The 144,179-nt window shown below is 36.2% G+C and overlaps 4 protein-coding genes and 1 long non-coding RNA gene across 9 annotated transcripts in view; 1 reads left to right on the top strand and 4 right to left on the bottom strand.

Moving 5' to 3' along the window:
• ror2 (receptor tyrosine kinase-like orphan receptor 2) overlaps positions 1–35,171 on the bottom strand; it is a 139,704-nt gene extending 104,533 nt beyond the window's left edge. Inside the window, exon 1 of the mRNA XM_021472213.3 lies at positions 34,850–35,171. Within this exon, the coding sequence (XP_021327888.1) occupies positions 34,850–34,943 (94 nt within the window). The 5' untranslated portion in view covers positions 34,944–35,171. The remainder of the gene's footprint in view (positions 1–34,849) is intronic.
• On the top strand, positions 15,692–17,168 carry LOC103911709 (uncharacterized). Its single transcript, XR_662727.5, has 3 exons — positions 15,692–15,792; positions 15,925–16,027; positions 16,187–17,168. It is a non-coding gene; the product is annotated as an uncharacterized lncRNA (long non-coding RNA).
• Positions 35,172–38,165: 2,994 nt separating the features above from the next.
• On the bottom strand, positions 38,166–69,085 carry sptlc1 (serine palmitoyltransferase, long chain base subunit 1). 3 transcript variants are annotated; one of them, NM_001020471.1, is given in 15 exon segments: positions 38,166–38,913; positions 38,996–39,069; positions 44,340–44,457; positions 45,330–45,384; positions 50,508–50,604; positions 54,948–55,043; positions 55,130–55,237; positions 56,613–56,702; positions 57,930–58,059; positions 58,184–58,316; positions 60,434–60,506; positions 63,324–63,417; positions 63,548–63,642; positions 66,174–66,281; positions 69,013–69,085. In NM_001020471.1, coding segments are annotated over 15 exon segments (1,419 nt in total). In that variant the 5' UTR covers positions 69,067–69,085; the 3' UTR covers positions 38,166–38,819.
• A 10,629-nt stretch (positions 69,086–79,714) lies between these two features.
• Positions 79,715–142,241, bottom strand: cdc42se2 (CDC42 small effector 2). Of its 3 annotated transcripts, NM_001159835.2 has the most exon segments (6): positions 81,891–83,000; positions 86,336–86,455; positions 87,155–87,256; positions 99,678–99,932; positions 126,869–127,037; positions 142,050–142,235. In NM_001159835.2, coding segments are annotated over 3 exon segments (258 nt in total). In that variant the 5' UTR covers positions 99,732–99,932; positions 126,869–127,037; positions 142,050–142,235; the 3' UTR covers positions 81,891–83,000; positions 86,336–86,353.
• A 1,539-nt stretch (positions 142,242–143,780) lies between these two features.
• The window catches only part of LOC110438839 (uncharacterized), an 8,680-nt gene continuing 8,281 nt past the window's right edge, over positions 143,781–144,179 (bottom strand). The window contains exon 9 of the mRNA XM_068218563.2: positions 143,781–144,179. This exon is cut by the window's right edge and continues 1,265 nt beyond it. The gene's annotated coding sequence lies outside the window, so the exon portion shown is untranslated.

The raw sequence follows: 144,179 nt of genomic DNA, 5'->3' as shown, positions 1-144,179 counted from the left end.
CCGTGCGGTATCAAACATTGCATGAAAAATACACGCTTAGAGCAGTTCCTCGAATCAAATATCTCGTTTGTCGCGAGGGGCATGAATGAATTCCCTGAATGAAAGAGCCAAACTGCAGTTAAAGTCCACCATTTAATAATTTGGCAAATAATTCGACTACAGATGTTCATGTAGGTTAAACACCATCACTTTCTCCTGTCTGTGTATTTTGACTCTGAAACCCGCGCGTGCCCAAATAGACACTCCCACACCATCCCACTTTAGTTCCTCCGACACTCCCCCCTAGACAGAGCTGGACACGCCCACTTTTCTGACTTTTTCCAAAGTAGAGGTGTGAAAACACCCTGCTGAAACGAGGGGGTTTCATGGCCCTTTAAGTTTGAACTGAAATATTCCAAATTAAGTGATTGAGATTAATTGGCAAAAGCAAACTGTGCTCAAGACGAGTTTAAATCGCAAATAAAAGTGATCTGAAATCACTGGTTTAAAATGGATTTTGTAATGGGATTTAATTTGAGAGTGGTCTGAATGCAGATCTGGTGCAGTGCAATCTGAGCTGCATCCAATGCTTTTTAATGCGCTCACCTAACCCCACCCCTAACCCAACCCGTCACAGTGGCGTCACTCGCTCTATTGAGTGCATTGTGTCTGACATTGCATCGCTGATTGATGCAATCTCAGCTTGCATCATAAAGGCTGCATCCAGATAATTTTTTGATTTGGCAAATTTTGTGTATATAATTGAAATAATTACAATTAGTTACACCAGTGATTGATTTTGAGTGCATTTAATTTTGACACTAAATACACAACTCAGTACACATAACAGGCCTGATGATTTTGGACTTAAGAGCTGATGCAATACTTTACACCATAAAAGCAGATCCTGTTTGTTTTGTTTTGTGTTTTAGCATTGTCTACTGTAAAGAATTTGCAGTGCCAAGCAAATCAAGACTAAAGGTTTATTAAAGGTGTTCGTATCAAAGGAACTGAACTATAACCGTGAACACCCTTAAAAGTCAAAGAAACCAAAAGCCGTTGCATGCCCCAGGTGTGTGTGTGATTGGTCCATACTAATCTTTCATCAAAATGTAATAATGTGCTCAACCGCTGCAATAACTTTTCTTTTTCCGACATGAATCCCTGGCTCTGCTTTTTTATGAAACGCCCTCTTTTCTCAACCCAGTCAAGTCACATTGAAGTTTTACAAGATAAAGGAACATAAAACACAAAAATGTTCCCAACAGGCGTAAATGTTTCCAATTGTTTCTCACCGAGTAAGATCGATGATGTTGCTGCACTGCTGAGATCTGACTGGCTGCATACACGCATACATAAACGCACACACTGAAATTTCCACACTATGGTACCCTGAAAGCACATCCCTTACAGTTATAATTCTGAAAGCTCCTTATTTTGTGATTAAAAACAAATGGGGCGACGCAGTGGCGCAGTAGGTAGTGCTGTCGCCTCACAGCAAGAAGATCGCTGCTTCATGCCTCGGCTGGTTCAGTTTGCATTTCTGTGTGGAGTTTGCATGTTCTCCCCGCGTTCGTGTGGGTTTCCTCTGGGTGCTCTGGTTTCCCCCACAGTCCAAAGACATGCGGTACAGGTAAATTGGGTAGGCTAAACTGTCTGTAGTGTATGACTGTGAATGAATGTGTATAGATGTTTCCCAGAGATGTGTTGCAGCCGGAAGGGCATCAGCTGCGTAAAACATTTGCTGGATAAGTTGGTGCTTCATTCAGCTGTGGCAACCTCAGATTAATAAAGGGACTAAGCCGAAAAGAAAATGAATTAATGAATGAATAAAACCAAATATGCACTGAAATTTTACAGTTCTCTTGGGTATACTGTAAAGTGAAAAACATTTGTAATGTATTTTTTAACAGTAGATTTCTGGCAACCACAGCTGTCAGTTTTTTACTGTACATTTTAAAGTTCTTTTAAGTATACCATAAAGTGAAAAACATTTTACCCTATTTTTAACAGTAAACTTTTGGCAACCACAGCTGTCAGTTTTTTACTGTGAATTTTACAGTTCTCTTGAGTATACTGTAAACTCAAAAAACTTTTCTACTGTATTTTTAACAGTAGTTTTCTTGCAACCACAGCTGACAGTTTTTTTACTGTGAATTTCACAGTTCTCTTAAGTATACCGTAGACTGAAAAACATGCCTACCGTAATTTTAACAGTAGATTTCGGGGAACCTCAACTGTGAGTTGTTCTACTGTAAATTTTACAGTTATTGCAACCGTAAACTTAATAACATTAATAACATTTTTACTATATTTTACAGTAAATTTCTAGAAACCACAGCTGCCAGTTTTTACCGTAAATGTAATTCACACCAGACGCGGAACGCGCGTCAAGCGCGAGTGATTTACATGTTAAGTCAATGCAAACGCGCGAATAGACGTCCTGCGGCGCGATACGCGCGGGGCGAATTGAGCGTTTGACGCGCTAACGAGTGTTTCGCGCAAATCTCTCGAGTTCGAAAATCTGAACTTCAGCGGACATTCGCGCTGCGTTAACCAATCAGAAGCTTGCTCTTGTGGGGGCGTGATTGTGATGTAGAACCTGTTGATGGTCTCCCGGGGGAAATCCTCCAGGCGACACCGACAACAAGTTATCAAACTAGGCTGGGCTCAGTCAGAAGCACCATTGAAAGCCTCCGTGATCCAGGTTCAGTTTCTGGAGGAGTTTATGAGCTCACAGAGCTGGATGCACCTCTGAAAGCATGTAGTGGACTCAAACACGACCCTAAACGTATCGACGCTGTTTTTCAGCCTTCATAAAGCCCATAACATTTAGTTATTTTCTTCATAAAATCCATGTTAGCATTTTAACAACGAAGCTACAGTCACTGGGCAGACAGAAGTCCTGCCCATCACGCGAATCCGCGTCTGTTCTGAAGTGAATTTGACACGCGAATGAAGCGGGGTTTGACGCGCGTATGAAGCAAGTAAACTCAAATGTTCACGCACCTATTTATGGGCGAATAGCGCGATTTATCCGCGCGTTCCGCGTCTGGTGTGAACACAGCATTATGGGTTGTTGTTTTTTTACAGTGCATCCTTTAGTTATAATTCCAAAAGTTCCTTATTTTAAGGATATTAAAAACAAACATTAACTCAAAAAAATTACATTTACTGTTTGTTTAAACTACTTATTAATAATGAGATGAAACAACAATTGTAGAGGTTCTTGGGGCAAATGAATAGTTTCATGTTCAATTCACTTTGATTTGTTAAAACTACTAAGTTAACTTAAATTCTTCATGTTGTCCCAACACAAATCGATTGTGTGGAACCCAGCATTTTTACAGCGTATGTGGCACAAATATTAGGAAACTGTGCTATGTTTTTAAAGTCACAAGGACTTAGATAAGCTTTGAATATTAGTTCGCTTCTAAGAAAAACTTGATCTCTTCATATGAAACACTGTTTTGGTATGCAGTGTATTCGAAACAACACGACTATTGAGACTTTAAGCAAAAACAGCTATAATGAAAATGACACTGTTGACCTCTACAGCTGTTTTCAAGACAGTCGACATCAAAACGAAAGGAGACAAATCTTCACAGGGTTGGAACACAGCCTATGTGTTTTAATTATGTAAAAAGAAAGCTAAAAAGTCCAAGAAGAAACTATACATCCCGATCCAAAAGAGCCAGCCGATGGCAGACCGTTACATACTTGTGGAAGTATGCGGTATTAAACATGAGGCAATGTCCTGTGACTGTTTATGAGGCAAATTAAAAACAGATTCCCCAGCGTTTCCTAGTGTATCATTAAAGACCCCAGCAGCTCAACAGCTCAACATGAAACAGCAATTTGCTGAAAATACACTTCCAGCTCTATCAGAGCAGGTATTAATCAAAATCAACGGCACAATATTACATTCAGACAACTACAGAAGAAGAAAAGAGAGTGGAAAGACTGAAACAATCACATCACTGTGCTGCATGAAAACCACACACACACACACACACACACGCACGCACACACATCTCCAAACTTTTACACAAAACCGATTTATACCTGTTATACGAATTCACACAAACACGTTTAATGACTTGTTCAACGTGTTGGTGAGAATCCAAGCTACACGGAAAGAATAACAACTTTGATTCATATCATTACTAGCTAAATAGTTCAGAAACTACTGGTTGGATACAGAATTTAAGAGGTCTGAAAATTGGAAACCTTACAATAAATGTGACGGTTTCATACAACCCTTTACGGCTGTTAACTCTGTCATCATTTATTTATGTCTTTACAGACTAGGAGAACTTTCTAACAGAAGTAAGTACACAAGCTTTGGAAGGACATGAGGGTGAATGCATAGTGGAAATGTTTTTGTCTTGTTTTTCTAGAGAGTACATCAGCCTTTTAAAGATGCAGATGTAAAGCACTTTGAACTACCATTGTGTATGAAATGTGCTATTTAAATAAACTTGCCTTGCCTTTTACTACATTAAAAGAAAAAATATAAATACAAAACAAAAGAGGGTTATATATGAATATAAAAGTACCAGAGCAAATTATTTAAATTACTTCCTAATAATATTGTTCAAAAACACTATAGTATTTTAAATACTGTATTTGCATTAAACTAACATTTCTTTTTTCATTTAAATGCACTTTGGCACATTTACAAAACAGTGAATAAATTTGAATACCAATTCTTGAATTCTTGATCAATTCTATCTTGAATACCAGGAGCACAGCATCAGAATTAACTAAGATATGTACTTTGAGGTATGGGCCTGCTTCGTAAATAATTCCTCTACAGTCATCTTTCCATCAAGCAAGTCTCCTGTGTCAGTCCAATGATTAATTGGCAACGTCAGCGAGAGGCGGCAGTAACTCACCAAAAAGTTTGTTTTGGACCATCGTAAAACCTAACAAGAAGTTGTATGTATAAGCATTTACAGAATATCAGAATCTACACTATAACTGTAACAATACTGTTTCAGAATAATTTTTCTTTTGAACCAAAACACATCAGATTTCAGTTCTGATATATTGTTTTTAGATATTGTTTATTATACACAAATGAGGCGAGGCAGTGGCGCAGTAGGTAGTGCTGTCACCTCACAGCAAGAAGGTCGCTGGTTCGAACCTCGGCTAAGTTGGCATTTCTGTGTGGAGTTTGCATGTTCTCCCTGCCTTAGCGTGGGTTTCCTCCGGGTGCTCCGGTTTCCCCCACAGTCCAAAGACATGCGGTACAGGTGAATTGGGTAGGCTAAATTGTCCGTAGTGTATGAGTGTGTGTGTGAATGTGTGTGTGTGGATGTTTCCCAGAAATGGGTTGCAGCCGGAAGGGCATCTGCTGCGTAAAAACTTGCTGGATAAGTTGGCGGTTCATTCCGCTGTGGCGACCCCTGATGAATAAAGGGACTAAGCCGACAAGAAAATGAATGAATGAATATCCACAAATGAAATCAGAATTATTAAACCTCCTTCGAATTTTTGTTTTCTTTTTTTTTTAAATATTTCCCAAATGATGTTTAACAGAGCAAGGAAATTTTCACAGTATGTCTGATAATATTTTTTCTTCTGGAGAAAGTCTTATTTGTTTTGTTTCAGCTAAAATAAATGCAGTTTTTAATTTTTTAAAAGACATTTTATGGTCAAAATTATTAGGCCCTTTATGCTATATTTTTTCGTTAATCTAGAGAACAAACCATCGTTATACAATAACTTGCCTAATAGATTTTTCCAATACCGTGCAGCCCTAGCTTGTAGGTAGATTTTTTTTCTTTCATTTTATTAATGGGGCGTCCTGTTTTTTACTGAACATATATGCAGAACTGTACCAAAAACCACAACATTAAACCATGATACAAACTGTACCATGAGCATTACACCCTTTGAAGACAATAAATATCACACACCCCTACTTTGCTTGGCTTTATAACTATTTAAACTAAAAAAATACTTGTCAGCACAGATTATGAAGTGAACGCTGAATTTCTGAATAAATTCCTTCCTGGCAGTGTAAAGCCAGCAGAACATGCCTTTGGGTTATTAGTATTTTTTCTTTCCCTTATCTAATTTAAAAGGCTCTGAGGATCAGTATCTGTGGGCTCCGTCACCTGAAGGAATGCGGTGAGCTGCGGTGAACACCTGCCGCAGCAGACGTCAATGAGGCCGCTCACTGTTGACGGATGCGTGATGAACCCGCATAACTGTAGGCTAGATCTAGCGCTGGCTGACGGCCATAATGCACTTCATTTCTCCAGCAAATACCATGGAAGCTTTGCTACAGATGCTTGATTCATGAAGGTGTACGGATTACAGACTTCAGCTTTATCAGGAGAGGCTAGCTTGATGTGCGTTTCTCTTGCAGTGGGAGAGGTCCAGGGAAGGACGTTTCTCAAATTCTTGTTAGTACGTAAGATCTGCAGGAATTACGGATGTCTTATTTAAGTGCCATTCAGAAAAATGAATGTTTTTGCACCATCAAACTCACAATGTGTGCTAAAACATTGTTGGATTCTGGGCCTATTGCATATTCAAAGACAAAGTAAAGTCTGATATTATATGCATTTATAGAGCACAACAAATTTCTACAAGTCATTGTTCTGTCCTTATGACTGCCCTATATATTTGGCTAATTTGTATGGGTTAGGGTTAGATACGCACAATATATCGGCAGTCATATCGTTATTGGCCGATAAAGGCTACTTTTAATGATATCGTTATCAGTCTGATGTCAAAATTAGGCCGATATCTTTAAGCAGATAATTACGTAATCATACAGAACTGCCTGCCTCCCGCATGCGTGGGTCGAGCTTGTTCAGTGCGCAGAGCTTACCTCACATTGTTTATTCCTCCAAAGTCCGTCCTTTATGTGGTATTGCTGTGCGTTAATAACACAGTAAGTGGCCATATTCCGTATCATTGTAGATATGTTTAATAGACTGTCATTTTGTAATTTGGTTTAAATTGCCTCAGGAAAAATATCACATGTGTAAACATAATTGCAGCAATGCACACGTGCTAAACAATTTGTTGGGTTGTTTGTAATCTAATATGATTATTTGTTATTATCAACGCATAGCTTGCCATGTGTTGTTTATGTAACCCGGATAACCCAGGTTACTAGTTGTTACTACACAGCAATAGAAAAAATAGAAATACCCTTATAAATATGAGAAAAAACACTGGCAGAATACTCGATTAAATAATATACATTAAAATTATTTATTTATATAAATAATTTATAAAAGAGTATTATACAGCATTCAAGGGAGTAGTGCTTTAGAATGACATCATCGTGCCTTACACTTTAGCAGCAGATCAGCTTTCCAAACAATAACAAATCTCGCTTGTCTGTTAGTTTGTGTTTACTGTTGCTATGGTGATTTAGTGTTTGCAAGGGAGTGAGAGAAGTAAGTTGTTATTGTATTATCAGTAGAAAATTATTAGATTTATATCTTTTAATGTTCTAAATTCGTATTAACTGTGCAATTTTACCATTAATAAGATGCTGCAATGATTTATGTAATATATTTTTGATTAAGGATTGAGAGAAAAAGCGTCATTTGTATATGAGAGTGAAATCTGCACACGAGTGCCACCTGGAGTTTTCCTGGGTTTTCGCTTTGATTTTGAGTGATTTCCTTGGTGAGTTTGTGTTTATTTTTGTTTTCATTTTAACATGATTTCAAGTAGTGTCAAAAATGTGTGTATATATGTTAAGTAAATGTGCATATGAAGCGTGTACATATGAGATTTATTGTTAAAGACATTCTATTAATTTATATTTGCCTTGTGTTTTGCAAGGCTGGGTTTTTTGTGTGTGTCGAAGCATCTGTGATGAGTCCCTAATTCACGTTGGACTCGAGGAGAAACTTACGGCGAGCCACCCACGGAACCGACTCTCCTGTTAGACTGTGTGTTTGTGCCACCGGACTGGTAGGAGAGTTCTTTTGATTGTTTGGAGAAACGAGACTCGGACTCATCGCGACCTTCCGCTTTTCCTTCTTACTTTTCCTAAAATCCTCAACGGAAAACCTTTACTGGAACTGAGCTAAGAGAATCAACAGTTCTCTTTCACGAAATCCTTGGTATTGAACTGTGAACGGCAACCGGTGGAACGAATCATCTGAAAGCGAAACAAATCCTTTGGACAGCAAAACGAATCTTTTGAGTAGCGAACGATTCATTTGAACAGAGTTTTGATTCTTTGAACAGTGAGGTGATTCATTTTAACAGAGTAGCGATCTTTTGAACAGGGAGGTGATTCATTTGAACCGTGTATTGATTCTTTAAACAGAGAGGTGATTTATTTGAGCACATTAATGATTTATTGAGTTAAAAGTGTGAATATTGAATTATAGCCTGCATTTGAGTAGAGTTGGTATATTTATTATTGATTTATTTCTTTATTTTCTTTTATTTATTACATTTGAGAATACAGAGTATTTTTTATCACAAATTTATTGCCTTCTTTACTTTGTTTGATACAAAGGGTAACACAGTGTTGTAGCTTTCTAAGATTTTTATTTTCATTTTGTACAAGTGTTTGAAATTTCTCAACTGTCTTGATCACAACTTTGTTTTAACTGTATATTGACTTCACGTTCATCTGTGTAAAGAAAAAAAGAGAAAATTATTTACTTTTTATTATTATAATTTATAACCTATATAATTTATAACCTATATAACCTATATCGAACCTATATATACATAAATACTTATGCTTATTGGACAGAAATTCACAAACTCATAACATATTTCTAATTATATAAACTATATTGAAGGAAAAAACTGACTGTGTCTGATTATTCACTCACCTGCTGTGCTGCTTTTCTCTCTCCAGTAGCCGTTCTTTCTCTTCTGACCAATTGGCCCACATTGAAAAATACGCTATCGCGACAAATCAATCGTACTTGCTACAATCTTGGCGAGCCAGCCAGGAGCGAGAAAGCAGCAGCTTTTGAGGTGAATAATTATTGAAATACGCATATATAGTGAAAATATAACATTACAATGGATGTCATAGAACGAGAAGACGTTAAAATAGAAAATGCAGTGATTATTAGTGGTTTAACCCTAACTGAAACAGATGAAGTCGTAGAATCCTACCTTTTGAGATTTGGTTCTATACGGCAAAACTTTCTGATTGATGATCCGCAGTCTGTATTTCATCATAATGCAGTTGTTGAGTTTTCACACAACTCCGCCATTTGCAACATTGAGCCTCAATTGCCTTTGACTATCGTAAGCCCTACTGATATGAGCGTTATATTCCGCATACACAAATTGAGTACTGCTTACAGCACCGCCACATCTAGCGACACAGCAAAGCAACTGAAGTCACTAGAGGATAAAAATGTAGAATCCCAACAAGATATCATTAAGCAAAATTCAATGAAAATGAATGGGGTGACACATTTGGATGATGCATCACACAGAGAAGATTGTGGACTTGAAAATTTAAAATCCAGCACAAAAGTCTTGACAAGTGTAACTAACACCCCTCAGCGAACTGGAAGTTTCAAGCCATCTGCTCTAAAAATTGATAATAACAACCCAGCCAAGGTGAACATGAGTACTACATCGCCCCATAGTTTAACAGAAGCCAATTCTGTATCTGTGAGAATTCCTATATCCTCTATGCACCCCCCAGACATTCAGAGAGTAATTATGGAACATGTTGTGAAGATGAGTGAAACAGTGCCCCAACACAGTGCTTCTTTCCGCTTAAAAGCCTTTTCTGGAAGGATGCCTCGTCCAGGTAATGAGCCTGACTTCGACACATGGCGGACAAGCGTTGACTATTTGTTGAATGAGTTATCCCTTTCTGAGTGTCTGAGGTTACTAGAGTCTGTTTACGGTTCAGTGGAAGATGGAGATGAATTATTAGCAAAGTTCATAAACACTCTGCAGGATCCTGGTGAAAAATCATCTGCCTATCTTCATAGATTGTATGTGCTCCTGTGCACTACCATTAGGCGTGGAGGAATTGCGGAGAGTGAACGAGACCGTTATCTCCTGAAACAGTTCTGCCGTGGCTGTTGGGACAATGCCTTGATAGTTGAATTGCAGCTAGAGAGAATAAAAGCTGATCCACTCTCCTTTGCTGAGTTAGCAGTACTCTTAAGAACTGCTGAGGAGAAGAAAACTTCAAAAGAAGAGAGAATGAGAAAGCATCTTGGTTTGGGCAGACCCTCACCAACCCCACTCAAATTAAGAACAATAACTCACCAACAGTCTGCTCACTTTAATAACTCACTTGAAGTGGATGCAACTAATATTCCAGCATTTGACAATCCAAAACAGAAAGTCTCTAAACAGAAAAGTAAAACCCAGTGTCCTGAAACATCTAAAGCTGATGCTTTGAAAAAGGAGATTATGGCTCTCCAAAGCCAAATCACTGCCATTAAAACAGCAGCTGACCAGGAAGCAAGGGAGAGAACTGAGGCAAGTGAGCTTCAGCAACTAAAAGGACAGATAGCAGAGCTTAAAGTCCAACTTGCCACTTCTGGAGCACAGAGAAAGCAGTTTCAGAAATCCCCTCAACAGAGTAATAATCCTAGTGATTTTGGTGTCAGTCGAGAGAGAAATGAAAGGCAAAAAAACACTGAATTAAGAACCAATCGACCCAGACCATGGTATTGCTTTCGCTGTGGAGATGATGGTCATTTTGCCATTTACTGTGAAAATGCACCAAACCCATTAAGAGTTGAAGAAAAGAGACAAAAATTAAGAGAGAAACAAGCTGAGTGGGATCTTAGAAATGGAGGAGCCACAGTGCCTTTAAACTAAAATCAGTCTCTATCGCAGGGCGGATGGGGACTGAGAGAAAACAAAGCCCAAATAATCAACAGTCACTTAATAAGCATACAGATACCAGGAACTCCTTAAAGTTACCAGCCGGACTAGTGGGAATGAAGTGTACTGCTAGAGTCAAAATTGAAGAAAAGGAAGTGAACTGCTTGCTAGACACAGGGTCTCAAGTCACAACAGTCCCCATGTCTTTCTACAACCGCTACCTGTCACGACATCCTATGCAGCCATTGAATCATCTGTTGGAGGTTGAAGGGGCAAACGGCCAAGCTGTTCCTTACCTTGGATATGTTGAACTGACTCTAAAGTTTCCACAAGAGTTTTTAGGAACTGAGGCCGAAGTTCCAACATTGGCCCTAGTTGTCCCAGACCTAACACAAACACCCCAAATCCTTATTGGCACTAACACCCTAGATGTCTTATATGCTGGTCATGCTCAAACAGTCAAGCCCAGAGTTATGTCACGTTATCAAGGGTATCAAGCTGTGATAAGAGTTCTAGAAGCAAGACTGCAGCAGGCTGGTGTGAATGTCCTGGGCCAAGTGAAAGTAAAAGGAGACATGCCTGAAGTGATAGCAGCTGGAAGTACTGTAGTTCTTAATGGATGCGTCAAAGTTATTGGGCCACTCTCAGAGACTTGTGTTACAATTGAACCCTCAGTATCGTCATCTTTGCCTGGTGGATTACTTGTGGCAAGCAGTTTGCATTCTCTACCTGCAAAACGCAATGTCCAAATACCAATAGTGCTAAGAAATGAGACACAAATTGATTTAACTATTCCTCCAAAAGCAGTATTGGCCGAAGTACATGCTGTACAAAGTGTGATTGAGGGAAGAAAACCAGTAAATGCTTCTGTGAGCAAAGTTACAAATCCTGCACAAAATAGAATCATCCCTGACTTTGGTGACTCTCCGTTATCAAATGATTGGAAGGAAAAGATAACTGATCTTGTAAACTCCATGCAGGATGTATTTGCACTTCATGACTTGGATTATGGCCACACAAACAAAGTAAAACACCATATCCATCTCAGTGATAGCACCCCATTCAAGCAGCGTGCTCGGCCTATCCATCCCCAGGATGTCGATGCTGTAAGACGGCATCTTAAAGAACTCCTTGATGCAAACATCATCAGAGAATCTGAATCCTCTTTTGCTTCTCCAATTGTAGTAGTAAGAAAGAAAAACAATGATGTACGCCTCTGCATTGACTTCAGAAAGTTAAACTCGCAAACTGTAAAAGATGCATATGCCCTGCCTAATTTGGAGGAAGCCTTTTCTGTTCTATCTGGCTCCAAATGGTTTTCAGTTCTCGACTTAAAATCAGGCTTTTATCAAATTGAGATGGAAGAGGCTGATAAATCAAAGACTGCATTCGTCTGTCCTTTAGGATTCTATGAATTCAACAGAATGCCTCAAGGCGTCACTAATGCACCAAGTACATTTCAGAGGCTGATGGAGCGATGCATGGGTGATCTTAACAGAAAAGACGTCCTAGTTTTCATAGACGACCTTATTGTCTTTTCCAAGACATTAGAAGAGCACAAAGCCAAACTCTTGCAAGTCCTGACACGACTAAAAGAATACGGATTAAAGCTTTCTCCCAAGAAGTGCAAGTTTTTCCAAACATCAGTCCAGTACTTAGGCCACATAGTCTCTCAGAATGGTGTTGAAACAGATCCAACCAAAATTGAAGCTCTCAAAACCTGGCCAAGACCTAAAAACCTTAAAGAACTGAAATCTTTTCTTGGATTTGCAGGATACTACAGAAGGTTCGTTCAAGACTTCTCAAAAATCACAAGACCCCTTAATGACCTTACTATTGGATATCCCCCACTGCAGAAAAATCAGAAACGAAACCCCACAAAAAGTACACCTTACCTGGATCCTAAAGAACAGTTTGGAGAGCGATGGAACCAGGATTGTCAGTGGGCATTTAACACAATCATAGAGAAGTTGACCTCTGCTCCAGTCCTAGGATACGCAGATCCTAGACTCCCCTATGTGTTGACCACTGATGCCAGCACTGTTGGACTTGGAGCAGCTCTTTATCAAGAGCAGGAAGGTCGAATGAGGGTGATTGCCTTTGCAAGTAGGGGACTAACTAAAAGTGAAGCAAAGTACCCCGCTCACAAATTAGAGTTCCTTGCACTCAAGTGGGCAGTCACAGCCAAATTCAGTGACTATCTGTATGGAGGAGAGTTCACTGTGATTACAGACAGCAACCCACTCACCTACATATTAACATCTGCAAAACTCGATGCAACCAGTTACAGATGGCTGTCCAGCCTGTCAACATTCAATTTTAAGATTCAGTATCGTGCAGGCAAAAGAAATCTAGATGCAGATGGACTCTCAAGACGGCCCCATGATGAACAGATTGATGATTTCGCCTCTCAGAAAGAACGTGAAAGAATCAAACAATTCACTCTCCATCACTTAGCTGAGACAGAACAACAAGTTATCTTGCCCGATGCAGTAAAAGCCCTCTGTGAACGACACCAAGTATATCAGAGCTGTGGTGATTCTAACCTACCGTATTCTCAACTTACTGTGGTAGAATCACTGTCCCAAAGTGTTGATGCAGTACCCCAAGAATTCCAGCAGGAGGCAGGAGGCCTTCCAGTTCTTCCCCAAATGTCAGAGGAAGAGTTAAAAGAATGTCAAAGAACTGATCCAGTGCTTGAAAAAGTAATTAGGCACCTTAATTCTGGAAAGAAACCTCATGGGAAAGTAGAGCCTGCAGAAGTAGCTTTGTGGCTAAGAGAGTGGGACCGCTTTGAGTTCAAGAATGGAATCTTATTTAGAAAGAGACAGGACCCAAGAGGCGTATTGTATCAGTTGGCCTTGCCCAAAAAGCTCAGAGGAAATGTATTAAAAAATCTGCACAATGACATGGGGCATCTCGGAATTGAAAGGACTTTGGACCTGGCTAGAGCCCGTTTTTACTGGCCAAAAATGGCAATAACTGTGGAAGAGAAAGTAAAGACCTGTGAGCGATGTGTAAAACGAAAGACCCCTCCTGAGCGGGCTGCACCCCTTGTGAATATCACAACCAGCAGACCCCTTGAACTAGTCTGCATAGACTACTTGTCACTAGAGCCTGATCGAAGCAACACTAAAGACATCCTTGTAATTACTGATCATTTCACCAAGTATGCTGTTGCAGTGCCCACTAGAAACCAGAAAGCTGAAACTGTGGCCAAATGCTTATGGGACAACTTTTTCATCCATTACGGGTTTCCTGAAAGAATTCTGAGTGATCAGGGGCCCGACTTTGAGTCAAGAATAATCAAAGAACTGTGTGGCATAGCAGGAATACAAAAAGTAAGAACTACGCCTTACCATCCCAGAGGCAACCCTGTAGAACGTTTCAACAGAACATTGCTACAAATGTTAGGGACCCTGGAGGACAAACAAAAGACCTATTGGAAAGACTTTGTTAAACCATTAGTCCATGCTTACAATTGCACTCGTAATGACACAACAGGATTCTCACCTTACGAGCTGATGTTTGGGAGACAGCCTCGGCTGCCAGTAGACATAGCATTTGGTTTACCTGCTACTGGGTCATCCCCATCTCATTCCATTTATGTGAGAAATCTGAAAGATCGCTTAGAGGAAAGCTATAGAATAGCTACTGAGAATGCCTCAAAATTAGCAAGAAGGAACAAAAAACGATTTGATGAGCGAGTAGTCACCTCATTCCTTGAGGTTGGAGATCGTGTTCTAGTACGGAATGTCAAGCTAAGAGGAAAGCATAAATTGGCTGATAAGTGGGAGAAAGAAATCTATGTTGTGTTAAAGAAGGCGGGAGACTTACCTGTTTATACTGTTAGTCCAGAAGGCAGGGATGGCCCACTTCGCACACTGCATCGAGACTTGCTGCTGCCCTGTGGATTCTTACAAGAAAGCATGCCTGAGCCAGTAAAACCTAAACCACCCCGCAGACCTAGAACTCGAGCAAACACTAGTGCAAGAGAACCTGATACTAAGACTGAGAGTTCTGACTCTGAGGATGATTCAATGGATCACTACTCACGTAGACACTTACCAAAAGTAGAGAGCAGAATCCTCTTCAATCCAAGACATGTTAAGCCTTCAAGAGACAGGCCGATTGCAGAACTTTCTAGTAAAACAAGAGTCGTGAAAAGTAAAATCAATGACTGTCCTGCAATAGAGATACCACAAGAGAACTTACCTTACTTACCTGAAGATGAAAACTGTCCCATGAGTGAACCTGAAAGAGAGAACACACCTGTAATGGATTCTGTTAGACCAGATATGTTAAGAAACGTACCTGTAGTAAATGATCAAGAACTATTGGAACAGAGAGATGAACTGGAAATATTGAGTGAAATAGATGATGAAGCTGATCAGAGAAATATTCACAGTGGCCAGGCAGTGATCGACCAGGTTGAAAGAAATACATTGAGACGTTCGCAAAGACACCGTGAGCCACCACAAAGGCTACAGTACTCTCAATTAGGGAATCCTCTTTCTCTGGTTATACAATCCTTACTACAAGGTCTCAGTACAGCAGTCACTGCATCTTTAGAGGAGTCTGATTGCCCCAGAGAAGCCTCTCTTTTAATGCAGAAAATGTTCCCTTCTGCTGCCGTTACGCAGCCTAAAAGATGCAGAGGGACCTGCATAGATTCCAGGCGGGGAGAATGTAACCCGGATAACCCAGGTTACTAGTTGTTACTACACAGCAATAGAAAAAATAGAAATACCCTTATAAATATGAGAAAAAACACTGGCAGAATACTCGATTAAATAATATACATTAAAATTATTTATTTATATAAATAATTTATAAAAGAGTATTATACAGCATTCAAGGGAGTAGTGCTTTAGAATGACATCATCGTGCCTTACACTTTAGCAGCAGATCAGCTTTCCAAACAATAACAAATCTCGCTTGTCTGTTAGTTTGTGTTTACTGTTGCTATGGTGATTTAGTGTTTGCAAGGGAGTGAGAGAAGTAAGTTGTTATTGTATTATCAGTAGAAAATTATTAGATTTATATCTTTTAATGTTCTAAATTCGTATTAACTGTGCAATTTTACCATTAATAAGATGCTGCAATGATTTATGTAATATATTTTTGATTAAGGATTGAGAGAAAAAGCGTCATTTGTATATGAGAGTGAAATCTGCACACGAGTGCCACCTGGAGTTTTCCTGGGTTTTCGCTTTGATTTTGAGTGATTTCCTTGGTGAGTTTGTGTTTATTTTTGTTTTCATTTTAACATGATTTCAAGTAGTGTCAAAAATGTGTGTATATATGTTAAGTAAATGTGCATATGAAGCGTGTACATATGAGATTTATTGTTAAAGACATTCTATTAATTTATATTTGCCTTGTGTTTTGCAAGGCTGGGTTTTTTGTGTGTGTCGAAGCATCTGTGATGAGTCCCTAATTCACGTTGGACTCGAGGAGAAACTTACGGCGAGCCACCCACGGAACCGACTCTCCTGTTAGACTGTGTGTTTGTGCCACCGGACTGGTAGGAGAGTTCTTTTGATTGTTTGGAGAAACGAGACTCGGACTCATCGCGACCTTCCGCTTTTCCTTCTTACTTTTCCTAAAATCCTCAACGGAAAACCTTTACTGGAACTGAGCTAAGAGAATCAACAGTTCTCTTTCACGAAATCCTTGGTATTGAACTGTGAACGGCAACCGGTGGAACGAATCATCTGAAAGCGAAACAAATCCTTTGGACAGCAAAACGAATCTTTTGAGTAGCGAACGATTCATTTGAACAGAGTTTTGATTCTTTGAACAGTGAGGTGATTCATTTTAACAGAGTAGCGATCTTTTGAACAGGGAGGTGATTCATTTGAACCGTGTATTGATTCTTTAAACAGAGAGGTGATTTATTTGAGCACATTAATGATTTATTGAGTTAAAAGTGTGAATATTGAATTATAGCCTGCATTTGAGTAGAGTTGGTATATTTATTATTGATTTATTTCTTTATTTTCTTTTATTTATTACATTTGAGAATACAGAGTATTTTTTATCACAAATTTATTGCCTTCTTTACTTTGTTTGATACAAAGGGTAACACAGTGTTGTAGCTTTCTAAGATTTTTATTTTCATTTTGTACAAGTGTTTGAAATTTCTCAACTGTCTTGATCACAACTTTGTTTTAACTGTATATTGACTTCACGTTCATCTGTGTAAAGAAAAAAAGAGAAAATTATTTACTTTTTATTATTATAATTTATAACCTATATAATTTATAACCTATATAACCTATATCGAACCTATATATACATAAATACTTATGCTTATTGGACAGAAATTCACAAACTCATAACATATTTCTAATTATATAAACTATATTGAAGGAAAAAACTGACTGTGTCTGATTATTCACTCACCTGCTGTGCTGCTTTTCTCTCTCCAGTAGCCGTTCTTTCTCTTCTGACCAATTGGCCCACATTGAAAAATACGCTATCGCGACAAATCAATCGTACTTGCTACATTTATGTAAGATTATATTTAGTTTGATCGGCATATTGTTCTGTCCTTATGACTGTCCTATATACCTTTTTTCTAATTCGTAAGGGTTAGGGTTAGATACGCACAAAATATCGGCAGCCATATCATTATCGGCCGGTAAAGGCTACTTTTAATGATATCGTTATCAGTCTGATGTCAAAATTAGGCCGATACCTTTAAGCAAATAATTACATAATCATTCAGAAATGCCTGCCTCGCGCATCCGTGGGTTGAGCATGTTCAGTGCGCAGGGATTACCTCACATTGTTTATTCCTCTAAAGTCCGTCCTTTGTGTGGTATTGCTGTGCGTTAATAACACAGTAAGTGACAATATTCCGTATCATTGTAGATATGTTTAATAGACTGTCATTGTGTATTTTGGTTTAAATTGCCTCAGGAAAAATATCACATGTGTAAACATAATTGCAGCAATGCACACGTGCTAAACAATTTGTTGGGTTGTTTGTAATCTAATATGATTATTTGCTATTATCAACGCATAGCTTGCCATGTGTTGTTTATGTAAGATTATATTTAGTTTGATCGGCATATTGTTCTGTCCTTATGACTGTCCTATATACCTTTTTTCTAATTCGTATGGGTTAGGGTTAGATCCGCACAAAATATCGGCAGCCATATCGTTATCGGCCGATAAAGGCTACTTTTAATGATATCGTTATCAGTCTGATGTCAAAATTAGGCCGATACCTTTAAGCAGATAATTACATAATCATTCAGAAATGCCTGCCTCGCGCATCCGTGGGTCGAGCATGTTCAGTGCGCAGGGATTACCTCACATTGTTTATTCCTCTAAAGTCCGTCCTTTGTGTGGTATTGCTGTGCGTTAATAACACAGTAAGTGGCCATATTCCGTATCATTGTAGATATGTTTAATAGACTGTCATTGTGTATTTTGGTTTAAATTGCCTCAGGAAAAATATCACATGTGTAAACATAATTGCAGCAATGCACACGTGCTAAACAATTTGTTGGGTTGTTTGTAATCTAACATGATTATTTGCTATTATCAACGCATAGCTTGCCATGTGTTGTTTATGTAAGATTATATTTAGTTTGATCGGCATATTGTTCTGTCCTTATGACTGTCCTATATACCTTTTTTCTAATTCGTATGGGTTAGGGTTAGATCCGCACAAAATATCGGCAGCCATATCGTTATCGGCCGATAAAGGCTACTTTTAATGATATCGTTATCAGTCTGATGTCAAAATTAGGCCGATACCTTTAAGCAGATAATTACATAATCATTCAGAAATGCCTGCCTCGCGCATCCGTGGGTCGAGCATGTTCAGTGCGCAGGGATTACCTCACATTGTTTATTCCTCCAAAGTCAGTCCTTTGTGTGGTATTGCTGTGCGTTAATAACTCAGTAAGTGACCATATTCCGTATCATTGTAGATATGTTTGACAGAGTGTTATTGTGTATTTTGGTTTAAATCGCCTCAGGAAAAATATCACGTGTAAACATAATAGCAGCAATGCACACGTGCTAAACAATTTGTTGGGTTGTTTGTAATCTAATATGATTACTTGTTATTATCAACGCGTAGCTTGCGATGTGTTGTTTATGTAAGATTATATTTAGTTTGATCGGCATATTTATAATGATTATAACAAGCGCATGTGATGGTTACCGTATTCAAAAGAATCTAAAACGCTAAATGGAATTAATTATTGCCTCATTTTCTAAAGTAATCCTATCTGTATTTAGCTTTTTGCTTGTACGGTGGCTCTGAGCTGTCATTAAATATTTACTGTGAATTTACTGTAAATTACTGTAATGTTTAATTTAAGAACATTTGAGCTGATTTCAGTTCTTCATTCTTTCATCTTCTTGGTTTTATGGCTGTTCATCAAGACGACAACAAGGTTTGTTTGAGCTCGAGTCAACCATGGCTTGTTATTATGTGTATATTATTACGGTGTAATGTTTCGACTGTGTTTTTAAAAATGGTGCTTGCTTTGTTTTCATTCTCCTGCTTCTACGAGTGACGCATCTCTGTAAACCAATAGCGTTCAGCTGCGCGTCTCCGCCTTATGGTACCCTTTGGGCCTGTTGGTACCCTTTGCAAAGGGTGACCAAAAAGTTGTATGGTACGATTCGCTTTTAGGTACAATTTAACAGTAGAAACGATCATAAAAGCTCATTGAACTGTACCGTACCACTCAGTGGAAACGGGCTATAAAATATACATATAAAGTATTTCAATATAAACACTTACTAGACTAAAATCAACATCAAACAAAAAGCTTAGAATTACTTGAGTGTTTTCCTCCTAAATATGAAGCTTTGTGCTTTTTTTTTATTTAGTTTAAAGGTTTAGTAGGCTATTACATAGCAGATACATTTGACAAAATAATTTCTCATTGATCGTTTATACAGTATGTTCATCAATACTGTATTGCATTATTGCACAGGCGTCCTTCATAATAAAACTTCAGGCATTTGATCATTAAGTTAAGCATTTGAATATTTTACTAAGACATTAGAAACTTAAGCTACGTGATCTACTGTTAAATCCTCACCGATTTACAAGGTTTTTTTCTCTCTTTTGAGCTATACTTTCCTCTTTATCATACCGAGTAAGCCACAAGCCTCTAAAAAGCCACTTCACCCAATAACAGACTAAGTGTAAATTTTGGCAGGAACATCTATGGGTTATTTGGACATTTGAGTTTGAGGAGTTACACTGTACACCTGTAAAATACCAGCGTGTTTTATTTAGTCCAAACTTGAATGGAACAAACATATTTCATTAGGTGTGAATCCTGCTGGGCAAAGCATAGGTAAAAACCAGCTGTGCGTCTCCATAAATACCGCTTGATGTGTTTAGATGAGGAAATGGCCGATCCTCTAGCTGATGTGTTTTCAGAAACTGGAAGAAATGGCCTTTAATCTAGTGCCTTGTAAGATGTTAATCAACAGTACTTGTTTGTGCATGAGAATTTTGTGTGTGCACAGACGTTTGCATGTGTTTTTGTGTGTACTTGCACGCCTACAGGCCACGTTGGCAATCATTTCTTTCTTTAACAAACATAAGAAAAAGAGGGGAGGAAAGATATACGTTTATATTGAAGTTTGTTGGTATAACTTGGAAATATGGATAAAAATTACCTAAAAACAAATGACTGAACAATACTGTTAATATTTTTTTTTAAAAGCTTTAAAACGTATATGCAAAAAGACAAAATTAACTCTTCGTCTACTTTCTTTTCAATCAGAAAATATTAGTAGGTATGCTCAGTTTTGATATTAATATTTTGTAAGCTTTATTCAAGGTCATATACAAGGCCATGTATTGATGTTAATCCGGAAACTGTGTCTGTTATGATACGGTATATTAGGGCTGCACAATATAGTGTTTCAAGATCAATATGGCAAAGTGTGTATTCGCAATAATCACATCACAAGATGCTTAATAATAATTCTGAATTATAGTTGACCAGGGGTTACAGAATTGTATTTAATCACTGTATTTATTTGGAATTTATATGATTTATGCAAAAAAAAAAAAAACATTGTTACTCAGACTTTGTCTTGTTTTTAATAAAAAATATCTACATTTCATGTGGAAAAACAAGATTTCACTTACCCCACTGCAGATAATTTCCTTTAAACCAGCAAAAAAAAAAAAAACTTTTAGTTTTCACTTATATCTTCTGATGGTGAAAACTACCCAGCCTTTTTACTTGGTCTAAGAATGTTTTTGGTATTTGGACTGGAAACAAGACAAAAAGTAAGACAAGCATTTGCATTGATTATTTAATTTTTGTACCTGAACACTGTTAGACGGACTAGGAAACCATCAATGAGAGCTATTCAAACTGTCTTGTGAAATTGTATTCTTATCGCAATATTTAGTGCAGAAAAATAATCGCAATAACAAATTTTTCCAATTTCGTGCAGGCCTACAGTATATACAACTCTTAACATCAATTGTGTGACATAATTTCAAACAAAATCAGACCAAAACAAAAGTTCAATTATGGGAGTTCGAAACCTTACCGTTCAAACTTTACCAAAAAGTTTGCTTTAGCCAATAAACCTTTCAGTCCATAGATGTGACTCTGAGGCTCCGGTTTCTTTGTCTAAAAGATCTAAAGAACACTCCTAACTAATCATAATGGATCAATGACAATTTAAAGATATTTAAAGGGAAAAATCCCCCTAAAATGAATTCTTTCTTCTGTTAAAGGCACAAGACGATATTCTGAAAAGCCAGTAAAGCAGCCAAAGCAGTAGTCAGTGATTTCCATATACTTTGTTTGCTCCTCCTATGAATATCAAAGGCTGATTTTTTTTTCAATGTTCCTCACAATATGTTGTTTTGTGTTTAACAAAAGAAAGAAATTCATAAAAGTTAGATTTAGAACCACTTGAGTGTGAGGAAATGGTGAGGAAATGTTTGGGTGAACAATTTCTTTTTAAGAACCACAGTTTACAATAACATTTTTGTTTAAAAGCTACACTGTAAAACAATTAACCTTAAATTCACAGTAAATTCCTGGCTAATAATAGCATTACTTTTACATTAAAATACTGTATGTAAATTCACAGCAAATTACCGTGAGGTACTTCACAGCAATTTGCTGTGATTTTGTTACATTAAATTACTGTGAAATTACAGCCCTTCACAGTAGCAAAGTCCATTACTGTGATTTCACAGTATAATCTTGTAAAATTACCTATATTTTACTGGGAAGCAGGCTTTCCTCAGCTGGTCATTCTGACATTTACCCTGACTTCAAAATCATTTTGATTGTTAAACAGTGTTTGGTTTTATGAATCAGTTACTTTTGTTCCACTTTATTATATTTTTGGCTAAGCACATAGTTATGTTCATATTTCATATTTCCCTTATAAAACTAAATAAAGGTGCAGTGCAGCTAAAAATGAAAATGTACTATTATATTCATGTCGTTTCAAAACAGGATGATTTTTCTTTTAAGTTATTTTTGAAGATGTAACCAAATCTTTTTTGGGGCAGCAATAACATTCTGTTATTTCTAAATATAAAAAGTGCCATTACAGGCATAAAAGTTCATTTGTATTATTGTCAATGCTGAATGAAACGGGGGGTGGGGGGGGGGGGGTTATATGAAGATTGCTAGGCGATCATCAACCATTTTCTCAGAGGATAACAAGCTGACACTGATAAATGTTTATGGACAAAATTAAAAAGCACTACAGTGTTTGTCTGAGATAACTAGTCTAATGAAATGTGAATATTCCATACAAAATATGAAGCTGATGGGTTCTTGTCAGGTGAATGAGTGTGCGCGCAGCATTCTAAACATGTTTTCAACTGTGTTTGCCTGGAAGGCACGCGCGTGTTGCACCACTTGAGAGTGTTGCTCCCAATATATTTCTTCTGCGACCCGGTACCAACTGATACTGGGGACGACTGTTTTAAAGTCGAATTAGCTCAGAAAACTATTTATTATCTGTACATCTTAGTATGATCATAATATAAATACATATATATCTTTAATTTCTGATAAAACTGTGTTTTGCAAGTTAGTTAAATCATAAGAAATACAATTATACGCAACAATCAACAACATCTCATATTTTTTCCCAGTTTCATGCAGCCCTACTTTGAAGCATTTGTTAAAACTGCATCATTTCCCATTCATTTTTATGTTTCTCTTGACTTTCATTTGAGTCAATTGACAGTGAATGAATTGCATGTCAGTGAACGTCTATAAATCTGAAAGCGTAATCCAGGCCTTCATCTCTAGCCTGTAGTATCTAGTATCTGTAATTAAAAACACAATTCAGCGCTGCCCTACATAAGAATACATGAGTAAGCATTTTGCTTTTTGTCTGATATTCTATTTTTATCCGTCCTTAAAAGTGGAAAAAAAAAACACTGAAAGCAGCAGAGTGGCACCACAGACAAAAATGCAGGCCAATTTTCCGACAGAAGGCAACCACATTAACGTAGTTCTCCTCCAAGGAGAGATTAGTGCTGAAGTACTACTGCTCTGCGCAACGTTAAAGGTTTATTCCTGATCTAACTTTGGGTGGCCGCTGGAAAAAGAAATGTCACCTTGTTGGTTTATTAATGTGCCATTTGGATGAATCGGGGTCCTTAAGCTGTCAAAGGAAATCATCGGTGTGGGAGTGGACAAAATCCACTGACTGAAGACATCCAACAACAAGGAATCAATCCAGAGCATGTTTGGCACGCAGCATTAAAGCTGTTTATCACACTGTTGAACAACTGGAGCAGATGTAAAGTCCCCTGATGGCCACAAAAATGTAGGAATGGAAGAAAATACTGGAAAATTTTAATTACTTAAAGCTAGCTTTATAGCAAGCACTTAATGAGAACTATTACAAAGATGTCTGTTTGTAATCAGATTGATGACTAGATCAATTTAATCGTAAAGTGTTCAGAAGACGCAACACTAGAGCTGCACAATTAATCGTAAAAAGATCGCGATCTCAATTCGACCCCCTAGATGATCTTAATCCAGCATTTCTACGATTCTGTCAATCATATTTTCAAGTTCAGGAGAGAAGAAAAGGTGGCCGCACAAGTCTTCACATTGTTTTACATATGTTGTTCAGCATCGTGGACACCTCCAAATAGTGTTAAAAGAGTCACATGCTGTATTATAAGATATAATTCACCTCAAAAATGTCATGTCTGTCTTGATGTAATGTTTATTTGCGACCACAAGTCTGTACTTCGAGCCTCCCCTGAGTGCACGTGCACAGCCAAGAACTGTGAAGTTTTTTCATACTTGACGCGCTCGCCGAAACACGAGCATTTCTCATGTGAGATTGCCAACTGTGCAGACGAATATCAAATAGCGCAAATTTAAAAAGGTTGGTCAGTTAAATTATGCTACTGTAAGTAATGTTTATTCAGTAATAATTCTCCAGTACCGATAGCAGAATCGTTAACATCAGAGCTTATCGATACTTCTGTCTTTTATTATGTAGCACAGATACCGATAAAGTACAGTTTCGATACCTATAATACAAGGTAAAGAAGACTCTTTAATTGCCCCTGTAAACACAGCGCTCTCTTCTGTTCAAAACATGTATTGCAATTCATTCAATATCTCTACCGATTTAAATAATCCCATATTTGATTCCATTTTTCAACCAACAAATCTTTACATCCCTAAAACCTAATATTGTCAATGTTGACATTTAAAGGGCCATGAAACCCCCTTGTTTCACAGGGTGTTTACACACCGTGTATTTTTCATGCAATGTTTGTTACCACACGGCGAATGAGAAAAAAAAAAAAAACTCCGCATTTCCCAGAAACTTAGATGCACTCGGCAGGTAGCGTCAGAAAGCCGTGTGTGTTATTCCTGTCACAAAATGCGGTGAAAATCCTACATGACTAAGTTTGATTGTGGTGCTAACATGTTTTCACTCGGTATAATAGTTAGTTCGATATGAACTAACTTTGCCATCTAAATAAACAAAGACCACTTGTCGCTCACTTACCAAATCTGTAGAGACAGGACAATCAACACCAACTAATGCTAGCCTTTAATAAGAGGAGACGAGCAGCAAATCCGGATCTATCAAATTCCAGATGAGAAAAGCTTTCGGGTAAACAATGTTCCATAGACGCATATTGTTGCAGAGTGCGGCATGCACTGAAATCCACACGTGGGTCCAGCTGCGCTCTCATAGAGAGAAAATGAAAACAAAACCCTCACTGCAGCAAATTATAAAAGCAACACTGCACGCTCGTTTTGGCAACACAACGTGGTGTCTCTGCTGTCTGAACACTGTGACAGTAATGAATATTAATGAAGTTGCACAATAGAGTGCGCTGATTGGTTTGAACCAAGCCTTACTCATGCATTAATGCAGCACACCCAGAGACGTAATAAGGTACTCCCAGGTACAGACATCCAGTCTACATGCTGGAATACATGCTAAGATCTCATGGCCATGACGCAGATTCAAAAATTCGGAAGTTTGAATTTGCTCGAAATAACGTGAAAAAAACCAATTTTCACTTTTTAGTGAGATATAGGTGTCCTAATAGTGTTTTTAGCAGTATGAGACACATATAAGACTGTAAACAGCTCAAAAAATGTGTTTTGGTGTTTTGTGACCCTTTAAATTTGTCTCTCCAGCAAACTTCAGCAGGACGTCCAGGTGTTTATGAATGAGCAGCAGAGAGGATGTTTAGTTTTACCTCAAGTTGCAAAGAAAAACTACCACTAAGATAGTCAGTAGAAATTTTTTTTAATTAAAATGCACAACACTTGTCGGTTGAACTCATGACGCACAATAATTCCAATGCAGTGCATTGTTTTAATTCAATGATTGTGAACTAATCACAGATGCTTTCCTTGCAAACATATTCGTTTATTACAATAATTACTCTTAGCTTTGCCATCATTCTTCATTATATGTAGCCACACTTTTCAGCACTTCCCACGGTCCATCACTTAGTGCTTAGATTATTATTCATGGTCTGGTAACTCAGCCAGAGTGGAAGATCCTGCCAGACTGTCAAGTGGAAAAATACAAATGTCCACACAGGAATCGATACGAGGAATCAAAATTGATATTGATAAGCATCCAATTGTTAATCCAAGTATCCAATTCCAGAATCAGAATGAATTTTTGATCGCCAAACTGTCTAGAATTAAAGTAGATGCTGCACTGATTGAACTGCTGGACTGATTCATTCAAAGTGACTGATTCATCTAGTAAGTGTTCGATCGTCCGTCAGTCCGTTTTTGAAAACTCCTTGCCGTCTATAGAAAGAGGTCAGAAAAAGGAAATTTGTCACTGACTGCCAAGCCGTAGACTTGACTGCAGTTAAGAGCTGCTGCGGTCTGCGGTTATGCTTGTGGAATGGAAATATGCTTTTGTAACATGGTTGAATCCTCGCATTACTAATCCAAAGCATCTAGAATCAAAACATGGCAACAGAAGTTGGCTGCAGCAGAGAATCACTGTCCTTCCTGGACAAGTTGACATGTTGGGGAGAACAAACTCAAGCAGGCGGAGGAGAATCTCAGTCGATGGTGGAGTGACGCTGGGTTGAGGGTGTGTGTTATTTGTCTTCAGTAACAGTATCGTAATTGTTGTTTGAACAATTTGCGAGCTGACGTTATTGAGTGTCACTCGCTTTGGTTGAAGCAAACAAATAACATTTTGAGAATCCAAAAGTATGAACTGTGTGATGCATGCACAAAGAATAAGTCTCTAATTCAAGTTATGAAAGCAAAAAATATGTCAGTGCAGGTTTGTGTCTTTAGATTTATGACAAATGATATACCTAAGGGCGTACTCGCACTATGTACAGTTGCCTTGAACTGGGCAGAAGCACGCTTGTCGCACTCTCTTGTCTCCCCAGACATCCCGCATTCACAGGGCCCGCACTTTTCTTTTACCTGTTTTCCGGTTTTCTTTTATTGTAAAGCACTTTGTGACTTAATCTCGATGAAAGGTGCTATATAAATAAACCTTTACATATTTACTTAGGATTATTCTTCAATAAAGTTACAAATGTTTATGCTATAGTGCCTGAATGCTCAACAATTTCTTGAAATCCCTTTAAAATCCATGCAAATGATCAAGTTTCACTCTGTTATGGTTATACTTTGCAACGACTCCACAAATCTCATGTATTTTCAATTGTCGATCAACTATAATTCCAATTTAGCGTTGCATATTATTGCGACTTTGCACACACATTGCAATATCGATGCTGAAACGATACAATGTCCAGCCCTAGTATGAGTATATAAAGTTTTAAATGTAAAACATAAACAGTCTTTTACATGTGGTCAATATATAAACTATAAATTGATTGAATTTACACAAAGCTTACTATATTGAGATTACGTACATTGTGATATGAGATTTTAGCCGTATCTAGGCATGGGACGATAACCGGTTTCAAGGTATATCGGGGTTTGGAAATGTCAAGGTTTTAAAACCACCAAAGTTTTCTGTTTTACTGTTCCTAATGTATGGGTTATTTTTTTTTAAAATGTTTTCACAACTTTATTTTTTTTATATAATTTTTTAGGGCAACAGTACATTCAGCAGAAAAGGAACCTCCATATTAAAGGCTACTGGTCCAAAATGTTTCTTAATATAAACATATTGTGTTCAATGGGGGAAAAGGTTGTTTTTTTTTACCCAGACATTTAAAGAGAACTTATTTTGGAGCAGTAATCACAATATACAGTAAAAACGTGATCTTTTTATCCAAGGTTATCATACCTTGCCCTTGCCTAGTCATATTGGAGACAAACTCTGTGTGTATTTTATAAGGTTTACAGATGCGCAGAACCCTAATGACCATCTTCAAAACATACAGTAGAATATCTACCTAAACCATATATATATATATATATATATATATATATATATATATATATATATATATATATATATATATAAACTATTAGTTTATTGAATTTACAGAAGTTACTATATCTGGATTATTTACATTGTGATAAGAGATTTTAGCCATATTGTCGATGGGCTATGTGTGTTTTATAAGGCTTTACAGTTGTGCAGCAGAATCCTAATGACCACAGTCAAAAACATACAGTAAATATCTCTCCGCCTATGAACTGAAGAAGTCTTTCCCATGGCTAAATTGGCTGTTTCCAAAAGTATTAAAGGATCAGCTGCCTAACCGCGTTGCTTTAATGACAGGCGCTTTGAAGATTTCGCTCTTGCCCTGGTTAACTCTGGATTAACAGACTGAACTCTGAGTAACACCACAACTACGTCCTGCTCATTTCCATCCAGCTCATTTCACAGCTCAATAGCAGCGCTGCCGATGGGGGTTGACAAGAGCGCCGTAAAACAGGACAACAGAGCACGTTTCTCTTTGTTTTAAGAATCAAGGAGAAGCAGCTATCTTTCCTCTGGGAAACCTGCTTTCTTTCAGCCTGGACTTTTTTATGGACTCTACAGATGTACCTTATCAAAGATAAACCACACCAGGGTGGATGGAAACAAGTTAAGGTTATATTTAACCCCACCAAAAAGCAACAAATGCTTTGTTGGACTTTATGATTATGAACAATTAAGTATGTCACCCCATAGTTTTTAAGTACACTATAAAAAGTGATTAGTTAATTAAAAAAAATAATTGAGCAAACCTTTTGCCTTTAAAGCAACACGTTGTTTTTACTAAAAAAATTTAAAAAACTCAGTAAACCCACAGACCTAAGACTTTTAAAACTATTTTAAATTAAACTTTAGACTTTAAGTTAGACGAGGCTAAACACTGAGTATTTCTAATGGCCAGGGGTGCGTTTCCAAAAACCATCGTTAGCCAATTAAGATTACAAGTTGCGTCATTACAAACATTGTTGATTTGCCGTTTCCCAAATACGTTGTTTCAACGAACATTCGTCAACTATATATATATATATATATATATATATATATATATATATATATATATATATATATATATGTATATATATATACACACACATATATATATTCTACTTATTAATAACAATTATTATTAAGTACTTAGACCAGCCCGTCTGGCACCAATAACCATGATCAAAGTCACTTAAATTATATTTCTTCCCCATTCTGATGTTTTGAATGACGTCTCCTACAAAATCTTCATTTAAATCACATGTATGAAAGCATTTTAGTTTCCCTGTAAAATATAACAATGACAGAAAAAGTTGTGGAGGGACCTAAATGCTTTCCTAGGTTATTAATTAAATGTGTTTTCTGTCACTGTTTGTTTAGCCTGCATTAATGCATTCAGTTTAAAGCTGCACAATTTATATATATATATATATATATATATATATATATATATATATATATATATATATATATATATATATATATATATATATATATATATATATATATATATATATATATATATACATACATATATACATACATACATATACATATACACACACACACACACACACACAGATTCATACAATATTAATACAATATTAAAATACAAATAATTTAAAATTAAAATAATCAAATTGTAGCATGGATAGCTTGAAAAGAGAAAACAAAATAAAGTGTAAAAATAAAAGAACTTCAATTAAAAAAATTAATAATAAATTTAATTGCATCAATGCAACTTACATATTTTTTAAAATACATTAAAAAAAGAACAGACAGATAATTACAAAGAAATTACTCAAATAAAACATGTAATTAATTTAAATATTTCTTTTTTATATATAAATGTTAATTTATCCTTCCTCCTACTGAAAAATCACATTTCCAGTAATAGTTTGTAGGCCCTGTTAAATCATTCTAGCACGTTCTCCAGTCTCAATATTTACCAAAGCAAGAGTGTCCCTTTAAATGAGATCATGGCATATCTGAGGGTGGCCCGAGGCATCAAATACTTCTAAACCCTTGATGGAAAGCCCAGCCTTACACCAACCCTTTTTGTTTTTTAATGATTAACACATTCATTCAGCATTAACTTCCAAAGACTCAAAAGTGTAAATATGCAAATGGCTCAAAGGCCCAGGCGTTAAGCTCAAAGCGGGAGGCATTACAGCCAAAGGGTCAGAAAATAAAGCCTCGACCGTTTAAAAACACAAGCCCACTCTTCAGTCCAGATCCTGCATTGTTTCATGCTGGTTCGCTTGTCTGTGGGTTCAGGGGCTCTTATTAGCAAGTGAATCAATTAGCATGTCAATGGGCTTGTTGAACATCCCCAACACCTATTTGATGGTTGAAAGTGTGTGAGCCAAAAGAGGTGAACCTCCTGCGGACAGAAACACACAACCCCCTTCTAGCCTGAAAAGTGAGCAATGAGAGGCAGGAGCATGGTGAAAACACAGTATAGTTTAACCAAAAACTAATTTACTCACCAGAAAGTTGTTCAAAACATTTTCTGTTGGACACAAAACAAGATATTTTGAAGAATGTTGGAAACTAACAGGCACTGGCATGCACAGAACACACAATGGAAGTAAATGGCTAATTATTTTCAACATTCTTCAAAATATTTTTTTTTAATAGTAAAAAACAAAAATCAAACAGGAGTGAAAGTAAATGGGTGAAAATTTATGAAGTTAATTTTTGGCTAAACTTTCCCTTTAAAATGAGTTAGAACGCACACTCTCTAATGCCGAGTTCAGACTGCATGATTTTCAAAGTAGTCATGTCACGGATGTTTTCACACTGCATGACTATCTGGGCTAGCGTTCCATCGTGCTGCGTTTACACTGAAGGATGGATCGGCGACATGAGGTTTCACATTGTATGACTTTAAAATAGGAATAATCGCTGACAACTTCGTCCAAACTACGTTTCACAACCAAATATACGAGAAGTGGCAAGAAAACAACGCGAGGTCACGTAGTGTATATTTTGTTATCAACTACATAATGAGAAAGAAGCCTTTAGTGTAGTAGAGTATGTACTTATTTTGCTCATGGGTTTAAAGGGAATTATCGATTTCTCCTCAACTTTTTTCTTTTTTCGACACGGTTGTCGTATTGCTCAGATAACACGTCAAACAGACACTGGTGCTTCTGCCAAATTTCCAATAGTTTTTTCTCCATTTCTTGGGTCCAAATAAACTGATAATGAATGCTTTTAAAGTCTCCCCCAGCCTCCCGCTGCCCTGCTAATGGATGCTGCTCTCTCATTGGCTGTAGGTGATCGCTGATGTTATTTTCAATCAGAACTCATATCACACGGCATGATTTGAATCGCCAACAGCTCCAGATATTCAGCATGCCAGATTTCTCATGGGTGTCAGTGACTCATCGGCGATCGTGTCTTTGATAGTTCACATTGTGTGATTGTTAATCGCATGCACGAGCACCGATTTGCCTGTGATTTCAGGCATTTGTCGGTGATTTCTCAAAAACTGTCGGCGAGTCAAAAATCGGGCCTAAAATCATGCAATCTGAACTGTATGTATAATAAGATATTCTCACATAAAGCAATGTACATTACACCTTAAAAACAAATCAAGGTTCCACACATCTCCTTTATGTTTTCTCAACTTGATTGTTTTTAGAAATTAAATAAAATGAATAAAATCAAATGGTTTGAACATACAAGTTAAGGCTATTTTACTGTAACATGAAACTGCAGTCAAGCCCTGCAACTTTAAAACACATTTACTGGTAAGTTACTGTAAAGGGGCAGTTGCAGTAACTTGCTAAAACCAGTGCTTCCAATAAATTACTGCAAAAATACAATCAAATGTCTAACATTGCACCATTCAGCAAATCATGACATGAAGGAATAGTTCACCCAAAAATTAAAACCATCTTACATTTAACTAATCGTAAAGCCATTGTTTGGGTTTATGCCTCTCTTCTTTCAAACAAACACAACTAGACTTGCATTATCCTAACTCTTCCTAGCTTTGTATTGGCAGGAAAAATTTTGATGTTTAAAAAAAAGCTCTAATTATCCTTCGGCTTCGCCACAGAGGAATGAACTGCCAATTACTCTAACATATGTTTTATGCGGCGGATGCCATTCAAGTCGCACATGAAACAACAACAAAATCAGTAGTTTGCTGTTATGGCACTTTGTAAAGAAATACTGTAGCTGCGTCCCAAATGGCACACCATGCACTCATGCACTATGTACTTATGCACTTACACACTCAACAGGATAGTATATGTATGCAGTGTCGTCCCCAAGTGGCACACTAATGTTTTTTTACGAAGCAGAAATTTAACCCGTTTCCCTGATGACGTTTGACGGTTGCCAAATCAGTGAAATAAACGACCGAATTATCAGATAATACCTGCCGTGAGTATATCCGCATTCACCATCGGGAGGCGCTATAATCACTCTCGTAGGAGACTTTTGCTTTCACCATCCAAAATAAGAAAGTTATTCAACATGTGCGCCCGATAGCTCCGCCCCTTCTGCTACATAAGCAAACCTGCGATCGTTGAGTGCGTGAAGTGTCCATCATTACACACTTCATTTTACCGGCTGAATTAGTCCATCATCCGGGTAATTAAAGTGCACTGATGATTTTTTGACTTTTCAGTGTGAACACACTACTTACACTATTTATACTACAAAATGGTGTAAAATAGTGCACAAGCATGCGATTTGGGACGCAGCATATGTGTCTGGACAGATACAGTCCTGTAGTTCACCACTGCTGTTTTGGCTGTCAAATTCTTGCACTCAAGTAAAGAGCAAACGCATGCTGATGATGAGGTCACCACTTCCTCAAAGTCCCGTTTTTTATGGTTTACGATGAGAGTTTTTAAAATCCCGCACTTGAAACCCCTTTTCAAAAGTCCCCCTGTATTCAAGCCCCCAAAATGCCACTGTCAAGTAAATGAACATCCACAACATAAAATAAAAAAAACTTCGTTGAAAATGTTAGGTAAAGACAAAAAAAGAGTAGTAAATTGTCATTTGTTAATATTTGCAAAAGCTGTGATTTTTCCAATTGACTCTCCTTTGTCTAGCCTTTTTTTAATGCAAAATAAAAACAATCAACAGCGTATTCAAGTTTAAAGTACACTGTAAAAAAAGCAGTGCTGCACACAATTCATTAAGTTAATGATTAAGTTAACTTAACAAATTGAAGTGGATTGAACGCATAACGGTTAGGTTATCGATAGAAAATCTCAAGAATTGTGTTGTTTAAGCTCATTTTAAATAAGCAGCAAACATTTGAGTGTAAAACAATGTAGTTGTGCTCAAACACATGTGTGCTGCACCAAAAAAAAAAAAAAAACTCTGACCAATAAGCAAGAATGAGTCATGTGACGTTCATCCGTGGACACCTAAACGATGAGCTCAACTCTTCCGCCATAGCAGACGGGCCCATAATCTCAAGTGCCTAAAGCTTTAACAGTGGGTGATAAAGTTTGTTGGAGAGCCACCATTTTAGCCCCAACCCCCCGTTTAATCCTCATAGCAAATGGCTAAAAAAGAGCACATTCAAAACAGGAAATTTCAACATCTGTCACCCTCCTATAGCACCCTGCAGGGAGGGAAACGAATTAGCAAGAAATCATTCTCAAAATATGCATCTGATTATCAACAAACAAACAAATCTGGTCAAATTAAATGCGAAAGATCACAGTGTAGATTTACATTTAGAGAACTGAGATTAAGTGTTTTATGTTTAATGTTAACACGGGGTGTATGCGTGTAACCTGAAGGGTTTATGACATCATTGACCCGAATGTATTTTTTGCAGTCTCAAACTTCATTCTCTGTAGATTTGCTAAGCTATCTCTGTAAGAGCCAATGTCTCACTTTGCATTGAGGTTTGAGCGTCTTACATTCAGAGATGTTGTTTATGTTCACACAGCTACGTTACACACATCAACTAAAGTTTAAAAAATTATATTTTAGTAAACCACCCTTTTAAGGAGAAAGTGCAAATTTATGAATATAAGTCCAATTTTACCTCAATGAGAACTGATCAAATGAACTGAATCCACTTCTGTTGCAGTGTGAATACTAGTGTATTCATTGAATAGTCATATTTAGATGAAACACTCTCCCGTTCTTAAAATAAATAAATAAATAAATATTTACCTGAATGATGTTTAAACACAAACCTCAATTAATGAAAAGCATTAATACTTTACACTCGTTTCAATGTGAACGTCAATGTGAACTCTCATTTATAGGCCACGTATAAACGCTCTCACAACTCCAAAAAGATGGACAGAAAAGAAAAATGAATTTTAACTTAAATGAAAATGATCTGTTGTGAAATAAATGAGAAATCATCTTGATTGGGAAAAAAGTAATAACTTTTAGATTGAACATCAGAGAGTGAAGGCTTAGTTATTATACTGTATAGGAGTATGATAATGAATCCTCTCACATTAGCAAAAACACATTTTAAAAAAGAAGACGGCTTTTACATATAAATCTCTTTAATCATGTTGGTTTTAAAAGATTTAATGAGCAAAACAGTTCGGTTTTAATGTGCACATCTGTGTTAAAATTGAGGTAAAGTTGGATTTATATCCTCACATTTGTTCAGTGACATGCACCCTACATTATTCACCGTGGTACTTTGAAAATTCGGTCTGAAATCTCATGCAAGTCAAGTAGGCAATGACTTGAAAATAACATTAGCAATATTTATTTGCCTGTGAACAAAGTTGTACTTTGATAGTCATTGGCTGCTAATATGATTTCACTATTTTTGTATTAAGGAGAAAATCCAAATGTGTGAATATAAAACCAACTTTACCTCAGTCGTGTGAAATATTTCGCTGTAACAATTAAACACTGTTTCAAAAACACTGAACTAGAAAGCTAAATTTCTAGATTCATATTTAGGTTATCCATCATAATAAATCCTCTCATGTTTTTAAACAATAATAAACAAAAGTACAAATATTTTAGCGTGAATTCAAATACATTCATTTATTTACAAATATATAGCTCTAAATTAAGGTGAAACTCAATTTTAGCGGTGCTTGAAGTTATTTCTGTGAGCATAAAACAACCAAACATTTAAAACGCGTTTAAATAAAGCTCAGATAATCACAAATTGGTGTAAAATCCTTACCTGCATATGCAAAAGTTGCAAAGAAGATGAATGTGGCCACCAGATGAGCTCCAGTTGTAATCCTCAATATATGATACATCCTTACAGGGAACATTCCTCTGATGCAGCTGGATTTGGGAATCAGTGTAACAACTTCCAAACTCTCCACAAGTGATAACTGAGTGAGTGTGTGCGTGCGGACGAAACGCGCTTCCCCCAAAGTCTCAAGTGTGCACTGAATGAAACTCTTTTTGGTGGTTCGTTTGCAAAACAAAAACGCGTTTCATCCCGCTCAGCCGTAAAGGTGTTCGTCGACCGCCGTTGATCCCGTTCAAGTGTTCCCAAACGTATCCTAATAGGAAAAGTGAGCAAGTAACTCCAACTCCTCGTGACGTAGGAAGGATACATCCCAAGGGAGGGAAACGAATTTGCGAATCCTACTACGACGAAGGCGGAGCTCATGAATGTGTAATAAAGTCATTTTACATTCAATTAGCTAAGCCCGGGTGTCCAAACTCGGTCCTGGAGGGCTGGTGTCCTGCAGATTTTAGCTCCAACTTGCCTCAACTCACTTGCAATGATGTTTCTAGAAAGCATAGTAAGAGCTTGATTATCTAGCCCAGGTGTGTTTGATTGGGGTTGGAAATAAACTTTGCAGGACACCGGCCCTCGGACACTCCTGAGCTAAGCTAAATGCAAACGTTGATTGGCTCATGAATATTAATGAGGTCACGTGTCACAACGCTACAGGAAAGTAAGCGTGAGTTTCTTACCATAGTAGGTTTAGTAACTCAAAGTTTTTGATATCCTTGAAAAAACACGACACCTACTGGGGAAGAGACTCTTGGAAAAGGTAGATTTATTCTGTCTGGCCATGTTAAATTGATCAAAATTGATGCTATGTTTTGTTCTGATTCGTGCGGTTCATCTTTAAATCACGGCGAAAAATTTGCACCCACAAAAATACTAAGCAGGAAAACTGTTTTCTGTTCACTGACAAGAAATTAATTCATTTTCTTTTCAGCATAATCTGGGGTCGCCACAGCAAAATGAACCGCCAACTTAAAACCGGGAAATATCCATACACTCTCATTCACACACATACACAACAGACAATTTAGCCTACCCAATTTACCTGTACTGATGTCTTTGAACTTTTTGAGGTGAACAGAAACACCCGCAGGAATCACGGGGAGAACATGCAAACTCCACACAGAAATGACAACTGACCCAGCCAAGGCTCGAACCAGCAATCTGCTTACTGTGAGGCGAGCGTGCTACCCACTGCACCTTACAGACTGGGAATTAGTTATATAAAAATGTGTATATTTGAATATGAATAAAGACTCGAAGAAGAAAATCCCCTCAGATGTATTCAGAGGCCAAAACTAAACAAAACTCTGCAGTTTGATATTTATAATAATTTTATTAGACTAACATCAAATGCAAATTAATAAATTGATGCAATGCTATAAACTGATGCTTAAGAAATAAGTTTGAGATATTTAATTTTTATTCACATTGACATGGTTTTAGTATGCTTGAATAATCAATAAAAAACCTAAGTTGCTTCATTTGCAAATATGTTAATTGTATTGATATAAAAGCTATTTTAGATCTACCATCTTAAAATCAGCGATTAAATTAGAAGTATCGTTAATTTTTTAGTTTTTAATTTACTAAAAAGGATTAAACAGTGGATTGTACACAACAGAGACAAATTTTAATAATTCTTTTTTTTATATAGATTTTGTATGATTTTTATGATTCATGTGATGTTTTTATCTCATGAATAAACAATTTTTTTTATTATTTTCCAGGGGTGACGCTTTGGCACAATAGTGCTGTCGCCTCACAGCAAGAAGGTCGCTGGTTCGATCCTCAGCTAGGTTTGTGTGTAGTTTGCATGTTCTCCCCGTGTTCGAGTGGGTTTCCTCTGGGTGCTGCTCAGGTTTCCCTCACAAGTCCCAAGACATGCAGTATAGGTGAACTGGGTAAGCTAAAACTGTCAGTAGTGTATGTGTGTGAATGAGAGTGTATGGATGTATACCAGTGATGGGTTGCAGCTGGAAGGCCATCCGCTACGTAAAAACATAAGCTGGATAAGTTGGTGGTTCATTCTGCTGTGGCGACCCCAAATTAATAAAAGTACTAAGCCTTTTCATTCATTCAAAGAAAATTAATGTGTTATTTTCCAGTAGAAGATAAATATTTAAAAATGTCATAACATTTTAAAACATTACGTTTTTTACTGGATTTTTGGTTAAATAAACGCAGACTTGGAGAATGTTAGAAAGGCTTTTTTCCTCAGTAAAGTAATTCATAAATATAATCTTACCAATCTAACAGAAGACACACCACTACTATGTCACTCACTTTAACAATAATTTATTTCCCCAAAATGTCTTGTCAGGTATATTTATGACAAAAATAATTTAATGACATTGAAAATATATTAGGTCTGATTTTTCTCTTTGTCTAGTTTTGTTTTGTCTGATGTTGTCTACTTTTGTTTTCGTTTTGTCTAGCTTTTTTAGTTTTGTCTAGTTTTGTTTTGACTGATCTTTTTCTACTTTTGTTTTGTTTGATGTTGTCTACTTTTGTTTAGTTTTGTCTATTTGTTTGTCTGGTTTTATCATATTTTGTTTTGTCTGATTTTGTCTAGTTTTGTCTGAGTTGTACACTTTTGTTTAATTTAGTTTTTTCTGATTTTGTCCAGTTTTGTTATGTCTGATTTTGTCTAGGGGCGAAGCAGTCGCGCAGTAGGTAGTGCTCTCGCATCACAGCAAGAAGGTCGCTGGTTCGAACCTTGGCTCAGTTGGTGTTTCTGTGTGGAGTTTGCATGTTCTCCCTGCATTCGCGTGGGTTTCCTCTGGGTGCTGGACTTTCTCCAGAAGAAAAAATATTATCAGACATACTGTGAAAATTTCCTTGCTCTGTTAAAAATCATTTGGGAAATATTTAAAAAAAAATAAAACAAAATCAAAAGGGGCCTAATAATTCTGACTTCAAATGTATAATTAAAAGTGAATTGAGCAAATTTGTTATTTGAGAAGTGTGTTTTAGACTGGTAGCCATCCATATTAATCGGTGCCCAAAAAGTAGCTGTCAGTTTCAAAAAGGTTGGTGACCCCTGAACTAGATTAAAGTTAAAATATGAATGTTATGTTGATTGAACTAAACATTACATTAGCTTTCTGTAACTAACTTATGTTTACTAAAATAAATTAAGGTAAATTAACTTACGTGGAACTAGTGAACAAAGTTAATTAACGCCAACATATCATTTTTGACTGTATGCAAATGCTAAAAATATACAACAATGCAAATGCTAGTATTTATTTATATAAAGACTGAAATGTGTTTTATTCTTTGAATTTACATACATTTTGACAATTACAGATTCAAAACCAGACCATATTTAAGATCTCCGCTGAATGAGTGCAAGAAAATGACAAATGCGGAGTACATTCACATAGCATTCATTACCAAAAAGTCCAAAATTACAACAATAATTATAACAATAATTAATTTATGGATCCTGACAGAAAGAAATTAGAAAAAAAAAATCACATTCAAGGCATAAATATTCTGAAATGTGGTAAAGAAGCATCTCTTTGGTCAAAGGTTACAAAAGAATGTAAATACTAGTGTACATAAAAAGATACTTGTGTATATAAAAGCTATAATTACCATTGATTAGTAAAGATTTCAAGGTTTTTCAAGGCTTTGAACAGAACATAAACGGGTTTGATGCTGCACATGAGAGTGTCGGGAGTCAATTGCATTTATTTCAATGTGAAATGAAGACTACTAAAATAATCCACATTTTCTGTACACCAAACATAAATATACAAACAATCCGAGTGTATTTCTCTGAGGTCAAAGGTCACAGAACCTGCCAGGCTCTCGCTTTCCTTCCTCCGGTCAGTGATGACACTTTTAAAGCTTTACGGTGTGCGTGTGTGATGGATGTTGAAGCGACTGGTCTTCATTTCAGAACATGTAAAGCTGCTTCTCGAATACACTGTGCTGCCTTCTCGATTTCCTCCTGCGTTTGTTCGACGGTCACAACTACTCGAATGCTGAAGGACAAAATATTCAACATTTCAATAACAGGTCAAGACGGTTTTCATCAATTTTAGCAAATGACTTCCAGCTGATCACCTTGGCGGTGGAAGAAAGCGCTCTTCTTTGTCCAGGTAGCGAGCCAACGTTAGTGCGACCTGTCTGTCCAAACTCTGTAGGAGAGATTCATTTGTTTTAGTATCAGTGTTGCCAGATATAGCTGACTTTTTCCAGCCCAAAAGTGATTTAAAACCCGCCCAAACGCACAAAAAAGCCCAAAATATTAGATTAATATTAGATTATTTATTTTTAATTTATTTAAAATAATCTATTTGTCGAAATTCACCTAGTTACTCAAACAGTCATACTTTTTTTTTAACCATGCAGCAACCAACACCAGCCGTTACAGAACCACAACATGATACACTGCCCCCTCACCCACACACTGCAATTACTGTTGTGTAGATTGCACTACCTATAGACCAGGGGTCGGCAACCCAAAATGTTGAAAGAGCCATACTGGACCAAAAAAAAACAAAAACAAATATGTCTGGAGCCGCAAAAAATTAAAAGCCTTATATAAGCCTTATGATGAAGGCAACACATGCTGTATGTATTTATATTAGCTATATTAGCATACTATAAAAATGATTTAGTTGGCTACAAATACATAATGAGCCTTCATGATTAAATGTTTTTTTTTCCCTGCAGTGCATCCTGTAGAGAATGACGCACCACGTGACTACTCTGTTGTACGATGCCGTCTCAAGTTTAACTTAATTACAATATTAATGCATTATGTTTAATGTTCGAGTTTAACTTCATTACAATATTAATGAATTATGTTTAATGTTAAAGTTTAACTTCATTACAATATCAATGAATTATGTTTAATGTTCAAGTTTAACTTCATTACAATATTAATGCATCATGTTTTGCTTTGATGAAATTAAAGAAATGCAGTAAAGAAATCAGATTTTTGATGTTTTTTATTTTGAGGATTCCAAAAAACAACATCAAAATGAACGTGCATAACGTGCCCCTTACTGGGAATGTGCTCAACAAGGAAGGGTCAATCTCCAGGGGTGTGTGACAAGGAAAGACAGTCACGTTTTTTCCTTTCGCCACTCGCAAAATCTGCTCCCAAATGCAGTTTGCATATCAACGATCGCACCTTGTAAATAATCACCGTTGAGTGAGGGATCGGGATGGGCTTCTTTGAATTCTCTCAGGGAGGGAAAATGAGAAAGCGTGCCCCGCTGTAGCCTACATCTTTAGCAAAGACAGCTTACGCTCCATGGCGCATCACACAGCCGCCGGATAGTTTACAACAGCCACCTGCCTGGAGGTGTCTGGAGCCGCAAAAAATTAAAAGCCTTATATAAGCCTTATGATGAAGGCAACACATGCTGTATGTATTTATATTAGCTATATTAGCATACTATAAAAATGATTTAGTTGGCTACAAATACATAATGAGCCTTCATGATTAAATGTTTTTTTTTCCCTGCAGTGCATCCTGTAGAGAATGACGCACCACGTGACTACTCTGTTGTACGATGCCGTCTCAAGTTTAACTTAATTACAATATTAATGCATTATGTTTAATGTTCGAGTTTAACTTCATTACAATATTAATGAATTATGTTTAATGTTAAAGTTTAACTTCATTACAATATTAATGAATTATGTTTAATGTTAAAGTTTAACTTCATTACAATATCAATGAATTATGTTTAATGTTCAAGTTTAACTTCATTACAATATTAATGCATCATGTTTTGCTTTGATGAAATTAAAGAAATGCAGTAAAGAAATCAGATTTTTGATGTTTTTTATTTTGAGGATTCCAAAAAACAACATCAAAATGAACGTGCATAACGTGCCCCTTACTGGGAATGTGCTCAACAAGGAAGGGTCAATCTCCAGGGGTGTGTGACAAGGAAAGACAGTCACGTTTTTTCCTTTCGCCACTCGCAAAATCTGCTCCCAAATGCAGTTTGCATATCAACGATCGCACCTTGTAAATAATCACCGTTGAGTGAGGGATCGGGATGGGCTTCTTTGAATTCTCTCAGGGAGGGAAAATGAGAAAGCGTGCCCCGCTGTAGCCTACATCTTTAGCAAAGACAGCTTACGCTCCATGGCGCATCACACAGCCGCCGGATAGTTTACAACAGCCACCTGCCTATTCCGTGTGTCGCAGGCTATGACGCAAATCTTCGTTGACAGAAATGTTGAAAATAAATATTCTACACACTTTTACAGCATTGGAACAACGTTAAGATTGTTTGTCCTCCTATAGAAACCATATTAAAACAAAAATATATTTACCTCCCCCATCTTTTTCCGTTTTCAAACATTTTTTGAAAAAGCTCCAGGGAGCCACTGGGGCAGCGCTAAAGAGCCGCATGCGGCTCTAGAGCCGCGGGTTGCCGACCCCTGCTATAGACGAATTACCGTGTTTGTAACATCCAGGATGCATGCGCAGCAAGGCTGCAGAAAAAAAAACAGGAGCGCTAGCATTTACAGCGAGCGAATGAAATCCGATGTGGACCAGAGTTTGTTGTTGTCTTAGAAATACGTATTATTGATTACATATTATATATATTATTTATATAATGCTTTCAGCGTATTATAAGAGCTTGTCACCCAGTGATAAGCACAATTATTCAGCAAAATTACTGTTACATTGAGCGGCGTTCATCTGACAGGTCTATTTGCGATAGCGCCCTCCCAATGGATATTGGATAAGAGGAAATGGCCAAGGCGAGGCAGTGGCGCAGTAGGCAGTGCTGTCGCCTCACAGCAAGAAGGTCGCTGGGTCAAACCTCGGCTCAGTTGGCGTTTCTGTGTGGAGTTTGCATGTTCTCCCTGCATTCGCGTGGGTTTTCTCTAGGTACTCCGGTTTCCCCCACCGTCCAAAGACATGCGGTACAGGTGAATTGGGTTGGCTAAATTGTTTGTAGTGTATAAGTGTGTGTGTGGATGTTTCCCAGAGATGGGTTGCGGCTGGAATGGCATCCGCTGCGTAAAAATTTGCTGGATAAGTTGGCGGTTCATTCCGCTGTGGCGACCCCGGATTAATAAAGGGACTAAGCCGACAAGAAAATGAATGAATGAATGAATGAATGAAATGGCCAAGTATCCAGCCAGAAATACACAACTATCTCACTGAAACTCCAAATGATTTTACAAAGGAGAAGTTAAAGACCTACAAGTCTTTGGATGCCAACAATTTGGTTCTGTGTGGTCATGTGCAAGACATAATGCTCCATGATTACCGGCTTCAAAACTTTGTAGTGCTAAAAACCGAGGTTCTTCCTAGCCAAAGACAAGGAAAGAAGACAGAGCTGTACAAGGCCTGGGTAATCCTCAACAAGCAAAACAACTGCTGTTGGAGCCGTTTGTGATATTAATATATATTTATATTTTATTTGTTGCATGATTGATTAAGATTAATAATATTATAAAGTATTATTCTGTGTCACGGATCAAGTGGTTTAATGATATGGATTAACTCCACCTACATGTCACGTCAGCTCATCTGCTTACATAAGGGCACACAGGTGATGGGTGATCAGCTGGCAGGAGTAGCGGGGAAACAGTTTTTTGACTTATATAACGGCTCCATAATAACCAGATGATGCCGGAGACCGTTATAACTGCATTCTAACAGTGACCTGCACCTGTACGGCAGGGTATGTGAACTTACATGTTTACATTTCATTCTCAGCATTCAGCGTCCGCAGTGTAATTAACCATATTGAACTGTTTCTGCTGAAATCATTGCTGCAATCAAAAACGAGTAATGTGTATGATTCAGCATAGCGTGAACTTGAGAACTGCAGAGTCCAGATTCAGCTCCCTTTTAGCCAAAGACATCTGCTGTTGGCATTAAAAGCAGTGTGGTGTACGGTAAAAGTTAATTTTATTTTATTTCATTATTTTTAAAAATTATATTTGATTAATTATTTGACATTTACAATGGCTTTATGACAATCATGTTTATGATAGATTTATGACAAAGGTAAAAACAGATTGTGATATATTTGCATATACTCACAGAAATAAATGTACACGAGCTGTCACTGGGGTGGTCTCTTTTCAAAAGGTACACATTTGTACCTAAAACCTCAAGGTTAACCTCATTATAGTACCTTAGAAGTACAAAAGTGTTCCTCTTAATTTTTTTAGGTACTAATATATACTTTTGGGGTACCAATATGGACCCTTTAAGTACAAATTTGTACCTTTTGAAAAGGTACCACCCCAGTGACAGCTCACGTACCTTAATTTTTGAGAGTGTATGTAAAGTTATAACGAACAAATGTCGTTTTTGCATTTTAAACAACATAACTAGTGAACAGCAGACACTTAATGACTGTTGAACAGCAGACACTTAGGGTGCTTTCACACCTACACTTTTGTTTCGTAACGTGTCTCGTTTGCCCAGTTAGCGCGGTTCGATTGGCATATGTGAACAGGGCAATCGCGCTCTGTTCCGCGCCAAAGTAATCGCTCCGAGATCGCTTGAATGAGGTGGTCTCGGCTCGATTGAAACGAACCCCAGAGCGGTTCGATTGCAGTGAGAAAGCGATCCGATCCGAACGCGGTTATATCACAGTGTTTTATGCATACGTAATAGGCTTACGGCTATATGAAGAGAGAATTATGAGTATGGCGGGAAGTTTCGAGAGTCTCCGGATGCCCGCAAACGAGTGATGATCTCCTGGTAATCTTGCCTCTCCCTCCCTCAAATAGGCATCATCGCGCACCCTTCTCACCCCTCCCCACCGCGTCTCTCCTCAGACACGTCACGCGCACGCACCCTGTCAATCACCACCAAACCACCACCTCTCCTGACAGCTGAGCGGGACGCTGCAAAATAAACCCTGACACTCTGACCAATGTAAGGAGAAATTACTCGCACGTGACTTGTTTTAGCTCTTTTGGTCCGATTAGAAACTTTGCAGTGTGAAAGCGAACCGCTCCAAGAGCAAAGAGCAACAATGTAACAATTGTAATCTCTGTTTCGGAACAACTGAATCGATTCACAGGTGTGAAAGCACCCTTAATGACTGTTGTTAGAAACAGGCATAAAATCTCATTCACATTGCATCATGTCATGATTACAAAGGTTTCATGACAGACTTATGAACACCCCTTTAAGTAAAGCATTAACATATTTGTTTTCTTCCTTACTATGGATGTAAATGGCTGCTGGTTTCCGACATTCTTTGGGATATCTCGTTTTGTGTTCAAAAGAAAGAAATTGATAAATGTTTAGAGTAAATTGGGTGAACTCTTCATTAAGTGATTGATTTTTTACATGCAGATGCTCCAGTGACGTTCACAAATCAGCTTAGGTCAAACAGATCAGGCTGTGCATCCGGCATTAGACCACTGACTAATTTGCCTGTGATTTCTTTGCTTAACTTACGTAATCGACAATGGCTCGGAGCAGCTTCAGGTCATTCACTCGGGATCCTGTGCTGTTTTCCAGCTGTAGATGAAGAGCCGGAGCAAAAGACTCACCCACTACTTTCAGCCCTGCGGTCCTGCAATACATGACAGTAACATACTGAGCTATAGAACAAGGATGATATTTGCTCCTGGGTATAGTAAACTCCAGGAGAAGCATTATTTGTATTCCTTTAATGACAAAATTTACAATTAGGTTACCTAAAGGGATAGTTCACCCAAAATATTATTTAAATGTCACTGAATTAAATATGGGCAGTGGGCAGCACGATCGCCTCACAGCAAGAAGGTTGCTGGTTCAAGCCTCGGCTGGCTCAGTTGGCGTTTCTGTGTGGAGTTTGCATGTTCTCCCAGTGATCGCATGGGTTTCCTCCAGGTGATCCGGTTTCTCCCACAATCCAATGAGATGTGGGACAGGTGAATTGGGTAGGCTAAATTGTCTGTAGTGTATGTGTGTGACTGAGAGTGTATGGATCTTTCCCAGTGATGGGTTGCAGCTGGAAGGGCATCTGCTGTGTAAAACAAATGCTGAATAAGTTGGCGGTTCATTCCGCTGTGGTGACCCCAGATTAATAAAGGGACTAAGTCGATAAGAAATTTAATGAATGACTTAAATATTAATATGCATGCACTATTTACTCTTCCTCAAGTGGTTCCAAACATTTATTAGTTTCTTTTGTTTGTTGAACATACAAGAAGACATTTTGAAGAATGCTGAAAACGTGTAACCAACAACTTGCATTGTAGGAAAAACAAACACTATGGAAATCAATGGTTACCGGTTTTCAGCATTCTTCAGAACTTCTTTTTTTGTGTTCAACTGAAGAAAGAAAGTCGAAAAGGTTTGATTTAAGTAACAGGAGAGTAATTGATGACAGGATTTTCATTTTTGGGTGAACTATACCTTAAACATCTCATTTCAAGGACAAAAATATTAAAGTAGACTTGCCCTTGTAGTGCTTTGTGAACATTTCTGCACTTCTCCCGCAGAACCCTGAAAATTCCTGCAAGAGAAAGAGAAAATTTAGCCTAAAAGACTCAAGAAATTGTATGTGCACACTTTAACTCTTGGGCATCCTCAGGGATATTTTTTGTTATTATTTTGGCTTTGTGAATAGATATATATATATATATATATACACACAGTTGAAGTCAGAATTATTTGCCCCCCTGTTTATTTTTTCCTCAATTTCTGTTTAACAGAGATTTTTTTCAGCCCATTTCTAAACATAATACTTTTAATAACTCATTTCTAATAACTAATTTATTATAAATAATATTTGACTAGATATTTTTCAAGACACTTCTATACAGCTTACAGTGACATTTAAAGCTTTAACTAGGTTAATTAGGTTAACTAGGCAGGTTAGGGTAATTAGGCAAGTTATTGTATAACCATGGTTTGTTCAGTAGACTATTAAAAAATATATAGCTTAAAGGGGCTAATAATTTAACCCTTAAATGTTGTTAAAAAAAATTTAAAACTGCTTTCAATCTAGCCAAAACAAAACAAATAAGACTTTTTTTCCAGAAGAAAAATTATTATCAGACATGCTGTGAAAATTTTCTTACTCTGTTAAACATCATTTAGGAAATATTTAAAAAAGAAAAAGTAATTCAAAGGGGGGCCAATAATTCTGACTTTAACTGTATATGAGGCATGTTGATATGAATATAATAACACACACACAATTCAAAATTTGAGTCTTTTGTTTGAATATCCGCGTATGTTTCCGTGCTTAAAAATATTACATTGAGATCAACAGACTCAGCAGTTATTATGTAGATATGAAGGAGATGCTCAATCCACACACATCAATGTGGAATCGACTGCTTTTCTCCTGCTGAGAGTCAATCTGAAGCGGATCTCACCTCTGTGTTGAAGACCTGTCCGCCAACACTCAATGATGTAAATCAACACAACTTCTGCTGATACCATGATAAAACATGCTTGAAAAAAATATTTGCGCTAAACATTTTTCCATAATTAAAGACTAAATCAGTACCTTATGTTTCCATTTCAAATGAATACACTGTAAAAGCTAACAGTGAAAATCACAAAATGATACAGTTGAAGTCAGAATTATTAGCCCCCTTCAAATTTCTGTTCTTTTTTATATATTTCCCAAAAGATGTTTAACAGAGCAAGGAAATTTTCACAGTATGTCTGATAATATTTTTTTCTTCTGGAGAAAGTCTTATTTGTTTTATTTCAGCTAAAATAAAAGCAGTTATTAATAATAAACATAAAAAATAAACATTTTAAGGTCAAAATTAACAGCCCCTTTAAGCTATATATATATTTTTCACTAGTCTTCAGAAAAAAAACATCATTATACAATAACTTTTTTAACCTAACTTAATTAACCTAACTAAACGAGTTAAGCCTTTAACTGTCACTTTAAGCTATATAGAAGTATCTTGAAAAATATCTAGTCAAATATTATTTACTGTCATCATGGCAAAAATAAAATAAAAAAGTAATTAGAGATAAGTTTTTAAAACTATTATGTTTAGAAATGTGCTGAAAAAATATTTCCGCTAAACAGAAATTGGGGAAAAATTAACAGGGGGGCTAATAATCCTAACTTCAACTGTATATATATATATATATATATATATATATATATATATATATATATATATATATATATATATATATATATATGTATATAAAATATATAAATATAGCTTTGCATCTAATCTTGAGAGTTGACAGTAACAGATTCCAAATGCAAATAGCACACTTGAAATGAACTCTGGACCTTTTATCTGCTCATTTTAATTGGGATAATGAGGGAAAACACAACTGCTCATGGAACAGCTTTGAAGCCAATTGTTAGAATTACTTTTGGACCCTTAACAAGTGGGAGGCACATATAAAAACTGTTGTAATTCCTACAGCGTTCACCTGATTTGGATGTAAATACTCTCAAATTAAAGCTAACAGTCAGCAGTTAAAGCACATCTTTATTTTATTTCATGTTTTATCATACTAAATACACATTAGAGTTCTGTTAGGATGCCTCTAATAAAACACACAACATATTAAAGTGTCTTTGGTGTTTCCAGGGGTTTAAAAAAAAGAAAAGAAAAATGGGAAATCAAGGCTGTATGATGTCATTACCATCACAACACAGGACTCAGTGTCGCTAGTAAAACAGCTTATTTCTCTGGATTTGAACATTCTTCTAAAACATTTGGGATATTGAAAGTTCATAAGTCAGCAAAACTTATAACACAAATGTATGGTTTATGAATATTTAAATGAAAATCAAATCTAACATTGAGTTATTCCTTTCTGACCTCAGCAGACCAATGGTAATCTGAAGACATTTAGCAAAAGCGGATGTGAACTTTTCCAGAAATTCCCTTTGGCAAATTGTTTTAAACCTCCAAAACCCCAAACAAACTTTATTTGACCTGATTTGAGCTCAAATGACTTCAAAAGTGGTTCATTCTCGCATTTCACTTGAAGAAAACCTTTTTTTGTTACTTCAAAAACAGTCAAGAATATTCGAAGTCTCTTGATGAAGCATGATTCCCCCCTTCAATACAAGTCTACAGGATTTTCAGCTCTTTTATCATTCGCCAAGCAAAAGTCTGATGATCATACTTTTGGGGTTTTATTCAAATGCTTTAAATGTGAATAATAGTAATGGTGATGTCAACCTGGCAGATTCGGCTAAAAAAAGATGTCTGTTTTCTATATGAAAGTATGTGTGAGTGTCGCTGCAGATGGTTTGCATCAGGTGATTAGCAGAAGGTCTCTTTAAAGTCTAGCCAATTCCTTCACCCCAAACACTCAGTTAAAGAAAGGCTAAATAAATTGTATTTCAGGCGTATATACAGTTGAAGTCAGAATTATTAGCCCCCTTTTGATTTTTTTTTTCTCTTTTAAATATTTTCCAAATGATGTTTAACAGAGCAAGGAAATTTTCACATCATGTCTGATAATATTTTTTTTTCATGAGAAAGTCTTATTTGTTTTATTTCGGCTAGAATAAAAGCAGTTTTTAATTTTTCATGAACCATTTTAGGGAATAGGGACAAAATTATTAGCCTCTTTAAGCTATTTTTTTTCTCGATAATCTACAGAACAAACCACTGTTATACAATAACTTGCCTAATTACCCTAATCTGCCTAGTTAACCCAATTAACCTAGTCAAGTCTTTAAATGTCTCTTTAAGTTGTATAGAAGTTTCTTGATAAATATCTAGTAAAATATTATTTACAGTCATCATGGTAAAGATAAAATCAATCAGTTATTAGAAATGAGTTATTAAAATTATTATGTTTAGAAATGTGTAGAAAAAAAATTTCTCCCCGTTAAACAGAAATTTGGGATAAAATAAACACACACACACAATACTTTATATAAAGTTGAAACCAGAAGTTTACATACACTGTATAAAAAGGCACATAACCATTTTTTAAAAAGGCAGTTGTTAATGTGACTAAACCTTTTCTGTTTTAGGTAAGTTAGGATTATCACATTAGTTTCTGTTTTGCTTAATAGCAGAATAACAAGAGAGAGAATTGTTCAGAAATTGTTCTAATCTTTCTTTAAATTCAAATTTACAGACAATAAGATTGTTATGCCTCTGAAAAAGCTCATATGATGGTGTCAAGGTTTTGGAAGTTTCTGATTGACTAATTGACAACATTTGAGTTAATTGGAGGCACAACTATAGAATAGTATTTAAGGAAAACCTCAAACACACTGCTTCCTTGTGTGACAACATGGGAAAATCAACAAGCCAGAATCAACAAAAAACGGCATATTACAACTTGCTAAATTACACTGGGAAAAAAAGAATTCTTTTTAGAAACATGTCCTGTGGTCTGATGGAACTAAGATTGAACTGTTTGGCCATAATGACCAGTGTTACATTTGGAGGACAAAGGGGAAGCTTACAAGCCTAGAAACACCATCCCAACTGTGAAGTATGAGGGCAGCAGCATCATGTTGTGGGGCTGTTTTGCTGCAGGAGGGACTGGTCCACTTCACAGCATAGATGGCATCATGACGAAAGAACATTAAGTAGAAATACTGAAGCAACATCTCAATACATCAGCCAGGAAATTAAAACTTGGCCACAAATGGGACTTCCAAACAGACCATGATCCTAAGCATACTGGCAAACTAGTTAAAGTGTGTTTTATAGACAACAGAGTGAATGTTTTGGAGTGGCCATCACAAAGCTCCGATCTCAATCCTATAGAAAATTTGTGGGCAGAGTTGAAAAAGCTTGTGCGAGCAAGACAGCCTACAAATCTGACTCTTACACCAATTCTGTCAGGAGGAATTGGCCAAAATTCCTGCAAACAATTGTGAGAAGCTTGTGGAAGGATACCAAAAACATTTAACCAACGTTACATTTTAAAAGCAAAGCTAAAAAACAAACAAAGAAATGTGTGTAAACTTTTAACTGTCTAGAAATTTATAAAATCTTGATGTAGTATGTAACTACAGTGTATGTACACACTAGTATATAGTATTTACTTGTGTAATACTGGTGTAACTACACACTTTTAAAAACACAGTATGTGGGGCTACTAATTCAGGTAAGGCTAATATTTCTGACTTTAACTATATATATATACATATATATACATATATATATATATATATATATATATATATATATATATATATATATATATATATATATATATAYATATATATATATATATATATATATATATATATATATATATATATATACACACATATATATATATATATATATATATATATATATATATATATATATATATATATGTGTGTGTGTGTGTGTGTGTGTGTGTGTGTGTGTGTGTGTGTAAGTCTATCAATCTGAACAAAATTAACTTAAATATCAAAATTAACTTAAATATTTTTTTGCCATTTTTAAAGACCATTTAAATCGTCCTAATAGCTGCATTATCATATTTACGATTAATTCAAAATGAACAGTCCAAATGAAAATTCTCAGTTTCTCTGAAGTTGCTATTTATATTATTAGTACGACAAACCTTGGCCTGTGTAACTTTTCAAAAACAAAATGGAAAAACTTGTGTAAATAACTAAATGATCTGAACTAGAAAGAAAGAAATGTATTTATTTGATATAAAGTTCTTTACCTGGATCTTCCTCCATGATGTTCAGGGCTTCGATAGCAGCAGCAGCCAGCATGGGGGGAAGAGATGCTGAGAAACAGTAACCCTGACCTGACAAACGCTGAGAATAAATAAATAAATAAATACATACATGTTGATCTTCAATTATTAATTCTCAATAGATAATATTCATATTTATTTTAGGGCAAAATAATGCAACAGAAAGTCTTGATTAGAAGCCAAGCATCTGGACGCATCTGGAGTTGGGATTTTCGCAACCATCACAAAAGGCTTCAAAGACAAAACACTTCATCATATTTGAACAATACTATAGGCCTCTGGGATTTGAACATTCATATGCTTTTAGTTATTTAACCTTTCTCTCCCTTAAAAAGACAATCATCCAAACTGCCCTATCTGTCTCCCCCTCACCAATTTTAGGCCATATATACAAATATATGTGTGTGTTTGTGTGTGTGTGTACAGTAGTCAACATTTGAAGTGACTCAAAATCATTTCTTAAAGTTTCTCTAAAACTATTGAACAACATCCATTCTTGTCATATACAGTTGAAGTAAGAATTAGTACCCCCCCCAATTAAAATTATTTGTGTTGATAGCGTCAAACATTTCGAGTTTTACTAACCTAAACATCTTATGTTCAGTTATCAAATCGTTATAGATCAGTTGATAGAACAAATTAAGTCCAAACAACTATTTAGCTACTCAAATAGTATTGCTTCTAGCATTAGAGTTAAGCTAACACACAAATAAAAAGTAATTCATTCATAACTCATTCTGTTTGAATTCTACTTAATATAATCAGTTTTTGAGTTACTGTAGCGCTTTTTCTTTAAGTCCAAGTAACTTTTTTAAAATTATAGGTTAAACTAACAGTTGAAGTCAGAATTATTAGCCCCCTGTTTGTTTATCCCCCCGCCTCAATTTCTGTTAAATGGAGAGCAGATTTTTTTTCAACACATTTATAAACATAATAGTTTTAATAACTCATTTTTAACAGGTGATTTATTTTATCTTTGTCATGATGACAGTAAAAAATATTTGACTAGATATTTTTCAAGACACTTCCATACAGCTTACAGTGACATTTGGTTAACTAAACTGAAAAAAGTGTTCCATGCAGAACTGTTGCAAACAATTTATTTGTGTTAAATTTAAACAAACAAATTAAGTTTATTAATGTTCAACTTAATTTGTTTGTTTAAATTCAACACAGATAAATTGTTTACAACCACCTTACGTAAAAAAAATTGAGTAAATCCAAGGAGTCATCTCTGAATAATTTTTTTCAGTGTAGGCAGGTTGGGGTAATTAGGCAAGTTATTGTATAACAATGGTTAGTATAGTTGAGAACAAAAATGCATGTGTAACAGTAAATCGAATCCGTGTGGCTCAAGGACAAAACAATAATTATTAAAACGAGCCAGGCTAACAGACCAGTCGTACAAGAGTTAGTTTTAATCAAACCAACTTTTTCAAATGTGAACACACCCTTATTTTTTTTACTACATTTGAAGAGTTAAAAACTTTATTTAATACTTCATATAAAAGGCTTTTTGGTGATGCAGCTTAAAGAGGCCTCTCATATGAAGAATGAAGTCGCATGCATTGCTCAGGTGTGAATTTCTTTCAGACTTTAACAGTGTAAAAATCTTGATGGTTCTGTGGGTCTCGTCTATCAAATATGATCTTTATTTTGAAATTACTATCGACTTCAGGTGATTGGTTGGGCCATTACACATCTTGATTTTCTTTCTCTAATAGACATTGAGAGTTTCCTTGGCTGTGTTTTGGACCATTATCTTGCTGAAATGTACACCTTGCTTTCATCCACATCATCTTGCTAATGTAGATGTTGGACTAAAGCAGCAGATATTCATTTACACTGAGGAAGGGCAGAGGATTGCTAAAGAACTACTGAGAGATTTCAGCTGCTGTCTGGGCTTTCACTGCCTTTCTATGCTTCCTTTCTTCATGTGTTCAACACTTTTTCCCTGTGTCATTTCATTTTATTACCCATAACTTAATTTGTAAAACTAATTAGATTTCATATATGAATTTCTTTGCTTGTTACCAACATCTGGGGAAATCTTCAAGTCATCGGCACCTTTAGAAATATCTTTTCTGAGAAAAATAGTGACGTATTTAATACTTAGTTTCCCATCTATACATGTGCTTAGTCTTATATCTGCTGTGTGCAACCACACAACATTATTATGGGATATTTCCTGACTTTCCATTTGATTTGCTGAAGATTCCTCAAGCAAAAGCTTCCTCAACACTAAAAGCAACTGTGCGAAAACGCTGAACAAGCGGTTCAGATTATTGAAGGTTCATATGCGTTTAAATAGAGCGTGTGGATTCACTTCCCTCACATCATTAAAGGGAAGAATGAACCTGATATGATCCATGTGATGTTATGAAACAGGCATGGAAAGCTAGGCAAGGAAAAAAAAAAAAAATGTCCGCACCATGGTACTTAGTGCACTGAAACCCATAAATAAAAGAGGACGGCACAATGCATCATAGACTAACTGAAGTGGAATAAAGGCAAAGCGGAGGATTAATGTCAATAATCCCACTTTTGGATACTTTAAAGAAGCGGCTATTCAACAAGCAAGATTACCGACGCAAGAACTTCTGCTTTTCCAGAGATCTGGATCGCATTTCAGACAGTTTCTCGGGTAAATGAGGAAAAGTCTGCACTTGCTTCCAGATTTGAAAAGGCATATGTATGTAATTAGTTTTATCTTTAGAATATAAAAGCCATATGAACCTAAAATATACATCAAACGAAGCTTCTTTTGATCATTTCAGACTCACGGCTAAGAGTATATAAAATATAGATTTGTCTAAAAACATCTGCTGCTTACTGCATACACAGACTAGGCCAACGTTACATAGAGATTCATTTATTCTAATATTTCACGTAGGGTTACACTGCATTTTCCCCTACCGAAAATTACAGTCAGAAAATTAAATTTTTGGCGTTTTTGGTCTAAAAGCACCCGATTCGAATGTTATCACCAAGCTGCAACATCCTGCTCTACTAGTAGGCACAAAAGGCCCCTACTGGCCCATATCTATCAGCTGATAACACCCATTCATACGAGTGATGACATTCGAATCGGCTGCTAAAAGAGAAAAAAAGGATACACTGCACTGTTTTGCTAAGCAGTGTTCAGCCCGTAGGATTCACTCTCCCCCCCAGCCATTGTTACAATTGAGGCGGAGAGTGAAACCCGTTCATTTCAATGGCTTGTGATGCGCAAGGGTGACTTGTTGCTATGCCAAAATTAGGTTAAAAATTGCTCAATATTCTGCTCTCAGGATATCATGCAGATGTACGCGAATAAATAAAATTGAAGTCAAAACTATTAGCCATCCTGTTATTTTCTTTACTTTTTCAAATATTTCCCAAATGATGTTTAACAGAGCAAGGAGTTTTTCACAGTATTCCCTATAATATTTTTTTTCTGAAGAAAGTCTTATTTGCTTTATTTCTGCTAGAATAAAAAGCATTTTGTTTTAACAATAACTTCCCTTATTAACCTAACTAACCTAATTAAGCCTTTAAATGTCACTTTAGGCTGTCTTGAAAAATATCCAGTCAAATATTATTTACTGTCATCATGGCAAAGATAAAATAAATCAGTTATTAGAAATGAGTTATTAAAACTATTATGTTTAGAAATGTGTTGGAAAAATCTTCTCTCTGTTAAACAGAAATTGGGGAAAAATAAACAGCGGGGCTAATAATTAAGGAGGGCTAAAAAAATCTGACTATATATGCAGGAACCGCACATGCCATGAAACAAAGCAAAGTTTCCTTAAAATGTTATTGTATTTTATATATGGTAGTGTATTCTATGTTATTATGCTGTGCTTCTATTTTAGGCGTGACATATTACATTACATTCTGTAGGGGGTCTACAGATGAAAAATAGCCATTCTTGGCTAATTCTGGCACATTTTACAGTAATGTTTATTAATGTGCATTGACCCTGTAAACAAACAAACTAAACTAAACCTGTATACCTGCTGCTTGCGATTGCACTACCGCACTGTCATGGCAATGCTGATAAACTGACACTTCACGGTCAATAAAATGTGGTTATTTTATTGTCTATTACTTATAATCAGTAAGTTACTGAGTTAAATTTTACAAAAGTACTTTATATCATTTGATAAAATAAGGAATAATTATAACAAAGCATTTTCACTTTCGGTTCTAAGCCAAGTGCGTCCAGAATATTCATTTTGGTGCATCCCTCATTTCAAGTGATGCCATTAGTGGAAGTAAGATGTGGATTTCAATAGCTTGGACAATCTGGTCACTCTTAAATATATATTAAATCTGTTTTATGGGATATTATGCAGATCTAATAAATGCAGAAACAGTGTTGCAGAGATCGCAAAGCATCAGCTTTGCTTACAGCCATACCTGATGATCAATAACGAATGATCTTCCACAGCAGAAACCTCCGATGGATGCCAACGCATTCTCCATGTTTGCACTTATGAGGTCAATATCGTCGATCTAAAATAAGGTCAAACACATATTGATATCATAGTGATATTCATTATTATTCTTAATATATAGTGTATATATCAGCCATTACGTACGTTGACCCCAAAATGCTCTGTGACTCCTCTTCCGTGTTCGCCAAGCACTCCAAAAGACATGCTCTCCTCCAGAAAGATTCGCACTTTATATTTGTACTTCAATTTTACCTGGAAAAGATTTTATATTATAATGTGAAATATTTAAAAAATTCAACTTGTGAAATGTAGAAGCTAATCTTTGCTTTTATGTCTTGCTAACGAGTTCCTAGTGGTCACAACTACAACAACAAAAAAGGTTCAGTTTAAAAGTAATACATTTAACTTTTATGGTACGAAAAAGGGACATTGCAAAAAGAATTTGAGAATGAAGCTCCATTTCCATTTCACGTGTCAAATCAGCACTTCACAGAAAACAAACCATCAATAATAAAAAGGAAGTTTCTGCAAAAAGGAAATCACTGTAGCTCTTTTTGTTTTTCAAAAGGTGTGGTAGATTAAAATTTAAGCTGTTTGTTCAAATACTATAAAATTTGTAAACAACAGTACTATATAATAGACTTTCTTAGCAAACACATATCAGCCTTATACTAAATTGCCTATTAACTTTAAACTAAAGCTTTGTGATTTGGACAAGTTCCACGAAGACTAAAATGTTGTCGAAATGATCTCACTGAATTCTGATTAGAGGAAAGGACTAAACAAGATCCCATTTTGTAAAGTAGACAGAGATAATAATGGTAGAGTTTCAAAAAGCTGCAATTTGAAACCTGTTTTTAAACATGTTGGTAATATTTCAGTTTAAATACCAATTCTGCTTATTACTAATCAAATTAAAGTGACATTTAAAGGCTTAACTAGGTTAATTAGGTTAACTAGGCAGGTTAGGGTAATTAGGCAAGTTATTGTATAATGATTGTTTGCTCTGTAGACTATCGAAAAAATACATAGCTTAAAGGGGCTAATAATTATGACCTTAAAATGTTTTTTTTTTATTAAAAACTGAAAATTAAAATTAAAAATATTATCAGACATACTGTGAAAATGTCCTTTCTCTGTTAAACATCATTTGGGAAATATTTTAAAAAGAAAATTCAAAGGGGGGCTAATAATTCTGACTTCAACTGTATATAGTTAATAATATGTAGCAATTTTTATTTGATGTGTTTTAAATTTTCAGCTACTACACTAAAAATCCATCCGAATAAATCTGCAGATTAGTAAAAAAAACTAAGAGAAAGAAAAAAATTCTTTCTGGCCCAATACTTATTACTTGCTTACTTCTTTAATGCACATCTTATTCTACATGATCTTATTCGACCTACCGAATCCTACCAAATACATAAATCTAACTATTACCTTAATAACTAATAATAATAAGCAGCAAATTAGGAGTGTATTGAGATAAAAGTCATAGCTAATGGTTTATTAATAGCAAGAATTATAGTCCCCAAAATGCAGTGAGCATACAAATGAACAGCCAAATTAGACACAAAAACGATAGTTTTATAAACAAGTATAAATGCTAAAGTTTGTGTTTTCTTACCAGTTCAGGCAGTGGGCAGATATCTGCAGTGTTGATGTAGAGACCCTCGACTAAAATGAATCGCCGGATCACTCTTGCCTTACGCGGATTCTGTAGTTAAACATAAAAATAAGGTATACATGTTCAGGGAAAACAAACAGCTGCTCAAAGCATGATCATAAATTCATTAATAATTCATCTGTGCACTGAGCAAATATGTGCATGAGAATGGGTATTTAAGTATGATATTTGAACTTTTTACAGAAGACTCCAATTGCAATGTTATGTGGTGTAATAATAGTTAATACAGCAATATATTGACCATCATATTGAGTAGAATCATTATTTTGGATCACAGTGCAGCAACAAAATACTAATAATTTTACGTGGTTTTAAATGTTTAATTAATAATATATGTTTATACAACACTTGAATTTCCCCCAATTGTCAGCAAGAAATCTTTAATCATTTAGTTAGTAACAAGATTTAATATGATCACTTATTTTTTATGTGTATATTTTTGCACAGTTATTTGTGGGTCATTTGCATCGCTCTACCTGAATTGTATTTGCATTGCCCCACACAATAGACATTACATATTTTTTTATACAATGCAAAAGTAGTCAAAACAAATAACAACAACACAGCTTCTTTTTCCTGTAACAACAGCACGGCGGATAACAGTAAATCTAAATATTTATATTATTATTATTATTACTACTACTACTATTTATAACTGATTTGCTTTTTATTAGTTTTTGTGTAAAAAAAAATTCATTTACTCTTTATTTCATTTTTTTTAACACAAAACAGAATGAAAAAAAAATAAACAAATAAAAAATGAATAATAATATAATAAATTTTTTGTGGAAAACCTGATGTGACCCAGCCTCACTCAGGCCCCGAGGTAAAGAGTTTGAGACCCCTGGTATAAGTAAAAGGAGGAGTACAGAAAAAAGGGCCACAATTCTGGCGAATATATGGTTGTATCAAACTGTCATCGTGCGTTTACACATGCTTTTGAAGATACTTTTGAAAGTAAAATTAGTATTTTAACCAAACCTAAAGTCAGTTATACTAAATATTGTTTAAACTACTGATTTTGCAACTTTTTACTCAATTGTTTTATGTTGAATCTATTTAAATTTGTCAAAACCAATTAACTTGATTGATGTGTTGGCACAACATGAATGAATTGTGTGGAACCCAGGATTTTTTTTACACTGTGTTATTTAGATGTTTTTTTTGTTAGTTTTTTTGTTTTTAAAGAGTGTAATATACTGCTTTTAAAAGTAACTTTACCCAAATCTGGTCACAGCTGGTCAAATCTCTCCTTACCTTCTGATCTTCAATCTCTTGCTCCTTCAGAAGGCGTTCAAGATCCTCCATATCATTGTGTTTGAAGTATTTAATGAAGCTGCGTGACGCCTGAAGGCCTTTCTGAATAGAGAAACAGGCTGCTTCATCACTGAGAAACAAAATGAGAGGAGAGACCGATCTTTAAAGATGCTCCAGTTTTATTTAATGCAGCAGATGATTAACAGTTGATGAAATGAAGAGGCTCGGTGAAATATAAGTAGGCAGATGCTCACACAAAGATGATGTCTCCTCGTTTGGAGTAAGCTGGAATGGCACTGGCGATGGTGGCGAAGCCGTACGAGTAGATAATGGCCTCCTCCGTCCTCATGAACTTCGCTAATCGCTCCTCTAACTCCAGATGAACATCTGCAAGACAAAAATTTAAACATACTAAACCCAGGATCATGAAAATGATAGTGTTGACATGTTTGCAGAAACCCTGTTACATTGCTACTTGCACTTTTAGTGGCCATTTTAATGTAAAATGTCCAATAGGTGGTGCTAATAATACATGTGTTTACCAGGGGCAGGTGTGGCCTAATGGTCGGTGAGTTAGACTTGTAATCCAAAGGTTGATGGTTTGATTCCAGGTTCCGGTGCGAATTAAAGGTGGGGACAGTAAATGAACCGTACACTCTCCATCTTCGAAACCTAGCCAAGGTGCCCCTGAGCAAGGCACCTAACCCCTAATTGCTCCCTGGAAGCAAAAGCTGCCCACTGCTCTGCACTGCTCTCACTCAAAAATGTGTGTGCGCACTTGGATGGGTTAAAAACAAAGAGCCAATTTGGAGTACGGGTAAAAACCATACTTGACAAGGCTCACTTCACTTTCGTAATATTCGCAAGACCGGGACACACCAAGCCGACGGTCAGCCCAAGGGTTTTGTTGGGCAATCGGTCAGCACTGGTCCAGCTAGTTCACAGGTGTAAAACTCAGTTTCTGGAGGGCCGCAGTTTAGCTTTAACCCTAATTAAACACACCTGATCAAACTAATTGAGTCCCTCAGGCTTGTGTCGCTAAGTAACGACGTATGCTATTGTAAAAGCATCTTTTTAGTAAAGCATACACTCAATGCATCACATAGCGGTATGATGCATGAATGTCTCATTTATATACACTATGAAAAGCAGCTACGCTATTTATTCTCTTTATTCTCTATTTCCATCTGGAGACACTCATCCAGAGGCCCCTAGAGATTATGCAGCGCCACTGATGCGATCCAAGACCTGGCTGAATGAACACACACAGTTGAAGTCAGAATTATTAGCCCCCTTCAAATTTTTCTTTTTTCTTTTTTAAATATTTCCCAAATGATGTTTAACAGAGCAAGGAAATTTTCACAGTATGTCTGATAATATTTTTTTCCTCTGGAGAAAGTTTTATTTGTTTTATTTCAGCTAGAATAAAAGCAGTTTTTAATTGATTAAAAACCATCTAGTTACCATGTAAGTTTACAGGTATAAGCGACACTTAATATAAAGTGGGACCACCATGGTCAAGGTCATAATTATTAGCCCCTTTAAGCTATATTTTTTCTGATAGTCTACAGAACAAACCATCATTATACAATAACTTGCCTATAACCCTAACCTGCCTAGTTAACCTAATTAACCTAACTTAAATTAACCTTTAAATGTCATTTTAAGCTGTATAGAAGCGTCTTGAAATATATCTAGTCAAATATTATGTACTGTCATCGTGGAAAAAATAAAATAAATCAGTTATTAGAAATGAGTTATTAAAACTATTATGTTTAGAAATTTTCTAAAAAAAATCTTCTCTCCATTAACCAGAAATTGGGGGGGGAAAATAAACAGGGGGGATTATAATTCTGACTTCAACTGTATGGCTGAATGCCTTTGAATAGCTACAAAATTTGAAAACAAAGTATTCTAACTTCATTGTGTTGAACAAAAACTGATTGCGTCGTACGTGGATTACATCTGAAATTGTAAATCCCATCCACATCCATTGTATTCAACTGCCTTTCAGTAAAATCAAGAGACTTTGTTTACAGTCCAAGACATAATTTTGAAATGAATGCAGTGTATTTTAAATGTAAAATGGATATAACGTTTGTGATGTACTTAAAATCCTGACTTTAATTAATGGGGATTAAATGGACACTCAAAAATGAACACTCTCTGTTAATTAACTCTCCCTCAGGTCACTGAACATGTAGGTGAATTTTTCCTTTAGTAGAACATTAAAGAAGCATTTTAGCTGAATTTGTGGTCCTTGGTGATTTATGTAATAATTTTAAAAACATTTTTAAATGCCTAAATATCATTAAATATCACAATCTGCATGTATAGCACTGCAGAGTTTTCCTCCCTCTGGTGTTCATTTCAGCTGAACATGCAGAAATCTGTCTGTACTGTTGCATTTTTCAGAGTTGTGCAAAAATGTTTTGGTAGAGGCATGTCTTTTTTTTCACCATTGAGCCTCTTTTGTAAATACTTGAGATGATAAATCAACCTACCGAAGGTCCCATAGAATCCTCTTGGTCCACAAGTTCCCACGCCATATTTTTTGAGTGACGCCAATGCCTTCAACTGAAAACAGGACAGCGAGGATTAATGCGTTTGTTGAAGTATGGAGAGATTTTCATCACAAGCAGAACCAAGAACATCAGCCAATCGGTTCTCCGGGCAGTTTACTCAGCTTAATGAGCCTCTTCAAGTTACCATGAAATTAAAATTGGCCAGATTTAGATTACTTGCTACATGTTCCAGATTTTACTGTACAAAACTCTGAGCTACTCCAAAAGAAATAATATTTAATTATTGTAAGCAGCAAAAGGCGCCCATAACAATCAAGCCTGAAATTATTCGTACCTCTGACAAATTCCGACCTAAAAGTTTTGTTCAAATGTAAACAAAAGCTGAGAATATATATATATATATATATATATATATATATATATATATATATATATATATATATATATATATATATATATATATATATATATATATATATATATATATATATATTTGCACACAATAGGACATTCAATGGCTTCAACTTGTAATTTTCGGTGTTTCATTTTTAATTAGTCAACTTTAGCTGCACTTTGCCACTTTCACTTTCATTCAGGGACATTTCATGCATGCCCCCCATGACAAACAAGATATTGGATGTGAGGAAAAAAAAAACTCAAAAATTGTGTTGTTTCAGCTCAGCTAGTTTGAGCAAACAGAATATATATTTTTTTTGATTGTGGAATAATTTACCTGCTGATATTCGATCATTTAAGATGTTTAAGCAAACTTTATTATTACATTTTATCCTGAATCGTACATGTTTTTCATGAAGATTGATTATGTTGTGACTGGATTCACTGATCAGTGTATTTTGCGTTATGTTTTGTTTATAATGTGATAATGTTGTGATATTTTTCCCTATTTAATGTTTGCGTTTTGTTGTTGTTTCATGAATGTTGTGTCAATTTGTGTTGTTGTTATGTGATTGTGGTAAACTGTATGACCCCCGCAAAAAGAGATGGTACATCTCAAGGAGTTAACAAAACATACGAAAACAAAACATAAAAACAAAACAAAAGAAAACAAAAACACAACTTTTAATAAAATATAAAGGTTTTTTTCAGCACTAATGCATTCATTTGATCAAAACTTGTGTAACTTGTGACATTAAGGAAAACACGGTTTAAGAAAAATTAGTTTTTACATTTTACTCATTAAAGGATCTTAGGAAAAAATACTATAATAACATAAAAAAAATGAATCAGAAAACATAATATTATAAGGGATATTGCGACTGTAGTAACCTCAGAAATAAATGAAATTTGAAATACCAATAAAAAAATAAAATATTTTACATTGTGACAACAGTTCACATTAGAAACGTTTTAACTGTATAACATTTGACCAACCCAAGCTCATTCTGAAAACGTAGCCCCCTGGACGTTTCTGGAGACTGCGATTTATGTAATATATATATTTCGTTTTTTCAAGCGAACGCTACAGGGTGGTGTGACGCCGCTCCTCTTTGCACTCGCCAGCTGGGCTGACAGCTTACCTCCTCCGTGTGGAGGGTTTTCCCGGCGCAACCAGTTTGTCCGGTCAGCCCATCGTGTTATGTCAGAGGAGCAGAGGCCCGGAGGCCCGGAGGAGGAGCCGGCAGCGTTCGACAAAAAACAGAATCCAAAAATTAAAGCGAACGAGTTCGTAACAGGGCGAGAATGCGGCGAAATCCGAAAATGTGGTCAAAATCAGACGAGGGTTTTTTTTTTTTCTGCACGGCTTTTGTAAATCGTCGCTTGGGTTAAGGGAAGAAGGAGGAGGAGGAGGAGGATGGCCGGGTCGGCCGATTGGGCGGCCGCCCAGTCATTTTGTTCAGTTATTCAGCCAGTCGGACAGACGGTCGCTCGACAGCGGCCTCCGGCAGCTTTTTACACAAGAACAGCGCGGACGTGAACAGCGCGCACTCGCAAGAGCCATTAAAGACACGAAAAAATGCGCACAGTGGCCTCTTGCGGATTCACGAAAACAAAAACTGCACAAATACATACCTCTCGGGACTTATTTCGCGGTCTCCAGAAACGTCCGCGGAGCTACGTTTCCAGAATGAGCCTGGGTTGCATTTGACTGTGTGTTTTAACTGTATTGGAAACTGCATTCTTTTTTTTTTTTTTTTTTTTATTAGAATATGCATAAATCATACAAATACAAGAAAAAAAAAATCAACAAATAACAAATACAAAGCAACGAAACAAAAACAAAACAAAAACAACAACAATATAGTCATGTACTGGTATGTGCTTGAGTGTGTGCGTGTGAGTGTGTGTATGCATGTAAAGGTAACTTGGTGGACAGGTCAGAGTACATACATAACTGCATTCTTGAGTAAATAACTCTAGCTTTGATGAGCACTGCAGACTTCTTTGAAACATCTTTAAATTGTTACAGTTTCATCTTGCTGAATTTAACTAAATTTTTCCTTCGTATAACAAGAGACTTCTTTCAAAGTCCTTTAGAAGTCAGTAAAAATGCTGCCGATTTGTGTTGGGACAGCATAAAGGAATTAAGTTAACTTAATAGTTTTTACAAATTTAAGTAGATTAAACTTAAAACAATTCAATTGTCGCCCAAAAAACCTCCAGAATTGTGTTGTTTCAGCTCAGTTTAAATAAGTAGCTTGAACAAGCAGCAAACGTCATTCTTTCAGTGCACTAAAGCTATGTTTAAGTGCCATTTAAGTCATGCCTTCCAAATCAAATCCAGCAGCAGTGATGTTTTCATTCATCAAGCTGTAATCATCATAAATGAGCAAGCGGCACGTTATAATCAGCGGCCGCAGTGATGGATGTAAATGTGAGGAATGGAAAAGCCCTTAAAGCGGCTACAAACCTTCACGCGCTCATTGTCAAGCAGACCCAAGAAGTTAAACGAGGCAAAGTTAATGCACTCTTTGCCATTTACAATGATTTTGTGGCTTGGAGGCCTGTAAAAGAAACACACGGCCTTCAGTCAGGATCATTTACACAGCCGTTGTTATTCCGCTTGAGACATGTTGACTCTAAATAAGAGGTTTATGCAGAAATCTGTATACAGTAAATGTGTAGCAGACGTACCCTGTGACCACATCATAATTGAGGGAAGGGTGGTCTTTAGATACGGGGGAGACCAGCGGTTCGGGTTGCCACTCTTCAATTAACTCCTCTTTCTCCTGAAACACACAGATTTGGTGTTATTATAATAAATGTAAGTATTGAAAGACATTGATTATTTCTTATAATGCATTCAATAGATGTGTATAGTCGTCACATTCCGGGTTTGTTTAGATCATAGAAAACGTTATTGTATAAAACAGTAATTCCTTACCATCATAACTTGATAAAACATGATTAAAACTCTAAATAAAATGTTTAAATGTTAGTATTTTGATTATTTTATTTTTAATACTATTTTTAATTCATGAAATATGAATGAATAAATAGATAAATAAATAAAAATAAATACATTTATTAACACACCCATATAAAAAATATGATGCAATACATTTATTTGGTCAATATTGCTAAAAAACTGTATTTTGTGTAATCATAAACAAAACATACACATTTTGGATAAATATAAATAAATAAATAATATAAAACTAATAAATATATACATTTATAAACACACATAAAAGAATTTCCCTCAAAATAAATTGTTGGTCAATATTGCTAAGATTTTGACCATCTTATTGACTAGCTATTTTCGATGTGCGAAAACAAACATAAAATACATATATAAATATGAATAAATAAATAAAACAAACATTAAAAAAAAGCAATACAAATTTTTGGACAATATTTCTAAGAAATTGTATTTTCCATAGTGTAAAAAAAAGAAAATCTAACATAAATATGAAACTATTAATAAAAAAACAATAAACAATACTAAACTAATAAATAAATTGATAAACATTCAAAACAATATGCAGTTCCCACGCTTTCATGAACAGCTGATTCAAAGACTTTCAATGATTTTTTAAAGCACCATTTATTTTTAATCAAGCACCTTAATGTAATGTAAATCATATCTTAGCATATGTAGAGACCAAAAAAGTCCTGACTGTACTTAAGATTTAACTTACACTTAAAATTTTGAGGTAAAAAAGTCATGTTTAAGGTTACTTTTAAGTCATGTTCAAAAAACTTTAATAACATTTCTTGAATTCAAAACTGGTGATATTCAAATGCAGTTCCTGAAATATAGATAAAATGTGCATTATTTGACAGTGTTACTGTACAAGATTTAAATTTAAGATTTTTAGTTTAAGAGTTTCTCAGTTTTTGCCATTTTGTTTTGAGTACAATTGTTGAAATAAAACCATAAAGAAATTCAATTTCAAGTTTAATTCAAGAACTTTTAAGGACCTATGTTTGTTTTCAAGTACTTTCCAGGCCTTAAATCCATACTGTATGTCTGAAATTCAAGTACCTTTATGCACTTTCAAGAAGTGTGGGAAACCTGAATATGATGCAATACAAACTTTTGGTCAATAATGCTACGAAATTGTATTTTCACTGTGCGAAAATAAATATTCGATAAAAATTGTACAAGTAATAATAAATAAAATAATTATTAATAAATAAATAAAATCTGACAATTAACTGTTTAAACCTTGCTGAAATGAAAGCTATGTAAACTAAATTCATGGTATCATGATTTGTTTATATTTATAAATCATGATTGTTCAAATGCAATCTAGATACATGACATCTACATTTTATGAACAACATTAAAACATCCTAACTATTACTCTGAAAAGTTATTAAATAACTCTTATGCTCATCTTGCATAAACATTCACTTTGAGATAAAAAATAAAAGTGGTCAAAACTTTATTCTTACTGTAATGATTTCTCAATAGGTGTACGTATATGTTTATTAGCAGTCCTAAATAGGTTTTAGATTTAGGGAAAGTATTAAACAAAAATATATATCTATATCTGTCTGTCTGTCAGTCTATTTTGTTTTTATACTACATAGATAACTTTTTGTAAACTATACTGACACCTACATGGCAGATCTCAAAGCACAAAATACACAACATTAAAAGAAACTTAATTAACAATTAAGGGTTAATGAACTACATTGTCTAAATTTTCATTTCATTTTCTTTATCGGCTTAGTCCTTTTATTAATCCGGGATCGCCACAGCGGAATGAACCACCAACTTATCCAGCACGTTTTTACACAGCAATGGCCACAACCCATCCCTGGGAAATACTTTGTCTTAATATTGGCTGTAATTAATGTAATAATTGGCTTATCTTAATGAATCCTTTTATTCAAGGTGGATCATTTAAGCTGATTAAAAACTAATACAAAAAGTTACAAAAGTAAAACTATATTCACAGAAATGATCTTCACAGAAATACGAAGCACAAACAGTTTTCAATAATGATGACAATTTGAAATGCTTCTTAATATTAGCATCATTTCTGAAAACAAAACTTACATCAATAAACCACATAATAAAAACAAAAACTCTGATGTTCATTGTAACAACAGCTCACAATATGACTGTTTGTACTGTAATTTTGAGTAAATAATTGAGTATAAGTGGCTTTCCAAAACTTTTATATGACTGTATGTCAAACAAATTATTATTATTATTATTTATTAATGCCAAAATAGATTTATTGAAAACTATTTTTGAATGCAACTGTAAATGAATCCTATGTGACGTGCATAATCCATCTCTCACCTTTTCTGTGAGGTCTGATCTCTCCTGAAGTTTATACGTTTTGGAAAACAGCAGTCGGATAATCCATAAAATGAGAAAACCTTCTAAAATTAAGTGATATGCTGGGGCCTAGAAAAAACAACAACAACAACAACACACAAATAGTATCAGTTCCTTTGATTATTAGATGCATTCATAAGAAATTGTATAAAATGGCGACAAATTAAATAATGTAAAAGAAATCATTGATGGATTTCATATTATAGCCATATACATATCATATTAAATACATACAATATACATTAGATGATTTGATAGAAGAAAACCCTGTTAACCCTTGTGAATTCACAATGCTTTGGTTACGTTCGGAATGAAAACATCTGCTAAATTAAACTGTAAAAATGTATCAGATATATAGGTATTTCTTAATTTTTTTCCAGAGATATATTAAACATCCTTAGTCCTGTTCAAAACTACTAAATGTTCTTTTAATAAAGGATTTTGACTCTTTAATTCCCAAGTTTGTAATGTCGCTGATTTTTTATATAAAAAGGTAACTGTGAAATGGATTTAATTGTACCTTTTTTTGTGATTATTTATTTATTGCAGAACAAAGCCAGCATACATAGCTAGCGACAACTTTGTAAAAACCAGGGTTTGCATTAAATGAAAATACATAAAGAATAAAATAAAAATATAATAATAAAATAAAAGCAAAAAATTATAAACAAATAACAATACACAGGAAAAGAAAAACTCTAGGGTGAGAATTATCTAGTTATTATATTAAAAACTTTCTCAATAAAATCAGACCATGCTTTGATTGTATGGGGTTTAGCTCTGTTAATTCTTGCTGTAGAACGTTCTAATTTTTGAACACATTTTATCCACTGGGAATGCGGGTTCATGCCATATTTTGAATATAACCTTCTTGGCTGCAGTATGAAATAACCTTTTAGTTAGTTTAGATCATAATCATCATTCAATAAACAGAAATTGGGATGTTTAGGAATAATTATTTGTACTTTTAAATTACAGTCTTGGACATGTAAAGGTTAGTAACAACATTGGCTTTGCTGCATTGTTTGTTTGTGTGCAGAATCAGATTTTTATTTATTTTTCTTTCTAACATACTGTGTGTGGCTGTTTTTGCCCCATTGACTTCAATTATAACTACATTTTTGGATTGCAAAGCCATGACAGCACATAATCACATGGTCTTAATTGTTGGTGGTTTTCCCTGTTGGAAAAAGGTGCAATTTGTCATTATTACTGATAACAAAAATATCACCTAATCATGATCAAAATAGCTTAACCTCCTTCAAATAGGCTCAGAATCTCCAGTTCTCAATTCCACTGTATAGTCTCATGTTTGAGCAAAGCATATTTCAGTTTTGTCCGTCACACTACTCATCATGACATTACTTTTTCCCAATTTCAATATAAAAATGTTGTCATTAAGAGAATATTGGTCAAATTGGAAAAAAAAGTCATATATTCATATTAAACATGTCAAATATTAAGAAATGAAAACCCTAGTTTTCATTTACAGCAACGCCTCATGTTTGTTATTCTGGCCTATTGCCAAAAGAAAACAACAACTTGGAATTAAATTATTTTATTTGGAAGAAGCCCTTATAGAATAAAACATACATTAACCTTTTACACCAAATACGCAAGAAGAAAATTCAGTACATCTTGAGAAACTGAGAATTTTCAAGTGATCTATTGATTTTGTTTCCTCCTCATAGCTGTACATCGATTAAATATACAGTTGAAATCTGAATTATTAAACCCCTTTAAATTTTCTTTTCTTTTTAAAAATATTTCTCAAGTGATGTTTAACATCAAGGAAATTTTCACAGCATGTCTGATAATTTTTTGTTCTTCTACATGAAGTCTTACTTGTTTTATTTCGGCTAGAATAAAAGCAGTTTTTTACATTTTTTAAAAAGCCATTTTAAGGTTAAAATTATTAGCCCCTTTAAGCTGTATATTTTTTCAATAGTCTACAGAACAAACCAAATTACCCAAACCTGCCTAGTAAACCTAGTAAAGCCTTTAAATTTCCCTTTAAGCTGTTTAGAAGTGTCTTGAAAAATATCTAGTCACATATTATTTACTGTCATCATGACAAAGATAAAATAAATCAGTTATAAGAAATAAGTTAAGCCATTCCATGCAAATGTCAACGTTGCCATGAAAAAAATGAAGTTTTCACCAAAATACGGAAATTGTTTCTGTTATTTTTGCACATTCAGACTTTCTGCTTAATAATATAATTTCAGAAAAATACTCTTTGCAAATTTTAAATAGGGAAATCACAACAGCAGTTAATGACTATCAAAGTACAACCTTATTTACAGTCAATTACATAGTGGTAACATTGTTTTGAAGTCATCCTTGCGTGCTATTTCAGACTCAATATTCAACTTAGCGCGATAAACAATATATGGGCCATTAAAAGAACGAATTTGCGAATACCAAACCTACTTTACCTCAACTTACTACACAATTTGGCAACAGATAAAAACAAAATAAACAGTGTTCTTGTTATACAATGACATAATTCAATTTTTAGCAGAACCTATATTTGTGTAAATCCACCACCATTGGTACAGCACTATAGCTACTAGTAAAGGTAGAATTAGGTGTGCAACTCACCTGTCTGACTGATACTCATGTCATATTTAACACTTCCTGGAGTTACACTATGAGACTACTGAAGATTACATGTGAAATACAGCCGAATACAACCACCTACGCCAGTCCTGTTTACCTCAGCAAACGCAGAACAGTCTGTCGATATTTACAAATCTTAAAAACCTCAAAAAGACAAAAGAAGAAAGTTTGTAGTTACCTCGTAAAAAGCTTGCACCATCTCCACCAACACCCACTGTTGCCCCGACGCCATTTTGACTGAGTCACATGATCGCTCTGCGCGACTTCCTGATTGATAAAGAGGCGCCATCGCGTGGAGGAGAAGCGTCATTGCAGGCTTCGTCAGTCGGATTTTCCACCTCTGTTTTTGAATGTGATGTCATTTGCTTGGTCACCATCAAACCAGCATTACGTTATGGTTATAAAGAAACCATTTGTTACATTTCTTGTACTGTTGCATACCGTTTGGTAAGCTGAACATTTAATATAGGCTGCTGGAGAATGTTATGGGGGAAATGCAGTATTGTGTGTGTGTGTGTGTGTGTGTGTGTGTGTGTGTGTGTTGCCGTTGTTGCTGTTGTTTTGTGTTGTCTTGAAATGTAACAACCACTTTAGATATTGTAAGAATTGAAATATTGCAAATATTCTGATATCTTTGACAATTCAAAACATGAGCTGAAGACAGGGCCAATGGACTCCACAACCCACCAGGGGGGAACGCGTGAAAAACCAGTTCCTGCTGCATTTGCATCTGACTATGCTGAGACTCAGCTTCATCCCCCCAAGTCACACATATGGTCATTTCAATGTTTCAATGTTTTAGACTAACCAAACTGACTTTAACTATCATGTTTGATATCATTTGAAATGTCTCAGTGCGATTGGTACAATGGTCTCATTCTCCCAGAAATAGACATAATCAGAATAATAAATATAGAACTACAGGCATCTTTTGAACCACTGTGAGGGGTGTGACTTTTACACTAAGTGTGAATGCCTTTTTTCACACCCCCTTCCTTGAGGGAATTCTTGGATTATTTAAGGTAAGGGTTGAGAAAAACTCAGGGCGATTCTGCCTAACCAGATCAGCCCATAACATGGCTTGTTCCATGTTATGTATATTTCAAAGTCAGGAATGCATCTTTTCATCTTGGATTTATCTTTGATAATTTGATGTTTTGTATTGATCGTTTATGAATTGACTGATTGAATTGGCATAATACATTTACCTGACTAATAAATTGTTATGTTTTGAATGATTCAAACAGAGTTCGTGTTATTATCTTTAGTAGATTGTGGTAATTTCATAGCACCACAAGCCCCTGTTCAGGTTAGTAGCGGACTAGAACACGGTAGACGGAGCATTGCGGCACGTTACACGATGTCTCTAGAGCTCCGACTAACAAATTGGCATTTATTCATGTATACTTAGGTTGTAAAAGGATATCTAAGGGGATAGTCCTTCACCCGATAAACTTTTAATACTATTTAGATAGTATAGTGATTATTCAAAGTTACTACTAGTTTAAGTACGACTGGTCTGCTTAATTCTATAGTAATGATCGTTATATGACTAAATAGCTCTGTCTGATTTAGGAGGTAGCAGACCTATGGGGACCGCATAAAAAATATCCTAATCTGAGTAAGTAGTGTTCTGCCTTTTTAGGATAGCGGTCAATCGCCACTGTTTAGTGACCAAGACTGACATGCTTGTGCTTAAGAAATTGTATACTCGGCCGGTACAAGATTCAGGATGTTATAGAGATCCCAATGAACGAGAATAACATAAAATGATGAACCGAAGAGAATATTCAATCATAATCTAAAATAATGTGAAAGGAAACAAAATAACTTTCTCAATGTTTTATAATTGGAGTCAGATAAAACGAGGATAAACATATTAATATTCTAAACCATCTCATACTAAAATTGGAGTCAGATATGAGTTAAGTTTAATATAAATCAACATTGTGCACTGGAAAGACCGAACATGCAGTGAACCTTCATCCACCACTGGATACCGTCATTGGACCAACTGGCTGGACCTTACAATATCATTCATATTGATTAGGAGAATGGTATAAAAACATTCAAAAATTACTTTTATAGCTCTTAAACTTTTAAAATACTCTTGTTTTGTCCTGGTAAATTTGGTATTAGTGCGACTACTTGTTCTTGTGGCATTTAAACCGACCACAACCGAATTTGGAATTGCAAAGCAGGCTACCATAAGCGATAGTAATTCATTCGTTCATTCATTCTTCTCCAGCTCGGTCCATTATTTATCAGGGATCGCCACTGTGGAATGAACCACCAACTATTCCAGCATATGTTTTACACAGCGGATGCACTTCCAGCCACAACCCAGTACCTATTAGGAATCGATTGTAATTATATTTCTGATCATTTTATCTTAGTTATTATTCTAAAATGTGTGTGTTTTTGAAAGAAATTTTTGTCTTTACTATCTGTATGAGTTCGACATTAATTGGACTTTTTTTCTGTGAATCTATCTATCTACAAGGTACAGTTTTCCCTGATCTGTATCTTAAATAATAATATTAATAATTAAAAAAAATAGATAATACAAATATACATTTGACCACCCCATAATGGTATCCAATATCGGGGTTCATGCATCAGTTTTTGCAAGAATCATTCAACAGTCTAAACGAGAGGATCTGAATGCAGACCTGGTGCAGTGCAATCTGAGCTGCATCCAAAACTTTTTAATGTGCTCACCTAACCCCACCCCTAACCCTACCCGTCACAGTGACATCACTCACTCCAGTGAGTGCATTGTGTCTGACATTGCATAGCTGAGTGCATAGAGAGAGCATAGCTATCTATCTATCTATCTATCTATCTATCTATCTATCTATCTATCTATCTATCTATCTATCTATCTATCTATCTATCTATCTATCTATCTATCTATCTATCTATCTATCTATCTATCTATCTATCTATCTATCTATCTATCTATCTATCTATCTATCTCCGTCCGTCCGTCCGTCCGTCCATCTATTTATCTATCTATCTATCTATCTATCTATCTATCTATCTATCTATCTATCTATCTATCTATCTATCTATCTATCTATCTATCTATCTATCTATCTATCTATCTATCTATCTATCTATCTATCTATCTATCTATCTCCGTCCGTCCGTCCGTCCGTCCATCTATTTATCTATCTATCTATCTATCTATCTATCTATCTATCTATCTATCTATCTATCTATCTATCTATCTATCTATCTATCTATCTATCTATCTATCTATCTATCTATCTATCTATCTATCTATCTCTGTCCGTCTGTCCGTCCGTCCGTCCGCCCGTCCCTCCATCCATCCATCCATCCATCCATCCATCCATCCATCTATCTATCTATCTATCTATCTATCTATCTATCTATCTATCTATCTATCTATCTATCTATCTATCTATCTATCTATCTATCTATCTATCTATCTATCTATCTCTGTCCGTCCGTCCGTCCGTCCGTCCGTCCGTCCCTCCCTCCCTCCCTCCCTCTATCCATCCATCCATCCATCCATCCATCCATCCATCCATCCATCCATCCATCCATCCATCCATCCATCCATCTATCTATCTATCTATCTATCTATCTATCTATCTATCTATCTATCTATCTATCTATCTATCTATCTATCTATCTATCTATCGCCCAACCTCTAAATTTCTGTCGGTTCTGGCAATCAAACCTGCAATCTTTGGGTTATAAATTTGGATTAAACTGCCCCTTTAAATAATAAAGACTCAAGTCTGAGGAGAAGAAGAAAAAGCACTGTGAGATGAAATCCGAGAAAAATCTGAATCTGAACTGTGAAACAGATTTTATGGAGAAAAGTCAGAATTGCAATATGTTGTTGGTGCCAATAGCCTAGTGGTTAAATACATTGACATAATAGCACCGTGTTGCTCATGGTGACTTGAATTCGACCCTCTTGCCGACCCTTCTCCTCTCTCTGCTCCTAATACTTTCCTATCTGTAACATCCACTGACCTATCCCAATTAAAGGTGTAACACCCCTAAAAATAATTATACTAAGATTGTTGCAAGATGTTAAACGTATAGTTCACCCAAAAAGGAAACTGAAGTCATCATTTACTCACCCCTTAATTGTTTACACTATTTTAAGTTCCTTTCTTCTGTCGAACACAAAAGATATTGAAGAAAGCTAAATACCAGTAACGACTGACTTCCATAGTATTTGTTTTCCACTGGAAATTAATTGTTACAGGTTTTCAAGTTTCTTCAGAATATTTTCTTTTGTGTTCGACAGAAGAAAGAAACAAATAAATGTGCAATATCACACTCGTAGCATTGCGATAGGCTGAGTGCCTTAGCATCCCACCAGTGCTGATGTACAGCCATATCACACTGCTACGAGTGTGATATTGCGTTTAAACAACAGTTCAACTTCACAATACTGTATATAAATAAGAAAATCAAACACGGAGAGTCTAAAATCCCCTTTTTATTAGGAACCACTTTCTTACACTATTCATTCACATCTGCAGCTGACATCAAAACAGCAGAAGCCGTTACTAATTCACCAACGTCACTTTACAGCTAGTGTTTGAATGACTCTATGTCTACAGTGATGACAAAACTGCTGATTTTTGCTCACACTTTCAGATTCTAATGCTGAACGTGACATGAAATCCCATCCATCTACAGAGATATCTTCCTACAGTGTTATAGTCTACAGTATTTCTTTGTTGCAATCGGGATTTCACAATAACAAACCCGAAAATAACAACGAATCCACTAACGTTACCAGACTGCTGTTGTGTTTGCGATAAGGAAAAACGTTAAACACATGCAGACTTTGCTTATTTTAATTTTTAATCTGCCAACACAACACACATTCCTGATATGCGAGCAAATCGGTATAAATACAGCACTACAACATAAAAAAGAAAGAGATCATCTAACCTGCCTACATGTCTCTGAAAACCCAGGAGACCGGGGGGAGAGGGTGTTCGGGGGTGAGGTTGAGAACAGGATGCAGCGGGTTTTGGGCGGCCGCTACAGTACCAAAGTTGGAAACCCGGGGTTGATTAGTTTACAGACTGTACCCAAGAGGGGGGTGGGTGAAATTCCGGGAGTTTTTTAGAAAGAAATAAGATTGTGATGTTTGCGAGAGACTGGTCTGAAATACGTGATACTGCCAGGAAAAACTAAAGTGTGACAAACAAACTGTAGTGTCTGCTTGTTGCTGGCTGTATGTGGGTGGAGTAATACACAAAAGGTAAAGAGGCTGTATGGATGCTGATATTACGTAAATATATCATGGCTATCAGCCAATTAGATTCAAGATCCAGACCGAACTGTTGTCTAAAGGCTTATAACCACTCGAGGGTGAGTAAAAAGTAAGTAAATTAAAATTTTTGGGCAAACTATCCCTTTAATCTGAAATCTGATTACTAAGACAATAAATAATTCATTATATTCACAAAATGAGAGGCAGTGGCGCAGTAGGTAGTGCTGCCGCTTCACAGCAAGAAGGTCGCTGGGTCCAACCTCGGCTCAGTTGGCGTTTCTGTGTGGAGTTTGCATGTTCTCCCTGCCTTCGCGTGGGTTTCCTCCGGGTGCTCCGCTTTCCCCCACAGTCCAAAGACATGTAATACTGGTGAATTGGGTAGGCTAAATTGTCCGTAGTGTATGAGTGTGTGTGTGAATGTGTGTGTGGATGTTTCCCAGAGATGGGTTGCGGCTGGAAGGGCATCCGCTGTGTAAAAACTTTCTGGATAAGTTGGCGGTTCATTCCGCTGTGGCGACCCCGGATTAATAAAGGAACTAAGCCGACAAGAAGATGAATGAATGAATGAATGATATTCACAAAATAAAAAGTATAGTGCCTTTATATGCAATTAATGAACGAATACATGTAACGCAAATGCAGATTCACATGAAATGTTGCCTTTTTGCTGGAAAAGAAAATATAAATGTTACACACTGTTTGTTTTTCATCCAGCCAAACTCCAGAATCGAGTTATGTGGCAAAAAAGTCACGTTTCTTAAGCTGAATGACTGCTGACCTGCTTCTGCTGCAAACACGTGGACTAATGTTGTTTATGTGTTGCCACCGGGTCAGTGTGTCATGCGTTCATTATTTAACCTCAGGCCAAACACAGAGATCATTACAGCAGCTTTCTGGGCTTTCTCTCGGTGCACTGCATATGGCTTTTGAGACAAAATGTACATTCTCCCTGCGTGGGTTTCCGCTGGGTGCTCTGGTTTCTCCCACAGTCCAAAGACATGCGGTACAGGTGAATTGGGTAGGCTAAATTGTCCGTAGTGTATGAGTGTTAATGAGAGTGTATGGATGTTTCCCAGAGATGGGTTGCAGATGGAAGGGCATTCGCTGTGTGGAACATGTGCTGGATGGGTTAGTGGTTCATTCCGCTGTGGTGACCCCAGATTAATAAAAACACTCAGCCGAAAAGAAAATGAATGAATGAATGATTCTTTTCATCAAGGCGGCATTTATTAAATGTAAAACAATTTGTTAAATTTTAAATAACTGCTTTCTTTTTGTATTTTGTTTTAAATTAAATTTTTATTCCAGTCATTATTGCTTTTATTCCTATTACCATTAATAATAATAATAATAATAATAACAATAATAATAATAATAATAATAATAATAATAATAATAAATAATAATAGAGTGATTTCCGAAGGATCACGTGACTCTGAAGACTGGAGTAATGAAATTGAAAATTCATCTTTTAAATCACTGGAATAAATTAATAAATTAAATGATAAACTACTTTTAAACAGGTATTTTATAGTGCAAAAACATTTGACAATTTTACAATTTGTACTGTATTTTTGATTTAAAAAATGCAGCTTTGGTGCGCAGGAGAAGATGATTTTAAAATATATTAAAATCCTACTGACCCCACACTTTTGCCCAGTAGTGTATATATAAGTGATGTTTACCCGAGCAAAAAAATAGAAACAGAAACGTTTAGTTTCCTATTATATTTTCCTACTGGAGAAAGTCTTTTTTTTTTTTTTTTGGCTGGAATGAAAGATGGCTAGAGAACAAAAGATGAAAGATTGGCTAGAGAACAAACCTTAATTAACCCTAATTTATTTAAAGTGTAGAAAATATAATATAAATGATCAGTTTTCTGTATTTTGTAATTGATGTTTTTATTTTATTATCATTTATGCTTTTGAATTGCATTATGAGATCTTGATGTTTCTTTTTCCTGATCTTGAAATTTTCACCTTAAAAAGTTGGAAAAAGTGAATTTTACTGACATTTTTAATTGTTTAAAGTGAAATATTGCCTGGTTTGGTGTTGTATATTATAGTACACAACCTTGGTAATAAACTGCCAGTACATTTTCTGTAGATTTTCTGTTAATTTTCCCATAAAGCAATTCACAACCGTAAATAAACGGAAAACACAAAATCTGGAAACTGTTAATTAACAGATATTTTTTACAGTGTAGTAAAGTTTTTGAATTCTTTAAGCTGAATAATAGTATCTTGCAAAATAACCAGTAAAATATTATAAACTGTCATCACAGCAAAAAATAAATAAATAAAATTAATTATTAATTATGTAAAAAATTTTTACTTTATCAAATTAGCTTTTTTTCATAGCTTGTTTTGTTCCAATACCAGCCTGATCTCACGAGGAAACGTAAGTATTTTACGTATTGTCAGTTTAGTGGCTAATTCGTACGAGTTCAGTCGTATGAAAATGTACGATTTTAAAAAGGAGGCGTGGCACCTAACCCCACCCCTAACCCCAACCGTCATTGGTTGATGAGCAAATCGTACTAAATGAATTACAATTAGATCGTACGAATTCATACGAATTAGCCACTAAATCAAAAGTTACGAATTGCCGTGAGATTGCGTTGCCAATACACACAAAGGGAATAAACGTGTACAGCAAATGCAGTACTTTTCTGTTAAAAATACTTTCTGGAAATATTTCAGCGATGCCAACAATTTCGGCCATGACTGTTTATATATATATATTTTAAAAAATTCCATCATAAAAAAAAAATCACAATTCAAAATGCCATAATAAAAAGATAGTGTGTAAAATTATGTATTCAAAGCATTCAAAATGCTGATCAATGCATAAAAAATATTTAAAAAATGTCTGCAGTACATTTTATCCTATACTATTTTATTATAAGTAAGGTTTAAAATTTTAAAATTATATTATTTTAATTAATCTATATTATTAAAAGCCAAAATATCAAGTGTTTTCCCTCTATAGGACATGAGTATCATTATAATAGATGTTTGCATTGACTTATTATTTAGAAGTTTTTCTCAGCGGCTTTGGTGCATTTCTCACAACACTATTTACATTTCACAACAGTTAATGCATTTCTCAAAACAATCAGTCATTTGTGCACATCATAGTAGCAGTTTCTCATTCCTTCCAACAAATTGCAAATGCTTTTGGACATGCATCAATTGCTTTCATACAACTCTCTAACTTTACTGTAGTTTTCAAATGGCTGTGAATATAGGCCTGTCTTGAACATTTTCAGGAAGCGTCATCAAAATCTGAATTTTTTTGCATTGGAGTAAATGAACAGAGTAAACTGTCATAATGAAAACACGACAAACTCATTTGACTGCCTTGTTCATAAACAATGGGGTCAGGACTTTTCATCTTGATCACACTTTCATTGACATCAATACTTGCTTTTGTGGACTGAGCTCTCCATTTTGAGCAAGTGACGCGCTTTTGCAGGTTATCAGCTAGGTTTTGCAGCTTGTAATAATTGTTTTGAGAAATGCATTAACTGTTGTGCACATGTAAATAGTGTTGTGAGAAATCCACCAAAGCCGCTGAGAAAAACTGTAACTTTAAAGCTTTAATTTTGTAAAGAAATGTTGGTAGAGGCATGGTTTGCTTTTTAATGAGTCAAAGACGGACCAGTAAAAACAGACGAGACACATCAGTAGCAAAACAGGGAAATAATTTAAGGTATGGTGATGGCAAACAGTGTGCAGATATATACAAACATAAAGCACTTCAGAAAAAAGACAACAGATAACAGGGACCTATGCACAGACACATTTAGCATTCCTTGTTCAAATCTACACGGGAATGTCTGCTTGCATTTCTAGAAACAAACACAAGTGACTTTTTGACTTTCTCAAAGCCAATTTTCCATAATTCCACATTTTCATCCGGCAATTATTCACAGGACACGGCAGGCTTTAAATAGCACGAAATACCAAACAAATAAGGATTATAATTTAATCTTTATATATATATATATATATATATATTAGGGGTGTAACGATACACTTACCTCACGATACGATGTGTATCACGATATAATGTTCACGATTCGATATGTATCACGATATTTGGAATAATAATTGAAAATTAAACTGAAATGCAAATTTTACCAAGTAAACCAAGTTTACCAAGTAAACTATTTTTTATGTATTTCTTTTGTTTCGACTGAACCTTCTTTAAGAAAAAAAATTAAACAGGCCTGTCTCTGGAAAATAAAACAATTTAAAAACTTCTTTAAAATATTATTGAAATGACAGAGACAAAATTAAGGAACAATTTAAGTAAAGGTGCAAAAAATAAGCTTTCTATTCAATTGAATTTAACAGTAAGAGCTTAAGGCTTTGCTTGGTCACTTACGTTTTTTGTGTGTGCAAAAAAAAATCCACATTTCCAGGTATTTAATTCATATTTAATTAAATTCATTTAGAGATATCTCTAATTACAATTGTGACTAGTCAAAACTCATTTAGAGATATCTGCAAATATTTTTCAGTGGAAGTCAATGGAGGAATATGACTAGTCATAATATATTTGCAGATATCTCCAATCTGATTTCGTACTAGTACAATTGTAATTGCAGATATCTCTAATTGTCATTCAGACTAGTCGAATTATAATTATGACTAGTCAAAATATAATTAGAGATATCTCTAAATATATTCATGGATAGTCAGAACAAAGGTTTAAATGCTAAAATGGCTTGCCATACGCGCGCGTCTATCAAAGTCCGCCCTCTGTAGTAACAGCTCACGGTCAGCTCACGTCATGTGTGATTTTGCGGCGGGAACATTATATGAAGACAGAATGATATTTTAGGGTGAATTGTACCTTATAAATACAGTATGTGACTATTTCAACACCATTAGGAGGTATCCCTGTCACTGTGCAAAGTATGTAAATCACTGTGAAGACTTTAAAACTTAGCATGTTTGACCCAGTATGCGTGTCAAAAAGCGGACGAGTCTAAAGCAATGACTGTACAACCGAAATGTTGCCAGACGTCTGATTTTGAGAGGATGGGCCATCCTCTATTTCAACTCCACTCATCTTGGTCTGCTAACATTACTGCTGCTGCAATCTGAACTCACGTGCGACAGCAGGTGGAACGTAGCTCACGTGCAAACAGCTCAACTAATAAGAGAAAACGGACGTCATATCGTAATCAAATCGTCATAACGCAACGATGCATATTGTGACATTTTTGCATCGCAATAAATCGTACAACGATAAATCGTTACACCCCTAATATATATATATATATATATATATATATATATATATATATATATATATATATATATATATATATATATATATATATATATATAATTCATTACCCAGATTGGGTCAAAAATGAAATAATAAACCCAATTTTTCACTGTTTATGGGAATACTGACAAATATTTGACGTTTGTCTTATAGAATTGAAATGTTATGGCATCGTTAATACTGGATTTATGAAGATTTCACAAGAAAAAATTGTTTTACATCTGTTTTAATCTTGACCTGAGTAAATCACTGAAGTTGACAGTATGTAACCCACAGCTAAATGGATGAAAATAGCTGAAAATCTAATTAAACTGTCTGTTTAATTGTGAGTCAAAGGTCAAATCCCACAAAAACAAGCCGTTTCTGCAATTCAAAGTGTATAATTGCATAATGATATTATTTTTCAATGTTCAACACACCTTAAAGGAACAGTTTACTCCAAAAATGAAAATTCCTGCACTGTTTCCTCAATCAAGTGCTTAACTTTAAAGAGTTTCTTTCATCTGTTAAAAACAAAATGAGATATTCTGGATCATTTTTGAACACTATGGAAGTCAATGGCTGCTTTTCTTGATTTTTCAGCACATATTTTTGTGCTCAACAGAATAAAGAAACTCAAAGCGGTTTGAAACAAGTAGAGAATCAGCAAATGATGACTGAATTTTCATTTTGGGGTAATAAGGGTGGGATTTTTTTAAATAGTCGAACATCTCAATGCAAATATCTATTTTCTAATTTTAAATATAGTCAACATCTTTTTCTTGGTGTGAAATACAATCAGTACTTGACAAGTTTCATGAGGTTCAACGTGACGTTTTCGAAAGAATGCAACAGTGTCTGTTAAAAGCAAAACATATGTTTTAAAACAGCTTTTGAGTGAATCTACAACAGTAGGCAACAGAGAGGAAGGACCCCAGAATTCAGTCTGTGACTATAACATTGAGGCTTTTCAATAAATAAGGTACACTGTATAAAAAATCTGTTATTTTATTTTTTCTGGCACCTAGGGTGCCGTAATAAAAAAAAAAAATATTGGCTTTTAAATTACAGACATTTACAGTAAAATAACAGACTTTAAATGACAGAAATTTACCAGAAATTTAAATTTAAGGAAATTTCTGTAATTTAAAGTCTGTTATTTTACAGTAAATGTCTGTAATTTAACGGCCGTTATTTTACGTTGACGTTTTGTTTTCCGGCACTCTAGCTGCACAGTACACACAGATTTTACAGTGTACCTGTTTAATATTTTCATAATATTTCATTTCAGTAACTATCAGATCAGATCAATTAGTTGGGCTATATAAGCAGGTAATATATTTCTGTTGGCCTTGTTTATTTTAGTATGGAGCCCTTTAGGGGACGTGGTAATCACATTTTTACAAGTAGATAGTGCTCTGGGATATTTTTTTACCATGAGGTAGCGCTCTGGGCAAGTTTTTTTTTAAACAGCAGATATAACTCTGGGATATTTTTTACCAGCAGATGGCGCTCTGGGCAAGATTTTTTTAAACAGCAGATGTAACTCTGGGATATTTTTTACCAGCAGATGGCAATCTGGGCAATATTTTTTAAACAACTGATGTAACTCCGGGATAGTTTTTACCAGCAGATGGCGCTCTGAACTGGTTTTTACCAGCAGATGGAACTCTGAAATATTCTGTACCAGCAGATAGCGCTCTGGGATAGTTTTTACCAGCAGATGGCGCTCTGGGATAGTTTTTACCAGAAGATGGCGCTCTGGGATAGTTTTTACCAGAAGATGGCGCTCTGGGATAATTTTTACCGGCAGATGGGCTAGTTTTTACAATCAGATGCTGCTCTGGGATATTGTTTACCAGCAGATGGGCTCATTTCTACAAGCAGATGGTGCTCTGGGTTAGTTTATACCAGGAGATGTAACTTTGGGATAGTTTTTAAACAGCAGATGTAACTCTGGGCTAGTTTATACCAGAAGATTGTGCTCTGGGCTAGTTTATACCAGGAGATGGTGCTCTGGGCTAGTTTATACCAGGAGATGGCACTGTGGGATAGTTTTTACCAGCAGATGGTGCTCTAGGCTATTTTATACCAGCAGATGGCACTCTGTGATCGTTTAATTCTAATCGTTTTAATTGTTAATCAAAGAAAAGTATTAAAACAACAAAAAAACGTTCTAAATTATTATATTATATTGTATATTCTTCCCCCAAATTTCTGTTTAACGGAGAGCTGATTTTTTCAGCACATTTCTAAACATAATAGTTTCACTAACTCATTTCTAATAACTAATTTCTTTTATCTTTGCTATGATGACAGCACATAATATTTTTCTAGATATTATTCAAGATACTAGTATTCAGCTTAACGTGACATTTAAAGGCTTAACTGGGTTCGTTAGGTTAATTAGGCAGGTTAGGGTAATTAGGCAAATCATTGTATAACGGTGGTTTGTTCTGTAGACAATGACAAATAGGCTAATAAAATTGACCTTAAAATGGGTTTTAAAAAATTAAAAACTGCTTTTATTCTATCCAAAATAAAACAAATAAGACTTTTTCCAGAAGAAAAACTATTATAGGAAATACTGTGAAAAATGCCTTGCTCTGTTAAACATCATTTCGGAAATATTTAGAAAAAGAAAAAAACTATTCACAAGAGATCTAATAATTCTGACTCTAACTGTGTGTGGGCCATATCCGATCTGTGCCACACGAGAGGACAAAATCAGAATCGCAACATTGCAGTGTAGAGACAGGCTTATAAAATGTACAATATTTTACAGCCATGCTACTTGGGTGCGGTTAAAAAAACCCTGTCACTGGTGTCTTACCTTATTCATTGAAAAGCCCCATAGCTCATAATGACTACATCAATAAAAAGCCCTAAACAAAATCTTTGTATACATTTTATCTGGACACTATCTATAGCTCGAGTTGCTTCACGTCAAGTTACGGATGTACATCGACACAGCAGAGGGTGAAATGCCGCTCATGCCTTTCAACATCAGATTTGAACTCTAAAACAAGAAGGGAAAAGAAACGGGAATTGCAAATCAGACACTGTAAACAGCAAAGCAAGAATCACGCTTCCTTAAAAAAAATGGCATTTGTTGTGCTCTTGCTGAAACACAAAGTACTTTCCATTGCACTGAGCAGTTTTGGCACTGCACTTTCCTTTACAAACATTGTCGTCGGCTCCGTGTTGATTTATTGAAACCAAAAAAAAAAAAGCAGTCTTTTCACGGCAAGCGAATGAGAACCGACCCTGTTCTCATCAGTCTGGACCCACAAAAATAAAACACGCATGATGGAAAAAGCGAGAGTTTACGGCAAACCACAGGAGAAAGCAGGGACACACGTTGCACTTGTAGGCTGGTGAGTGTTGAGAGGGCATGCGAGCGAACGTCTGTTATGGAGCAGAAACGGACACAACACTGAAGCGCTGTGGCGTCCTGATGTCCGATGGCCAGGACGACCTCTTTACCATGGAGTGCACAACTGTCCATGTGTTTGCTGGGTAGAAGAATGAGGTGAAAAGTTGCCATTGAGGGCACATGGGAAGATGTTGGAGGGGAACCGCTGAGCAGAAAATGCACATCGTGGAACCTGTGGGAAATACGAAACAGATTAATATCTTATTAATGCAGAGTTCAGACTGCACGATACTCAATCACCTATTCCAAATAATGCTCAAATAACCTAGTAACCAGCAGTAAACAAGGCAAGCAACCCAGCTTCAGTTGTTATCCTTGACTTCCCCATGTTTTCTCTCCACACGCTCCATCCTGTGCACTAATGGCCTGTTTCCACTGAGTGGTACGGTACGGTTCGGTTTGGTAAGCTTTTATGGCCGTTTCCACTGTCAAAAAGCGTACCGAACCTAACCGTACCACTTTTTCGGCACCCAAACGGAAGAAAGGGTACCAAAAGGTGGAGCTACACGTGCAGCTGAACGCTGATTGGTTACAGAGATACGTCACGAGCTCGTGGAGCTACACAGAACGTAAACAAAGGAACCGCCATGTTTTTTTAAATACAAAGCCGAGACCTTACATAGAAATACTATATGCTTTTGATAACGATATGCTTTTGATAACGAGCCGAGGATGACCCGAGCTCAAACAAACCTTGTCGTCGTCTTGATGAACAGACACAAAGCCAAGAAGAACAATCTGCTGTGTCCTGTTGTTGTTTTACGAGCCCGTCTAAAAGTGCGAGCGGTATTCGATTTCTTCACGATCGCTTCTATATTTGATATAACGAACTTCTTGAGCTGATGATAATAACGTGTGTGTGATTATTGAAGTGTGGTCATCTGATCCATTCAGGAAAAAAGGACAAGCGCGAGAGTGAAGCGGGAGAGAAACACGAAAAAAAAAGAAGCCGTCAAAACACAAGAGCAAAATTGTTTCAGCAACCTGAATCATGAACAAACTGCCATGTTTACCCTACTGAAAAAAACAGCTTAAACCAGCCTAAGCTGGTTGGCTGGGTTCAGCTGGTCAACCAGGCTGGTTTTAGAGGGGTTTTGGCCATTTGCAGGCTGGTTTCCAGCCATTTCCAGCCTGGTCTTAGCTGGTCAGGCTGGGAGATGACCAGCTAAAACCTGCTTGACCAGCCTAGCCAGGCTGGGAGCCCAGCCAAAACCAGCTATGTCCAGCTTAAACCAGGCTGGTCAAGCTGGTTTTAGCTGGATTTAGCTGGTCATTTTCCAGCCTGACCAGCTAAGACCATTACATTACACAGATTAGGGATTACAGACACAGATGAGAGGTTTGCGCTGACCGTGGGCTATATTGCGTGTGTTTTTGAACTCAAATAAGAACTAAATGTATGCTGTGTGTAATTTTTCTGTAATTAATAATATATCGGAGACTGTAAGGGGCTGTATGTGTTCATATATGTTGCATTTATGTATTTATTTTATATAATTACAGACGTTACAGTAGCCTATTTTGCACTGTCATGGATCTGCAGTTAAAATCAAATCATGTTGATAGAAAAGTTAGTAATAAACATTTATAAACAAGTATTTGTGTATAAAGCAGCTGTTTTGTGAGAAGTGCTTCTCATTATGATAGGTAAACGACCCGTACAGCTTTACTGTAGACATTTATTCGACTAGGCATGGCGTCGACTTTAACTTTGTCATACACCACGCCCACCAAAAGGGTATCCTTTGTGGTGGAAATGCAAGCCTGATAAAGGTGACCCGTACCGACCCGAAACGTGCCGTACTGTACCAGTCAGTGGAAACGAGGCATAACTGTTTTGAAATTTAAAACTAAAGTGCTACACCCTGTACAAATTTGTAATGCTGGTGCTAATGTTCTTCCTCACCACTAGAGGGTTCCAGTTCTTCTCACTATGATATACTGTAAGCTGAGGCTGATTAGTCTAGTAAGCACCTGGTTAGTTTGGAGCATCAGAAAATGGGGCTGCATCCGAAACCGCCTACTACTCAGTAGGTACTGCATTTGAATTTAAACGTACTACTCGGCTGTTGGAAAAGTACGTTCTATACAGTATGAATGTGAAAAGTATGAATGGAATTCGGTAGTACTACATCCGCCATTTTGACATAGTCACGTGATGTATCTGCGTCATTTGCGACGCTTTACTCCCATTCAGGAATTCGCTCGCGGGGCATCATGGGATAGCGCAGCGTTCATGGGATGCGCACTCCAGAATCTCACCGGAAGTAGTAAGTCATCCGGGTACTTCTCGCATACTGTTTTTCAAATTCTATGAATTCGGACATACTACTCAGCTCGCACACTGATTTTAGCATACTGTATAGTATGGAAGTGTGCGTTTTCGGACATGGCATGGTTATTCATTTGTTCAGAAGAAATCTATTAATAATAAGGGTGTCACGATCCTCCAAATCCTCGATTTGATTACATTTTCAATTCTAAAGGCACGATTCGATTCGATTTTCGATTATGAATAATTAATTAATTAATGACCAATTAATTATTTGTAGCCTACCGTTTAAACTACCTGACCTGCGTGGTCTTTGTTTTACTGATAAACAAATCATACAGTAAATGAATAAACGAAAGATACACACATAATTACCACCTGTCAATCACTTTTTCTGCGGGACTCGTGAATAGGCAGTGATCTGTGTCGTTATAATGGCGTCGGTAAAAAAGACGCGCAACCAACAGGAACCAGCCAACAGTATCTGAGGTGTTCGCTAAAATGACTAAGTACAAGTGAGTGAAAGATTGAAGCAGTCTACTGATCCTCTGACTGCCTGAACCCGCTGTCTCGAGCCCATGGCTGTGTGTGCGTCTGTGTCTGTGTGTGTCAGAGGTAGAGAGGAAGGAGGGCTGCTCAGAAATGCTACACGCCACTGTGGATGTCAAATCGTTGTCGTTCTAAAATGCCATTTAAAAACAAACACAGTGTAAACAGGGCCTAAGTGTGTACTTTTCGCGAGCGGATTTGCAACGGGGGCGGGCGGAGGATCGCGATGCCGGTGTTGTCTATCGGACGAACCCTAATACGTACATAGCAGAGCTTGCAAACTGTGTTTTTTTTTTTGTCGAAAACACAAACGTTGTCAACGTAACTCACTGGAAATCCAAAATGCTTAAACACCGGCGTCTTCATTGAAAGAGGAGAGGATTTAAGCTCTGTCGACGGGTCTCCTGTATCTGCAGTTCAACAAGCACTTCAACAAGCCTGTTTTTTCCCGCTTGGCAAGCCAAGCTGACGTGACATGGGGGCGTGGCAGCATCGAAGATTCTATTTTTTGATTCGATAATCGAAATTGAGCATAAATTTCGATCGATTTCGATTTAAAAACGTAATTGTGACACCCCTAATTAATAAAGGTTTTGAACCACGTGAGTGTAAGTAATTTTTTTTTTTAGCCTGAACGTTCCGTTTAGTGCAGCTCGAACACAGTACATATAGTTTATTGAACTTACCCCTTCCAACAGCACACATTATCCTGCTTTTGTATCCACCAGCTGCATCTGTACATTAACAGACATCGCCTCTCCTCCATACCCTCCTTTCGACTGCATTTGGTTCTGAATGGAGTTTACCTGGACACAGGATTAAAACAAGCATCTCAGACAACCTTACAGCCGATCATCATGCACACCAGGGATTTCCAGATCTGTGTCCAGGGCAGTATTTAAGGGGACGCCCATTTAAAATAGCATCTAGAACACTAGTGGACATTATCAAGTGGACTCATTCTACCTCATAATAAACCACAGCAACACATGTACATTCAATATACATCCAGTGGGCTCATTCAATCCCATAATACACCACAAGAACACATGTACATTCAATATACATCCAGTGGGCTCATTCAATCCCATAATACACCACAAGAACACATGTACATTCAATATACATCCAGTGGACTCATTCAATCCCATAATACACCACAAGAACACATGTACATTCAATATACATCCAGTGGGCTCATTCAATCCCATAATACACCACAAGAACACATGTACATTCAATATACAATCAATGTAAATAGATTCGTTCCTTCATTACATGCACACTGGGTGTTTTATTGGACACTGCTCTGAGTAATTCAGGAAACAGTGGATATAGTCTGTATAAGGGAGTTATAAGGCATTATTTTTGAAGAGATATGAGGACAATTTTGGATATTGCCTAGGAAAGTGGCCCACCCCTGAGTTAGAGTTGATCTCTGCTGGACGGTGGTCTTTCAAAGTTGCCCATTCCTGATCTAGACATTCTTTTAAGCTTGTACTCACAGAGTTCATGCCAGTGAAGAGATCTCCAGAGCCTACATGGGCCGTGTGGACAAAATTGGTTGGCTCGCCAATCATACTGCGATCTATACGTCTCCGCCTCTTCTGTGGAGTAAGAAACAAATATAGCTAAACATATATCACATATATGAAGATACATGACATATATGAACAAACACACTTACGATTGGTCAAGAACGATTTCAATTTTGCATTTAAAGGAACATTCATTTAATCATTTTCTTTTCAGCTTAGTCCTTTTATTAATCAGGGGTTGCCACAGCAATGCCCTTCAAGGTTGAGTAAATAATGACAGAATTTTCCCTTTTGGGTGAACTATCCCTTTAAATGTCAATTTCAGTGTTTCCCAACGCTGTTCCTGAAGACACACCAAGAGTAAACACTTTCAACCTCACTCTAATCATACATGCCTAAATCAACTCATCAGAACATTAGAAGAGACCCCAAAACCTGAAATGAATGGGTCAGATAAGGGAGACATCCAAAATGTGTACTGTTGGTGTGTCTCCAGGAACAGCGTTGGGAAACACTGCTCTATTTTTGAGCAAAATAGGAACAGATTTTTTTCAAAAGTCAAATACCTTAAAATAAAATCACCCAGAAGCCATGTACAAACATTTAAATATTTTCTTTTGTTTTTTTTGTATGTCTAATGGATAGAGAACAGTGGAGATTACTAACACGAAATCAAGCCCAGAATCAAGGTTGAGTAAATAATGAAAGAATTTTCACTTTTGGGGGAACTTTTCCTTTAAATGTCTATTTCAGTGTTTCCCAACGCTGTTCCTGAAGACACACCAACAGTACACATTTTCAACCTCTCCCTAATCAAACTCACCTGAATCAACCCATCATAACATTAGAAGAGACTCCAAAACCTGAAATGAATGGGTCTGCTAAGGGAAACATCCAAAATGTGTACTGTTGGTGTGCCTCCAGGAACAGCGCTGGGAAACACTGCTCTATTTTTGAGCAAAATAGGAACAGATTTTTTTTAATCTTAAAATAAAATCATCCAGAAGCCGTGTACAAACATTTAAATAAAAGAGGAGTTTGAACTAAAACAGACTAATCTCTGCCTGCTCTTTCCTAAATCCATAAGTCCACCATAAGCCTCTGAGAGATTACCCCTGAATACTATTTACATTGCATACTGAAGGCTCTGATATACTTGATACAAAACCAGAGAATTAAGTTTTTGGACAAGTTGAATTCAGCAGATAAAAACCTTCAAACTAACCTTGAAACTCTTGGAAATCTTTGTTTGTTGACATTTTGTTTTCATGATAATTTCTCAGTCATTAATAACCTTAATTTGCTGCATTATGCGAATAATTTGATGACTTATTTTAAAAATGACAACACATTCAGTGTAAAGTTAGAAATCCTTGACTTGACTTTGGCTCATTCACTAAACAGATAAAAAGTCAATGGTTACTCTTAATGTGCCAGAGATTGACAGAAACATTCACTCTTCTGTTACTCAGTATATAGGAAGATGTGAGTCGGATAGGACAATTGGTCAGTGACAGAGGAAGTGGGTTTCACAGCTCACTGCTCCTGCATTGATGAGACCTGTGGAGCTTCAGTTGGAGAAAAAACAACATTTTATATTGCGATGGATGTCATGAAGGCCAATAAGAAGAGCGAAATAGTTTCTGTCTCCTTTTTTTATTCCATAAAGTCTCCGGGTAAACGCTGGGACACCTGGCACCCGTCACAATACCGACAGCAACAGAGAAATACTGTTGGCTGTAATGGACTGTAGGCAGAAATCTCTGTAGATGGATGGCATTTCATGTCACGTTTAGCCTTATAATCTTAAAATGTGAGCAAAATTCAGCTGTTTTGTCATGACCTTAAGGGGGTCACACACATTAAGGCTGATTTATACATCTGCGTCAAACGCTGGCGTATGCTACGGCGCCGACGCATAGCCCTTCGCCGTGGCCGTCGGCGTCGCTGACATGCACCTCTCAAAAAATCATAGATATATACACATATATATATATATATATATATATATATATATATATATATATATATATATATATATATATATATATATATATATGTGTGTGTGTGTATATATCTATGTCAAAAAATGTAACTACACGTCGCAACAACGCGTAGAGCAAGCTCTGTGATTGGTCGGCTTGGTAGCGCTGACGAGTCTGGGCGGGACTGAGAGCTGCGCGAATGGCGCGAGCGATTGTTTACAAGTGTGGAGTCCCGTGAAGGAGCTCCGGATGGAAAGTTTTGTTCTGTGTTTACCTCATGGTTAAAGTTGTTGCACGTCCGCCGGTTCCTGCCTCAAAATGAGCGAGTTTAAGTCGCTTGTACATCCAGGAAGTGTTCAGGAAAAGCAAAACAGAAGCGAAGAAACTTGACACAGAGGAACATTTACACCTCACTGCCAACTAGCGTTTCGGAAATGTTAATGCAGACCAACAGAGACCGCGCGCAGAAGTATAAATGCACAGCTACGCGCGTTGCCTGCGCCGTGAGTTACGCCCGTCACTTAACGCAGAAGTATAAACCAGGCTTTAGAAGCGCAGCTTCTCATTATGCTATAGAAAATCATTCAAATAATAGCTCTTAAGTGACCTTAGTGAATTAGTAATGGCTTCTGCTGTTCCGACGTCAGCTGCAGATGTTAATGAATGTCGGAAGAAAGTAGTTCCTAATACAACAGGGTTTTACACTCTCCTTGTTTGATTTTCTTTTTAATATATAAGATTGTGTAAACGAACTGTTGTATTGTCTAGTAGCAGTGCGATATGGCTGTATATCAGCACTGGTGGGACGCTAAGGCCAACGCACACCTCCCACCAGTGCTGATATACAGCCATATCGCACTGCTACTCGTGTGATTTTGCTCATATATATATATTTATCTTTACATTTAGTCATTTAGCAGACGCTTTTATCCAAATTGACTTACAAATGAGGACAAGGAAGCAATTTACACAACTATAAGAGCAACGATGAATAAGTGCTGTAGGCACGTTTCAGGTATGTAAAGAAAGTGTAAGAAGCAAAACATGAGTAATTTTATTTTTTTTATTTTATTTTTTTTTTTTTAGTAGTTAGCGGTGGAGTCAGAGAGGGAATTGCAGATTAGTAAGGTAAGTGGAGACTAAATAGTTGAGTTTTTAGTCTTTTCTTGAAGACAGCGAGTGACTCTACCGTTCTGATGCAGTTAGGGAGTTCATTCCACCAAGTGGGCAGATTGAATGCGAGAGTTCGGGAAAGTGATTTCTTCCCTCTTTGGGATGGAACCACGAGGAGACGTTCATTCACAGAACAAAAGTTTCTGGAGGGCCTATAAATCTGCAGAAGTGAAAACAGATAAGGAGGGCAGCCAGAAATCGCTTTGTAAGCAAACGTCAGAGCTTTGAATTTGATGCGAGCAGCAACTGGCAGCCAGTGCAAACGAATGAGTAGCGGAGTGACATGTGCTCTTTTAGGTTCATTAAAGACCACTCGTGCTGCTGCGTTCTAAAGCCTCTGAAGAGGTTTGATAGAGTTAGCTGGGAGCCCGGCTAGTAGAGAGTTGCAATAGTCCAGTTTGGAGAGAACAACAGCTTGAACAAGGAGTTGAGCTGCATGTTCAGATAGGAAGGGTCGGACATTTCTGATGTTGTAGAGTGCAAATTTGCAAGATCGAGCAGTTATTATATATATATATATATATATATATATATATATATATATATATATATATATATATATATATATATATATATATATATATATATATATAGTAAGAACCACAAAAAGGATCAGTGTGGAGTTGTTTTAATTGAAATGTTTTAATTTAGTATGCTACTATTTACACTTATAGTGTCCACAACTGTCCTTCAACTGTGGCTAAAGAAGAATATTGCTTTTAAATTCCAAGAAATAAAACCATAACAGCCCACAGTGGATTTATTCATTTTATATTTAGCCAGTTCTCACACTCAGCCATCAGTGGATACTAAAAAAAAGCCTTTGAAGGGCTTTGAATATTATATAACTCGCCTGCTGTGACTGCCAAACAGTAACAACACTTTATCCCAAATAACCCAACCAAAGCTGAATCTAAGTGAAAAGTAAAATGACAGAATAAATGCGTGTATTTGCTGTGAAATAAATAACTTTGCTCATGCCTCTGTGTTATTAAAAAGCCCCTTCATAATGTTGGTTATGTGTAAAACTCTAAAGCCCTGATTTTAACATCTTCGATTAAGCATTAAAGTGTGTGTGTGTGTGTGTGTGTGTGTGTGCGTGCGTGCGTGCGTGCGTGCGTGCGTGTGTGTGTGTGTGTGTGTGTTCGTGTTGTATTTACTGCCCTAACATTTCTGGCTGATGTGAGCTGCTGGAAGTCCAGTGTGTGGATCCTTTAGTTCTGTCAGCAGGAATCAATATAATGAACAAAACCACTTATTACTGCAATTTCACACCAGTCAGCTGCGATGAACCAAACAGCAGGGAAAGGTCATTTATTTAGCACAAACAGACTCCATAGATTTTATTACGAGTAACTGGCCCAATCTTGACGTACTGTTGAATTATGAATTATTAGCCCCCCTGTTTATTTTTTCCCTAATTTCTGTTTAACGGAGGGCAGATTTTTTCAACATGTTTCTAAACATAATAGTTTTAATAACTCATTTCTAATAACTGATTTATTTTATCTTTGCCATGATGACAGTAAATAATATTTGACAAGATATTTTTCAAGGCACTTCTATACAGCTTAAAGTGACATTTAAACGCTTAAATAGGTTAATTAGGTTAACTAGGCAGGTTAGGGTAATTAGGCAAGTTATTGTATAACGATGGTTTGTTCTGTAGACTATTGAAAAAAATATAGCTTAAAGGGGCTAATAATTTTGACCTTAAAATGTTTTTTTTTTAAATTACAACTACTTTTCTTCTAGCCGAAATAAAACAAATCAGACTTTCTCCAGAGGAAAAAAATATTATCAGACAAACTGTAAACATTTCCTTGCTCTGTTTAACATCATTTGGGAAATATTTAAAAAAGAAAAGAAATTCAAAGGGGAGCTAATAATTCTAACTTCAACTGTAAGTGCAAACCTTTAATAAGAAAGTGACTTGCTGTCACATAAAAGCAATTTTATTGTCATATTTATTTATTTATCCACTAAATAATCAGCAAAACATTAATGTCCGTCAATAAAAAAAAAAGGTGTTACCTTTTTTTTAAAATCAATATCACACTCCTGTACTCCTCTATTATTTGCAAAACATTGTTGATATCTTGTTTAGGCAGGTTAGACCATTTTTAGGCTCCCCCAGCACAATTCCATTGTGCTCTGCAGTATTAGCAGTGTGTTTCTATACTTGCATGTTTTTTGTAGGAATTTGGGGAACTTGAGCAGAAATTCACCATATGAGAATTAAATTTAAAGTATCACATGACTGCAGGTGAACATTCAGATTTGATTAAATCACACTGAATACATTTGCAAATAAATTATAATAAATAAATAATATAGTTTTTTTTTAACATGCTGCTATTTAACTAAGGGTGTTTCTAAATGGTATCCGGACAACTTTGACTAAACGTCTTGATCCACTTCAAATGATAAATACTCTATATATAAAGTATACACTCACCAGCCACTTTATTAGGTACACTAGTACTGGGTTGGACCCTCTTTTGCTGCCTTAATCCCTAGTGGCACATGCACATTCAACAAGGTACTGGAAATAAACTGGAAAGAGATTTTGGTCCATATTGACATGAATCACGCAGTTGCTGCAGATTTGTCGGCTGCACATCCTTGATCCGAATATTCCATTCCACATCCCAAAGGTGCTCTATTTGATTGAGATCTGGTGACTGTGGAGGCCATTTGACTACAGCAAACTCATTGTCATGTTCAAGAAACCAGTCTGAGATGATTTGCACTTTTTGACAAGGCAGGATATCCTGCTGGAAGTAGGCATCAGAAGATGTGTACACTGTGGTCATAAAGGGATAGACATGGTCAGCAGCAGTACTCAGGTAGGCTGTGGCGTTGACACGATGCTCAATTGGTACTAATAGGCCCAAAGTGTGCCAAGAAAGTATCCCCCTTACCACAACACCACCACCAGCCTGAATCGTTGATACAAGGCAGGATAGATCCATGCTTTCATGAAGCCAAATTCTGACCCTATCATCCAAATATCGTAGCAGAAATCGAGACTCATTAGACCAGGCTACGCTTTTCCAATCTGCTATTGTCCAATCTTGGTGAGCCTGTGTGAATTGTAGCCTCAGTTTCCTGTTCACAGCTGACTGGAGTGTCACCCGGTGTGGTCTTCTGCTGCTGTAGCCCATCCGCCTCAAGGTTTAACGTGTTGTGTGTTCAGAAATGCTCTTCTGTAGACCTCGGATGTAACGAGAGCTTATTTGACTGTTGACTTTATCTGTTGACTTTCTATAAGCTCTTACCCGTCTGGCCATTCTCCCCTGACATTTGCACCCACAGAACTGCCACTCACTAGATGTTTTCTCCTTTTCGGATCATACTCAGTAAGATGTGCGTGAAAATCCCAACAACTATGCCACGTCCAAAGTCACTTAAATCTCCTTTCTTCCCCATTCTGATGCTCGGTTTGAACTGCAGCAGATCGTCTTGACCATGTCTACATGCCTAAATGCATTGAGCTGCCGCCATGTGATTGGCTGATTAGAAACTTGCATTAACGAGCAGTTGGACAGGTGTACCTAATAAAGTGGCCAGTGAGCGTATATATCAGTGCATCAAAAATACTGTAGAAAAACAAATGAAAGTGAACTTAGTTAAGTGTGCTGTGTACGTGCTGTGTGAGGTGTGCTATTTATATGATGCTGTTGTGTGAGCGTGAGGTTACAGAGATCCTCGTTTCTCGTGGTTTCAGCACTCGTCACAGGACAGATGACAGCTCTTAATTAGGACACATACTTTTGCTCTGGGGAAAATGTGACCTAATTTAGTAAGTACCCATCTTCTTAAATTACACACAGATTCAAGATCAGCTGCCCTTATTCAATCTTATCAGCTGGAAAAATTTTGCACAAGTTGTTAAGCTATATATTTTGAAGGAGCCATATATTATTATATTTATTCATCTAGCAACTCCACCATGCAACTCGCTGACTTCTTCATCCATTTGTCATAACAGTTAGCCTACTCAGCGTCGCCCCCTGTGGTTGCAAATAACTGTACAAGGGCAAGAATGTCAAGTGTGATAGCCTCCGCAACTCGTGTCTGTACGTTAATAACTATGATGGTGGGTTTAGGCTTGGGGAAGGCGTAGACGTTAATAACTGATTGTTGGGGAAGGTGTAGACCTTAATAACGATGCTGGTTGGGTTTAGGATTGGGGAAGGTGTAGACCAGGGGTGTCCAAACTTGGTCCTGGAGGGCCGGTGTCCTGCATCTTTTAGTTCCAACCCCAATTAAACACACATGATCCAGCTAATCAAGCTCTTTCTATGTATACTAGACTTCCAGGTAGGTGTGTTGGAGAAGGTTGGAGTTAAAAAATGCAGGACACTGGCACTCCAGGACCGAGTTTGGACACCCCTGGTGTAGACCTTAATAACGATGATGATTGGGTTTAGTTTTGGAGAAGGTGCAGACGTTAATAACTATGATGATTGGGTTTAGGATTGGGGAAGGTGTGGACGTTAATAACTAGGATGGTTGAGTTTAGGTTTGGGGAAAGTGTGGACGTTAATAACTAGGATGGTTGAGTTTAGGGTTGGGGAAGGTGTAGACGTTAATAACTGTGATGGTTGAGTTTAGGTTTGGGGAAGGTGTGGACGTTAAAAACTGTGATGGTTGGTTTTAGGATTTGGGAAGGTGTGGACGTTAATAACTAGGATGGTTGAGTTTAGGTTTGGGGAAAGTGTGGACGTTAATAACTAGGATGGTTGAGTTTAGGGTTGGGGAAGGTGTTGACGTTAATAACTGTGATGGTTGAGTTTAGGTTTGGGGAAGGTGTGGACGTTAATAACTATGATGGTTGGGTTTAGGATTGGGGAAGGTGCAGATGTTAATAACTATGATGATTGGGTTTAGGATTGGGGAAGGTGTGGACGTTAATAACTAGGATGGTTGAGTTTAGGTTTGGGCAAGGTGTAGATGTTAATAACTGTGATGGTTCGGTTTAGGGTTGGGAAAGGTGCAGATGTTAATAACGATGATGGTTGGGTTGAGGTTTGGGGAAGGTGTAGACGTTAATAAAGATGATAGTTGGGTTTAGAGTTGTGGTAGGTATAGACATTAATATCTGTGATGGTTGGGTTTAGAGTTGTGGTAGATATATACATTAATATCTGTGATGGTTGGGTTTAGAGTTGTGGTAGGTATAGACATTAATATCTGTGATGGTTGGGTTTAGGTGTGGAGTAGGTGTAGACATTAATAACTGATGTACAGTGCCATTTTGCTGACCACATAGTTTTGACGTGAGTCTCCATAGCTTCAAGTTATGCCTCTAACGTACTACAAGTTACACCCCTAAGGCCCCTTCATGTTACGCCCCTGTCTTGCAGTCAGCAGCACCGGAGCACCTAGAGGAAACCCACGCCAACACAGGGAGAAATGCCAACTGACCCAGCTGGGACTGGAACCAGTGACCAGAATATTTTCCTTTTTATTGGACAGAATACAGAAACTCACCGTAAGTACATGTGAGCAAATGATAAGTAAATGATGGCAGAACTTTCCTTTTTGGGTAAACCATCTTTTTAAGGTCAAACTGGGCATCAGAATGGGGAAGAAAAAATGATGTAAGAGACTTTAAATGTGGAAGTTGGTGTAAGACAGACTGATTTGAGTGTTTCAGAAACCGCTGATCTACTGGGATTTTCACATAAAACCATTTATAGGGTTTTACAGAGAATGGTCTAAAAAGGATCAAATATCTGGCGAGTCAAAGGAAAATGACCAGACAAATCCAGCGGATAAAGACAACAGTAACTCAAGGTCTGTAGAAGAGCATCTCTAAACACACAACACACACGTCAAACCTTGTGACACTCCTGTCAGCTGAGAACAGAAAACTTGAGGCTACCTATATAAGTAGTATTACCTATAGCGAACCAATAAACTTTAATAAATGCTGTAGTATACTTTAACTTTTACTACAGTAAACTGTGGTGTATTGTAGTATAGGTTATAACAAATTTAGTAGAGTACTGGGTCATACCACAACAGATTAAATCAAGAACTTTACTATTCAGTAGTATGGTTCAAAACACTATTATTTACTTTAAGTTCAAGTAGGTGGAAATTGTTCACATTTGTAGTTATCAGATAAACCTATGACAACCCATAATGCTAATTCTTAGCCAACCAAGCTTCCTAAGCTTCTGTAATAACACAAATCTCAGAAATTCCTGGCGTGCTTTAGCTTTAAAGGGCCAAAGGTGGCAAATCTCTCAGCTTGTCCTTAGCACAGAACTTCAGTCGAACCAAACAACATATAACTGTATTACATTTACAAATCAAAATGTGAACAAACTAATTTTGATTAAACAAAATACTGCAGTTACATTTTGTTCTGTAATTCCTCGCTGGCTTTCATTTAACGACACTAGTCCACTCCTTACTAGTTTTCATGCTGGTCAGCCTTTCTTCACTGATGTGCAACAATATAAACACCTTCGAATAACAACATCCACACATTCTTCATCAGCAGCTTTCAGTGTTTCTTATGACTAATTGTTAACATTGGGTTCAATCATTAATGAAGTTTGAGGGTCTGATCTTCATAGCAGCAGAAAAAGTCATCAAATATACAGTTGAAGACAGAATAATATGCCTTCCTTTGATTTTTTTATTTCAATTTAAATTAAATTTTTTTATTTAAATTCAATTTATTTAAATAATTTCCAAATGAAGTTTAGCAGAGCAAGGAATTTTTCTCAGTATGTCTGATAATATTTTTACTTCTGGAGAAAGCCTTATTTGTTTTATTTCGGCTAGAATAAAAGCAGTTTAAAATTTTTTGAAACCCATTTTAAGTTCAAAATTATTAGCCCCTTTAAGCTATTTTTTTTGATAGTCTACAGATCAAACCATCATTATACAATAACTTGCCTAATTACCCTAACCTGCCTAGTTGACCTAATTAACCTAGTTAAGCATTTAAATGTCACTTTAAGCTGTATAGAAGTGTCTTGAAAAATATCTAGTCAAATATTATGTACTGTCATCATGACAAAGATAAAATAAATCAGTTATAAGAAACGAGTTATTAAAACTATGTTTAGAAATGTGCTGAAAAAGATCTCTCAGTTAAACAGAAATCGGGGGGATAAATAAACAGGGGGGGGGGGCTAATAATTCTGCCTTCAACTGTAAATGAAAATTTTAAAGTGATCATTTTGGCATAATTTTAACTTTTTAATCTTATAATTTAAAAAAAATTATCTCCTAATTATGATCTTTAAGGTCATATTATTTTCAAATTAGTAAGTTGTATTTTGTGTTATGTCATTTTATTTTTACTTTTTATCTTAAAAGAAAATATATTAAATATATTATAAATACATATTTTGAAATTAATATGTCATAAATAACTTATAAGGTTAAAATATTTATTTTCACTTTTTATTTTTAGAAATAGGACTTCAGTAGGTCATAAATAAAAATAGATGAAGAGTTAAGATGCAAAAACTTTTTTAATTCAATTTTCCTCTAAAATTAATATTTTTATCAGGCCCGTGTGATCAGTATGTTCAGTAATATCACTTTTTTGGGCAATTAATAAGTCCTTTTCCTGGTCTTTAATGGAAAATATCTCAACATAAACAAAGGAGGCTGAAAAAAATGTTCAGTTTCGATAAAGATTTCAGACTTTTTTATCATATTGAAGAATCTAAAGATTTTAACTGAACATATGAAGTTTCAAAATTACACTTCCCTAAGCACAAAAGAAAAAAAATACAATGAATGTCCTATGCTCAAGGAGACTTTTATTTGACCACAAATACACTAAAAACAGTGATATTGTAAATATCACAATTCATAAGAACTGATTTGCTCATTCAAAACTGTCTTTGATAACCATCAAAAGTTTATAATTATATTTTGTATACATACATACACTAACTGACAAAAGAACAAAATAATAAAACAACAAATAATAACTTGACTTCTAGTCGATCATTTGGTATCAGAAGTGACTTTTATGAAAGGCAAAGGCCTCTAGATTACGCTTATTTTACCACAATAAAATATGATCATGCCTTGATTTTTAATTATTTAGTTTGGACAGTAAGGTCTGACTTTGTCACTTAACAGAAATAACGTCCAGTATAGAATATAAAGTCATGGTGCAGAGGAAAAAAAGAGTTAATATTATGTATGACTCCCATGAGCATGGAGGTGTGCATCCATACATCTCTGCAATGACTCAAATAACTTAATAAAGTAATCTGGAACGGCAAAGAAAGCTCCCAGAGTTCATCAAGATCCTTTGGACTACACATCTATTTTGATGCTCATTTTGAGTATTAGTAGACTGTATGCTTAATATCTGTAGATACTGCTGCTAAACAGACATTTAACTGACTATAGGAAGCTCTGCAAGTACATGTCAACTTACACTAACCCTAACCCTAAGCTAACAGTCTACTTATAATCTAATTAGAACTAGTTGGCATGTAGATGTAACTTAAATTCAACAAACAGACTATAAGAATGAAGTGGGAACCATACCGGTCACTAAAGTGGACTACAAATACCATCATGCACCTCACACACTAGTTCCTGATTTCTCCTGATTACACACACACAGCTGATTACTCATCATAGACTGATAAGCTGCACTTTATATTCACCTCTCACACACACTTTGCTGAGTCTTGTTTTCCTGTAGCATTACACAGCGTTCTACTGTCTAGCTTTGCCTTGTTTCCTGACTCTTGCCTTGTTTCTTTTTGTTTTTCCACCTGTATCGACCTCTTTGCCTGTGACCACTGGGATGACGCTTTTGGATTTTCCTCATGATACTCTTTGGTCCTGTTTTGACCATTGCCTGCATGAATCTGAGTTATTAAACTGCATCTGGACCCTTAACTTCGTTGTATCCTGACATCCATGTTACAAACATAAAGAAAATACGAATATAAAGAAAACATTTAAGTAAAATTTGAATATTATTTCACAGTATTACTATTTTTTACTTTATTTTAATCAGGTAATTACTGGCTTGATGAGTATTATTAATTTTTTTGTGAAAAAAATTAAGTGTTTTTTAATTTAACAAAATGACTTGATATTGTATTCTAGCATATTTATGAACCTAACATAAAGTGAAATTGACAATGAAAACATCAAAACTGCATTGGTTTATAGTGGACTAAACATCACATAAGGATAATATGTAAACTATGGGTGTCTTATATGAAGCAGCTAACAATGAACTGAAGGGAACGGGAGCAAAAACAAACCAAAACAAATGTCTCTTCCTGGTTTGTGTGGTTTTGTATGATTATTTCTCTTACCGGCTGCGGCTGCTCGGCGATACAGCAGTTGAAGCACAACCAGAATTCACTCATGACTAGCAGACAGTCCTGACGTGCGGCTGTGCCCGTGGGCCCGCGGGGGCTCTGGGAGTCTGGACAGGGCACGTTTGGAAGATCCAGTCAGTGCTGAAAGCGGAGATGTTCAGTCTGAGCTGCTGGATTTAAGCAGGAATAGAGGACGCCAGAACAGATCCTGACTGGAAGCTTGTTTACGGCAGCGTTCAATTAGCAGACCTGCAGGACACCAGAAGATTCTGTCAGATCATTTACAGAAAGATAATAAACAAGCAGCTAATTTAAATGGTGATCATTTTGATTAAATGTTAATCAAAGGCGGCAACACCAAGGCTCCAAAAATACAAATTTATTCATTTAAAAAGGCTGACACAGAGCGTTTAATTATTTCTTCTGAACATAAAGTGTTCTGAACATTAATAGAACATTGAGTGAAGATTATGAACAGTTCTTCTGAACATGGGATCTTTTGCCTACTCCTTGCTGCCAGAGACTTGACAGCGCTTCTTCTCACAAATCTTATATATATATATGTATAAATAAAACACCCCCACCCCACTCCAGTAACATCAGTCTGTACCAGTCTGTATCTACCTATATTATATATAAGATGCAGGCTGTAGCTAGGTAGGTGGCAGGCTGCAGATAGGTAGCTAAGTGGCAGGCAGGGGCGGGAACAGCTTACCTTGGTTCTGGCCGGCGCGAGTTCCCTCCTAACACTTCCCGCCCGTCACAGAGTCTAACAAAGGGGCGGGGTGCGTGGTGACGTCACCGGCATCCCCGCCCCTTTGTTTACACGGCGGGCGGGGAATGCCAGTGACCGCTGTGTACGGATAGAATCAGCGGAGCGGGGAGCGCTCTCTCTCCCCGCTCCGCTGATTCTGTCAGTGTACAGCGGTCGGCGCGGGCCACAAAATATTGCACTGAGGGCCGCAAATGGCCCACGAGTTTGAGACCCCTGGTTTACAGAGATCTAGACACACTCTTTCTGATAACATTGCTGGCTTCGAAGCCACCTGGAAACCCTTCTTTAATTGTCCAAGGATAACAGTTTAAAGGTATGACCCTGGCATTGTTTGCAAGATCACCATATTGCTTATGCTCACAGGCCTGGAAATAAATGTGAAACATTTTTAAACTATGTGTTAAGCTGGAGGAATTGACTTAACAATGGTTTTAAAATCTTTTTTTTTCAGTCTTATGTCTATTTTTGTGTTTTGTTTGCCTTTTCTTTACAGTTGTTGTTGCTTTTTGTATTGGTCTGTGTTGCTTTAAGGTGAGAAATAAATACACACACACACACACACACACACACATATACAGTGGCGTAGCGCAAAATGCGGAGGCCCCCCTGCAGGGATCGCTGACGGGGCCCCCTGATGTAGTGGGGGGGGATACGTCATACGTCAATTTGCATATCACTGACGTCATCACGTTCTACCCTTTGTTTGTTTAACAGCCTATGGTTAATAAAGGGGTATTTATAATTGCACTACACTTTATATAAGCATGTTTAATTAACTAAATTTATTGCTGTTTGAATACAGTATGTCATTATAGATGTGTAACGTTAGTGAATGTGCAGTAATCTCTCATATGGAATAAACTCAGACAAGTTCAGAAACTAAAGTCACTAAAATATCTGTGATTGTGAACAAGAAAAGAATAAACGGTCCAAATAAATTGTTAAAATAAAGAAGTAGATCGGTTTGACTGTACAGGGGAAATACCTTCACACTGCTTGTGCTAAATCATTTATCGTCGTTACGCAGAGGGGTGATCTGCTCTCGGGCTGCAGGTGGGAGAGGCTGCTGTACGAGGACTGACTGGGCCGCCTGTCAGTGCTGTGAGGCGGGGGAGGGGCCGGCAGCATCACACGCAGCTCGTTGAGAAGAGTAGGGACGGTACAGTATGGACAAATGACAGTCTAAAAAAAAATCTCCAATAACACACAAAAAAGTCGCTAGATTTGTCGCTAGAGGGGGTCTGAAAAGTCGCCAAGTTGGCAACATTGGCGGCAAGCAATCAGAATGAAGTAGTCCACCGCTTGAGAGGTGTTCAGAGAACACAGACCTGTGAACTTTGGTTCCGACCACAGGTTTTCCCAAGAGTTTGATTATTGCGGTTGCCGGATTTTTAATTATTGAAAATCGCGACGACGCAGGGCCCCCTAATCATGCGGGGCCCCCCCACGGTGCGTGCCCTGCGGGCCCGTCTGCTACGCCACTGCACATATACATACATACATACATACATACATACATATAGTAAACAGACCTTAAATGCGCCAATTTTGCATTGGCATACAGTTCACCGGAAACGATTAACCCAGGTTACAGGCAAATTAAAAGTCCTATTAGCATGCTTCGGCATATACCCTACTACGACTAACACTGTTTGACATCCGCACCTGAGGAAAGAGGGCAGAAACTCCGCTTAGTGCTGTGTTGGAGTCATTAGTGTTCAGAGTCCACGTCTACACTCATTATTCCGCCTCACAGATTCAAAATTTAACACCAAACACACTTCATTAAACTACTGCAAGACCAACAATCTATGAGCTGAAGCACTATTATTAAGACCAGAAGCAAATGGAGGAAACATCTGATAGATATAAAATCACTGACTTCATTTCTTTTTAGAGACTGAAGAATTAAGGAAAGAAAGGAAACGGGTTTGCTGAAGTTCTGTCAGTAGGGAATGCTTCATTTGTCTTAAAAAGTGTTGACATTTTACTAATATACTAGAAAAGATAAGTATAATCACTTAGCTATCTATATAGCATTTCAATATGGTCATGTAATTGGCACATGAACATTTCCTGCTTATCAAACTGTTTCATTACTTTAACGAGGCAGTTCAGTCATAACTTCATGTTAAAAACAGCTATCATTTTATTTTACGCCAAATTACATTTCAATAAGGTTTTTGCAAATCAAGGTAAATATGATAATCAATATTTATTTATTTATATTTAAAATAAATTATTATTTTATTTCAAATTTTGTTATTGTATTTTGTTTAAAAAATAATTAAACAAGAAAGCTAAGCATGAACAAATTGATGCTTGTTTATGTCTCTCCGGTTTACAGTTTTTTTTAATCAGTGCACTCATGTGAAAGTGAAAAACATGGTGTAACACGGGGAAAAAGCAGGAAGAGTTCATAATAAACGGGAACTGATCATGAATATGAAAGAGACTGTAGTCCTTTATGAAGCAACAAGTGAATTAAAATCACAAAACTGACTTGATGTTTAGAATTCAACTAATGAAAAACAAAAACTGCTTATTGTGTGGTGTTACAGTATATTATATTATATTACAGTATATTATATATTACAGTATATTATATTATATTACAGTATATTACAGTATATTATATTATATATTACAGTATATTATATATTACAGTATATTATATTATTTATTACAGTATATTACATATTACAGTATATTATATTATATTACAGTATATTGTATTACAGTATATTATATTATTTATTACAGTATATTACATATTACAGTATACTATATTATATTACAGTGTATTCTATTATATATTACAGTATATTATATTACAGTTTATTACATTATATTACAACATATTACATTATATTACAGTATATTATATTATATATTACAGTATATTATATTATATTACAGTGTATTATTTATTACAGTATATTACATATTACAGTATACTATATTATATTACAGTATATTATATTACAGTATATTATATTATATTATATATTACAGTATATTATATTGTATTACAGTATATTATATATTACAGTATATTATATTATATTATATTATATTATATTACATATTACAGTATATTATATTATATTACAGTATATTATATTATATATTACAGTATATTATATATTACAGTATATTATATTATATTATATTATATTATATTACATATTACAGTATATTATATTACAGTATATTATATTATATATTACAGTTTATTATATATTACAGTATATTATATATTACAGTATATTATATTATATTACAGTATATTATATTATATATTACAGTATATTATATTATATTACAGTATATTATATTATATATTACAGTATATTATATATTACAGTATATTATATTACAGTATATTATATTACAGTATATTATATATTACAGTATATTATATTATATTACAGTATGTTATATTATATTACAGTATATTATATATTACAGTATATTTTATTACAGTATATTATATTACACTATATTATATATTACAGTATATTATATTACAGTATATTATTTATTACAGTATATTACATATTACAGTATACTATATTATATTACAGTATATTATATTACAGTATATTATATTACAGTATATTATGTATTACAGTATATTATATTACAGTATGTTATATTATATGACAGTATATTATATTATATTATATATTACAGTATATTATATTGTATTACAGTATATTATATATTACAGTATATAATATTATATTATATTATATGATGTTATATATTACAGTAGAAACATATCTGTCCTAAGAGTGTTGCTACAATTCACAATGCCTAATGCCACACACTCTGCTCCGTCTCTTCTAATCATTACGCAACGTTTGATCACAGTTTCTTCCAAATGAATCATTTGACCAGAGCTCCAAAAATGCAGATTCTGCATGTTTCCAAAATGTGCTATTCATCTGATTGTAGGCAAGGTGGTGGACACATGCGGCTACATCCTGTGCTGAAAAATGCTCCATCTTAAATATATGAGCCAAATGTCTATGGAGACGAACCGAGGAACAGAGCAGCTCTCTGTGCCGCGACTTCCGTTACTAAAATTAACAGCATTTTTTCAACAGCCTTTGATTCTTGTATTGATGTGACAGTGTCTGGTTTTCTCCACAGCCTCTTTTCATCTTAGTTTAATCCAGGAAAGATCTAAAAGTTGACAGGATGTGAGATCATTTCAGGCTGAACTTTATCCGCCACATGCTGAGCTGTAAAAACTATAGTAAATTACTGTGCAAACGACATCACAGTCATGTTAAATGTGGATAATTGTAAATGATAATGAAAATGTGGATAAATCTGACCGCCACACTGTAAAAAATGTTTGGGATTTCGACTGTAAAAGTGCCATGGTAAAAATACATAACCTGGTTAACAGTAAGTTATCCTAATATATACCGTGAATTGACTTTTCCCAGAATTCCCTGCCTGACACTTTACTTTTTATATATATGTATTTTTACATAACCATATGGTTGTGTTTTTGTCTATGTAACAAAGGATATGGTGTGTAGATGTTACACTGTAAAACCCAACAGTCAACTTTACCAAATAAAATGAGTGTAGTTAACTCGAAATTGACTAAAAATGTTAATATACTCATTTGAAAAGAGTTTTACTCAGTGTTAAAGGTAATTAAATCCCTCATTATGTCAACTTAAATGGAGTAAGTTCACAGTACTTATTGGGTTTTACAGTACTCAGTCGGTTTGGTTCCTTTCATTTATTGGGTTTTACTGTGCTCAAATTGCTTCTTTTACTCTAATAGATTGAGGGCGTACTCACACTATGCTTTCCGAACCCTGCCCAGGCCCGTTTCCCGGATCGTTTGAGAAGTGTAAAAAGTTTTTATGAGGTGTAATGTTAAATAAATTACTTTAAATTGACATTATGACATAATTTGCTGTAATTATGACTGAAAAAAATCTAAATCAACTTGTAGTTCTGATTTTGGGTGTAATTAATGAAGCTTTTTTCCTCATAGTTTCCTCATATTTTGACTATATGTTATAATTATGACAGCTATTGACTTTTTATGCCTGATTTGTTTATCTTACATGACAGCAATTGGCTTCCAAAGCTTACAAACCCCTAAAAATACGGCCAGTACTTAGAGTTCACATTATGACTGAATATAGGACAAGAGCATCTCCTTTTCCTCATGTAGGAAGGAAGATTTCGAGTAAGAATGCTGTTTTCCAGGGCAGGATGACAGAATGGGATGCAGACAGAAAGCAGTCCATTAGCGGTGAGCCACAAAGAGCAGCGGGCCATTGAAAGAGTCTGTCTGTCAGCAGAAGAAAGGCCTCTGTGTGAAGGGTTAGAGCAAAAGCCTTCACAATAAACTCCAGACCTGTTCCCAGGACATACACACCACACAATCTGATTCACACGTCACGCTCCATGCGCTCTATCACGTGCCAGAAAGCCAACAACAAATTATACTAATATATGCTTACTGTGATACTATTAAAAATTATAATATAATATAATATAATATAATATAATATAATATAATATAATATAATATAATATAATATAATATAATATAATATAGGGAAGCACCGATATTGAAAATTTCGACCGATATGATAACCGATAATTCTTTAGATTTATAGCTGATATTTTTAGCGGATATATAAATATATTTTTCATATATTATAGTTTTCAGCAAAATTGGAAACACATATAGTAAACTACTTATTTTATTATAAAACTTCAAAAAAATGTGGTTCAACCTGCAGAAACGATAATTTTCGGCTAAAAAATATCGGCCTAATTTTGACTGAAATTGATAACATTAAAAAGGCCATTTATCAGCCGATATCGATATGGTCACCGATATATATTGTGCATCTCAAGATATAATATAATATAATATAATATAATATAATATAATATAATATAATATAATATAATATAACATAATATAATATAATATAACATAATATAATATAATATAATATAATATAATATAATATAATATAATATAATATAATATAATATAATATAGGGATGAATCAATATGAAAATTTTGACCGATATAGTTTTGTAGATTTGTTGGCCGATAGTCGATATTTTAGCAGCTAAAAATTTATATTTTATAATTTTTCTGCATGATTACAAATACATACAATAAAAAACTGGTTTCATTTTAAAACTTAAAAAAAGTTTGAATTGATTTATTTTACTATTCTTTCCTATAACAAACTTTCTTTTATATAAATAAAATTGACTGCCTGACAAGAAAAGACATGAAAAAAGCAACCAAGTCACATATATATATATATATATATATATATATATATATATATATATATATATATATTACCCAAAAATACCAGTAAAATAATAAAACAGTGGCAGGCAGCGAGCAAATTAAGTGGTTTAAAATGCGAACAAAATAATTTATCGGTTTAAAAACCTCAGCCTAATTTTATTGTCGGACCAATATCGATAGCATCTAAAATGGCATTTATCGGCCGATATCAGTAGTGCCACCAATATTTTGTCCATCCCTAAATAATATGATCAAATAAAATATAATAAAGGGATGCACAAATATGAAACTTTGACTGGTACGATAACAAATAAATCTAGATTTGGAAGCAAATAGCCGATATTTTAGCAGATATATATTTTCGCATTTTTCTACATGATTGCAAAAACAAAAAACAAACACATACAGTGAACTTCAGTAAAGTTTGCACTGATCTTTGAACTTTTTTAATCAACTTCTCTTTTCTATAGCAAACTTTCTTTTAAAATCAACTGCCTGACAAAAAAAAAAAACATAAATAAAGCAACTAAGTCACTATATATTACCTAAATTCAAAATACCAATAAAATAAAAAAGCATAAATTATCGGCTTAAGAATATCAGCAAATATTGTGTTATCAAACTGATAATGATAACAATAAAAATGGCATTTGTAGTTCCAATATTGATATGGCTGCTGATAAATTGTGCATCACTAAATACAATCCAATATAATTTAATATAGGAGTCTACTAATATGAAACTGTGACAGATATGATAACCAATAACTCTTTAGATTTGGAGGCCGATAGTCGATAGTTGAGCGGATAAATATTATCAAACTTTTCAGCATAATTGTAAAAACAAAAAGCAAACATACAGTGAACTTCAAAAAAATTTGAACTGATCTCTGAGTTAAATCAACTATTCTTTCTATAGTCAAGCTTCTTTTATATAAATAAAATTGACTGCTTGATTAAAAAAAAAGCATAAAAATAGCAACCAAGTGACTATATACTGTACAGTATAAATTAACTAAAATCGCAATATCAGTATGTGAGGTGGTTTCTATCAGCGCATATAATACTTTATTAATACTATAATGCTTATGAATAATACTATAATACTTAAATTATACTATAATTATACTGTAAAAATTATACTATAATTTATTGGCCAAATATTGTTATTGGAGCAATTACAATAAAATTAAAAATAACATTTATCGGCCGATATCATGATCACCGATATATTGTGCATCCCTAAATATAATATCATTCATTCATTTTCTTGTTGGCTTAGTCCCTTTATTAATGCGGGGTTGCCACAGCGGAATGAACCGCCAACTTATCCAGCAAGTTTTTACGCAGTGGATGCCCTTCCAGCCGCAACCCATCTCTGGGAAACATCCACACACACATTTACCCACTACTGACAATTTAGCCTACCCAATTCACCTGTACTGTATATCTTTGGACTGTGGGGGAATCCGGAGCACCCCGAGGAAACCCACGCGAACACAGGGAGAACATGCAAACTCCACACAGAAACGCGAACTGAGCCAAGGCTCGAACCAGCGACCCAGCAACCTTCTTGCTGTGAGGCGACAGCACTACCTTCTGCGCCACTGCTTCGCCCTAACACATACAGTGAACTTCAAAAAATTTTGAACTGATCTCTGAGTTAAATCAACTATTCTTTCTATAGCCAAGTTTCTTTTATATAAATAAAATCGACTGCATGATTAAAAAAAAAGCATAAATAAAGCAACCAAGTGACTACATACAGTATAACTAAAATCCCAATATAAGTTAGATGGTTTCTAGCATGTAAAGTGGTTTCTACCAGCAGAAATAATACTTTATTAATACTATAATACTTATGAATAATACTATATACTTAAATTATACAATAATTATACTATTAAATTATACTATAATTTATTGGCCAAATATTGTTATTAGACCAATTACAATACAATTAAAAATGGCATTTATCGGCCGATATCGATATAATTACCGAAATATTGTGCATCCCTAAATATAATATAATATTATATTTACTGTAATGTCAATATAATAAATATTATATAGTATATTCTAAATATAGTAAATACATATAATATTTTATAATAGTATATAATAAATATAGTAAATATTATATAGTATATAATAAATATAGTAAATATAATGAATAAATATAATAAATATTAATATATTGTAAATATAATATAATATTATACTTATATCAGATGCGAGAGAGTGATTTTTTTTTTATAAATCTTTCCAATATTGGTTTTTGAGATGCAGCAAGTACACCACACAATTGATTTTGTCAAATCATATGTAATTTTGTCAAATCATATCATAATATGTAATTGAATTTTCTTTATATAAAAGAGTAGAGACTAATTTATATCCAAGTGCATCAGCTTCTACAAACTATCATATTAAATCTTCATTAATTTTACTTATTACACAGCTATTTTACAGCCACAAAGCCAATTTATATCAAGAATGACAGTGAAATTAATAAAAATATAATATATATAATGTAAAATAAGAGCAAAAACACTACTGTAGAATCAATATCATTGGATCTATTCAACTAATGAATGATAGAAATGTTGACAGATTTAAATAATGTGATCATTTAAAGCTGCAGAGCAATAAACATAACAATATGTGGACTAGGGCGTATGATAACAATTACAGGTATATTTATGTCCTTTTTGTGAGTGGGGCTTTAGAGTAGTAAAATTAATCAGCATTTAGAGTCTGAACTGGTTATATAATATTAATTGCAATCGTTCACAAGTCAAGTGTTACATAATGCTAAGCCTTTTTTGGCTAGACATGCCGTTGGTATCTTTTTGGTTTTAAATCAAAGATCATTTGATTATTGGATTATTTCAGAGTTTTATTTATTTACGTGTAATACATATGGTAAGATCAATATGCAAAAAACTTAGTCTACTATCTGTATTTGCATTATTTCTTCATTTTAATAGAGTTTAATACAATAGAAGATGGAAAACGCCATTCAAAATTAGGCAGTTTCTAAAATCAATAACTTTATATATTGTACTATTTTTTTTATCTGATAAAAGATACAAAAAATATTAATTCCATTTTTCAATAACAATAACTTTGCAACGTTATGGTTTTTACTGTGCTTTTGATCAAATAAATACTCACTATAAGCATTAAAACAAAGAAATTTAACACCAATCAGTTGACAATGAACAATACCAAAACACTTATTATTCTTAGCTAATGCTAAATCCAAATATGTAATGATAGATGTTAAAATCAAAGTTATATCTGTAAAACATTAGTTTCTCCAATGTGAACTAACATGAATATGAATATACTTGCATTTGCATGGTTAAAAGTTATTAGATGGCTTTACATTAAAAAGTGAGTAAACCCATTGCTTTTAAAGCGATTAGTTGACTTTACTTCAAAAAGTGAGCATCGCTTTTAAATCGATAAGTTGACTTTACTTACAGGGAGTGAACCCATTGCTTTTAAAGTGATTAGTTGACTTTACTTGAATAAGTGAGTAAACCCATTGCTTTTAAATCGATAGGTTAACTTTTTCTTAAATAACTGAGTAAACCCAATATAAAGTGATTAGTTGACTTTACTTGAATAAGTGAGTACACACCTTGCTTTTAAAGCGATTAGTTGACTTTACTTACAGGGAGTAAACCCATTGCTTTTAAATCGATTAGTTGACTTTACTTAAATAAATGAGTAAACCCATTGCTTTTAAATCGATTAGTTGACTTTACTTGAATAAGCGAGTCAACCCATTGCTTTTAAAGCGATTAGTTGACTTTACTTAAATAAATGAGTAAACCCATTGCTTTTAAAGCGATTACTTGACTTTACTTAAATAAATGAGTAAACCCATTGCTTTTAAAGCGATTAGTTGACTTTACTTAAATAAATGAGTAAACCCATTGCTTTTAAATCGATTAGTTGACTTTACTTTAATAAGCGAGTCAACCCATTGCTTTTAAAGCGATTAGTTGACTTTACTTAAATAAATGAGTAAACCCATTGCTTTTAAATCGATTAGTTGACTTTACTTAAATAAATGAGTAATCCCATTGCTTTTAAAGCGATTAGTTGACTTTACTTAAATAAATGAGTAAACCCATTGCTTTTAAAGCGATTAGTTGACTTTACTTAAATAAATGAGTAAACCCATTGCTTTTAAAGCGATTAGTTGACTTTACTTAAATAAATGAGTAAACCCATTGCTTTTAAAGCGATGAGTTGACTTTACTTAAATAAATGAGTAAACCCATTGCTTTTAAAGCGATTAGTTGACTTTATTTAAATAAATGAGTAAACCCATTGCTTTTAAAGCGATTAGTTGACTTTACTTCAAAAAGTGAGCATTGCTTTAAATTAATTAGTTTACATTACTTAAAAATGAAGTAAACCCATTGCCTTAAAATTATTAAATGAATGAATTACGTACATAATTATAAAAATCATATTAATTAAACTCAACCATTTCAAGTTACAGTGTATTTACTCACTTTTTTAAGTAGTCAACTGGATGCTTTTAATGCAATGGGTTTACTCACTTTTTTAAGTAAAATGACTAACAAATTTTTTTTCAGTGTAATAACATTAACAAAATGCTGTAAAATGCTGTCATGCTGTAAAATGTATTGCTAGTTGTAGGTTCAAGTATACGCATGAAATGTCAAAATTAAAATGTAAAAGTGAAATGTAAATGAACGAAGCATAGTGAATCTACTGTTACTATAATATAATATAATACAATATAATATAATATAATATAATATAATATAATATAATATAATATAATATAATATAATATAATATAATAGTTTAATTTAATAACCTTATCTTTTATCCACATCACCTTCCCCTATTTGCAAAAAAAAATAAATAAATGAATAGATTTCATAACCTCCTCCTCATCAAAATCTCGAACAAAAAGAAAGATTCATTGGATTTACGAAATATTTTTAAGGTAAGTGTTAGCAAACAATTTATATGGGCTAAAAATAAACAAACAAGTTAAGTTGAACATTACTAAGTTGTTTTGTTTGTTTAAATTCAGCCCATATAAATTATTTGCAACCACTTACCTTAAAAATATTTAGTACACCCAATGAATCAGACCATATCAGTTGTTTGCAACCACTTACTTGTATTAAATCCAATGTAGTTAATCCAATGAATAATTTTTTTCAGTTTGCAGAATGAAAACGTGTATCATTAAACTGATTCTGTCAAACCACATCAGTCAATCTGACACAACCATCCTCATATATCAGTCCCAACAAATCCAAAAAAACTGCAATAATCCCAAAAAATCCTCATCTTTAAAAAAAAAAAGAAGAGTAAACTCACCATCCTGAACTCCCTCCAGTGATGAACTGTGCATAAATCCTGTCTCTTCCCTGTGAAACAAGCCTAAGGAGCAGTGAACTCCGACTGCGCTCCGCTCTCCAGGAGGCCTTTGTCCCTCACTCAGTTACGGATCAGCGGGCGAGTGGCATTCATTCACTGCATCATTGGCTCTCTCTCTCACTTCCCGGCCCGGGACTCCTGCACGCTCCTGAGGTATAAGCTCCGCCCCCCCTTCCCGAATCCCCATCCCGACCGCTGTGGAGGATTTTACATAAGCACCATCCTCCCACTAAACCAGCGTTCTCCTTCTCAACATGGCTTACGTAAGCAAAATACTTGCAAGAAAAACGGTGACGAAAAACCCAACAATCCATAATCCTGTTCACTGTATCACATAAGAGCATTAGGGACGTCGAATTACATGTCAAAGCACAACTGCATTCTTTAAAGGGATAGTTCACCCCCAAAAAATGAACATTCTGTTATCATTTACTCATCCAAACCCCAATTGAGTTTATAATATAGATCATTTGAAGAATCCAAAACCAAACAAAAAGTGCTAAGGGGTAGCTTTAATGTGTCTCTGCTCTTTGGGTAAGGGATTCATCAAAATAAACAGCAAAACCGTAATTAAAACAAGTGGAAGAATTGTTTGGAGACATGGGTTGCCAGTGTTGCGCTTATAAAAGCGTAGCAACGAAGGTTTTGTTTCCGTTTCTCTACGATAAGAGCATGGCTCACATGTGGACGTGTGGATTAGAGATGCGCGGATGGGCTATTATTTCATCCGCAACCGCATCACAAAACTCATCATCCGTCCGCCATCCATCCGCACTAAAATTTTTGACCAATTTTTAAAACCGCACCCGCCCGCCATCTGCTGACTAAGCTCTTTATTTGAATGGCTTATTCCTTTTTATTATTTAATGAATGTTTCTTTATTGATTATTAGTGAATAGAGAATGACTTAAATGGCATGCAGTTAATCCAAACGTGCAAGTCAAATCCATCATTTATTGACGCTTTGAAGTGACGCTAAACAATACGAGGACGTGTCTTTTCACTTGATTCGATTCCTCGGTCCTTAAGTTTTTTCCTTGCGTCCTTCCCTCGCATCATATAGGGGCGGAAAGACGAGGAAAGAAAGCAAGGAAAGGAAACGAGGATGCACAAATAAGAAATGTGAAGCACCCTATGAAGCTCTCAGAATATCAGCAGTGAACTCCGTCTCCAATCGGCGCACAGGGACAAAAATAAATAGCCTAAATTTAACGCACTGTACCGTACAATTTTTTTTTTATTATTGTAGCCTAATAGAAAACGCATTTTGACACATCATTTTAACATGCTATAGCCTACTACTAAATGCCTGTTTCACTTATTTTTTTAGCAAATAGATAGAATAATAAGTCATTTAAATTATAGCCTATAATGTTTACATTTGTAGTTGTCCATAGCAACCCAAAAAACTTACCTGCTTGCCTTGCACATTAATGGGCACAGTTTTTCGACTTTTATTTATTTATTTATTTATTTATTTTTTGCTGTGGATGTTATTGAGCTTGTAGAAATCGGAAACAACACAGTTCTGCGACACAGATGAACCTTTATTGATATCTCTATCAGACAATATCTATTTTATATCCCAAAAGAAACAAGAGGCAGTAAAAAATATTAACATAAATATCTTAATGTAGGCATAGGCTATAGTCGCATGCTTTGGCAAACAGTTGAAAAAAAGTAATAAAAACTTCATATCGTAGCTAAGCCTTGTAGGCTCAATCACACCCACAATTAGAAATTAAATTAGAAAAATAAAGATGCCATCCCTCTTTGAGCGAAAATAAAGTCTGACCAGGCTAAATTGCCTGGATGTCTATGCCCCAATAACCCATGGACTAGGATCATCCCCTCAAACTTGAAGCATAATGAAATACTACGCCATAACAGTTGCGACAAAGAAATTCTGGCAAAATAGCTTAAAGCCTTGGAACGTAAAAGCGAGGCTAAATGTCTAGAATAGGCAAAAACAATATGAACGTAAAATTATCAGCTGCTGCTGACCGAACTCAAAAGTTTATATTGAACATATGTGTAGAACATAGGCTAATTGGTGTAATGTGCCTGACCTTAGGTCTAGTTTGAATTTTTTTGGCACTAGCAGGAATAAAATAGCATATACAGTGTCAGGATTCAGACGAGAGCGCCTGGCCTCTAATGCGCCCTGCTGCACTGAAGGAGCGCTCGCTCGCAGCACTTGTTGCTGGATTGCATAGAATTCTCTTGGCAAGGTGCTGTAGACTTGGGACAGCCTTGTTTCTCCCAAAAGGAAGTAGATTTTCCTCTGCTGATCCGTCTATACGAAAGTTTGTAGAGGAATACTGTACTTCATCCAGAATTAGTGTATCCGATTCCTCCTCCCATTCTGTGAAGTCAGTCTAGGCTTTTTCGTTGGTGCGCCAGCTATGTGTACAAAAACAGTACAACCGCCCACCACCCGCCCGAATTTAATTAAAATATTATTTTTCGTCACGTCATCCGCCCGATCCGCGGTTTATCCGCGGATTCCGCGGCTGTAACCGCCATCCGCGCATCTCTAGTGTGGATTACAGTGGTCTGCTAACATGCGACAAATCATCACTACAATATTAAGGACTGAAAGATCCGTTGTAATTGCTGCTCTCCGAATGTAAACACCTTAAACTATTACCGTCGTGTAGGTTTCTCGACACGTTTTGTGACAGGATAGTCAATACCGGGGTGTCAAACGTACGGCCCACAGGCAAACGAATTTAATGTGGCCTGCGAGATGATTCTGTAAAGTATAAAGATGAGCTGCAATAATTCAATAAAAGACACTGCTGTTCTAATTGTGTCCACTGGATGGCGCAATAGCAAACTATTAATTTCAGAAGCCTGAATCAGTGTCAGTTTGAAAGCCTTCTCAAAGAGACAGACCTCATCGATACCGTCATACCAAACTGAGGTGATCTCACGAGGAAACGTAACTATTTTACGTTTTGGCAGTTTAGTGGCTAATTCGTACGAGTTCAGTCCTATGAAAATGTACCAGTTAAAAAAGGAGGTGTGGCACCCAATCACACCTCTAAACCCAACCGTCATTGGTGGATACACAATAGTACTAAATCGTACAAACAGGCCCAGATTGGCTAATCGGGAGGACAGGGAGAATTCCCGGTGGGCCGGTCCGTTTTTTGGCCGCGAGGGCCGGTGTCCCTAGCTCCAGAATCTGTTGCTCTCAGCAGTCACACTTTTTAAATTAATTTATTTATTTACTTGACCACAGTTTTCTTATATAACTCAGATGTGTCACCTGTCACTATACAACTGTTGTGATCCAGTGGTTAGCGCTTTAGATTACGACGCCACCGACCCGGGTTTGATCCTCGTCTGAGTATGTTTTTTTTTTTTCATTTTTATTGTTAAGACATGCAATACTGTTAGGGTTGTTGAACATTTAAAGTTCTAAAGCAGCTGTTTTTTAAAAAAAAGACATGATAGTGTAATTAGAAACTGAATTGGAAATGACCTTATTTTAATATATTCAGTCGTGAACTGAGGTGGGCCGGTCTGAGGCTTAAAACTCCAGGGCTGAAAAGGAGTCCCACTCCGGCCCTGCGTACAAATGAGATCGTACGAATTTATACAAATTAGCCACTTTGTTTGTCACCACATATCTTTGTGAGCAAGTTTTCTCTGTAATGAGCATAAATAAAAGAAAGCTCGTGCACAAGAACTTGAATGACATCCTGAAGTTTACACCCAGTCAGGATGTGACGCCTGATATTGAAGCGCTGGTGAAAGCTAAAAGATGACAGGTATCAGGAGTCAAATAAACCACAACCTCACTTAAAGTGCCGCATGAGACACCCAGATATAGTTCTGCAGACATCCCAAGTCTCCTGGAAGTTTCGGGAGTCCTGCATATGCATAGAGACTCTTGGATGCCCACAAACAAATGGTAATCTCCCAGAAATTGCTTGTCCCACCATCCTCCCGCCCCCCCGCAAAAATGTTGCGCGCCCCTCTCTCTCCCCACCTATCTTCGCATACATTGGCGCGTTTCTTTTTGATATTTGGTACCAGTTCATCATAAAGAAACGATGTTCTCTTTGACTCTGGACGGAAACGGTGCTTTACTCACAAATGTTTTATACGAACGCATTCGTAACTTTGATTTAGTGGTTAATTCGTATAAAATCATACAATCTAATTCAAACAACTAAGTACGATTTGCTCATCAACCAATGATGGTTGGGTTTAGGGGTGGGGTTGGGTGCCACAACTTCTTTTTAAAATCGTACACTATCATACGACTATCAAATTCGTACAAATTAGGCACTAAACTGACAAATCGTAAAATACTTGAGTTTTCTCATGAGATAAGGTTGGGGATTCCCGTTTTAAATCTAATCTTTGGATGAAAACCAAGCCATTGACTTTCATTATATGCTTTTATGTTCGGATGTGAATGATTGCCTTTTTCCAACATTGTTAAGAATTTCTTGTTTTGTGAACAGAAAACAGAAATCCTAAACGTTTAGAACCACTGCAGTTTGGAAATATTTATTATTGGGTGTAATATCTCTTTAATGCTGGAATATGAGATGGATATATACAGTAACAGGAGTAAATCCAACTCAGCAAAAAAACGTGGCTGATTGGAGAAGTGCAAATATAAATAGTTTGTTTTTCAGGAAGGGAAAACCCAGCAGCACTTTTTGAAAGCTTATTAACCAAAGCTGTGGATGGGACAATAGTTTCAGTTGTTCAGCGTAGACTTTCAATTCCTCCGTCTTTGGACTTGACATAGTTGCCAGTTGGGGTCGTGGTGGGGGTGGGGTGGATGTATGATTGTGCTGAATTTAAATGTGTGCAAGGCTTTTGGAGACCTTTTTAATACCATTTCAAATGAAATTCAATGCCAACTTCGTACCCATTCCAAAAGAAGTATGAGAGGAAAATGTCAAATCTGTATAAATTTTGAACCCTAGAAAATAATTATGTACAAGTGGGCTTGAATTAATTAAAACATTTTATTTCAATTATCAGTTATATTTAATACATACGCAACAGCGTGGTCGTCCACCCAATGGCGAATATGAAGGTCCAACTGCTTATTTTTTGTCATTTTACTGAGACTCTCGTCAAACACACAAACCCGTTGGCCTTATATTCAGTTCTTCAGTAATAAAATGAGCCAATGCCAATTTATGGATTAAATAGAAGCAGTTTTGTTGCTTCCACACGAGAATGTAGCTGCAACATGGTAAACATGGTGTGAAAACCTCTGTAATGTTCTCATTCGATGTGTAAGAGTGCTGCTCAAAGACTGTTTTAAGGACCCACATCACCTCTGCCTGCAGAGTTGTTGTTAAGCCACAGTAAGAAAGAATGGTCCTTGGCTGTGGTGGCAATGCTTAATGTAGAAATTTCTTCATTACTGATAACCAAAGCTGTTTTAGGGTGCGTTCATAACTGTGAATCGATTTAGAGCTGAACTCTGCAAGACATTGGATTGGATTAAGCAGGATTGGAGACCACTGCTTAAAACACAACCAGGTTACGTATCAGAGAAGTGCCCGTGAGACTATCAGCTCTGACCGGACAGGATTTCATTAACAAGAGTGCAGTACAACCTCAATAAGACAGTGTATGTTCCTTTACATGAGTATAGACAGGTGCACTGGAGAGAAACACTGTGGTATAACGTTGGTTATACAGACCCACAACAACACACTGGCCATCTGCATGGCCTTGAGCCAAATGTAGACTGAGCGGCCTCTTTTTCTATTTTCTTTAGGTTTACTCCATTCAGACATCTTTTGCTAAAGGAAAAAGCTGCCCTGTTCTCTCACTTCCTGCTCTTACTAAATAAAAGAAGCAGATCTGATTTCTTGTTTAATTTTTATTCAACTCATTCTAAGGGACTCGTTTGATTCAGTGAATCCACCTGGTTGTAAAGCTGGCAAGAAATGAACAGAATTTACATGAATATACTCTATGGCTCAATTTATATTCAAGGTCTTTTTTTCCAATAAAAACCTAATTTAAATGCGCTCATAAGCCCCTTTCACACATACAGACCTTTCCGGAAAATTGCCGGCAATTTTCCGGAAAGGTTGTATGTGTGAACAGGTCCTTTTTGAAAATACCGGTAAATTCTTTCTGGCTATTTTCCGGAAGAGAAGTTGTAACATTACCGGCAATTTGCCGGAACGCTGCGCTGTGTGAATGCAGAAGGAAGATTGCCGTAATAAGCGCGTGCACGTCTAGAACGTGCTGACGTGAGACGTCTGCTTTAACCAATCACAACAGTCAGACGCATTTACGTCCGCGCGGTTTGTGAGAATAAAAACCTTTGAATATTTTTCCAGACACTTTTAGCTGCTAGAAGTTAGTCAGATCACGTTTATATGTTCTTCTTAATGGCAACTGTGTAAATAATCATCGATGAGATGCTTATGATAAGCCGTTGTTTGTTTACCTTCAAGATTTGCGTGTGCCTGTGAAACAGCCTGTGAGCGCCTGCACACGCACATATAATGAACATCTCGACATGCGAAAGTGATCCTGCGAAAGTTGTTCACAATACTGATCATCCACAGAGTTTGTAATTTAGTCAAATGTTTACAAATACAAGCGCAGCCGTTTAAAGCTCATTTGTGGTGAATGATGTCAGAATTTACCGGTATTTTGGAATGGATGTGTGAATGCTCTTTTCCGGAAAATTTCCGTAACGTCCTCGCCTGTGTGAACAGCGCTTTTTTGAATATACCGGTAAAGTCGTTCCGGAAATTTTCCAGATATTTACCGGTATCACTGTGTGAAAGGGGCTATACAGGTCAATTGATCAGAACACTGGGTCTCATTCACTAATTTTGTAAAATTGCCATATTTATAAACTAATGTACTATATTTATAAGCTAATGAACAGATAGTGATCGCTCTTAAGAGATAACTACGAACATGTCTACGGTGCCCATTTGGATTAGTCAATCAACTTAAGTTGCATGTTTTTGGACAGTGGGAGGAAACCGGGGAACCCAGGGGAAACCCTGGGAGCACGGGGAGAACGTGTAAACTCAGCACAGAAATGTCAGCTGGTTAAAGGCTAGAACCAGTTACGTTCTTGCTGTGAGGCAACAGTGCTAACCACTGGGCCAACGTGCCACCCATATAGGAAAGGAGGATGAGTAGGAGTGGAAGGGGGGATTCTTCAAAACGAAGATGGCTGTCATAGGGTATTTATAGTGGCTTAGGAATCGTCTGATTGGTGAATCATAAATTCAATGCAGGGCCGGCTATACAAGTAATCATAAGCACGTGATCCTCTCAAACTTAGTTTATAAATGAACTTCACTTTTTTAATTCAACCCACAAAGTACAAACAAAACATCAACACTTGGTGCAATCAATGCATTAACTTATTTGTTTTCACTCCATTAAGTGGACTACTTTAGTGGACTAGTGTAGAGAATAGTGAATGAGGGTATAAGGGGGTGACTTCAGATACAACCTATCGCTATGTTTCGAGGCATTCGATTGGCAGGTTGTTGCTGACGTCTGCTGACGTCTTCATCAAAGCTAGTTAGCAGAGAAAGTTGATGATCAGAGTCATGCTACCAACAAAACCTGATTTAACTGGTTTATTTATGTCAACTCTAAATGAATTTGGTAATCCTTGAGTTTGTTCAGCCACCATCTGACACCATTTATAGGCCCAACTCTCAAAATAAAGCTGATGAAATATTTACAAATGTTTCTTTCCCCCCGTGTCAGGGGCACATTCTGATGATATCACGCTTTTTCCTTAGTATCCAGAAGACAAGTCCTCCTTTTGTGATCTGGATCACAAGACCATATAATCACAAGCCTCTGAAAAATCATTAGCTCGTCTACTTTACCTTTTAGGAAACCTTTCACACAAACATGTGGTTTCTTATCTCAATAAGAAAAATATATGGTTTCCAGTCATGAATGTTTGCATGAGGATTTTCCCAATTTTTGGAAATGATCAAATTTCACACACACATTGGCAGATTATTTTGTTTGTTTTAAAGAGCCCATATTATGTTTTTTTTTTGAAAATGAGCTTCCATGCCGTGTGTAACACAGCTCTAAGTGAATGAAAACATCAAGCTGAGGTTTAAATCTAAAAGTGCAGCATAATAATTAATTAATTAATAGTAATAATAGTAATAATTCCTTACATTTATATAGCGCTTTTCTGGGCCCTCAAAGCCCTTTACACAATGGGGGGGAATCTCCTCATCCACCACCAGTGTGCAGCATCCACCTGCATCAGACCACACACCAGCTAATTGGTGGAGAGCAGACAGAGTGATGAAGCCAGTTATGATGTGGGGAAGGTTAGGAGGCCATGATAGTCAGAGGCCAGTGTGCAGATTTGACCAGGATGCTGGGGTTAAACTCCCACTCTTTTTCGAAGGACATCCTGGGATTTTTAATGACCATGGAGAGTCGGGACCTCCGTATAACGTCTCATCCGAAATACGGCGCTCACTGAGCAGTATAGTGTGCCCAGCACTATACTGGGGCATTAGGACTTACACAGACCACACAGTGAGGCCAGTACCCCCCTGCTGGCCTCACTAACACCACTTCCGGCAGCAACCTAGCTTTCCCAAGTGGTCTCCCATCCAGGTACTGACCGTGCGCAGCCCTGCTTAACTTCAATGGGCGATCATGTGAGAGGTGCAGAGAGCTAGCGGCCGGAAATGTTTAAAACTATTAATTCTTTAGCGAAATATTTGACTCAGAGTCAAATTAATGAATCGAGTTGGTTTCAGATCTTTGCATTGATCGAATCGACGTCGATACGGTCCCTCAAAATATTTGTACTTTCAGTTCTGTTAAAATGTGCACGCGATTTCCCTTCACACACTAGCGGACGCGCAGGAGATCACAGGACAGATCATGACGTGAGGATGATGATCACTGACAGATGAAGATTCGGCTGCTGGGAATAAAGGGTTAAAGTTCATTTACACAACAATACCACAGTATAGAAAACCATGTGCTGTGTTTGTTTCTGTCAATTTTCTAATGATTGATACATTAACCTAAGCTGCAATGCCAGATTCGTTGGCCGTTTGCTATTAAAGCAGCAGCAGAGACTATGGGACTTTGTCAGTAATTTTTACAGTTCATATAGACCAGTTTTTTCTTCCTCTGGATCATAACATGTAAGTGTCATTAAAATTGTTGCCACGTTTTGTGTAATTTGCAAAATATGTGTTTAATTGTGTGTTATAAGTTGTAATGGCACCGCGCGGCTTGTAATCACGTATCTATTACAGATCAGTGCTTGTACTGTATCTCTCAGGTTAAATCTGTACGAGGCTGTTCACATATCGCGTTCATTAAATTTTTAATGCAAAATAGGGGCTTTTTTAGTTTTTTTAAAACTTAAATTTGAATTAGTGCTTGTGAAAATCTAGTCTAGAAAACTGTTTGTCTTGAAAATGCTTATTGGTTTAAGAAATTGTAGATATTTGGACTAGAAACAACACCACAATTCAATGTTATTCTATGCTGTTTTAAGCAGATCACGGCCGTCAGGAAACTCAGATGTGTGATGCAGCATTGCGACACCTTGCAGGGTGCATGAAAGGATGTGTTTTACCACAAATGTCACCAAGTCTAGCAGGATACGTTTGCATGGTACCAATGGCGGAGGGTTAATTTCCCTTTGCAAAGAAAAAAGTAACAAAGCCTGCCTTATACCGCCGTTACCGCCAGCTGGCAAAGGCAACATCAGTGTCTCATCTCTCCTTAAGGCAGTGGCCCAGATACTATTGACTATTGAACGGTTGCTTAATAAAGCCATTACTGTCTTTGCCAGACACGCCACTTTTGGCCTATGAAGAAATATCTCAAATTCCTCACAACCATTATACCCTAGGGCGATGTTTTGTAGGAATTATGCCTAAAACTTCTGTTATTAATGTATTAGGTTATTATTTTTGATTCAAAGAAGGAAATTAATCTGAGTTTAAAATAATTAGTAATATCTTTGGTTAGCTTCCAAAGCTGGGGGAAAGGCAGGCATAGCTGTGACAGCCTTAATCTAAAATGTAACACAATTTTACTGTATAAAGAGCACAGCCAACACATGCATCACATGCTCGAAAGTCGCAAAGCCACAGAAAACAGGATGCACGCTGATTGGCAATGAAAGGGTTTCAGACACTCTACAAAGTGCCAAAGACCCTGGTACTTACTTATTAAAGTGAGTTCACAGTTTTGATTCATTTATATTTAACTCTTGCGCAATTACTGAGACGATGTGGTTCAGTGAGTAGATTGGTCTAGATCTGGTTCCAAACTAACTCTGGTGAACTTTGACTGAAATTTGAATCAAAGCAACATCATTTACCAAAGACTTCTAGTCCAAACAAAAGATGTGACCCTAAAAAGACATATTTATTGATACAAATATTTAGTCCAAGAGGGAATTTGTTATTATGGGAGGTTAATTGGAGAAAAGCATGGCTGCTACCATACAAATTTTGCATTTCAAATAAAGTAAGAGAACTTAATTTAAACATTTTACATAAAATATACCCGACCAACATGTTACTTTCCAAATGTTCAGATATTGAGAAAGAATGTTCATTTTGTAAAAACAGAGAAATCCTTGTCACTTATTTGTTTGATTGAGTGTGCAATTATTTTGGAAAGACTGTTTTTCTGATTATCCTGCTAAAAATATGTTGATCACACTGAATGCAAAAGAAATGATTTGTTATTTTGAAAATGGTGATAAACACATGAACACTTTTGCTAATTTTATTATTTTAAATGGTAAATTCTTCATCCAAAAATGTAGACTTTCAAAGTCTCCTCCTTTATACAAGGTATTTGTCAACGAACTTATTCTGTTAATGAAGTCTCTCAAAGCTGTAAAAATGTAAAAGCTCTGTCTATTGTAGGCTATTATGAATCTGTTTTTGGCATCTTGTGGATGTCCTCCATTTTTTTATTTATTTTTTTATTTAAATTATCTTTGGAAGTTTTGTTTGTTGTCTGTTTTTGCTGCATTTGTAAATTACTAATGCATAATAATAATAATAATAATAATAATAATAATAATAATAATAATAATAATAATAATAATAAATGAATACACTCTAAAAATGCTAATTTTTTTTAACCCAAAGTTGGGTAAAATATGGACTGTAGGTAAATTATTTTTTCATTATATTTAAATTACATTTTTTAGCCCAACAGCTGAGATTGTCCAGTTTTAAACCAACACTTGGAACTGTCCATATTTTAACCCAACAGTTGGGATTCAATGTAGTTGGGATTGCCCATATTTTAAAGCAAGGGATGGGAATGTCCATATCTTAACCCAACAGTTGGAACTGTCCATATTTTAGTCCAACAGTTGTGAAAATTAAAACGAAAATGTTTTTTTTTTCAATTGATAATTTTTTCTTTTGTTTTCTTTAACTATAATAACCTTGTTGCACACACAAGTCTTATTTGTTTTATTTTGGCTACAATAAAATATTTTTTTTAATTTTTAGAATCTATTTTAAGGTCAATATTATTAGTTTCAGACTCCTCTAAAGCATAAAAATACCATCATATGTTTGCAAATATTTAAGAAACATGCTAAGTGAACATTCTTGTTTATCTGAAAAACATTTCTGAAGTCAGTTATTCTGCTTTGGAAATGTGCTTTACATGCCGGAACCGATGTCTTTGTTTTTGGTTCTTTTAACCCGTGCACTGCCGCTTTAGCCAAGTATATTTCAACACCCAGGGCTGCCTTGGTGGACAACCTTGTATTTCATTCATTAAGTCAGGAAGGCTCTCAAAGTAAGTGTTCACGACCGAAATGCGACTCCTGGTGGATTGTAGCAGACTCTGAAATAAGACGCAGATTCAGAGCTCAACATGAGGTGGTTAGTAGTCCAGTTAGTAGTCCAGTTTTAAACCAAATATGGGATTGCCCCTATTTTAAAGCAAGGGTTGGGACTGTCTATATCTTAACCCAACAGTCAGAACTGTCCATATTTTAGTCTAACAGTTGTGAAAATGAAAACGAAAATGTTTTTTTTTTTTCAACTGTAGTTTTCATTTTTTCGGTTACTATAATAACCTTGTTGCACACACAAGTCTTATTTGTTTTATTTTGGCTTGAATAAAAGAAGTTTTAAATTTTTTCATAAACTATTTTAAGGTCAATATTATTAGTTTTGGTCTTTTCTAAAGCATAAAAATACCATCATATGTGTGCAGATATTTAAGAAACATGCTAAGTGAACATTTTAGCTTATCCAAAAAACAATACTAACGTTAGTTATACTGCTTTGAAAATGTGCGTTACGTGCCAGGACGTCTGTCTTTGTTTTGGTTCTTTTAACCAGCGCACTGCCATTTTAGCCAATTATATTTCAACACCCAGGGCAGCCTTGGTGGACAACCTCGTATTTCATTCGTTCAGTCAGGAAGGCTCTCAAAAAATGTGTTCACTACCGAAATGCGACTCCTGGTGGACTGTATCAGACTCTGAAATGAGACGCAGATTCAGAGTTCAACATGAGCTGGTTATAATTAGTCCAGTTTTAGGATTGCCCTATGGGATTGCCCATATTTTAAAGCAAGGGTTGGGAATGTCTATATCCTAACCCAACAGTTGGAACTGTCCATACTTTAGTCCAACAGTTGTAAAAATGAAAACAAAAATGTTTTTTTTCAATTGTAGTTTTAATTTTTCGTCAACAATAATAACCTTGTTGCACACACACATTATTATATCTGTGTGTGTGTGTGTGTGTGTGTGTGTGTGTGTGTGTGTGTGTGTGTGTGTGTGTGTGTGTGTGATTTTAGTATATGGCTGAAGTTGTCAAAAGTCTCCCTGGACTAATTCTGATCTATCTAATACCAGATAAGAGCCAATATGCACTAACAAATACACTTTCAAGAGTTCACCCTTGCCAATGATTAATTATAAAGCGTAGCAGGCTGTCCCGGGAGAGAGCCCTGAGTTCGTGAGTTCCTCAAGCTCGGGGCTCCCTCTTGTTGCAGGGCGAGAGTGGAGTCTGAGCTTAGGTAGGTCTCGGGAACTCCCCTGCTTGATTATGAATTGAATCCATTGCTTGCCTATAATGACAAATAATTTGTCATTTTATTTATGTTACATGTTTTAACCTGTGGGAGTAAACCGGAGTGCCCGGGGAAAACCTACGCAAACACTGGGAGAACATGCAAACTCTGTACAGAAACGCCAACCTGGCCAGGTAAGGTCTGAGACAGTGACGTTCTTGCTGTGAGGCAATGATGCTAATCATTGGACCTCCGTGCTGCCCTAATAAAAAAAGGGGAGGACTAGGGGTGGAAGGAGGGATTCTTCAAGACAAAGATGGCTAAGGTAAGATGCTTTGGTAATTTATAATGATTTAGGAATCGTCTTATTGGTGGATCGTGCGTTAGCTAACGAGGATCAGCTGCTATCAATCACAAGCGCGTACTCCTCTCGAAATTAGTTTATAAATAAGCTTTACTCGTATGCATTAACCAATACACCTTATATGCATTAACATATATGCACTATATCACTATAACAAAGTATTGTGCAAGGAATCAAGCAAAAATAAGCCTTTCACTAATGTTCATTTCAGGCTGAAAATTGCTGTCAGATGCATATGATTATTTTTTGGGGGGATAAAAAGATGCAAAAAATGTAGATGGGGCATATTATGGTTACTAAAAGTGATCCTTAAGACTAAAACCCACCAAATATTTGACATTATTCATCATTTTCATCAATTCAGGCCCTGGGAGATACTCTATAACCTTATAAACCAAAAATATGTTTGGTTGCTCCGCAAAGGCCAAACATGAATTAAAGCCTGCAATGCCACAAAAACTCTCAGGGACAAGTGCCAAGGTACAATTACAAGAGGAATTTCTGACCATCTCACAGCCCAAAGGTCTTAAGCACGGGAGGATCTCTTAAAGAGAAACATATGGAGGCTAGATTAGATTAGAGACGTTCCTGAGCATTCTCCAGCGTGGTCTACAAACACACAGTTTAACACCGTGCCGTAACACACTCGTAGGAAAATGCAATGGTTTGAGCGGAAAATGCGATTTCACAGTCTTGGTATTAAAACAATCCCAGCATACACTCTTGTTTTTGTCCCGAATAACAATGGTGCGAGCTCTCGTATAATGAGCGCTTGACCAGATTTCTGTGCGCTTAGCACCAAATAAAGATTATTCGATTTGCTCTTGGATCATATGATGAAGAGCCAGGTTGCAAAACAGTCAAACTAAGCTGATCTTTTAGAATCTAGAGCACAGAAACAAGGGTCATGGTTTATAATAAGGCTGTTAGTTAATGTACAGTTGAAGTCAGAATTATTAGCCATTTCCCAAATGATGAGCAAGGAATATTTCACAATATTTCCTAAAATATTTTTTCTTCTAGGGAAAGTCTTATTTGTTTTATTTCAGCTAGAATAAAAGAAGTTTTAAATTATTTAGAGACCATTTTAAGGTCAATATTATTAGTTTTTGACTTTTCTAAAGCATAAAAATACCATCATAGGTTTGCGGATATTTAAGAAACATGCTAAGTGAACATTCTTGTTTAGCTGAAAAACAATGCTGAAGTCAGTTATTCTGCTTTGAAAATGTGCATTACGTGCTGGAACCGATGTCTTTGTTTTGGTTCTTTTAACCTGCGCACTGCCAGTTTAGCCCATTATATTTCAACGACCAGGGCTGCCTTGGTGGAAAACCATTACGTCAGGAAGGCTCTCAAAGTGTTTGTTCACGACCGAAATGTGACTCCCGGTGGACTGCAGCAGACTCTGAAATGAGAGGCAGATTCAGAGCTCAACATGAGGTTGTTAATATGTAGCAACTACTATAAATATTACAAACGTAAATAAGTAAACAGCCATTCAGAAGCACAGAATAGTGCACTCACTGCACTCCAACAAAACGGTAAAGTTTATTATCTAACTAATACGTATTAAACCTCTTTAACATTACTAACTGTACATGCTGTATCACTGATATGTGTTGGCTTGCACTGAGTCACAGGTCTAAATTTGTTTTTATGAAGCTGAGGTGAATTATTTGCTGCTGCTTTCAGCAGGGGCGAGGCAGTGGTGCAGTAGGTAGTGCTGTCGCCTCACAAACTTGCTGGATAAGTTGGCGGTTCATTCCGCTATGGCGACTAGGGCTGTGCAACTAAGCGAAAATCCGATTTCGATTTCGATTTTGGCTTTTAACGATTATGAAAAACCATTAATCGAGATAAACGATTATTCCATCACATACCGCCCCCTTTCAGTTGTACACGTGTGAAAACTCTTTACCTCTGCAAAGCAAAGTTCCACATGAAAATGACTAAAAGCATGTGCTGTAATGTAACTTTTGTAGCACGGGAAGTGCATCATTCATATTTTTAAAAGCGCAAAAGAGCACTTGCTTTTGTGTGTGTGTGCGCGCCGTGCTTAGCCTCGTACAGGTAGTGCGTGTGTGTGTCTGCGCGCGCCGCGCTTAGCCTCAGACAGCAGAGCACACACACATCTAACGCGATCTTAATGTGAGCGCTTTAATGGTGAAATACATGCAGATTTGTGTCAGAGCGCGGTGTTTAGTGATTATTCATAGTAACCCTCATTTGTGTAATAAACAAACAAATTGTGAATCAAAAGACACGTCAAAGAGAAACCATATCAGAGCCGCACTATTCTTAAAGTTACAGCGCATGTTATTCTTGCTGCTTTTATTTATCAATAATTAAATCAAAAATACAGTGAAGATGCTTAAAGCACAGTTTAAACATGACAGATTTAATAACTCATTTCTAATAACTGATTTCTTTTATCTTTGCTATGATGACAGTACATTATATTTTACTAGATTTTTTTCAAGATACTAGTATTCAGCTTAAAGTGACATTCAAAAGCTTAATTAGGGTAAATAGACAAGTCATTGTTTAACAGTAGTTTCTTCTGCAGACAATCAAACATATATATTGCTTAAAGGGGCTAATAATATTGAGCTATTAAAATAGGTTTCAAAATATTCAAACCTGCTTTTATTCTAGCTGAAATAAAACAAATAAGCCTTTCTCCAGAAGAAAAAAATATTATAGGAAATACTGTAAAAAAAAACCCTCTGTTAAATATAACTTGGGAATAAATTCACAGGAGGACGAATAATTTTGACTTCAACTGATAATCGTTTTGAATAATCGTAATTACAATTATGACTAAAATAATCGTGATTATGATTTTTCCCATAATCGAGCAGCCCGAATGGCGACCCCGGATTAGTAAAGGGACTAAGTCGACAAGAAAATGAATGAATGAATGCTTTCAGTAGTATGGCAATAAACGTCATGTACAATGGCATTCAAACTCCCATTATTAGCATTTAACACTGAATATAGCACATGAGGTGCACCCGAGGGGATCGATGTCCGTTTATCCTGTTGTTAAGCTGCAAGAAACAGAAGCCGTTTCTAAAATATAAATGTCAGGTGTTGGTTAGGACAAAAACTGCTTTTAGTATGGAAAATATTCCTTCTATCGTGTTGCCCTTAAGTTATTGTAATTATGATCATTTCCAGAGGTACAGCATTGTATTTTTATTTTACTTATTTCAATAACTTAATCAGGTTTCAACTAATGTTTTAGTTATACAAAGTTTAACTTAATATTATGGTCATTTTGATTGACCTAAGCTTACATTTTCATTTGATTTAACAACAAAAAACAACAATAATAATAAGACAATAAGTTTTTTTTAATACATTGTAGTTTTTTTTCCTGAAAAAATGTTGTATCTTTCTTTGTTAGCAGTTTGTATGTAGCTGTTTAAAGTAAAATAAAATAAAAATTCCCTATAAATATGTATAGAAATATAAAACTACACCAATCAACAACAAAACAAATGTACGCTGTATGCTTCATTTTTTTCTGATGCTACTTTAATGATCACAAATGAGTTTATAAAATAACTGTTGTAATAATTTCAAATTAATGAGTGAATCATTTGAGTTGATTCATTTCAAAGAATTGAACTAACTTGTTCAAACTACTTAATTAAAATGAGCTGAAACAACATAATTATTGAGATTTGTTTGAGACAACTTAATTGCTTTATGTTTGTTCCACTTCAGTTAAGGTAATCCGTTTGTGTTAGGACAACACGAATGAATTGTGTGCATTTTTTACAGCGGACAGTTCTGATGCGTCTAAAGTGGATTGACCCTGTCGATGTTTGTGTGCGCTGATGTACGAATCTTAAAGGTACAGCTTAAGTAGCTTTCAGCCCACCAACTCAATCACTAATTGCGAACTGATCTCGAGTTCACTAAAATGCCTCCAGGATTTGTCTGCGGATTAAAATCAAGCTGTTGGCATTTGTCAACTAAATCCTGCAAGTACAATCGAGATCCAAAAAATAACAGATGCAACAACTTAAAAACGTTCAAGATGTATGAGAGCTCCACATGCTGCAGACGCACACACAAACGTGCATAAAACCATATCTGAAAGCTTATCTCTTGCTGTAACTCATAAATCTCTGATGACTGAAGAGATCAATCTACAGCTAGACAGATTCATAGGGGTGCTTTCACATACAGTTGAAGTCATAATTATTAGTCCCCTAAATTATTAGACCGCTTGTTTATTTTTTCCCCAATTTCTGTTTAACCGAGAGAAGATTTTTTCAACACATTTCTAAACATAAGTTTTAATAACTCATTTGTAATAACCGATTCATTTTATCTTTACCATGACGTCTGTAAATAATATTTCACTAGACATTTTTGAAGACACTACTATACAGCTTAAAGAGACATTTAAAGGCTTAACTAGGTTAATTAAGTTAACTAGGCAGGTTAGGGTAATTAGGCAAGTTATTGTATAACAATGGTTTGTTCTGTAGATTATTGAGAAAAATATAGCTTAAAGTGGCTAATAATTTTGTCCCTAAAATGGTTCATAAAAAATTCTAAACTGCTTTTATTCTAGCCGAAATAAAACAAATAAGGCTTTCTTCAGAAGAAAAAATATTATCAGACATAGTGTGAAAATGTCATTGCTCTGTTAAACATCATTTGGAAAATATTTTAAAAAGAAGAAAAAAATCGAAGGGGGCTAATAATTCTGACTTCAACTGTATATACATTTGCAAGCAAGGTACTTTTTTGGTCCTGTTTTTATTGCCAGGGTGTATTTTGTTTTGTACATTTTGGTTGTTACACTGTAAAATGTGTTTCTTTAAAATTTTCAAAATGAAAACAAGATTATTTTACATACCCCACTGGCAGATAATTTAGCTTTTCTATGGAAAAACTGACTTAATTTTGAATGATCATTTCTGAAAATAAAGCTAGATTTTTCACTAGTCAAGAAAATGCTTCCTGATTTAAGAATTTTTAGATATTTGGACTAGTCCAAATATACACTTAAGACTTTTAAAGACAAAAATACACTTCTTTTTTTGTGTTTTATTGTGTTATTCACTCAAACAAAATGATGTTTGCTGCTTGTTCAACCATCTTATTTAAAATGAGCTGAAACAACACAATTCTTGATTTTTTTATGTTCAATCCACTTCAATTTGTAAACTAAAAAGTGAACTTAATTCCTCCTTGTTGTCACAACACAAATCGATTGTGTGGATCCCAGCATTTTTTACAGTGTCGTCTAAAAGTTTTCCCTCAAGAAACTACTGTGAAGTGTCCATTAAATATTTCATCAAATAAATGTAAATAGAAATAAGCTAATATTAAATAAGAACAATTGAATTGTTTACAGCATAGATAGTTCAACAGGATACTTCATAGCTGATTATATAAATAATCAGTCAGTTAAGATTCACTATAATGAACCTTGCATACAGTTGAGGTCAGAATTATTAGCCCCCTTGTTTATTTTTTCCTCAATTTCTGTTTAACGGAGAGAAGATTTTTTTTTAAACACATTTCTAAACATAATAGTTTTAATAACTCATCTCTAATAACTGATTTATTTTATCTTTGTCATGATGACAGTAAATAATACTTGACTAGATATTTTTCAAGGCACTTCTATACAGTTTAAAGTGACATTTAAAGGCTTAACTAGGTTAATTAGGTTAACTAGGCAGGTTAGGGTAATTAGGCAAGTTATTGTATAACGATGGTTTGTTCTGTAGACTATCAAAAAAAAATCTAATAATTTTGATCTTAAAATGTTTTTTTTTAAAAATTGAAAAATTATTTTATTTTAGTCGAAATAAAACAAATAAGACTTCCTCCAAAAGAAAAAAATATTATCAGACATACTGTAAAAATTTCCTTGCCCTGTTAAACATCATTTGGGAAATAAAATATAAGAATAAAAAAATGCAAAGGGAGGCTAATAATTCTGACTTCACCAATATACAGTATTTCATTTTATTTATTTATTGATTATTTTATTTTCCATTTATTTTCCTTGACCTAAAGTGCTACAAAAATATAAACATAGTTTATAGCAAGAAATAAGCAATATTAAAAAATGAAAAATTATTAAATATACACAAGTCCAGCAGGAAGCATTAAAAAAAGATCAAATCAAAATAATTGAAAACATGCTCATGTCCAGAGTTAAGAATTTCTTAAAACAAGGTTTGATTATTTCTCTTGATAGAGCATTAATTGTGGAGCTGAAAAAGAGAAAGCTTTACGACCAATAGAGCTTCATTTATAAACAGACTGCTGAAGAATTCAGTTTATTCACGACAACTTGCTTTTATTATTGGTATTATTTAATATATCCATATTTATATTTGTTTTATTAGAAACAAGCTTAGGTTAGTCCACCAGTCAGGCTTTGGACCATATGGGGCACAAGACGTGGCTTTGGATATAACTCCAACTTCGTTATTATTGTTAATTTATTCGTTTGCTGGAAATTAGAACTGAATATAGAAATAGTTTTTAAATTAAACTTTGTGTTTAACAAACAAAATTACATATGTAGGCTTATGGATGTCCTTAGTAAGTGCGTCCAACATGATTCCTCATCCACGAAAGAGAGAAAGTTAAATAAAGGCCAATTGGAGAAGGCTTATTCTTTATCCGCGCACTGCAGATGGTCTGTTTAACTGTTTTCTCGCTAGTGAAGCGCTCCAATTTTACACTTACAAAGTTCGCCATGTAAATAGCAAATGCGCCATGGCGCGACGCAACTGGCTCTAAAAGAAAATATATAGATGAGACTCTGATTAGTTTATTCTCAAAACACACCTATAACTCATTAAGAGAATAAGCTCAACCCTGTTAGACCATGCGCCGCGGTGCAGAGCAGATTTATCCGTTCTTTAAATAGCAAAAGTGGATTCGGACACGCCCTTAATGCTTTTGCGCCCTGCGCTTCAGATTTTGTGCCTAGACCATTAAAACAGAGCCCAAAACCTTCATTGCAGCAAATTTATAAACGCAACACTGACGACCCATGTCTTCAAACAATTCCTACTCTTCCACTTGTTTTAATCACGGCTGGCGACACAACATGGCGTCTCTCTGCCATCTGAACATTGCGACTTCTTTAAAGCTATCATGCATACTATTGAAGTTCCACCTCATTCACAATAGAGCGCGCTGATTGGTTCGGACCTAGTCTTTCTCATGAATTAAAGCTGAAAGCTCAAAGACGTCACTTTGCACTCACCGATACAGACATCCAGTCTACTCGCTGGAATATACACAAGAATCTAATCGCCGTGATGCAGCTTCAAAATTTCTTTTCAAACTGGAAGAACGAATTTGCTCGTAATAACGCAAAAACAACCAATTTTCACTTTTTTGTGAAATACCTGTGTCCTAATAGTGTTTATAGCAGCGTGGAACACGTATATGACTGTCACCATCTCATAAAATGAGTTTTGGTGTTTCGTGACCCTTTAAATACCAGAGTCATTCATAAGCGCATTTATTAATCGAATTAAAGTTCTGATGTTGATGAATAAACGCTATGTTTGCTATCGCTGTAAAACATAAAAACATTTTACTTTAACGTGTTACAACTGCATGGATTAATTAGTTTTCACTGAATTTAACATAACTTATAGTAATAAAAAAAATACTTTTTTAGGTGTTCGAAGCAGTGGTGGAAAGAGTATCATACTCAAGTAAAAGTACTATTACTGCCTAAAAGGCTGATTTATACTTCTGCGTCAAACGCCGGCGTATGCTACGGCGCTGACGCATAGCCCTTTGCCGTGGCCATCGGCGTCGCTGACGTGCACCTCTCAAAAAATGTAACTACACATCGCAACGACGCGTAGCGCAAGCTCTGTGATTGGTCGGCTTGGTAGCGCTGACGAGTCTGGGTGGGACCGAGAGCCACGTGAATGGTGCGAGCCTGATGGAGCGATTGTTTACCAGTGTGGAGTCCCGTGAAGGAGCTCCGGATGGAAAGTTTTGTTTTGTGTTTACCTCATAGTTAAAGTTGTTGCACGTCCGCCGGTTCCTGACTCAAAATGAGCGAGTTTGAGCCACTTGTACATCCCGGAAGTGTTCAGGAAAAGCAAAACAGCAGCGAAGAAATTCGACACAGAAGAACATTTACACCTCACTGCCAACTAGCGTTTCGGAAGTGTTAATCCAGACCAACAGAGACAGCGCGCAGAAGTATAAATGCACAGCTACGCGAGTTACATGCACCGTGGATTACGCCGGATGCAGAAGTATAAACCAGGCTTAAACACGTAAAATGTTGTTGTTCAAAACTTATTTTTAATTTTACAGGTATTAATTTTGTTTTACCTGTACATGTATTTTGACTCTCAAAGTACTCATGGTTATTGGCTTATGCTTTATGAATCAAAGAAAACCACGGTTTAAGCTAAAAATGTTTATTAAGAAATCTGACTACGTCTTGGATGCCCTGAGGAACAATAAATTAAAAACAGAGTTTCATTTTTGGCTGGACACACTCCTAGTCTGGCCTGAAGCTTTTTAATCTTCTGTAGATTACTCTGCCAAGCAATCAATTGAGAGTAACAGTTTCAGACACATTTACATTCTTTGCTCGTTGTCCCTATAAAGTGCATGTTGTCAGATCAGATCAGAATATGAAGCCAGTGAAAGAGTTTTGTGATGGTTCCTTTGGTCACAGTGCGCCAGAAATCACATTTGCCCTGCGGTGTGACATGTGAGACACGCAGCTCAGAAAGTAGCGAAGTCAGCAGTCACTCACATCACGACTGAGCAGAAAGGAAGAAGCGACCTTCATCTAAACACTTACAGTGCGCTGCATTGTTGCAATTTATGACATGTTTCTCTGGAATACTCGATTATGATTAGTCAGTCACAACATTTCAAGGTATGCTATGTAAGCAACCCAGGCTCATTCTGAAATTGTAGCCCTATATACATTTCTGGAGAGCACCAAATACACCCCCAGTAAGTAATTTAATGTCCTGCTTTAATTGTCATTCGTGATTTTATTTACACACAACCACAATTTGTTCTATCATTATAAAGATATTCAAGAGTTCACATTCACACTTAGCTGTTGATAAGTGTTTTAAGCAAGTTTGGCATGCTGTCCCGGGAGAGAGCCCTGAGCTCAAAAGGCACTTGAGCCCTGGGCTCCCTCCAGTTTGCAGGGCGAGAGGGGAGCGTTATGCTGTGTTCACACCAAACGTGGATCGCGTGGATAAATCGCGCTATTCACCCGTAAATTGCCGCGTGAAAATTTGAGGTTACTCGCTAATTCGCGCGTCAAACCCCGCTTCATTCGCGCGTCAAACCCGCTTCATTCGCGCATCAAATTTACTTCAGTACAGGCGCGGATTCGCGTGATTGACAGGTCTACTGTCTGCCCGGTGACTCTAGCTTCGTAGCTAAATGGCTAACAAGGATTTTATGAAGAAAATAACAGTGTTTTATGTGTTTTATGAAGGCTGATAAACAGTGTCGATACGTTTAGGGCCGTGTCTGAGTCCACTACATGCTTTCAGAGGTGCATCCAGCTGTTTAAGCTCATAAACTCCTCCAGATCGAAACCTGGCTGACGAAGGCTTTCAGCGGTGCTTCTGACTAAGCCCAGCCCAGTTTGATGAACTTCTTGTCGGTGTCTGCTGGAGGATTCGTCACAATCATGCCCCCACAAGAGCAAGCTCCTGATTGGTTTACGCGGCGCGAATGTCCGCTGAAGTTCTGATTTTCTAACTCGAGTGATTCGTGGGAAACCCGCGTAAAGCGTGTCAAACGTGCAAAATGCTCAATTCGCGTCACGCCATTCGCGTGTATTGCGCCATTCGCACCGCGCCATTTGCGCAATTCGCATCATTCGCGCGTATCACGCCGCAGGATGTCTATTCGCGTGTTTGCATTGACTTAACATGTAAATCACTTGCGCTTGACGCGCGTTCCGCTTCTGGTGTAAACGCAGCATCAAGCTCAGGTAGATCTCGACAACTCCCCCCTTAATAAGAGCTGATGACTAAAAATTGATTGCTATGAAGAGATATGGTGCTGGATGAGAGATTGACTGTAGTGCAAAATTTAGATTGATCAATTCACTTGTTGTGCATGTGTTTGGAATGTGGAAGGAAACCGGAGGACCCGGGGAAAACCCACGCGAGCACGGGAAGAACATGCAAACTATGCACAAAAACGACCACGGCCTGTTAAAGGACTAGAACCGGTGACGTTCTTGCTTTGAGGCAACACTGCTAACCACTGGGCCACCGTGCTGCCCTATGAAGGGGAAGGTGGAGAAGTAGGGGTGGAAGGGGGATTCTTCAAATTGAAGATGACTGTAGTGAAAAACCCTGGCCTGATTGGTGGATCATACATGCTAATGCAGAACCAGCCGTGTTCAATCATTTTCACGTGATCCTCTCGAAATTAGTTTATGAATAAACTTCACATCGTGTTTATATAAACGTTATAAATGAAGAGGACTTATCTCCTCCTCGATCCCTGGGTCTGAATGCAGACTAGTGATGGGAAGTTCGGATCATTTTACTGACTCGGATCTTTGAGTCTCGTTCATCAAGATGAACAAATCTTTTTTCGAGTCATTTCGTTAATTTGGTTCAATTTGCCAAAATATGATTAAAATGTTACTAATTGCTTCCAAACACATCTACAACTAGCCCAAAAGGTTGATCACACGACAAATAAGTCATAAATAGAATATAAAAAGGAGAAAATAATGATTCAATGCTTACCGGCTCTTTTGTCTATGAAGGCATTGTTGTCTCTTTGCTCAGCTCACCTCTTCATGTCTTCAAATGTCAGGGGTTCATTCACGTTACACTGACATCACATATAATCTTAATCAATGCAGTCTAAGCCGATAGGAGCCATAATCGTTCGTTGTTTACTTGACAGAATGACTCTCAAACCCAAGGAGTCGAAAGATGAACAGTTCAATTCTTTTTTCGGCTCTAAACGCGTATGATTGGCCCGTGAGGAACGAGTGACTCAGACCCGATAGAGGACTCAGGAGATGAGTGGATCAATTAGGGGTGTATCGAAATCGATCAAAATTTATGCTCAATTTCGATTATTGAATCAAAAAATAGAATCTTCGATGCTGCCACGTCCCCATGTCACGTCAGCTTGGCTTGCCAAGCGGGAAAAAACAGGCTTGTTGAAGTGCTTGTTAAACTGCAGAAGCAGGAGACCCGTTGACAGAACTTAAACCCTCTCCTCTTTCAATGAAGTCGCCGGTGTGTAAGTATTTTGGATTTCCAGTGAGTTATGTTGACAACGTTCGTGTTGTCGACAAAAAACACAGTTTTGCAAGCTCTGCTATGTACGTATTAGGGTTTGTCCGATAGACAACACCGGCATCGCGATCCTCCACACGCCCCCGTTGCAAATCCGCTCGCGAAAAGTACACACTCAGGCCCTGTTTACACTGTCTTTGTTTTTAAATGGCATTTTAGAAAGACAACGATTTGACATCCACAGTGGCGTGTAGCATTTCTGAGCAGCTCTCCTTCCTCTCTACCTCTGAAACATCACGTGACCACACAGACACAGACGCACACAGCCATATGAGCTTGAGACAGCAGGTCCAGGCAGTCAGAGGACTGCTTCAATCTTTCACTCACTTGTACTTAGTCATTTTAGCGAACACCTCAGATACTGTTGGCTGGTTCCTGTTGGTTGCGCGTCTTTTTTACCGACGCCATTATAACAACACAGATCACTGCCTATTCACGAGTCCCGCAGAAAAAGTGATTGACAGGTGGTAATTATGTGTGTATCTTGCCTTTATTCATTTACTGTATGATTTGTTTATGGGTAAAACAAAGACCACGCAGGTCAGGTAGTTTAAACAGTAGGCTAAAAAAAAATTAATTGGTCATTAATTAATTATTCATAATCGAAAATCGAATCGTGCTTTTAGAATCGAAAATGTAATCGAATCGAGGATTTGGAGGATCGTGACACCCTTAGGATCAATACTTTTTCCGGCTCTAAACGCGAATGATTGGCCCGTGATGAATGAGTGACCCAGACCCGATAGAGGACTCGAGGGGTAATCGGATCAATTCTTTTTTTCTGGCTCTAAACGCATATGATTGGCTTCTGCCAATGTGATGAAGACTTGAAATTAACGATACCACCTGCACAAATGTGCGCAGTCTGCGCACGCGCAGATGAACGAATCACTCCCTGAGAGGACTCGTAGTTCCTGAGTCATATTGAACATTCGTTTAAAATGAACGAATCGTTTATGAACGATCCATTACTAATGGAGACACAGTGGATAGCAACGCAGTCTCTTGCCCTGTCTATTTCAATCATTAGCCCTGCAGGTTATCTGGAGGATTTTATAACAAGTGCGAACAAAGCAGTACAGATATAGACATTGTGCCTGAATGGTAACAAACTCAACTGATAAATGACAAAGTCCACCCTTCTACAATTCTCGTACAGCTCTCCCGGCAAAAATGCTTGCTGCAAACCAACAGCTTTGCTGTATCATCACCCGGACAGCATCGCAAGAAAAAACATGCAACAACCCATGCGCGGTCGCACCCAGTCATTGGGTCTCATAGCTCGGCAGGTCTGCCTTCCCTTCAGAAAGCATGTGCTCTCATGAATAATTAAGAAGCCGGCTCTTCTCATGGGATAAGAAAACTTTGCTATGAATAATAATGAGAAACCGACGTGTCATCACTTTACTTGCAGTTTTGCACTAAGTCGCCGATTTTGATCCCGCCCCAAGTAATTTTTTAATAATTTTTATTTTGAAGCTGAAATCAGCTGACAGAAGCTCAAAATTATGCAGTTTTCCCCACAAAATAAAGCTGACAGGTGCTAACGTCGTCTTAACTGATGCTCAACACACACAAATCTGTTAACATCTCAAAAAAAGTACTCCAGGGGGTCTTGAACTTTTAAGCTTTTCCGAATTTTACGAAGTCAAAGTATCTCTCATACATTCCCACAGTTTGAATATGCAAACGCACTGCAGTCGCACAGCTCTGGTGGAGATCAGGAAGCAGCGAGATTTCGATTTTAAACACCTCTCACTGTTCTGCAACCTGCAACACACACCCACTCACACACACACAGCCTGACCTACATCTTCATCTGCAGTGTGCAAAAAAACTCTCATGGCAGGCTAAGTTATATTTAAATTTATGCGAAAATATATATATTATCGTCACATATGGTGAGGTTATGCTCATGTGTATTATGTGTTCAGGTATGCTGAAAACAACAATAGTGGACTACAGGACTGTAAGTGATGTCATTAAAACTGAAACAAACGACTTCAGCTTCATTCATTCATTGTCTTGTCGGCTTAGTCCCTTTATTTATCTGGGGTCGCCACAGCGGAATGAACCGCCAACTTATCCAGCACGTTTTTTCACACAGCGGATGCCCTTCCAGCCGTCTCTGGGAAAATGACATCAGCTTGTAACACCTAAATGGATTAGGTGTTTTCAACTTAATTTCTTACAGTTTTAAGTAATAGATTAAAGGGATAGTTTGTGGAACTTAATTATTTTAGGTGTAACAAGTTTGAAGTGAGGGCTGCACGGTGGTGAAGTGGGTAGCATGTTCGCCTCACAGCAAAAGGGTCGCTGGTTCAAGCCTCAGCTGGGTCAGTTGATGTTTATGTATGGAGTTTGCATGCTCTCCCCGTTTGTTTGGGTTAACAAATATCGATAGCGCTTTTATCACCCAGCCCTAATTCAAAGTACCAATAACTTTCTCAAAATATTTCAAGAGTTCACACTTAGCTGATGATTTATAAAAGCTTGTTTGGCATGCTGTCCCGGAAGAGAGCCCCGAGCTCAAGGGATCCTCAAGCCCGGGGCTTTCTCCCGTTGGCAGAGCGAGAGGGGAGCCTGAGCTCGGTGGATCTCAGAACTCCCCGACTGCGGTAGTTAAGGGAACAGAGGGGTTAGACAAATGCTTGTTATATGTATTGAATGTCTTTGGATGGTGGGAGGAAACCGGAGAACCCGGGGAAAACCTACGCGGACACGGGGAGAACATACAAACTCCTCACAGAAACACCCACCGGCCAGTGTTCTTGCTGTGGGGCTCGCAGTGCTAACCACTGGGACGCTGTGCTGCCCAATCAGAGGTAAAGGAGGAGAATAGGGGAGGAGGGGGGTTTCTTCCAAACGAAGATAAAATGAGCTGAAAACTGTGGTTATTTATAGTAGCTTAGGGCTCATGTGATTGGAAGATAGTGATTAGCAAATACGGGACCGGCCGTGATAAATCATAAGCAAGTGATCGTCTCGAAATTAGTTTATGAATAGACTTCACTTAAAGTAACTTAAACGGATGTGGGCGAAGCAGTGGCGCAGTAGGTAGTGCTGTCTCCTCACAGCAAGAAGGTCGCTGGGTCGAGCCTCGGCTCAGTTGGTGTTTCTGTGTGGAGTTTGTATGTTCTCCCTGCGTTTGCGTGCTCCGGTTTCCCCCACAGTCCAAAGACATCCGGTACAGGTGAATTGGGTAGGCTAAATTGTCCGTAGTCTATGAGTGTGTGTGTGAATGTGTGTGTGGATGTTTCCCTGAGATGGGTTGCGGCTGGAAGGGCATCCGCTGCGTAAAAACTTGCAGGATTAGATGGCGGTTCATTCCGCTGTGGCAACCCTGGATTAATAAAGGGACTAAGCCGACAAGAAAATGAATGTATGAATAAATAAACGGATGTTTCGACAACGAAGCTGTCAATTAAGGACCAAAGAGCTCTCAGATTTCATCTAAAATATCTTCAATCGTGTTTTTAGAAGGTGAATAAATAATTGCCACAACACAGGAGTGAGAAATTGATAGCAGAATTGACTTTTTTGGATGAACTAACCCTTTTAACAGTCTGACAACACAAACCAAACTCTTTCCTTCAGCTTGAAAGTCAAAGTAGACAACCTATGAAGGCCATAGACTGAGGCATAGACTTCAGGAAGTAAGACTGAAATTACTGATGACTTGTTTCAGTCTTTTTCAGAATCAGTTCTTTCTTTCAGAGGACAATAGAGTACGCCAAAACCAGGAAGACTACCACTAATTCACCACTGGTCTCCTTTGGATTTTCCTGTGGGAATTTCTAACGCAATTTTACACTTACGAGTGAAATGAGGTCTGTGGTAAACATAACTTGACGATACTGAAACAATGTTAACTGCATACATTCACACCCAAAGCGTTCATTCATTCATTTTCCTTCAACTTAATCTTTTATTTATAAGAGATCACCACAGTGGAATGAACTGCCAACTTATGCAGTACAGGATATGTATATGTTTTATGCAGCAGAAGCCCTTATAGCTGCAACCCATACACTGTCACATTTACACATTATCGTCAATTTAGTTCATCCAGTTCACCAGTACCGCATGTCCTTGGACTGTGAAGGAAACCGGAGCACCCGGAAGACACCCACTCAAATGGAGAACATGCAAACTCCATAAAGAAATGCCAACCGGCCAAGCCGGGACTCGAACGGGACTGCTAACCACTGAGCCACCGTTGGGGTGGGGGGTACCCCTTATTATGGTGGGCATATCCCTTATTTTCACACCACATCCCAATGTTGACAGGTATGCCCCAAACCCCCCTGTAATTCACACCCTGGATGTATTACACATTGTATAAAACATAAATAAACCAATGTTCAATAAATAATACAATTATTTACAGTAAAAAATAGCACAGATAATAGCCCAAACATTTTCCCGCCAATTCAAATACTGTAGTTTATGGTTGCATAGCAACTGGCGCATTAATACATAATATTAGGAAACAAGTATAATTTATCATGAACCACGTTCGTCAAATGCGAATAAAGACTTGGAATTACTGTTTTATGAATTCATATGGGCGTCTGCAGTCCAGTACAGACATTATCATAACAATAAATGACTAATGTTTTGCTTTTGAGGGAGGTCAAAACAGAATAAAACGACTAACGTTAACCGAAATGTACTGTATTCAACAGTTTGTACAGCATTTCCGTACAGCAAGGCAGTGTGTCAGTGACAGCAAAGATCACAATGTTCCCGGTGAACGCCTATACAGCCTACTATACCATAAAACAGGTAACCTATGGATACGGTAACATGGAGTTACAATGACGTCGTGCTATATCATTTTGTACTGTATAAGATAATAAAAAGGACCCAAATTATGAGATTATATTATATATACCGTTCCATTACTTATGACAGCAGTTAACTAACGTCATATTTACAACGATTTTTCAATAATAGCCAAGCTAATCATCCCAATAAGGATGTTTCATTAAGATTGTCTGCTATATTGCTGAATGTGAAGTTGATTTCTGTGTGCTGATGAACTGATATGAATGACAGCATGAAGAAGCTCGTCTTACCGCCCGGTGCTGATGCTGATTTTCGAGGCTTGGCTGATGATCAATGCGGTAAATGATCCACCTGCGCCGAACATCAGATGAGTCGATCCTCCGGCAGAGTGAACAGAAAACCGGCGCACGTACACAGACAGCATGCGGTACACTTCACACGCACACCAGAGGTCTTTCTTTGTGTCTTTTCTGCTTGTAAATGACAGCAGTGCTCGAGAGAAGGAGGAAACCCCTTGAATGAGGCGGAACACTCCCACTGTGCGCCCGGCGGGTCAGAGTGAAAAACGGAGAAACAGCGCCGCCTGTGTGTCGGTATTGGGTAATACAACTTCTATAGCCATGTGATTCATTTTTCACGTTTCCAGATGCCTCAGTGGTGTTAGATTTAAAATAAAAATAATAAATTTTTGTTATCTACCTGTACTGTAAAGTTTAAACCCAGTACTTTAGTTCAGTTCTTCCAGAGTGTTTTGTTTTAAAAGACGTAAACATACACTCACCGGCCACTTTATTAGGTACACCTTACTAGTATCGGGTTGGACCCTCTTTTGCCTTTAGAACTGCCATGGCACAGACTCAACAAAGTCCTACTGCAAATTTTACTTAGAGATCAGAGTTGCTGCAGATTTGTTGGCTGTACATCCGTGATGCGAATCTCCCGATCCATCACATCCCAAAAGTGCTCTATTGGATTGAGTTCTGATGACTGTGGAGGCCATTTGAGAACAGTGAACTCGTCGTCATGTTCAAGAAACCAGTCTGAGATGATTCGTGCTTTATAACATGGCGCATTATCCTGTTGGAAGTAGCCATCATAGCTGACAGGAGTGGCACCGGTGTGATCTTCAGCTCTTCCCAGGTGAAAAGAAAGTGTACTTAAGCTGTATTTTTTGACGTAATTATCATATTTTGATAATACTACACTAAGCGGATATTAAATGTGTTATTTTGGAACAACTTTAAGCATATTAATTGTTATTTTATTTATACTTAACATTAACTTTAAGCTATTGGTAATATGTTGTAACATACTTAGTTGTGTTAAAATGGACATGCTTTAACTACAATCAAAGAGTACTTTTAAAACTGTATTTTGTTTGAAGTACATTTAAATGATATATTTAAAATACAGTTAAAGTATATTTTTAACACAGCTAAAGTTTATTTTTAGGGGCAACACTTTACAATAAGGTTCATTAGTTAATGCATTTACTAACATGAACTAATCATGAACAACACATGTACAGCATTTATTAATCATAATTGAACATTTACTAATGCATTATTAACATTAATGCACCTTGAGTTAACATGAACTAACAATGAACTACTGTATTTCAAAAACTAACGTTAACTAACATGAACAAATACAGTAGTAAATGTATTGTTCACTGTTTGTTCATGTTAGTAAATGCATTAATTAACATTAACTAATGAACCTTATTGTAAAGTGTGACCATTTTAGGTTTAGATGTGTATTTTTAGCCCAGCTGCAGTGCATTTTAATACCAGTTAAAGTATAGTATAAGCCCAGTTGAAGTATACTTTGAGTTCAGATGAAGTATATTTTCAGCACAGCTGAAATGCATTTTAAAACTAGTAAAAGTGTATTTTAAGCCCAGCTGAAAAATATTCTAAGCTTCACATTAATAAGCCAAACAAGCTTATAATCAATCATTAGCTAAGTGTGAACTCTTGAAGAAAGCATTTAAAAAAACTCACAGAAATGATGAGTAGGGCTTCAGTTTGATTCACAAGATTTTATTTGAACAATTAGCCAACAATATATACAAGCAATTCATTACAAAACAATTCAAACAACTCAATTATACAGCAATCTGACAGAACACCAAGTCATTTATGAGGTAGAAAGAAAGTTGAGCAGATCTTTGATGACACTTTAGAGGAGATAACTATGACAGCACTGGATTTCCTAATGAAATCTTCATCTTCATTTCTATAGAGCTTTTACAATGTGGATTGTGTCAAAGCAGCTTAACATACAAGTAAATTAAAACAATGTCAGTCCAGTTGTCATAGTTGAAGTTCAGTTGAGTTCAGCGTGGTTTAAACTTCACTGCTGAAAGTCCAAACACTGAAGAGCAAATCCAACAACGTGCAGCTCCACAAGTCCCAACC

The sequence above is a fragment of the Danio rerio genome, chromosome 10 (genome assembly GCF_049306965.1).
Source record: "Danio rerio strain Tuebingen ecotype United States chromosome 10, GRCz12tu, whole genome shotgun sequence".
Taxonomy (NCBI): domain Eukaryota; kingdom Metazoa; phylum Chordata; class Actinopteri; order Cypriniformes; family Danionidae; genus Danio; species Danio rerio.
This window is presented reverse-complemented; position numbering and strand designations above follow the sequence as displayed.

Excerpts from the sequence above, each read along its gene's own strand:
- cdc42se2 (XM_009305103.5), bottom strand. The coding sequence starts at position 99,731 with ATGAGTGAATTCTGGTTGTGCTTCAACTGCTGTATCGCCGAGCAGCCG. Across the intron at positions 87,257-99,677 it reads TCGCCGAGCAGCCGCAGCCG|AAGAGGCGGAGACGTATAGA; the intron begins GTAAGAGAAATA and ends CTTACTCCACAG. Across the intron at positions 86,456-87,154 it reads TCTTCACTGGCATGAACTCT|GTAAACTCCATTCAGAACCA; the intron begins GTGAGTACAAGC and ends TCCTGTGTCCAG.